General features: G+C 43.0%; 4 protein-coding genes across 5 annotated transcripts; 2 read left to right on the top strand and 2 right to left on the bottom strand.

Moving 5' to 3' along the window:
- The first annotated feature begins 26340 nt into the window (after window positions 1–26340).
- On the top strand, window positions 26341–45283 carry LDHB (lactate dehydrogenase B). Its single transcript, XM_081331164.1, has 8 exons — window positions 26341–26585; window positions 36118–36249; window positions 37668–37785; window positions 39060–39233; window positions 40344–40517; window positions 41567–41684; window positions 43243–43366; window positions 44916–45283. Exons 2-8 carry the CDS (start codon window positions 36124–36126, stop codon window positions 45081–45083), a joined length of 1002 nt encoding a protein of 333 aa, XP_081187290.1. The 5' UTR covers window positions 26341–26585; window positions 36118–36123; the 3' UTR covers window positions 45084–45283.
- Window positions 45284–53363: 8080 nt separating this feature from the next.
- On the bottom strand, window positions 53364–53901 carry LOC308669574 (prefoldin subunit 1-like). Its single transcript, XM_081330342.1, has one exon. The coding sequence runs from the start codon at window positions 53893–53895 to the stop codon at window positions 53527–53529; it is 369 nt and encodes a 122-aa protein (XP_081186468.1). The 5' UTR covers window positions 53896–53901; the 3' UTR covers window positions 53364–53526.
- A 7963-nt stretch (window positions 53902–61864) lies between these two features.
- Window positions 61865–103152, top strand: GYS2 (glycogen synthase 2; the record flags this gene model as incomplete). 2 transcript variants are annotated; one of them, XM_081330574.1, is made up of 16 exons in its annotated part: window positions 61865–61985; window positions 68774–68955; window positions 70057–70253; window positions 75023–75200; window positions 78170–78314; window positions 82868–82985; window positions 87200–87320; window positions 88947–89053; window positions 89755–89814; window positions 90787–90865; window positions 92245–92358; window positions 98079–98205; window positions 98863–98958; window positions 100092–100255; window positions 100738–100818; window positions 102598–103152. In XM_081330574.1, 16 exons carry the CDS (start codon window positions 61865–61867, stop codon window positions 102814–102816), a joined length of 2109 nt encoding a protein of 702 aa, XP_081186700.1. In that variant the 3' UTR covers window positions 102817–103152. The 2 variants fall into 2 exon arrangements, with proteins under 2 accessions (XP_081186700.1, XP_081186699.1); XM_081330573.1 differs by having other exon boundaries at window positions 70057–70248; window positions 75015–75200.
- A 4524-nt stretch (window positions 103153–107676) lies between these two features.
- Window positions 107677–119714, bottom strand: SPX (spexin hormone; the record flags this gene model as incomplete). Its single annotated transcript, XM_081330668.1, has 6 exons — window positions 107677–107738; window positions 109637–109723; window positions 110995–111057; window positions 113859–113916; window positions 116332–116412; window positions 119709–119714. The coding sequence occupies 6 exons, from the start codon at window positions 119712–119714 to the stop codon at window positions 107677–107679; spliced, it is 357 nt and encodes a 118-aa protein (XP_081186794.1).
- Between the last annotated feature and the right edge of the window lie 9734 nt (window positions 119715–129448).

Genomic DNA, 129448 nt, shown 5'->3' on the forward strand with positions numbered 1-129448 from the left:
GAACAATTAACCAGTGGAACAACTTGCCTCCAGAAGCGGTGAATGCTCCAACGCTGGAAATTTTTAAGAAGAGACTGGACAGCCATTTGTCTGAAATGGTATAGAGTTTCCTGCCTGAGCAGGGGTTGGACTAGATGATCTCCAAGGTCCCTTCCAACATCATCATCATCACATCGTCATCATCATCATTATTTTATACTGATAAAGGTAAAAGGTAAAGGTTCCCCCGCACATGCGTGCTAGTCGTTTCCAACTCTAGGGGCCGGTGCTCATCTCCGTTTCAAAGCCGAAGAACCAGCGTTTGTCCGAGGACGTCTCCGTGGTCATGTGGCCGGCATGACTAGACGCCAAAGGCGCACGGAACGCTGTTACCTTCCCACCGTAGTGGTCCCTATTTTTCTACTTGCATTTTTACGTGCTTTCGAACTGCTAGGTTGGCAGAAGCTGGGACGACTAACAGGCGCTCACTCTGCTACGCGGCACTCGGGATTCGACCCGCCAAACTGCCGACCTTCTGATCGACAAGCTCAGCGTCCTAACCCACTGAGCCACCGCGTCCCTTATACAGTACTGATACATTAACTATTCATAAATATCTTTTATCAAGTGAGCATGCATCCAAGTCTGTTGCTTGCAAAGATATTCATTTACAAGATGAATTTGCTATTGATACAAAGTATATCTGACTGGACTTTTTGTGGGGTAGGGTGGGGTGTCTTCTAGTCAGTTTTGATTCCTGGTGACTGCCTGAACTACTCCATGCAATTTTCTTGGTAAGATTTTCAGAAGTGGTTTGCTATTGCCAGCTTCTTAAGATTGAGAAAAAAATGTCCGGTCCAGACTCACCCAGTTGATTTTGTCCTAAGGTGGGACTATAATTCATAGTCTCCCAGTTTCTAGCATAGTACCTTAACTGCTACACCAGTCTGACAGTACGTTGCAAATACTGGTATTCTTATCAAAGAGAAGGTGACAAGCTACGTACATAATATATAATGGTGTTTAGCATCAGATAGTCTTTGATAGATAATATCCAAACCACTTTAACCCATGGCAACATATCTGAAGTCTCCCAAAATCAAGAAATTGTTAAATCATTGTTAAGGTATGCATATTAAAAATATATTACAAAACCTAGAGAGCCAAGGCCCAAGATAACAGCTAAACTATAATTACTGCACACATAAACAATATTATGTTATATTCAAAGCAAGGTTCCAGCAATCTAAATCCTGGAGAAATATGCAAGTTCTCCTCTGATGCCTAAAAAGATTTTAAAAAATAACAGCTTCTACTTCTCAGAAGACAAAAGACAAGCATGTATTCCAAGCAGCCATCAAACTGTGACCCAATTCAAAAAATATAACGGGTGGAATCTTTACATTAAGCTTCAAAAGGCAAATTAAACTGGAGAACATTGAAACCCCCCCAAAAATCTACCCTATTTCAAATCTGGGGTGAGGTCTTGAAAACTCCAAGAGATTTTTTTTAAAAAAAGTGGGATGGATTACCCCATCATTCATCAACATTTGAAAACGACATCTCGTAAATGTTCCCATTGTTACTCCTGATTGTTTTCCACATAAAAGATTGTTTATGATGATTCATCTAGGATTGTTTGTGGCCCTATTTTAAAATCCTCCTTTTCTGCACTGGCTTGATTAGAAAGGGATATACGTAAGAACAAGAGAATAATCGTTGTAAGAAAACAATGGCGAGGGACCAAAACAATATAAAATCCCAACTATTGCGCAAGGTTATCTATGTCATGATGCGTTAGGCATCTCATTCTTTACCAGGCAACTTCAGTAGAGGACACACAAAATGTTATCACCATCCCATATTTCTACTGTCCATTTCTGGATTGCTGAGGTAAATTCTGTACATGAGGCAACCTCAAAGACACACACACACACACACACACACTCTCCCTACCACAACCTCACACACCAAGTCAAGAATCCATTCATCCCTTGGAGATGGCATATGGACTTTTTTAAACAAATATTTAAATCAAACAAATTGGTGCTAACATTCATCCAAGTGGTAGTAGAACTGTATCTTCATGGTCTGCATACTTCTTGGCTCTAATCACAGATATCTCCAAACAGGGATCTCCAGAAATACAATATAGATTTCATTTTTGTTGCAACTGGGAGTGATGGGCTGGTAGTCCGGCACATGGGAAAGATGTTTGGTTGAAGAAAGATCTACAGTGGTACCTTGGTACTCATTGTTAATTGGTTCCAGGAGGCATGATGAGTACCAAACAAATTTTATAAATCATATAATGAGTCAAGATGGCCGACACTGACTGGTTCTAGCTAGTGCGTTGAGTACCAAACAAACAATGAGCACCAGGACAAAATTCTCACATCAAAATGCATTGAGTACCATACTCAATGAGTTTCAAAACAGTTGAGGACCAAGGTACCACTGTATTAGCATATCTGAGAGAAGACTTTATAGGGTGAAAATTGGGCATGCTTTGATTCTGTGTTCACCGTAGTAAGTTTGGTGTAGAACGTTTAATGCAATAGAATCTTCCGATTGCTTCCTGTGTGTATAAAGCCACGGGTCGGCAACCCGCGGCTCTGGAGCCGCATGTGGCTCTTTCAGCCTTCTCCCGTGGCTCTCAGTTTGGAGGGAGGGAAAGAGAGAAAGAGAGAGAGGGAGGGAGGGAAAGAAAGAGAGAGGGAGGGAGAGAGAGCACTTGCGCTTCCTCTCTCTCTCTCTCTCTCTCTCTCTGTGTGTGTGTGTGTGTGTGTGTGTGTAAAACTCATGCTGTTCTCCGAGAAGCTGACAAGCTTACTGGGTGGGGCTCCTGCCTTTGCTGTGTCTCCACAGGAAGCAGGAAACAGCAGAAAGCAGCAGTTCTCAAGGGCAGGAGAGCCAGCCCAATAAGAATGTGTGTCAGCTTGTCCGAGAACAGCTTGAAGCCATCTTGTCAGGTGAGCAGAAGATCGGAGAGAGGGAGAGAGAGAGAACATACACAGCAGCCTCTATTTCTTTTTAATTAAACTCTTCAATCAAGTTTTTCCCCCCTTGTGTGTGTGTGCGCGCACACACACATTTTGCAGCTCCCAGTGGTTTTTTTTCCCCTCTGGGAAACAGGTCCAAGAGGCTCTTTGAGTGTTTAAGTTTGCTGACCCCTGATATAAGCTAAGATTCCCTTTTTGGTAAGTTTACTCCGTTATCAAAAAAAAAAGGGGGGGACACGTTTGAATCCAGTTGCATGCAGAACTAGTCAGGATGTATGTTTCAATGAAGCCTTTGGGAAAAGAAGTTGCCTCAGCCTCTGTTTCACAACCTTGGCAACTTTAGGATGTGTGGACTTCAGCACCCAGAATTCTCCAGCCAACCATGCTGGCTGAGGAATTCTGGGAGTTGAAGTTCCCATATTTCAAATCTGTCAAAATAGAGCAGTGTTTCTCAACCCTGACAATTTTAAGATGTGTAGTCTTCAGCACGTTGGCTGGAGAGTTCTGGGAGTTGAAGTCCACGCATCTTAAAGTTGCCAAGGCTGAGAAACACTCAGAGAAAATACAAGCCTAGTCCTTACTACAGATTTAAGATGCACAGCAGTAAATCCTAGGTTGTCCTAAAAGTAACTGAGCTAATGATGGCTGGAGGGATTTTTGTTGTATCCAAACTAGTAGCACATGGATGAATTAATAGAGACGTGACCAAAAAAAAAACCCCAACTAATACCTCTGAATAGCTCTGAGTGAACCTATTTAATGATCCTAATCACTCTTGGGACACTGAATCATATGGCAAATAATTAGAAAAAGGTGTAGTTTAGGGGACTAATGCAGCTGCCCTAATTTATACAAAAAAGTAAACATTGTAGTTATAACATTATGGATGTGGGAAATATTGATAAGAGAGAAGTTGGCTCTCCCTTTTTTTTTTTTGCCAGTGTCAGAATTCAGGGTCAACTACTGGAGCTTAAAAGCAGGGAAAATCGGAGCTCTATGCCCAAATCTGAAAAACCAGGCTTAGCAATATTCACCAATTTAGAGGATTTTAAGAGAGTCTCTAGACAAATGTGTGGAGGATAGAGCTATTAACAACCATTAGTCTTGATGGCGGAATCGGCCTCAGAAGCTCTCCGTACTAACTGTAGGTTAGTATGTCCTTATACACCTTCTCAGATACTGGCTGATCCAGAAAGCTGGTGAGGCCTTGGTTGATTCCAGTAAAGGCTCATCCCATGTACTTAAGTTTCCTTCTTATCTCTGAATGGGCATTTGGAAGAGAGAGATAAAAAACCTTTAACAGCAAAGAAATCAATGGCGGAAAATGGCTACATACAAGATGCCCTAAACAGCTCCCTTGCTGTTTATTATGTACTTAACTACTCAAGATTCAACAAATTGTTAGTGAACAGAGGTTGCCCCAGCCTCTACATCAGACATGTCAAACTTGCGACGTCGCACGACGTATCAGGACTGTTTTGCCATTGCTGGCAATGGGATGGGCATGGCTTCCGCGTGAGGCCTCCAGCCCGCGGGCTGGCAGTTTGACACCCCTGCTCTACATCAATGTTTCTCGACCATGGCAATTTAAAGACATGTGGACTTCAACTCCCAGAATTACCCAGGCAGCAATGTTGGCTGGGGAATTCTGGGAGTTGAAGGCCACACATAATAATAATAATAATAATAATAATAATAATAATAATAATAATAATAATAATAATAATAATAATAATAATAATAACAACAACAACAACAACAACAACAACAACAATAATAATAATAATAATAGTGATGGTGGTGGTGGTGATGGTGATGGTGATGATGATGAAGATGATGATAAAGTTGGAAGGGACCTTGGAGGTCATCTAGTCCAACCCTCTGCTCAGGCAGGAAACCCTATACCATTTCAGACAAATGGCTGTCCAGTCTCTTCTTAAAAACTTCCAGTCTTGGAGCATTCACAGCTAAATGTGATAAGTTTCATATGTACTTGTCAACACAGAGCAGTGTTTTTCAAATTTCAGTCAGCAAGATGTGTGTTCTTCAACTTATGCTGGCTGGGGAATTCTGGGAGTTGAAGTCCACACCTCTTAAAGTTACAGAGTACAGTGATATTATAGAGGAAAGATGTATGCACTCTGAAACAAGATGCTTATGCTGTTTTTAAAGACTCCAAAGACTTTACTCATGCAAGCAGTAATTGCTGAAACATTCTTAATTTTCAGTCTGCAAGGAGGGATCCTTATTATTATTATTATTATTATTATTATTATTATTATTATTATTATTATTATTATTATTATTTGTATACCGCCCTTCTCCCGAAGGACTCAGGACGGTGAACAGGGCAGTACATGTTAAAAGACAAAATACAAAAATTAAAAAAGATTAAACAAAATGCCCACAACTCTTACAATAAGTTAAAACACATTTAAAAAGTAGGTTAAAACACATTAATAAAACCCAACCTCTGTGGGAAGAATCCAGAGAAAGAAATATTTTGGGGAATATTAAAAAGGCAGAATATATTTCCCCAAAGGAATAAAGGAGAGGATCTTTAAAAAGGCAGAAACCTCTCTCCTCTCCCCACCCCACCCCACCCCACCCAGCCAGATAACTCAGCTGAAACAAGCTTTTAGAAATGCAGATGTAATAATCCATTCAGGAAGGTTGGAGCCAGGAAACTAGGAATTAGGAAGACAAAGAAACATAAAATCTACACACCCCCACCCAAATTCTAAGGACGGGAGACATAATAGGATTAACCCACCAATACCAAAAGGGCACACTCAGATTCAGGTCAAAGTACATGACACAGGAAATACAAAGCCTCAAACAGGAACAGGAAAGAACCTCAAGAGCCCCAGAAGGTATAAAAACCCACCACTCTGCTCCATGTGGTCTCTTTTTCCAAAGCCATCTTCCTGTCTGGCTCTCCTCTTCAATAAACTACAACCTCCTTTCTAAAGCAGTCTCCATGTTGTTTATTCCCAGCTTGGACTGAACCCTGATGAAGATTTTTTCTTTTTCCTTTCAACACCTCCTAAAGGGGATTGTTCAGGCCTGGTGATCATTCTGGAACATGTGGTTAAGTTTGGATAGGATTTGAGTAGGATGCTACAAGTTGTTCATCTGAAAATAGTGTGACCCAAATCCATAATTCTCTCTCACAACCCCTATTTAGAAGAGAGCCAGTTTGCTGTAGTGGTTAAGATCTGGTCAAGAAACTAGGAGACTGTGAGTTCTAGTCCCACTTTAGGCATCAAAGCTGGTTTGGTGCCTTTGGGCTAATCACCAGGAGACTGTGAGTTCTACTCCTGCCTTAGGCATGAAAGCTGATTGGGTGAGTCTGGGTCATTCACTAGGCTACTGTGAATTCTAGCCCAGCTTTAGGCATGAAAGCCAGTTGGGTGACTTTGAGCCAGTCACACACTCTCAGCCCAACTCACCACACAGCATTGTTGTAAGAAAAACAGGAGGAAAGAGTAATATATATGTTCATTGCCTTGAGTTACTTATAAAGTAATAAAGGCAGGATAAAAAATCTAATACATAAGGACAGATTCTCTGATGTCTTCCAGAAAAATCCCCTCACGCTGCAGTTGGACAAGGCCTGCAAAAGACAGATGGAAGTGGCTTCATGGAGGGTATATAATTGCCCTGTAGAATATCATCGTTTCTATTATTGAGGAAGTGATGATAAAGTTGTTGAAAGCTAGTTTGGCAAGACCAAGCAATCAGTTTCCTAAGCTCTCTGAAACCACAATCATCAGCCAATTGCCAATCATTCTAGATTTCCTCTGCAGGAAACATAATGAGATTTATTTCTACACGCTTTTGAGTTATGGCAGCAATTCAACTCAAGCACGCCTCTGAGCCGTTAAAGCAATGCAATGTTTGCAGAACACTTAAAGAGTCCCCAAAACTGAACAATAAAGCTATAAATGGCTTTTCGATGGACAACCTAATGGCACGACAACGAAGTAGGAAAACTCATCTGTCTTCTCTTAAAACAATAACCCCTCTAAACGAAGACAGTAGCACCAGAAAGCTTGTTTGAGCAACCTGCCGGAGCAGTGGAGCATGTCAAGAACAGCTGCTAGACTCGTGAGAATCCCGCTGAAAAAGTTTTTTTTTCCCCTTAGATCAAACAAGAAGATCCACTAGACTAGGCAAAGAGATGATGGAACACAGCTGCATAATGGATGGATGTGGAATCCAAGAATTCTTAGTAGCAAGAAAGGTCGTAAAACTGCTTAGCAATAGGAATTTCAGGTTGTAAATCAAGAAATACCTGTCCTGTGGTCATTTTTTTTAATCCTTTGGAAACTTCTCCAACGGTTAGGAAGAAAGGAATGGCACAGGTTGTTCTGGCATTTTGGCCCAATTCAGAGCTTCAGGTTATTTGGAACAGATGCAAAGAAGAGAAAAAAGGACGAGGAGGGGATTTGAAATTAAGGAAAAACGGAGAGATCCGGATTTGTTAAGTGTAGCTCGGAGAAAAGGCTGAGGAGGGATAAAATGGCACCCTTCAAGTATATGAAATGCCCCACCGAATATCAGAATCATTTCCCCTTGTTCCAGAGTACGTAATATGGTATAAGGATCTCAAGCTACAAGGAGGCCAATTCTCATATAAATGTTAAGAAAAGTCAGAAAGCCAATTTGGTCTAGTGGTTAAAGCACTAGGCTAGAAAGCAGGAGACAGTGAGTTCTAGTCCCGCCTTAGACATGAAAGCCAGGTGGGTGACTTTGGGCCAATCAGCAGAAGAGAGTGAGTTCTAGTCCCGCCTTAGGCACGAAAGGCAGCTGGGTGACTTTGGGCCAGTCACTCTCTCTCATTCCAACCCACCTCACAGGATTGTTGTTGTGGGAAAAATAGGATGAAGGCGTGTTGGATATGTTTGCCACCTTGAGTTATTTATAAAAATAATAAAAGTAGGATATAAACAAACAAACAAACAAATCACCTGGAACATGAGTGATCTATTCTAAATCTTAATAAACTCTCCTTGGTGGACGGTCTTGAGTGGAGGCTGGGTCAACATTTGTGGGTTGTTTAATTTGGGATTGTGAAATCGCAGGAGTTTGAGCAGTGGCCAAAAATATTCTTTTCCATGATATGATTCTATGTGGGAACCTATATCAGTGCTTGAAGAAAATACATTTTGGGGTGCTAGATTTTGAGAAGGATGGGATGAGGAAAAGTTGAAAAAAAACTGCCCTTTCCCCATGAAGGATTCTGATCAAGCGTTTCCTTAAAATTGAAAAGAACATTGCATGGAACCTGACATCATTCAATTGAAAGTTGGTGTTTTGTTTGGTTGTGTTTTTTTTTTACTTTGATCAGTTAGTTAGTAAAATATTTAATACCCTATCCTGCCTTGTGGCTCTTGTTCAGGTAAAATATCACTGCGGTAAACAAACACCAAACCTTAATGACACATCTTCTACTCTCACAATGACTTGTTGACATTATAAAGGTGCATTGCATTAGCTGCCTGCATTAAATCTGAAATTCTCATATTGAGGGGCCTGTGAGATCTGAATTGAGGGGGGAATGCTATTAGGATCAATAAAATATAGTGTTGATTATGTTGAAAAGTAACGTAACATTAAAAAATTGAAAGCAAACAGAAGCCTCTTCTGTGAGGAAATGTCTCTAATGAAAAAGTTGGAGGTACTTGCAAAAAAAAACACCCTAGGTTTGCAGAGAAAAGGTAGCCTAATGAATAAGCGGGTGAATTATTATTCTATTCTATTCTATTCTATTCTATTCTATTCTATTCTATTCTATTCTATTCTATTCTATTCTCCATTGCATCTATTCTATTCTATTCTATTCTATTCTATTCTATTCTATTCTATTCTATTCTATTCTATTCTATTCTATTCTATTCTATTCTATTCTATTCTATTCTATTCCATTCCATTCCACTCCACTCCACTCCATATTTTCTATTGTTCTATTCTATTCCATTCCACTCCACTCCACTCCACTCCATATTTTCTATTGTTCTATTCTATTCCATTCCATTCCATATTTTCTATTCTATTCCATTCCACTCCATATTTTCTATTCTATTCTTTTCTATTCTATTCTGTTCTATTCTATTCTATTCTATTCTATTCTATTCTATTCTATTCTATTCTATTCTATTCTATTCATTATTCCATTCCATTCCATATTTTCTATTCTATTCTGTTCTGTTCCAATCCATTAGCATTGCAGGTAGTCCCCGATTTATGACCACAATTGCGCCCAACATTTCTTTTTGTTACTTTTCTTGCCACAGCTGTTAAGTGAAGCATTGCAGTTGTTAAGTTAGCAACACGGCTGTTAAATGAATCTGGTTTTCCCATTGGCTTTGCTTGTCAGAAAGTCATAAACGTGGATTACATGACCCCGGGATTCTGCAACCGTCATAAATATGAACCAGCTGCCAAGAGGCTGAATTTCGATCACATGACCAGGGGCCAATGGTCTTAAGCATGAAAAACTCTCACAAGTCAGCTTTTTCAGTGCCGTTGTAACTTTGAATAGTCACTCAACGAATGGCTGTAAGTAGAGTACTCACCTGTGTTATCAAGTTTATTTGCTCCCCATCTCACGGTTCAAGGGGTCTCTGAGCAGCTAACTTATCAAATTAACTAACAATATGACTTGTGTTGGTTTTACTTGTAACTCTCTGTATGTCGTTATTGCTTTCCTTCTTATATCTTGCATTTGGTTATATTCATACTCTCTCACTGAAGCTTTCCTAGAGTGCAGCATTGCATAGCATAATTGCACAGCTACAGATAATCCTCGATTTACAACTAGTCACTTAGCAACCATTTGAAATTACAATGGTCTTCCCTGGGGCGTTTCTTACAATACCACCTGGATTCAAAGTTCTGATGGCTGCCCCTCCCAATCACATGATGCTTCAGTTGCTTGACAACCAGGTTGAATTTACGGCCATTTGCAGTGTCATGCAGTCACATGATTACATTTTACGTTTGGGCTGAAATTCCAGTCAATGAGGAAGACATAAGATGGCAGAAAATTTCATTACCTTAAGAAAACTATGAAAACGCTGGAAAAACTGGGTCCAGCTGTCTGACAATCTTTGGAACTATCTTTGTATGTTTTTGCTGCAACATTTGAGTGTCCCAGCCTGACCTGAAACAACCATTTTGGACTCTTGGTCTATCCTGGGAAGGCCATCCACTTAGCCATTAATTAACAAAAAAAAAACCCCAATGTTTGTTGAATCCGAATTGCCATAATGAGGAATATTTAGCACCATAGAGAAGCATTAACCCCGGGTACAAATAAGCTGCTAGGGGACATGTTAAAATGACCAGACGAGCTGCATTAGCTAATGTTTGGATTTTATTTAAGGCAAAATGAATCAGACTGAGAGGCACAAAGGATCTCCAGTGCCGAGGTTTTAGTAACCTGTCTAGAGGTTCTGCTTAATGGATTTATTCCCAGGGCTTTGAAAGGCAGCCATATAATTAAGCAAAAGGGCATTGAAAGTCTCCGAAAGCTCAGTGCTATAGCAACGCCGGCGTTACATCAGGCTAGTTTCAAATAATACCGTCTTGGGGGATCAGCCGGTAGAACACAGATTTATCTTCCATTATACAAGCGGATCTGACGTTTTGCACCAAAATGCATGATTCACAGAAGGAAGTTCTTTTCCCTTTTTTAAAAAAATTAATTCTGGGTGCAGTTTACACCTTGACTTACAAGTTTGTCTTATGACTGTTCGAAGCAACGCCACTGAAAAAAGTGACTTACGATGGTTTTTCACACTTACGACTGTTGCAAGGTCCCCAGGGTCACATGATCAAAATTCAGAGGCTTTGCAACTGACTCATGTTTATGACAATTGCAGTGTCCCTGGGGGGTCTTCTGATCCCCTTTTACAACCTTCTGACAAGCAAAGTCAATGGGGAAGCCAGATTCACTTAACAGCCGTGTTACTAACTTAACAAATGCAACAATTCCCTTAACAGCTGTAGCAAGAAAGGTCGCAAAATGGGGCAAAACTCACTTAACAACTGTCTCACTTAGCAACAGAAACTTTGGGCTGAGTTGTAGCTGCAAGGGGAAGACTACCTGTATAGCCTTCCACCGTACAATCAGAACACAAGTCCAGGTTGATTTCATATCGGCAAGCCAAGAGTCCTGCAGATTAGAAATGGAAATTTAATTCTTTTCGACTTGTAGGAACTCGCAGTCATAGAAACAGGGAATCAAGGTGACTGATTGATTAGATTTATATGGCTGCTCATCTTACATATGTGACTTCAGGCAGCTAGACAGAGAGAGAGAGAGAGAGAGAGAGAGAGAGAGAGAGAGACAGAGAGAGAGAGAGAGAGAGAGAGAGAGAGAGAGAGAGAGAGAGAGAGAGAGAGAGAGAGAGAGAGAGAGAGAGAGAGAGAGAGAGAAGGTGATAAGGGGGTTCCTGAAATTTGTCCCTGCTAGAGGGTCCGCAGGAGCAGTGAAGAAAAAATAAAATGATACAGTAACCACACAAACTCCTGCCTTGAATCATATACAGTAGTCCGTGACTTACGATCACAATTGAGCCCAACCATTCTGTTATGAAGCATTTAAGTGCATTTCGCCCCATTTTACGACCTTTTTTTGCCACAGTTGTTAAGTGAATCACTGCAGTGGGTAAGTTAGTAACCTGGTTGTTAAGTGAATCTGGCTTCCCCATTGACTTTGCTTGTGAGAAGTTCACAAAAGGGGAATCACGTGACCTTGGGACACAGCAACGGTCATAAATATGAACCCGTTGCCGAGCATCCGAATTTTGATCTCACGATCACGGGGATGCTGCAAAGGTCGTAACTGAAAAACAGTCATAAGTCACATTTTCCAATGCCATTGTGACTTTGAACAGTCGCTTAACAAACTGTTGCAAGTCGAGGATTACCTGTGTATAAGGGGCAGGCTTTAACCTTAGTCATGGCCACCATCTTGATGCACGTCCCACTATTGCCCACTCTGTTGCCTTCCAATACATCCAGTGAAGCACTGCTACCTGCCTATTATTTTCAGAAGGTAACTAATTCAGTCCCTTGGTAAGAGCATCCACCACTCCATCCATCCATCCACCACTACATCCACTCCATCCATCCACCACTCCATCCACTCCATCCATCCATCCACCCACCACTCCATCCATCCATCCACCACTCCATCCATTCATCCACCCACCACTCCATCCATCCACTCCATCCATCCACCACTCCATCCATCCACTCCATCCATCCACCACTCCATCCACCCACCCACCACTCCATCCATCCACCACTCCATCCATCCACCCATCCATCCATCCACCCACCACTCCATCCACCCACTCCATCCACTCCATCCATCCATCCACCACTCTATCCATCCACTCCATCCATCCACCACTCCATCCACTCCATCCACCCACCACTCCATCCATCCATCCATCCACCACTCCATCCACTCCATCCATCCATCTACCACTCCATCCATCCATCCATCCATCCATCCACCCACCACTCCATCCATCCACCCACCACTCCATCCATTCATCCACCCATCTCCTTCTCCTCCCCCTCCCCCTTCTTCCTCTTCTTCCCCCTTTCCCTCCCCCTCTTCCTCCTCCTCCTTCTCCTCGGACTTTGTAGGAGCTTAATAAAGGTATTTCTTTTACATGAGCTTTGAAAGTTTTGTTATGTCCTGTATGACTAGTTTGCCTTTTCCACTGTCCGTTGACCCCAGGAGGGGGCAATACAGAGAGAAGGCAGTGATCAAGGAAAAAAAAAGCTTTTCCCACAGAGATTTCTGTTTCTTTGTGACCTTGATGAGAAATTCTAGAGATGACTCAGAATTAAATCTGAAACAAGTATGCATCATGCAGATTATTTTTCAGTTTCCAAAGATTCGACAGGGAAAACCCACACCTTTGTCATTAATCAATTTGTGCTGTATTCTTAAAAAAAAACCTTACGAGTAATACAGAAAAAAAAAGGAACTGCGAAGAGCCATAACTGTTTGGAAAGTTACAATAAGTTTTATATTTACTATGTTTTCCTGTTAGTTTTCATTTTAATTCTGAATCCAGAGCACTAGGATTTCTTTCCATTTTATCAAAAGAAAAAAAGAATGACAATTGTAAATCCAGTTGACAGTCTTAAAGTAGAAAATGATTGTTTCAAATTCCATATTTTCTCCTAAAACACCTAAGGCCAGTGCTTAGAAAGTTAGAATTATCAGCCTTGTTTGGTAGTTGGATGGGAGACCACGGGGAGATCCCAAATCTATAGACTACACTACTCTGGAAGAAGGCAGTGGGTACCTACTTCTTGCAATAGGGAGATGGAAAAACCTTAAGAAAAAGGAGGAAAACTACAGATGGTCCTCAATTTAAAACCATTCATTTTAAGACTGAAGTTACAATGGCACTGAAAAATGGGACATACAACTTGTCCTTAGACTTATAACCCTCGTAACATTCCCCATAGTCACACCCTCAAAATTCACCCACTTGGTAACTGGCATATTTATTGTCAGAGCATGCACAGTCCTACTATGCAGAGGTAACCCAGGAGTAAATACAGTACACAGTGGTTTGTATTTAAATGGTGGTTTATAATACACTATAGCTACAAATATACACTAGGAACAAAATACATACAAGTAGTGAAACAGCAAACTCCAATACACAGCAATTACAACAGTCAAGCAGTCAAAAAGACTCCAGCCAGGCCTTCCCTTTTATACTCAAGCTCTTAAAGGGATACACACACCTGCTGAGTCATTCCTATTACTGCATCATCCACATTACATCTTTACATAAGCTGTTAAGCTGTTAAATCATTAAACCTTGACATTTATGATGGTTGCAGCATCCTTCATCATGTGTTCAACCTTCCCAACTGACTTTTGACAAAGTCAATAGATGTCAGATTCACTTAATGACCATGTGATTTGCTTAACAACTGCAATGATTTGCTTAACTGGCAAAAAAAACCCAATAATCGTAAAATGGGACACACGCTTAGCCATCATCTCGTTTATCGTAGCGACGGAAATCCTGGTCCAAACTGTGGTGAATTCTTATGGCCCCTTCCAGTTATGAATGAAAAGAAATTGCTAAAATGGTCAAACGAGTTGAACAGGTTTAGCCTGGCAGATGGTTGTTTGTTCTGGAGATTACTTGCTTGATCAGATTAGCCTGATCAAGAACGGAGGAATATCTCAATGGGATTGCTGAACGAGATCATCCTCATGAAAGAAGACAGTATTAGGATCTGGGCACAAAAGAAAGCAACCAAAAAAAACCCCCACCCTGTGAGATTATTAGAATCAACTCCAGACAGCCTGAGTAATAGAAAGAATTACTTAGAATAGAATAGAATTACAGAATAGAATAGAACAGAACAGAACAGAATATAATAGAATTATGGACTAGACTAGACTAGACTAGACTAGACTAGACTAGACTAGACTAGACTAGACTAGAATAGAATAGAATAGAATAGAATAGAATAGAATAGAATAGAATTATGGAATAGACTAGACTAGACTAGAATAGACTAGAATAGAATTATGGAATAGACTAGACTAGACTAGGCTAGACTAGACTAGAATAGAATAGACTAGAATAGAATTACGGAATAGAATAGAATAGATTAGACTAGACCACAGGTCTGCAACCTGCGGCTCCGGAGCCGCATGTGGGACTAAAAAAGTTCAACCAATCAATTCAAATATGCAGGGTAGGTGCATATCTCGCCTTGGCTCCACTCTTCAGTCAAACCATGTTCTGCGCATGCACGCATATACGCACATGCGCACACATTTTTTGCGGCTCCCAGTTTTTCCTTTTGTGAGGGAACCGGTTCCGAGTGGCTCTTTCACTGTTTCAGGTTGCTGACCCCTGGACTAGACTAGAGGCTGGAAGGGACCTTGGAGGTCTTCTAGTTCAGCCCCCTGCTCAAGCAGGAAACGCTATACCATTTCAGACAAATGGTTATCCAGACTCTTCTTAAAAGACTGTTAGAGCATTCACAGCTTCTGGAGGCAGGTTGTTCCTCTGATTAATTGTTCTGTCAGGAAGTTTCTCCTTCGTTGTAGGCTGCTTCTCCCCTTGATTAGTTTCCCTTCATTGCTTCTTGTCCTGCCCTCAGAATAACTTGACTCCCTCTTCTTTGTGGCAACCCCTGAGATATTGGAACACTGCTATGATGTCACTCCTAGTCCTTCTTTTCATTAAACTGGACATACCCGACTGCAGCAACTGTTCTTTATGTTTTAGCCTCCAGTCCCCTTATCATCTTTGTCACTCCTCTCTGCTATGAAAACTCTACAGAAAACTGTAGCAAAGAACACCAGAAAAATGTTTGCTGCCATTAGTTGTTATCCAGATGTTTGCAGCCCAGATCTGATACCCCAGATCAGGGGCCAGCAACCTGAAAAGCTGAAAGAGCCACTCGGAACCGGTTCCCTCACAAAAGGAAAAACTTGGAGCCGCAAAAAATGTGTGCGCATGTGCGTACATGCGTGCATGCGCAGAACAGGGTTTGACTGAAGAGTGGAGCCAAGGCGAGATATGCACCTATCCTGCATATTTGAATTGATTGGTTGAACTTTTTTAGTCCCACTTTTTTTTTGGGACTGCACATGGCAGAGGACTGGGAGCCGCAGGAGACGGCTGAAAGAGCCGCATGCGGCTCCGGAGCCGCGGGTTGCAGACCTGTGCCCCAGATGAAAATATGAAGGCTAGCCACAAATGGCATATATCGTTGTCCTTTAATTTTATTCAGTCTTCCCTGCCCTCAAAGGATAGGGCTGGTCCTGAGCTGGCTACTTGGCTGTCTCTACTGTCCTGTTTCTAAGAGACTAAGTTAAAAAAACAACTCCGCTGCAGACCCATCAAATCTGAAGGTTACAGTGATCTTTGTGATCACACACACACACACACACACACACAATCCAAAGAATGCCCTTTCTTGTCTCTTCTCAGAAAGATAGGAAGAATCTGCTGACAAGCAACTGTGCTCCATCGCTAAGCTCAACACCGCTAAAGTTATTCTTTCACTGACCCGCAGCGCGTAGACACCTTCCAAGCATCCAATGGCAACGTGCTTTCCAGCCATCTCCCAAGGGGGTCGTCCAATCCAATTCCAAGGACAAATTCCCCCTCCCCCTCGCAGTATTTATAGCAGTATTTCTGTATCCTGGTGACAGCGTCAAGCACCTCAAATGTTTGTGCAACCAACATCAACAGGAGGCCAAGAATGGAACCGGTATCTCAGGGGCCAAGAGAGAACCTGCTTTTGGGGTTGAGAGATCTGAGGGAAGATGCGGTCAAGGTGTTGAAGGAAAAAAAATCTTCGTTAGGGCCCAGTCCAAGCTGGAAATAAACAAACATGGAGACTGCTTTAGAAAGAAGGTTGTAGTTTTATTGAAGAGGAGAGCCAGACAGAAAGATAGCTCTGGGGAAAAAAGAAAAAAAAAGCAGTGAGCACACGTAACAGGAAGTGGGTTTTTATATCTTCTTGGGCTTTTGTTTGGAGTTGTTTCTGTGGCATGGACTTTGACCTGAGTCTGAGTGTGCTTTTCTGGTATTCTGATGGTGGTGGGTTAATCCTAATATGTCCCAAAGGTCATATCCTGCTTCCCTGGAGCTGGGGCTGATGAACGTTGGATTTTTTGGTGTGGGGGATTGTTGATCCTAGGGATCTTTGTCTTTCTAATCCCAGCTTCCTGACTCCAATCTTTCTGACAAGATTATCACATCTGCATTTCTGCAGACCTGGTTTCTGTTTGGGGCAGAGACTTACGTGTGTGTCTGTGTGTGTGTGTGTGTGTGTGTGTGTGTGTGTTGGTTTCTGCCTTTAAAATCCTTTGGGGGAATATAATATTCTGCCTTTTTAATATTCCCCAAAATATTTCTTTCTCTGGATTGTTCCCACAAAGGCCACGTGCTATCCACTCATCTGCAGTTATGAGTGTGTGTTGTGGTCAATTCAATGGTGGCTGTTCCTGAGATGGTTCACTGAGAAACTCCAGCTTGTCAAAACAGAGGATAGTGGTTAAGCTGTTTCCCCCTCTCTCCTGTTCTTCCATCCATGGAGACACATAGAAGGACTTCAACTGAAAACTAGCAACTGCCTTCCATGCAGGTCCTGCCTCAGCACATTTCCCAAAAACATCCCAAATGGATGCATCTTCCTTTGCAAACAGCCATCTAAAGACAAAGAATATAAACCAACTTTCTCCAGTGCTCTGTGGCTGAAGAGGTCCAGGACACATCTGGACACAAACACCTGGATATTAGTGATTTTTCGAAATAAAAACAGCCCCGAAAAGTGACCTGGGACCACTTTTCACACTTAACGACCGTTGCAGCTTCCCCATGGTCATGTGATCAAAATTCAACGCTTTGGCAACTGGCACGTATTTATGACGGGATCACTGGATCACCTTCTGCGACCTTCCGAGAAGCAAAGCAACTGCAGTCATTCACTTAGCAACTGTGACAAAAAAGGTCGTAAAATGAAGCAAAACTCACTTAACTGTCGTGCTCAGCAAAAGACATTTTGGGGCCCGTTGTTATAAGTCGAGGACTTCCTGTAATAAACTTTTTTTTTTCCAGTGTCACTCCCTCTTTCTGCTCCTTTAAAAGGAGGAAGTGGCTTCTTGGGACCTGATGACTGAGCAATATTTATTACATTCTCTATTCCACCTTCTGGAAGAAAATGATTCAGCAGTTTTTTTAAAAATGACACAAGCTTCTCTATCATCAACACAATCCTATGCAGGTTTAGCCTGGGATTAACCTTAGAAACAGGAACAAGAGATTAGTTAGAGCCACACATCATACATACATACATACATACATACATACATTTATTTAATTTATTTAATTTATTTAAATTTATATGCCGCCCTTCTCCCTAACGACTCAGGGTGGCGCACAATAAAAATTAAAAACATAAAATAGAAAATTTTAAAAAGAATTAAACAATAAATACAATAATTATATGACAATTTAAAAACCAGTAAAAAGCTAGTTAAAACCGTAGTCAGTCCAGGCCCGCTTGGTGGAACAACCATGTCTTCAGGTCATTTAACCATGATTTATTAAGAAAACCATGATTGTCTGGGTTGGTAAATGGCATTATGGCTTAAACCAATGGTTAGGAGCTGGACTGTTTGGACTGAGAAAGCATTTGTCAAAACTGAACAAGTCACATTCTGGAATAATGTTGTAGGTCAGTGTTTTTCAACCTCAGGCATGTTAAGGTGTATGGACTTCCAATTCCCAGAATTCCCCAGCCAGAATTCTGGAAGCTGAAGCCCACACACCTTAAAACAGGGGTGTCAAACTCTCAACATCACGTAACGTGTCACTATGTATCATGACTTTTTTTTGCCAGCAATGGGGTGGGCGCAGTTTTGCTATGATGCATCCGGCCCGCGGGCTGGCAGTTTGACACCCCTGCCTTAAAGTGACTGAGGTCGAGAAACACTGTTGTGTGTGCGTGACCATATTTGACTTAATACGTATCATATAATAAAATATAAAGAAATATCTGATCTAACTGACCATTGTGTCATGCTGTTTTAAGACGGATGAATTTTGATAATAACAGGTTGACCCACACCCAAGTTTCTCCCCTCTTTATCATTTTCCCCATTGTTCTCACTTCTGCTGACCCAACTGGTTCTATCCTGTTGTCAATGTTTGCATACCTGCCTGCCTTAAAAAGCAGCTGCTTAAACAGGTCATCTGCTTGGCCTTTACATGAACCACGCCCAGAGCAAATAATTCTGCCAGAGAAGAACTACTGGGGATATGAAATACTGAGACACACCAAGCCTTTAAATTTACAAGGATTCTTCCAGTTGCCGTATTTAATACAACCTATGTCATAAAAATTAGGGACGCGGTGGCTCAGTGGGTTAGGACACTGAGCTTGTCGATCAGATGGTCAGCAGTTTGGCGGGTCGAATCCCGAGTGCCGAGTAGCAGAGTGAGCGCCTGTTACTCGTCCCAGCTTCTGCCAACCTAGCAGTTCGAAAGCACGTAAAAAGGCAAGTAGAAAAATAGGGACCACTCCGGTGGGAAGGTAACAGCGTTCCGTGCGCCTTTGGTGTCTAGTCATGCCGGCCACATGACCACGGAGACGTCCTCGGACAACCGCTGGCTCTTCGGCTTTGAAACGGAGATGAGCACCGGCCCCTAGAGTCGGAAACGACTAGCACACATGTGCAGGGGAATCGTGGAACTGGGAAGAACCACAACTGTATTAAATTTAACCCTCTGTGATATGCAGAAAAAGTAATTCAGCTATTCTCAGGATCAGTAGTCTTCAAATTTAGCAACTTTAAGACTGGTGGACTTCAATTCCCAGAATTCCTTAGCCAGGGATGACAGCCAGCAGGGTTTTGCAAATGATGATTGTGTGATTGCAGGACACTGCAACAATCTGATACTCTCCTAACAGTGGCAAATGGAACCACCCGTTGTAAGCTGATGTTCTGTATGATGTTCCATATTATGACATCACTTAGTAATGGAGTTCACGGTTTGTCAGTGAGAATTACGTGTCATAAAATAGGCCACTCTTTCTGTTCCCCAAATCCTGCAAAAACTGACCTGTTATGTCACCCCCACAATAGCAGTAACAAGGAGCTAAGTATCCCTGCCATATCTAAAATTGCTGCAAATCCTGGAAGATTCCTCATCTCCGTTTTATGACAAGGGAAAAATGCTTGTGTACATGCATACTCACACGCACCAATCTACACCTTCCCTTTCTATAAATGTGGTCGGATACAGAAAAAAAAATCAGAGCACTTCCTACGAGGTGGAGCTGAAAAGCCATCACAGCACCATTCCTTTAAAAGCCCTTCTTAAACCTGGAGCTGAGAGATGAGATTAGGTAGCATTTCAAAGAAACTGGTAAATCCCAAAGATTTGCAGTCTTTCAAACAAAATACTATTTTCCCTATGGATTCAAATACACTGCAAAATAAGCCAGAAATTACTTGTCAGCTCTCAAGCAGAGTCATCACATGAAATCAAAAAAATTCCAGAGATGCTCTTGAATTTATGCGGATTCCTTAATTGTGTAGAAGAGCCACAATCTCTAGACAGACATCTCTTTATATCCATCATCTGGCAAATTAGGGATGATTTTTTTAGGAGAATATTATAGTAGAAGACGAGTAACTATTACTGCTGAAGCTTGAGCATTCTTTCATCTTCCTGGCAGTTACCATTTATTTCAATTGAAAGAAAGGCTCTTGTATCAGGTGAGCATTGAGATGGCTTTTAAGTTTAGCCATTATGATGTGAGCAGACAGCGTCATGCTTTCTGTACATCATAAAGCAGCTTAAATACCAGCTATCAACAGGTTGGCTTAGTGCAAAGTAAAGCAGGAGAGGAGAGAGGAGGAGAAGAAGAGAGAGAGAGGGCAAGGAGAGGAGAAAAAATAAATAAAAAAGAGGTAAATTAATGAACAGATGGGGATAAAATTAATCTAGGTGCCTTGAAGATCTCTGGTTCATTTAGAAATTAAAGAAGCCTGTGAGGTGGAAATGTTATTTTGTTTAGGCGCCACACTGCAAGTTAGGTCTCTGTTGACTTTACCAATTGACTTTTCTTCCCAGATCCCACTGCCAATGTGAACTTTAGAAGGATCCTGTTGGATCAGGTTGTAGGCCCATCTGGTTTACTCAGATAGTCAACTGGAAACAACTAGGATGCTCACCAACCTGAGCTATAGGGAACAATCCCATTTCAGGATCATTTCCCAGAAGCCAAAACTTAAGAGGTGCTGCCTCTGAAACACGATCAATGTCACCCAGTAATGTTCCTCCAAAACCCCCACTGAGAATCAACCATATTTGCTGCCTGTGGCTACCACAGAATGCCCCCACTTTAATGGGGCAAAACTGTACTTCCTTGGGCCATTCTTGACCTTAACCCTACATCTAATTTCTGAAGAGAATCAGGTCCAGCCCATTGTGAATTCTTTATCTACCGCTAAATTGCTTTGACTGGTAGTAGTTCAGATTCGTGTCAAACACCAGGGAAGTCCAGAGACCCAGGCAGTTCAAATGGGAGAATGGAATAGGAATAATAGGAATACAATAGAATTTGGAAAGGATCCTACATCTAATTTCTGAAGAGAATCAGGTCCAGCCCATTGTGAATTCTTTATCTACCGCTAAATTGCTTTGACTGGTAGTAGTTCAGATTCGTGTCAAACACCAGGGAAGTCCAGAGACCCAGGCAGTTCAAATGGGAGAATGGAATAGGAATAATAGGAATACAATAGAATTTGGAAAGGATCCTGGAGGTCTTCTAATCCAACTCCTGCTCAAGCAGGAGACCCCATACCATTTTAGACAAATGGTTGCTCAGTCCTTTCTTAAGAGCTTCCAGTGTTGGAGCACCCACAACTTCCGAATCCAAGATACTGTAAACTTAAGCTGTCTATAAGAATCTGGTCAAAGCAATTTGGCGGTATATAAGGAATGGGCTGGATTTAGATCTCCTGTGGGCAAGAAGAGACTCATGACTGATGACGCGGGCTCAGCCTGGTCATCTCCTACAGAATGGTTGCTAAGCAACCAATTGTAAGTTGAGGACTACCTACGCAGCCTTATATTTCCCCTGGATCAGGGGTGGGGAACCTTGGCTCTTTTATGACTTGTGGACTTCAACTCCCAGAATTCCTGAGCCAGCCATGCTAAGGGGAAAGGGAGAGGTTTCCAAGCTGAGCCATGCTGGCCGAGGAAGTCTGGGAGTTGAAGTGCACAAGTTGTGAAGGGGCCATGTTTCCCCACCTCTGTACTAGACAGATATAGATCTGGCTGGCTCACGAATTTTGGGAGTTGAAGTTCACAAATCATAAAAGAGTCAAGGTTCCCCATCCCGTGTCCTGGATGAATAAGTTTCACTTTTGCTCAAGATCAGTGGTTCCTAAGATGGGGTTTCCCCTTTTGAGTCAGATCACCTCTTGACGCCCCTTGATTTATGTTCTGAACTTCACGTTTCTTGATACTGACCCCGAATCCTTCTTTACAGCACATGCAAGAGCTGGATTAAACACCATGCTAAGGACTAAGAGCAAGCAGTAGAGTAAGTAAAAATAGATGCGCACGTAATCTTTACCCAGGTAAAGTAGCTTCCCTGCTACTTTTAAAACGGAAAATATGAATATTCACAATATAATCTCTAGGCATCTACAAAGTGCCTTTGTTCCTCCCTGGAACATCTGCATAATGTATTAAGGCAGATTTCTTCGTTTACCACACAAACTCAAATCATGCCTTTTTAAAAAAATTATTTAGTAGCATTCTGATCTCTCTCGACAGACGTGCAAAGAATTAAAAACAGAGATGCCTAACTTGGAATCTTCCTCACCCAAATATTGGATGCAGTCCCAACTTCTTTTTAAGAATAGTTATTGAGTTATAATTTTAAATGGTAATAATATGGGGAGGAATCCTATTAGCCACTGTAATTCAGAGAGGGAGTCTGGTGCAGTGGTTAAAGGTGCCAGGCTTAAAAACGGAGAGATTGTGACTTCTAGTTCTGCCAGGCAATAATTTACCTGGGTGACCTTGGGCCAGTCCCAGTCTCTCTCTCAGCTCTGGGACAAAGAAACTGGCAAAGGCAAACCACTTCTGAAATCTTGCCAAGAAAAATGTAGGGACGTGTCCAGGCAGTCTCCAGGAATCTCCACTGTCCCAAAGGCACGTGTGTGTGTGTGTGTGTGTGTGTGTGTGTGTGTGTGTGAACTGTTAATAACAATTAACAGTTATTGTGAAACTTTGAATTCCATTCCTGGCCATACCAGCTCGTGCCTTTAATCCTGCAAAGAAGAGCCAAAGGAATTAGCTTGCCATTTTAGAAAAAAACATGTAAGCTATTAAGGCTTTTAAAAATTCCCAACACACACACACACACACACACACACACACACACACACATATAGTTACAAAGTCAGCCTTTCAATTTGGAAAACTTTTTAGAAGCATAGCTAAAATGATGCAGTAGAAGGAAGGGCATTTATATTGCAGTAAAGGGTCTGGTCTTAGCCTCAGAGAATGACAAAGCTTGGTCAGGTAGCAAACATCTCCAAATTTCATATATTTATTAGATTTTTTTATCCTGCTTTTATTACTTTATGAGAAACTCAAGATGGCGAACACGCCTAATACTCGTTCCTTCTATTTTACCCAACAACCCTGAGAGCTGGATTGGGCTGAGACAGTGTGATTGGGCCAAAGTCACCCAGCTGGTTTTCATGCCTAAGGCAGGACTAGAACTCAGTCTCCCAGTGATTTGCCCAAAGCCACCCAGCCAACTTTCATGCCTAAAGTAGGATTACAGGAAGTTTCAAGTGAGACTAGAACTCACAGTCTCCTGGTGATTGGCCCAAAGTCATCCAGTCAGGTTTCATGCCCAAGGTAGGACTAGAACTCACAATCTCCCGGTGATTTGCCCAAAGCCACCCAGCCAACTTTCATGCCTCAAGTGGGACTACAGAAAGTTTCAAGTTAGACTAGAATTCACAATCTCCCGGTGATTGGCCCAAAGCCACCCAGCCAACTTTCATGCCTAAGGTAGGACTACAGGAAGTTTCAAGTGAGACTAGAACTCACAGTCTCCAGGTGATTGGCCCAAAGCCACCCAGCCAACTTTCATGCCTAAGGTAGGACTACAGGAAGTTTCAAGTGAGACTAGAACTCACAGTCTCCAGGTGCTTGGCCCAAAGCCACCCAGCCAACTTTCATGCCTAAGGTAGGACTACAGGAAGTTTCAAGTGAGACTAGAACTCACAGTCTCCAGGTGCTTGGCCCAAAGCCACCCAGCCAACTTTCATGCCTAAGGTAGGACTACAGGAAGTTTCAAGTGAGACTAGAACTCACAGTCTCCTGGTGATTGGCCCAAAGTCATCCAGTCAGGTTTCATGCCCAAGGCAGGACTAGAACTCATAGTCTCCCGGTGATTGGCCCAAAGCCACCCAGCCAACTTTCATGGGTAAGGCAGGACTAGAACTTACCATCTCCTAGTTTCTAGGCCAGCACCTTCATCACTGTCCCAAACTGGCTCTTGGCTGCTTCTGCTGCCCACATTTGCAAAAAGTTGGCTTGTTTACAAGGGCACGGCCAGGCGGAGTGCCAGCTAGGGAAGATACATATCAGTGTACCTTGGGCAATACGATGGGGAAGTAAGCTCTGTGGGTACATGTTGCGTGTTGCCAACCTCTGGAAGTCATCCTTGCCTGTTGTAACAAAACCAGCCTGGCATCTTATACAGCCCTAAAGCTTTCTTGCCTCCCCAAGGCTGAGACGGAAATATGTTACATCGTTTACGCCCCCACCTTCGCCAAGGAACTAAATTGCTGCAAAAGTTTAAACCCCAAAGCCTTCCCATACCACAAGATGAAGAAAAAAAACTTCACACTTTAAAGCTTGGGTGTCCAACCTGGGCAACTTTAAGACCTGTGGACTTTTAACTCCAAGAATTCCCCAGCCAGCCATGTGGATTTAAAGTCCCAATTCTGGGAGTTTTAATCCACAGGTCTTAAAGTTTAAATCCACAAGTCTTAAAAGTTGCCAGACTGCTTTAGGGATTCTTTAAACCTACTTGCCTAAAGAAATCCGGAAACCTCATAATCTTAGTTTCCAAGGTGCTTTTTCAAAGGGCAACTGGATTATGTTTTTTTCCTTAAGATGTTTCGCTTCTCATCCAAGAAGCTTCATCAGTTCTGACTGGATGGTGGGGGTGGACGGAAGTCCTTAGCAGTATCTCCGAGAGCCGTTGCCCAGATGACTGCAAAGAAATATGATCCTTTCATTTCCCCACCACAAATATCCTGTCAGAACAAATTCTTCCATTCCGCCCCCCCATCCAGTCGGAACTGATGAAGCTTCTTGGATGAGAAGTGAAACGCCTTCTTCCTCAAGATGGGGGGGGGGGGGAAACACCACAGTCTGGTTGCCTTTGTTAAAAGCACCTTTGAAACCACGCTGGCCAGGATGACCGAGAATCCCCACAGACATACCTAATCTCAGTTTTTGTAAAGCTGGTGCTCGATTTACAACAGCTCATTTAGCGACCCTTCAAAGTTACAATGGCACTGAGAAAAAAAAAGACTTAGGACCATTTTTCACAATTAAAACCACGGCAGCATCCCCAAGGTCGCACGATTAAAAAAAAAAAGATCCAGACGCTGGGCAAGTGGCATATTTATTATTTACCACGGACGCAGGGCGAGGCCGTCAAGGGGTTTTCCCCCCTTTTGCGACCTTCTGACAAGCAAAGTCAACGGGGACGCCGGATTCACTTAACAACTGTGTTGCTGCTGACTTATTTATTTATTTTATTTTATTTCCATTTTATATCCCGCCCTTCTCCGAAGACTCAGGGCGGCTTACAAGCTTAGCAGTAGCCTTCATTCTATGTATATGCCTGCTTATTAGGGCTTTCACACACACACACACACCCCAAGCGGCATTATTACAAAGTCAGCTTAATTTATTTATTTTATTTTTATTTTAATTCCATTTATATCCCGCCCTTCTCCGAAGACTCAGGGCGGCTTACAAGCTTAGCAGTAGCCTTCATTCTATGTATATGCCTGCTTGTTAGGGCTTTCACACACACACACACCAAGCGGCATTATTACAAAGTCAGCTTAATTGCCCCCAACAATCTGGGTCCTTAACAACCGCAGCGATCCCCTGCCCGGAAGGTCCTTAAAACGAGGCAAAAACGACGCACTTGACGAACGTCTCGCTTAGCGACTCGGGCACTTGACGAACGTCTCGCTTAGCGACTCAGGCTCGGTTGTGAAGTCGAGGGCTACCCGGGAATCGCTTTCAAGCGAAGCACCGCCAGCTTGGGAGGGCTGCGCCCTTGGGAAAAGCTGAACCAGCCCGAACCAAGACGGCTGGCCAGGAGCCCAGACGAGGCGCCGGCCAAGCAAGCGGCCTGCCTGGTCGGATCCTTTGACTGGGCCGGCCGGGCCGGGAGAGCTTAACAGGCGGGCCCAGGATGGCGGGCAAGAGGCCGTCCGGCCGTCCGGCAAGGGCAGGGGTAGGCAACCTCGGCTCTTTTATGACTCGTGGACTTCAACTCCCAGAATTCCTGAGCCAGCCATGCTGACTCAGGAATTCTGGGAGTTGAAGTCCACGAGTCATAAAAGAGCCGAGGTTGCCTACCCCTGGGCAAGGGGAAGGCGGGCGGGCAAGCGATGCTCAGCGGCTCGCCGGGAGGAAGAGGAGGGGAAAGCGGCTCACCCTTGCGCGGCGTCCTTGAAGAGGATTGCGCGAAGCGAAGGGGCGGGCGAGGCTCGGCTTCCCAATCACAAAAGCGTAACCCGAGGAGCGCAGGACCGGCGGGCGCCGGATCCGCCCCGTCTCTTCTCTCCCCTCCTGCTTCTTTTCTTCCTGTCCTTGCCGGCCTGACCCGACGCCTCGCCTCCTTCCTCCTCCTCCTCCGTCTCCTCCAGGCTGCTGTCCCGCGCCGCGCTCTGCCTTCCATCCCGTCGCTAAGCCGGCCCCGAGCAAGCAAGCCAGCCTAAAGGTGAGTCCCGGAGGGTCGGATAGGATCTCTCTCTCTCTCCCCTTCCCCAATTTCTTTTTATAGCAGGTCTTGGATTCCTTCCCTCCCCCTCCCCCCCCATCTTCCAGCCTGCTCCGAATATATTGGTGGGAGGGGGGTTTGAGGGGGAATATCTATTTTCCCACGCTTTGCTGGAAGATGCCTTGGGAGCAGGTTGGAGGATGGCATCTTCCAGCACGACGTGGGAAGAGGTATTATTTCCCCCTCTCCCTCCGCCTTCGGAGCAGGTTGGAGGATGGGGGGGGGGGAATTGGGGAGAGGGGCGAGTTCTCCTTTGGTGCATCTTTTACTTACACACACACACACACACACATTCATTCTCTAGGTCCCTGGGTTCAATCACTCCCAGGCTTGGGGTTGTCTCGTGTCTTTGCATGCGTGCAAATTAAAAAAAATATGGGGAACTTTATAAAAGGGCTGCAATAAAGAGAGAATGGAAGATGGATGGAGCCAACACCCCCCCACACACACACACGGGTTTGGGGTTGTTGTTTTTTGCAATGCATCTCTAATTTGCCTCCATCTTTCCCCCCCCCATTTTTTCTTGGGGCACAAAGGCCTTTCCTGAAGGATTAGAGGAGATCATTTTAGGTTTTCCGCACCCCAACATCGCCCCCCCCACACACACGGTTTTGGGGTTGTTTGTTTTTGCAATGCATCTCTAATTTGCCTCCATCTTCCCCCCCCCTTTTTTTTCTTGGCGCACAAAGGCCCTTCCTGAAGCACCCCAACATCGCCCCCACACACACACGGTTTTGGGGTTGTTTGTTTGTTTTTTGCAATGCATCTCTAATTTGCCTCCATCTTCTCCCCTCATTTTTTCTTGGGGCACCAAGGCCCTTCCTGAAGGATTAGAGGGGATCATTTTACGTTTTCCCGCACCCCAACATCGCCCCCCCCCACACACACACGGTTTTGGGGTTGTTGTTTGTTTGTTTTTGCAATGCATCTCTAATTTGCCTCCATCTTTCCCCCCCCCCCCATTTTTTCTTGGGGCACCAAGGCCCTTCCTGAAGGATTAGAGGAGATCATTTTACGTTTTCCGCACCCCAACATCGCCCCCCTCACCCCCCCCACACACACACCCAGCCGGGTTCTTTTGCCCGGATCGCTTTCTTCCTCTTGAGCAGGGGGTCTTCAAACTTGGCCCTTTTACGACTCGTGGACTTCAACTCCCAGAATCCCTCAGCCAGGCACGCTGGCTGAGGAATTCTGGGAGGTGAAGTCCACGAGTCGTAAAAGGGCCAAGTTTGGAGAGCCCTGTTCTTGAGTCCCTAAAGTGGGGCGGGTGGAAAAGAAAGCGCCCGATCTTTGGTCCTCTGAAGATGCGAGAGGGAGGGGACTGGTTGCATCATAATCTCGGGTTGAATGGAGGCTTTGGGGAAGCAGCTGTCAATCACGGAGCGGGGTGGGGAGGGGGAAGAGAGGGACGTGCCTAGGAACACGCGGTCTGGGAAGGTTTTAAAAAAAAAATTTCCAAGAGAGCGGGGGAGGGAAATGCATGTTCACTTTTCCGTCCCCGCCGGCAGTGGAATTACAGGGGGGGGGGAAGAGGGGGGGGATGACTAAAATGGAGAGCTCGCTGCCCTTCCCCCCCCCCTTTTTGCAGGACGGATTCTTTCTGATGCGTTTTTGCATGCAAACTGCAGAGTCATTTGGGTGCCAAGAGGGGCACGTGACCACCGGGACCAAATTACGCACTTTTATTATATTTGCTGGCCTCTTGCGACAAACCGGAATCGGCCGGTTCACACCCAGGCGGAGTGAGCCGCACATCCTGCCTGAGGGGAAATCTTGCAGAATTTGGGCTTTTTTTAAAAAAGGCGGCAAGATGGGGGCAGAAAGCCTGGCCAGGTTTCTGCAGCGTTTGCTGCGTCAGGATCCGTGCAAAGGGTCATGTAGCCTCTTAAGGGGAATTCACTGGCAGGTAGTCCTCGAGTTATGGCTGGACTAATCGAGCCTGGCAGTTAAAAAGAGTCCCTATGCTGGGATGGCCGTAAAGTGGGCCGTCACGAGACTGGATCCATTTTTATAACCTTTTTTTTTTGTTTTTGTTTTGAAGTGGTCATTAAGCGAATGCTGCGGCGTAAAGCAATGACACAGTCCCGAAGCGAATCCTGCTATGGGATTTTATCTTTGGTTTCCAGGAGAAAAACACCACACACACAAAAAATATTGTAAATTTCAGTCACATGGCTTGGGGTGCTGCACTGCTGAAAAGGTGGACTCTGTGCCTAAAATGCAGTCACATGACCAGGGTCATAAGTAGTTTTTTGGTGGGGAGGTCTGTTGTAATGTTGAATGGTTACTAAACAGGCAAGTCGTAAGTTAAGGACTGCCTGTAGGTGCTAGTTCCTACATGTTGAGGTCTGAAGCAGAAAATGTAGAATTTGTCCTCTCTTTTGTCCCAGTTTAGCTTCATTAAAACACAAGGGGCCCAGTGGGATTGACCAACTGGTGAGAGTAGGGTAGCTTGGTACAGGTGCAATCCTTGATTTACAACAGTTCGTTTAGTGACCAAAGTCACAACGGCATTGAAAAAAAATGACTTCTGACCGCTTTTCACACAAATCCTTGCAACATCCTGATCATCAGGTGCTCAAAATTCATGTGCTTGGCAACGGGCATGTGCTGCTATTTATGACAGTTGCAGCGTCCCGGGGGAGGGGGGGTCATGTGATCTCCTTTTGCGAATTTCTGACAAGCAAAATCAACTGGGGAAATCAGATTCACTTAACAACCATGTTATCAACTTTACAACGGCTCCGATTCACTTTGACAACTGGCAGGAAAGGCTGTGAAATGGGGCAAAAGTCACTTAGCAACTGTCTTGCTTAAGCAATGGAAATTTTGGGCTCGGTTGTGGTCGTAAGTCGAGGATCACCTGTAGCAGGGATAACTTAGCTACCTTAATTGGGATAGCTTGAAAAATGACAAAAAGCCCTGTCCTTGTGAGGGACTCTGGAAGGTCCCAGGAAATTGAGTTTTGTGTGTGCCTCCAAATTCAGCTTGATTAGTGGGGTAGGCAATCTTGGCTCTTTTATGACTCGTGGACTTCAACTCCCAGAATTCCTCAGCCAGCCATGCTGAGGGGAAAAGGAGAGTTTCCAAGCTGAGTCATGCTGGCTCAGGAATTCTGGGAGTTGAAGTCCATGAGTCATAAAAGAGCCAAGGTTGCCTACCCCTCGGTCGCTAGGGTCAGGGCTAGGGTTTGCACCACCCATCTTTGTTCACAGGAGCAATTCACATTTAACCCTGAGAATCCTGTCGGTTAGCCATGAAGAAAGCATTGACCTTAAGCGTGGAACCATAGTTTCAAAGCCACGTGGGCTGGATCCTAGCCATCAAAAACTAAATTATATTGTATTACTCATCCATCCATCATACCTACCTATTCCAGCAAGCCGGCCTGGCCTGATAGATTTTGGGGTTTCATTTGTTTTACTATTGTTTTACTGTATACTTACCTTGCTCTGTACACCGCCCCGAGTCCTTCGGGAGAAGGGCGGTATATAAAAACAAATAAATAAATAAATAAATAAATACTTTGCCCCAGCTGATGGCACATCTCAGAACTTGGCACAATTGGAGTGTGACACTTTTAAAGCAATGTTTTTCTAACTCTCAAACCCAACAGACAAGGTCTACGTCGAAGATCCAATTAATCTGAATCATTGCTAATCGTGCTTACGCACACTTAGCGGCATGTGCTTGGAGTTAGATAAAGAGTCAACAGTATTTGGGGGTGGGGCTTTGTGCACTTGTGACTACGTAGGGAATCCTAGGCTGAGCCCTCTTTTAACTCCACTCCCGGGTTCTGCCACTGATTCTCTACACAAACACGGCACCTTCAAGAGGGGTGCATTTCAGTCAAAATTGAAGCCCACCCCTCTCGAAGTTGCCAAGTTTGGAAAAACACGCTGCACAGTCCAACTCAGAGCAAAGAAACCCCAATTGTTGCTTTCTACTAACTGCAATTGAACTGCAGGTATGGGGCCTTGACTTCTCCCCTTCCCCCTTCCTTTCCCCATTCCTGTTTTGTCTGTTGTTGTAGATTGTAAGCCTTTTGAGGCAGCGACCATGTCAGTTCTGTGTTGCCTGTCTGTTGTGCTTGCTGTAAGACAGTAGAAGTTCACTATGAGCGACTTCACATTCTTTGTTGTTTGTTACTCTGTGGGGTCCTCCTCCTCCGACGACGGCTTCAACCGGTGGCCTCCATCTTGGAGTGCTGAACAAAAGGTAAGTGGGAGAGTTCCACCACCACCCCGCCCTCCTTTGCCCCCATTTCGACAACGGCAACACAATTTTGATAAATGGGCGAAAATCAGTCTTCAGCCAAAACCATTCAACATAGGGCAGGGGTAGGCAACCTCGGCTCTTTTATGACTCATGGACTTCAACTCCCAGAATTCCTGAGCCAGCCAAGCTGGCTCAGGAATTCTGGGAGTTGAAGTCCATGAGTCATAAAAGAGCCGAGGTTGCCTACCCCTGACATAGGGGAATGCAGGTCAGTCAGATCACACCGTGAGCAAGACACAGGTAGTCCTCGACTTACAGCCGTAAACTGTTATGGTCATTAAGTGGGTCATCACATGACCAGCCTCAATTTTACCACAGTTTTTGTGATGGTCATAACCAAACACCATGGTCGCTAAAAGAATCCATTTTGCTTCATTGGCTTTTTTTTTTTTTTGCCAGAAACCGTTAATACTTGTAATGGTAAAAACTAAAAATGAACATTGAAAATTACAGTTACGTAACACCAGGATGCTGTAAAAGGCGGTAAAAGTCAGCTGGTTGCTAAGCACCCAAATGTGATCACGTGATCTCAGGGTGGGCAGCCATTGTAACTTCAAAATTGGGTCATAAGTAGCTTTGGGGAGGGTCTGTTATAGTTGCAAAAGGTCAACCAAGTCATTGTTTTCTTGGCGAACATTATGAGCGTGTATTAGCATCCAGAGAATATACTGATAACCCTCGACTTTATTTATTTGGAAATTTTATTGCCACCTATTCGCACATGGCAACTCAAGGCGGCTTACAGGAAATAAAAACACAATATAAAAGAAAGAAAAATGATAATAATAACCAACCCCCCCCCCCCAATTGTGGACTTACAGCCACAATTGATCTCCAAATTTCTGTTGCTAAGCGAGACAGTTGTTAAGTGAGGTCATTTTATGACCTTTCTTGCCACTGTTGTGGAATAAATCACTGCAGTTGTTAAATTAGTAACATGATTATTGAGTGAATCCGGCTTACCCCATTGATTTTGCTTGTCAGAAGGTTGCAAAAGGGGAACACATGACCCCGGGACACGGCAATGGTCATAAATATGAACCGGTTGCCAATTCTGATCACGTGACCACGGGCATGCTGCAATGGTCGTTACGTGTGAAAAATGGTCGTAAGTCACTTTGAATGGTCACTAAATGATCTGTTGTAAGTCGAGGATTACTTGCACCCTTGTTCACCTGCAGTATGTAGGGCTCTCTGTTGTCCCTGTGAGTTAAGCAAGGATCCCCCTTAGCTGGATCTTCTGCTTTCCTCCAGTTCCTTCCGGAACGAAAGGTCATTCAGTGGGGTTACCTCAAAGTTCAGTCTTGGGCCCAGTCCTCTCCAACATCTTCCATCAAGATCGACTTTGGATGCTTTCTTGTATTCCAAGCGGGGTACAGTGTTTAATTGTTAGTAGGATCCGTTTTCAAAGTTGGCCAGAATGTGGCCTGGGATTGCACAAAGGGCTAAAATCCGGTTGAGTAGTGTGCAGCCAGGTGTTCAGCACAGACCTTGCCAATGTGATTTTAGTAGCCCAGGAAGGGATAGGAAAACCCGAGGAAAACCGTGCAATCAATAAACCATGGTGGACTACGCTTGTTTTGCCCTATTTTGATTCTCCTCCCCATCAGCAGCCCATCGATTTCAGAACTGCATGGCCACAGAGATAAGAGGCCTTTAGCCTCCCAGTCCTTGCTTAGAGAGAGCTTTGCATTTCGGCCAGGGTCAGGCCATACACACCCAATGAAAGGAAAATCCCAAATCCAAGCGGGCCAGAAGGCAGCCCAGCCACCGCACCCCTCCGGTTCTTTCTCGGCCCGAGGGCACAGATGCAGCTGCTGCTCCTCGCCATAGCTGGGGCAGGATTTGCAAGTACCTCCATCCTGCAAAGCGGTGTTCCCGCCCGCTGCCATGCCAGCAGCCCCGACTAAAGGCCGAGCGCTGCGGCCTCGCCCTGCCAAGGAAGGGGCCGGCGGTCGAGACAACATCCGATTTGCAGCTTGTCAGAGGCCGCCCAACTTTCCTCTGGAATGTTGGGCTTGGAAAGCCACCACTGATTTGAAAGTAGTAGTCTGGACTACTGTAATGCTCTCTACATGGGGCTTCCCTTGAAGACCACTCGGAGGCTCCAACTGGTACAGAATGCGGCCGCGAGAGTTGTCTTGGGAGTTTCCCGGTACTCCCATGTTACACCTTTGCTCCGCGAGCTGCATTGGCTACCAGTTGTCTTCCGGGTGAGGTTCAAGGTTTTGGTGATGGTTTTTAAGTCCTTACATGGCATGGGTCCGGAATACCTCGGGGACCACCTGCTGCCGGCGTCAACTCCCCTCTGCCCTGTGCGTTCCCACAGAGAGGGCCTCCTCAGGGTGCCTCCGGTCAGAGAATGCCGGCTGGCGGCCCCCAGGGGGAGGGCCTTTTCTGTGGGCGCCCCGGCTTTATGGAACCAACTGCCGGTGGAGCTCCGGATGGCACCGGATCTCCGCTCCTTCCGGCGCGGGTTAAAGACCCATTTATTCGAACAAGCTGGCCTGGCCTGATGGGGGAATGTCTGGGTTTTTATGGGTTTTTATATTTGATTGTTTTAATTGGGCAATGTATTTAATCTTTTTTTAAACTTTTGTATCGCTATTTATATGCCCTGTTCACTGCCCTGAGTCCTTCGGGAGAAGGGCGGTATAAAAATCCAATAAATGAAATGAAATGAAATGAAAGTCAATCTAACAGTATCTTTTGGGTCTACCGAAGCATCCAGAGCTATTTTTGTCCTCATTATCAGTAAAATGCAGATGGTATTATAAAAAAAAAACCTCTGGGGATTATTCCAGTTCATGTGTGCAAAGTTCTGCCTGTTCGTTTTACGATTCTTCATCTCTGCACGCGTGCTTCGATCTTTGGTCTTAGGTGGGCAGTCACTGACCTACCTGCAGAATATTGTATCTTGCTTTCTTCAACCGAATGGAGTTTGTAGTATTAATTTTCAGGAACGTTTGGTGTTCCGCATTGATTGCATTTCAGTGATTGCCTTGTCCAAATGGGAGGTAGTTAAATGCTTGTGTTATTTCCGGAGTTTGGTATGTGATAAGGTGATTTAAGAGGTTTGGCAAAGATTGGAGTCCAGCCGTTCACTGACTTTGGGGCCATCATTCTCTTTTTAACCTCATCTAAGTTACAAGGTTTTGATGGAGAGGAAAAATCGAAAGAGTGCCATCTAGAAATTGGAACGTAACTCTTAACAGAAATAGTAGACCTTGGTCTTTAGGAGGGGGTGAATTGAATATACGAGGAAGGGAAAAGTTTACGACATTAGCATCTGAGATATTCATGAAAGGATTCCCTTTAAGCATCAACAAGCACCCTTGACATGAAGTAGCTGAGTTGAACAAGCTGCTTAGGAATACCCTGTGCTGGCATTTGGGATATATAATAAAAGAATCACTATTTAGGCCCTAAGTTGTTTTGATTCAGAAGTGTACAATTTGACTAAAATTGGTCAAAATACTGTTGAATCGGCCATCGGTGTTAAGTTCACAATTCTTTGGGAACACCTGTTTATGTTTTCTGGAGATAGGTTTAGCCCAGAGGTAGGCAACCTTGTCTCTTTTATGACTCGTGGACTTCAACTCCCAGAATTCCTGAGTCAGCCATGCTGAGGGGAAAGGGAGAGGTTTCCACGCTGAGACCTGCTGGCTCAGGAATTCTGGGAGTTGAAGTCCACGAGTCATAAAAGAGCCAAGGTTGCCTACCCCTGGTTTAGCCTATGGGAAGGAGAGTTATGGAGGCCACCCTTTGCTCCTAAACAGAAAAATGGGGTATATAAGTGTATTATGAATGGCCTGCCTATTCATAATACGGCTGCTTTGTGGGAACCCACTTAAGACAGGGGTCTTCAAACTTGGCCCTTTTATGACTTGTGGACTTCAACTCCCAAAATTCCTTAGCCAGGCACGCTGGCTGAGGAATTCTGGGAGTTGAAGTCCACAAGTCATAAAAGGGCCAAGTTTGAAGACCCCTGCACTGAGAGGATCTGCTAGGATTAGTCTGTTCCCCACTCTGATCCCAGCCTTGCTGTTTATCCCAAAGTTTTCTTGGAAGTTCTTGAGAGTGGGTGTAACTGAAAAAATGTGTTCTTACTGTTGTGATCTCATGAAGAATGCCAGGAAAGAACAAAGCCCTACTTTATTCTCCCTTGTTTTCTTTTGAGAAGAGAAATGTCTTCGGATTAGGGCCATCTTTCAAGTCGAGTTAGGGACAGTAAACAAACCCTTTTCACTTGTGAAGACATTAATAGCATTCCGTGGTAGTGAGGAATGAATAGGGTTTGACTTGTTGATTTCAATGGACATTGGCAATGCTATGATTTCCAAGAATAAATAGCAAGTAAGGTTGGTGGGTAGAGTAATTGTGTTGTCCTGAGCTTCTCATTGAAGTATGAGTCATAGTTACCCTTGATATTGTTGAAGATAATAATAGTGCTAACGGGTAAGTGATATTTCATCCTTTCTCAACTTTGTGACCTGTCCCAGATAAATTGAACTATGACTTCTGTTGCTCTATACGTAAGGGTGTAGGTCTATACATACGTTGTGTATATAGTGTGTTTTAAATGTGTGTTGTGTATGTGTACGCTTTGAGAGGAAGCAACTAAATTTCATTTTCAATGTGTGCCATTGTGCCCTCAGGGGAAAAAAATGACAAAGATTATCTAATAAAGGTTATCTAATCTTGACTGGGAGAAAAAGGTTGATTAAAGAGTAGGATGATCCAAACTCGTTCAACGTTAAGACTGATGGACTTCAACTTCCAGAATTCTGGGAGTTGAAGTCCATAGGTGTATTATATGTAAATAGTTATTACTAATGTTAAACGATGTTAAACTATGAGGTAAAGCTTTCTGACAGGCGAACATGTTGCCTTAACGTTGCCGAGTTCAGAGGCCCTTGTCTAAAGAGGATCAAATTCTAGTCCATCCTGGTCATATATCTTGGCCAGAGGTAGACAACTTTAGCTCTTTTATGACTCGTGGACTTCAACTCCCAGAATTCCTGAGCCAGCTGTGCTGGCTCAGGAATTCTGGGAGTTGAAGTCCACGAGTCATAAAAGAGCCAAGGTTGCCTGCCCCTGATCTTGGCAATTGCAATTTTCCACCTCAGTAGGGCATTGAACTGGTGAGGTCATTTCATGTTTTTTTTTCCTCTTCCTCTCTCTCTTTTTGCAGAAAGCAATGGCTTCCCTCAAGGACAAACTGATTACCCCAATTACCCAGCCCAGCACTCAACCGAACAACAAGGTCACCGTGGTGGGGGTCGGTCAGGTGGGGATGGCCTGTGCTGTCAGTGTCCTGGAAAAGGTACGTATGTCCATTGGAGATGTTTATATGTGCTGGCTTTCATGCAGAAGATCCCCAGATGGCGTGGACAATTCAATACCGTATTTAAAAAGGCTGAATTCCAATCAAGCACAGGTAGTCCTCGACCTACAACAGTTCATCTAGTGACCGTTTGAAATTACCACAGCACTGGAAAAAAAAGTGACTTATGACCGTTTTTCAGCACTTAAGATCACTGCAGCATCCTCGTGGTCACCTGATCCAAATTCAGACGCTTGGCAACTGACTCATATTTATGACGGTTGCAGTGTCCTAGGATCATGCGATCCCCTTTTACAAGCAAAGTCAATGGGGGAAGCCAGATTCACTTAACAACCGCGTTACTAACTTAACAACTGCAGTGATTCACTTAACAACTGTGGCAAGACAGGTTATAAAATGGGGTAAATTTCACTTCACAAATGTCTCGCTTAGCAACAGAAATGTTGGCCTCAATTGTGATCTCAAATGTTGGCCACAAATTGTTGCATAGGCACTCCGTGACGTACAGCTGCAATTGAAGCCTGAATTTTCGTCACTAAGCGAGATAGTCATCAATCAAGTCAACACATGGCTGAATCCAATTTTACAAAAAAATTTATTTCGGTCATTAAGCAAATCCGGGGGCTGCTAAGTGAATCACCTAGTTGTTAAATGAATCCAACTTCCTCCGTTGACTTGGCTTGCCAGAAACCGGCTGGGAAGGTTTTCAAATCACAGTCGCATCACCACAAGATCCTGCAATCGTCGTAAATGTGAGCCAGGCACCCAGATTGTGATCACATGAACCAGGGGTTTTGCCATGTTTGTAACTTCAAGGGCAGCTCAGAAGTCATTGTTTTCCAAGGCTGTGTAACTTCAAACCGCCGTTAAGCAGATGGTCATAAGTTGAGAAGTGAGATGAATTGGTCTAGCAAAGAAAGATGATAATACAGTAGCTGTAAAGGTAAGGTCTCCCTTGCACTCAGCTGGAGACTTTGTAATACAGCCATGCAGGGGGTTTTGGCAATAGAAAAGATGGTTTACGATTCCCTTCTTCCAGAATTTTTGATTGTCTTATAGCTTGGAAATGTCCTCCTGGTCTCCTGTCCATTGACTAACTAGGTCTAGCTCTATTAGCATCAGAATCCAGCTCAAAACAGATAAGGTGATGGCCACTAATAAATTTGATTTTTTTTAATGATACAAGAACAAGTTTTGAAGGCCACACATGATCCATTCCTGGCTGAGAAGCTTGTTCTAGATTTGCATCTGCTGTGATGCAAGAAGGTATCAAGGCTTGCTTAAGCTGGATCGGTCACTTCCATGATGAGATGGACCTCTGTTTTGTTAATACACAAAGTGTGCCAAGGTTGCAGCCCTCATGCTTAACTGTGCGCCATGTTTCTTCCTGATGGCAGGGTCTCTGCGATGAACTTGCTCTCGTTGATGTCCTGGAAGACAAACTGAAAGGAGAAATGCTGGATCTACAACATGGGAGCTTATTTCTGAAGACACCTAAGATTGTAGCAGACAAGGGTAAGATTTGCATTGTGTCTCACACCCCCTTTGAACACCAACGAGCCGTCAGAAGACATGATGAAAACTCTTTAATTTCACAGCGTATCGATAGACTTAACCATAGTTTCAATTGGGAATATGTGACCATCTTAGATGAAGCCAAGTCCAAAAACGCCAGAGAATTTCTAGAAGCTGACAAATTAGCCATCAATAGAGGTGTCATGCTTCCGACAGATGAAACTCTTCAAAGAACTTTGAGGCATTGTTTACCTTAAAGAATCTTTATTGGAGCAGCATAGCATCGGCACTAACACAGTCGAAGCCAAAAACTGGATTCCTCTCCCCTGAGCACATAGTATCAAAGCACAATTCCCTCCCCCAATTAACAGTCATAAACCACATTCTCCAGTTAGTTTGAAATGCAGGCTTCCCCTCCAGTTCTCCAGCTCACAATTTTTATCATCTCTTTATTTCAATAACCTTGGTTCTCACACTAGGTTCAGTATTGTTATGTCTAGCTAAACTCTCATGCACATTCCTCCCCCCCAAAGCATCATCTAACTAACTCTTAAGAGTAAAACATGAAGAAAATGGTTGCATCTCCCATCTGTTGTCAAAGCAAAAACATCTGATGTTAGCAGCGTTGACAAGAGGTATAGACATTAGCAACATCTATAGATTATGCAAAAGAGAACCAGCCCAAGAAGGAACAAAAAAGGCCCAAGCACCTGTCCATCAGCAATCAGAACCGAGATCAGCATAGATTAACTCCAAATAATTCATTTTATTACGTGTTTTATCCAGCATTAGACTATACTCAATGTACTTTGATTGTCAGGTCAGTATGATTCAGTTTTTCTGAAGCTAACTAGTTTTTGCTATACTGTCTGTAAAACTAGGCAGACCTTGGTCGCCCATTGATTACATCATTAATTGTAATATATTGCTATGTCCTCTTGTGTTGGTTCTGTTTAGTTTTGTTTTATTTGAATGTTTAATTTATGTGTTTGGCCGTAATAAATTGATTGACTGATTGATAGCAAAACATCTGCAAGAAAACAACCAAGCTCAGAGAGCATCGAGGACCCCTCATTTCAACCCTGAGCTGCAAATGTTCTCCTTTATTACTACTTCCTTTCCTTGTCGCCCATCCAAAACAAAATTTCAGCTCGGGTTGTTGAAGAAGAGAAGGAAGATTCTTGGTGACTGGATCTCTCTGCCCTCTGCAAAAGTTTGGAGAAAACCAATCATGATCCTTTGGGTAACTTCACCTCTGCTTCCCTTTGCTCCAGATTATTCTGTGACCGCTAATTCAAAAGTGGTGGTTGTAACCGCCGGTGTGCGCCAGCAAGAAGGAGAAAGCCGCCTTGATTTAGTTCAGAGGAACGTCAATGTCTTCAAGTTCATTATCCCCCAAGTTGTGAAATACAGCCCCAATTGCATCATCCTGGTGGTGTCAAACCCAGGTAAATGTTGGTTTGGGGTCAAAGACGATTCCGCCGAAAGTCTGATGCTTGAAACCAGACATTGCTCAGCTCCCTGGTTGTTATTATATATGAAACCATCCAACTTAAGAGTGGAGCATGTTATAAAACAAATATGCATTATTTTTAATACCTTAATCCAGTTTGGATATGTATGTATGCGCAGAGGCCACTTTACGCTGCATTAAATGTTTAGGTTTATTCCCCATTTACAAATATTATCCTGGAATCTCTCTGTGGAGAATAGAAAATAGATAAGCAATAAATAATAGAGATGTAGGTTTGCAGTACTTTGCTTAAAGATAGTGATGCATGTTGTCGTAACTACACAACCAGGCAGATAACAAGTAGTCCTTGACTTACAGCCACAATTGTGACAAGAATTTCCAATTGCTAAGCAAGGAAGCTGTTAAGTGGCTCGCATGTAACTTTACAGTCTTTTGGGCCATGGTTGTTAAGTGAATCACTTAAGTTAAGGGTCTTCAAACTTGGCAACTTTAAGACTTGTGGATTTCAACTCCCAGAGTTCCTCAGCCAGCAAAGCTGGCTGAGAAATTCTGGGAGTTGAAGTCCACAAGTCATAAAAGGGCCAAGTTTGAAGGCCCCTGACTTAAGTGGATCACATAGTCATTAAGCACTTTTCCCATTGCTTGTTGGAAGCTGGCTAGGAAAGATGGTGCTCATATGACCCCCATGATGCTGCAATCATCATAAATACCACTGGGCAAGCACCCAAATTTTGATCACGTGACCACCAGGATGCTGTGACAAGTCTTAAATGCAAGGAGCAATCCAGAGCCACTTTTTTCCAGTCCCATTGTGACTTTGAAGGGTCACTAAATAAGTTGAAAGTCAAGAACTATTATATTTGCATATTTGTTTTGCCCATTTTGTGAAGTCAAAAGTTTTGGGTTCACCTGTGGCACTAAGTCAGAAACCATGGTGTCTAAGCAAAGTGGCCAGGATCAGAGTTGCGTGCAAATCTTGGCCAAAGTCAGCTAATCTGCAGTTTTTAATCCCGAGGCCGCCATCTTAACCAGATGCTTGGAGGATCCATCCTTCAGTCCGTCTGTCTTGTCTTCCCTTTTTCAGTGGACATCCTGACCTACGTCACATGGAAACTTAGTGGCCTGCCAAAGCACCGTGTCATTGGTAGCGGTTGTAACCTTGATTCTGCTCGATTCCGCTTTTTGATGGCAGAAAAATTGGGCATCCATCCTTCCAGCTGTCATGGTTGGGTCTTGGGTGAACATGGTGATTCCAGCGGTGAGTAGGCCTTCTCCTGGCAGGCAACATGATGCCTCCCGGATGTTCTGCGCGAACATCTCCAGTCCCTTGCTAGGGATCATTCAGATAAAGTGTTGTTGTTAGTTGCAAAGTCATGTCTGACCCATCGCGACCCCATGGACAATGTTCCTCCAGGCCTTCCTGTCCTCTACCATCTTCTGGAGTCCATTTAAGCTCACGCCTAGTGCTTCAGTGACTCCATCCAGCCACCTCCTTCTCTGTCGTCCCCTTCTTCTCTTGCCCTCAACCTTTCCCAGCATCAGGCTCTTCTCCAGTGAGTCCTTCCTTCTCATTAGGTGGCCAAAGGATTTGAGTTTCAGCTTCAGGATCTGGCCTTCTAAAGAGCAGTCAGGGTTGATCTCCTCTAGAACTGACCGGTTTGATCTCCTTGCAGTCCAAGGGACTCGCAGGAGTCTTCTCCAGCACCATAGTTCAAAGGCCTCAATTCTTTGGCGCTCAGCCTTTCTTGTGGTCCAACTTTCACTGCCATACATTGCAACTGGGAAGACCATAGCCTTGACTATACGCACTTTTGTTGGCAGGGTGATGTCTCTGCTTTTTAGTGTGCTGTGTAGATTTGCCATGGCTTTCGTCCCCAGAAGCAAGCGTCTTTTCATTTCTTGGCTGCAGTCCCCGTCTGTGGTGATCTTGGAGCCCAGGAAAATAAAATCTGTCACTACCTCCATTTCTTCCCCATCTATTTGCAGGAATTGAGAGGGCCGGGATAAAGTGTTACCTGGGAGTTATAGTCCAAAATGTCTAGAAAGCATTGAAGTCGGCCTGCCAAATGGTTTTCTTTACAGTAGCAAAACCAATTCCTACTGTGATCAGAGTCACTTCTTCCTGAACTTTCATTCTGATATCTTGTGTGACTATATCAGGAAAAGTAAAAAAAAAAGTGGCAGGAGTTAAGAGTCATAAGTCCCATCTTTGATTAGATAGGAGAACTTCCAGTAATGATTTGGAAATATAAGAAAGACACTCATCACTTCCATGACATTGCAGTAAATTTTCTTTAATCCTTTCAGTACCGATCTGGAGCGGGGTCAACGTAGCAGGTGTTTGTCTCCAGGATTTGAACCCACAAATGGGGACTGATCAAGATCCGGAGGAGTGGAAGAAAGTGCACAAACAGGTGGTTGAGAGGTATGATGCAATGAAGTCATGGAAGCAACAGACAAAAGAAAATAATGGACAGAACGTAGCGTCTAAACCTGCCCATCTGCGGATAAACAGAGTCTCAATTTTTCCCCAGTACACCTTGAAAAGTGTGCTACCTGCGTATAAGCCAATCCTTGAAAAAATTTTATGTTTTAATTTTCACAACTAGCTTATGCGTGTGTGGTGTGTTTTTTGTGGTATTTCGATTAAAATTTTGAGGGTCAGCTTATCCGCAGGAGAGCATCTCCATCTGGATACACAGGTACTTTTAAAAACTATTGCATACATACCCATGGATAAGCCAACAAGCTTATTTTGGCACCTGAAATTCTCGGTTTCAGGGATCCTTGGTGCTCTCTGGAGCTTGGTAGTTTTCTTGCAGACATTTCATTACCCAAACTGGGTAATATCATCAATGCTAGTAACTCGAGAGAGGGATAGGTGAATTGCAGCGGGCCTCGTCTTCCTTGAGGTTTGTGTTCTGTACCAGCCTGCTACCGGCCCTGCAGAAAAGGCAGGGACAACCCCTTTTACAAGAAGGCAAGAGGCTGGAATTAAGCCTGCCAAATTTATTAACATAAAACAGCAAAACAAGACACCAACCATGAAACAGGAGCTATGAAACAGGGGTTGCCTTCAGCAAACCAGCCCTCCCACGCATTCTTTTATACAGTTCAGGGCGTGGCTTCTCTCTGCCTCCTTCCGAGGTGCCCCATTGCCTTCCTCTGTTTACTCCTGATTGACTGCCTCCTGCGTCGGGCGTCCTTGAACAGGGCCAGCTGTGGGTCATCTTCATCCACGCTGTCAGGCTCACACAGCTGGGTCTCCGTCGTGACCAGGTGGGAGGGGCCTGGCTGAGGGCTCGAGCCTCAATATTATTCTCAGCAAGCTCTTCAACACCCCCCTCCTCCTCTTCCTCTGAGTCGTCCGACCCAACTGCTGAACCCACAGGCTGACCCTGAATCACAACAGTTTGAACCTTCTCAAGTTAAAAGTCCTCACGGCTGGGGTGAGCTGCAATTCTACTTGTCCCTCTCTTGTTATTCTGCATTGAATTGGCTGCTGCAAATTGGCCTCAGCAAAATAGCTGGCTGAGTCGGCGAGATGGCTGGAACAAGCCAGATGGGGTGAATTATCCAACTCTGTTTGCGCTCTGTTTATATTCTAGTCTAGTGGCTTGTTAGTGTTGATTGGCATGAGTCTTTGGGTTGGCTGTTTACCGTTACCTTGTTTGGCAGTTCCTCGATTGAGGTTATTGTTTACCCCAATCCAGTTCCCAAAGGAAGTATTCAAAGGCTATAACGTGGAGTATTTCGAACCATAGACCAACACGTGTTGTGGGAAAACGGGGAAGAATATAGTAGATGGTCAATTTCCCCTTTCATTGGCTTCCTTGTTTGAATTTTCCTTACTTGAAAATGACGTTGGCTGTTTGTCTCCTCTTGAGGAGGACTATGTCAGATACTTCTCCAGCCTAACCGTTTTAGAGCTTTTGGTTTCCCGTTGACCACGCTGACCTAGACTTCCTCTTTGCGTCCAATAGTGCTTACGAAGTGATCAAACTGAAAGGCTACACCAACTGGGCCATTGGCTTTAGTGTTGCTGATCTTCTAGAAACCATTCTGAAGAACCTTGGCCGAATCCACCCAGTGTCTACCATGGTAAAGGTAAGGAATGTTGTGAGATGGGGGTATTTTCCATTCTTCATACACTTCTCTCTCTCGGTTTTAGGTCAGGGATCTCCAAACATGGCAGCTTTTAAGACTTGTGGACTTCAAATTCCAGAATTCCCCAGCCAGCCATGCTGGCTGGGGAATTCTGGGAGTTGAAGTCCACAGAGTCGCCATGTTTGGAGACCCCTGTTTCAGGTGAAATATACTTTCCTTGAGACAAAGGTGTTAGGATTGGGGAAAGGGGTTTCAGCCTTTAAGGCAGACCCGGCTAGGAAACCAAGAGTCACTACTTTCATTGTAAGGTCATAGTAACAAACCTGCCAGTGCTGACCGTGCTTCCTGCCAAGCTCAGGAGGAGCTTGACTAAAGGCATTTATTTGGGTTACAATTTTGGCCCAATTTTTTTTTACAGTTAGTCCTCGACATACGACTGCAATTGGCTAAGCAAGACAGTCGTCAAATGAATTTCCTCATTTTACGACCTTGTTAAGTTAGTCACATGGTTGTTAAGCGAATCTGGATTCCCCATTGACTTTGCTTGTCAAGAGGATGGTAAAAAGTGATCACCTGACCTCCGGGACACTAACCGTCATAAATGTGAATCGGTGTCTGAATTTTAATCACATGACCACAGAGATGCTGCAGTGGTCGTAAGTGTGAAAAACAATTATTAGTCGCATTTTTTTCAGTGCTGTTGTAACTTCAAACAGTCCCTAAATGAACTGTTGTAAGATGAGGACAACCTATATCTGACCCTGTTCTTGGTTGCAGCCTTTTCTCCTGTTTCTCAAAGTTATTGCTTCTGCCAGTTAGAGCAGACTGACATTAGAATTATGGAACATCAGCCATGTTTTATTATAGGTGATCCTTGACTTATAATCCTAATTGAGCCTGGCAATTATAGCTGTAAGTCACGCTGTAGTTGGACCTGTGTATACAACCTTTTTTTTTTTGCGGCAGTCGTTAAGCAAATGCCATAAACACATTGTTTGCGGTGGGCCAGTTTTTGCTGAACAACCAGAAGTAACAACCCTTTTCCTTCAAAACTGTTGTAAATCAGGAGCATGTGACTGCAGGGCTGTAAATGTGAGCCAGCTGCCAAGCACCAACAGGATGGTCACATCATTGGGATGGGTCTTTTGAGGGCCTATCACAACTTAAAATGGTTGCTAAGCGTTTGGTCACGTGTACCCCATGATTAACATCAGTATAGGACAAGGGTAGGCAACCTTGGCTCTTTTAGGACTGGTGGACTTCAACTCCCAGAATTCTTGAGCCAGCCATGCTGAGGGGCAAGGGAGAGGTTTCCATGCTGAGCCATGCTAGCTGAGGAATTCTGGGAGTTGAAGTCCACCAGTCATAAAAGAGCCAAGGTTGCCTACCCCTGGTATAGGAGGAATGACAGATCCGGGGAGTGGAGTTAAAAGAGGGATCAGCCTAGAATCCCTACGTAGCCACAATCTACATAGTCAACAGTGATTGCATACCCCGGTAAGGCTCTGAGAAAGGAGGCTTTTCTAATTCTCTTTATCTTTTGTTGCAGGGTATGTATGGCATTGAAAATGAAGTGTTTCTGAGCCTGCCTTGCGTGCTGGGATCTGTAGGGTTGACCAGCGTGATCAATCAAAAGCTGAAGGATAACGAGGTGGCTCAACTCCAGAACAGCGCCACTACGTTGTGGAATGTCCAGAAGGACCTTAAAGATCTGTAGGCACTTGGAGATGCTCTCCTTCCCCATAACTAAGAAGACAAGCAGTGTTAAGCCAACACGTTCGTGTTAACTCCATAGCTGAGCTTCCAGTAAAACACCTCGAAAGGGTATCGGCTTTCCTCCACCACAGTTAAGACCCACATTGTTGTCAGTGCAGACCTTCCGAACAAATAAAACCAGCTCTTTTGTGTGTGCTCCCATTCTTGTTTCGTTTTCATTTTTTTAAAAAATATCTAGTTCGTTTTTGCTTATTTCAAGCAGTCTTAAGTCCCACCTTAGACATAAAAGCTGATTGGGTGACTTTGGTCCAATTACCAGGAGCTGGTGAGTTCTAGTCCTGCCTTACGCATGAAAGCTGACTAGGTGACCTTGAGCCAATCACCAGGAGATTGTGAGTTCTAGTCCCTCCTTAGGCATGAAATCCACATGGGTGACTGGGCTAATTAACCCAGCCCACCTTACAGGGTTGTCGTGGAGAAGGGTGGAAGGAGGATTAGATATGTTTACTACCTTGAGTTATTTTTAATAATAATAAAAGCGGGATACGAATACATTTTCAGCCAGGATATGACCGATTCCCACTTAATTTTTTATTCAGAATATTAGTAATGCCAGAAGATGATTTTTTTTATCTTAGATATATTATATTGACTAGGAATGCTAAGGGATCTAAAATGGCTTCTGCAACACAGTAAAACATAGTGTGTGGCAGGGGTTTTCAAACTTGGCAACTTTAAGACTTGTGGACTTCAACTCCCAGAATTCTTAGCCAGCCCTGGCTGGCTGAGGAATTCTGGGAGTTGTCCACAAGTCTTAAAGTTGCCAAGTTTGAAGATACTTGGTTTATGGTTTGCTTAGTATCAACTGAATATGTATCTGCACATATTTGTGATTTTTTCTGATAAGCTATGGCTTTAACACAATGCATATGTCCAGACAGCATCTATTTCATGAAGGATAAACTTTCCAGTAAGTTAATATGAAACCATACTTTTTAAGGAATCTGTAGTTATCAGATACTTTCCATTGCTGAGAAGAAAATTGCAAAGAAAGATACTCAATTACAGCCACATTTGTGACATCCTACAGATAATTCCAATTAATTAAGCTTCAAATACTGTATAATTCCATTTGGACGATGAAACTTAATATTAGTAATCAATAGCCTTGGGTTGACTGTTATCACCGTTTCAGGAACCCAACATTTAATTTATTGCCTTTCATTTAAAAGCTTCCATGATACGACTCATTCGTGCTAACTTACTTTTCCGAAGATTAATAATACAAGCAGATAATTTGCTTTTTGTCTTAAGTGTATTGGCTAAGAATGCTGCAGGGACCTAGGATTCTCAAAACGTCGAATCAAGATTTCCAATTTTTTTAGGACTTGTTACTGAAAATTGGCTGCTTATTCCCGTAAGAGTCATTATAGAGATATAGAAAAAAATGGTAATATATCTTTTTGTGGGAATCATAAATTAGCAACTATTTTTTCCCCATTGTGCTGCAAGGTCCTGCAAAGAGAAGTTGCTTTAATGCCAAATTAATTCATAGAAGCAGGAATGGAAGAAAAGAGAATTGTCAATAATCAAACCCAGATGGAGAAATGAAATGAAAAGGCAGAACTAGAAAATGCTTTTCCTAAAGGCTTATTAAGGGAGAAAGTGAAGAGAAGGCTCAGATCATTTAGTTCTGCAATGTGTTGTTTTGTGTTGTGATGTCCTTAGGCACTGAAATGGAGTTTTTCTGCAAGCACCGAAGAATGTGGAATTGTCAGACTTAAGGTTTTCTTTCAGCTTTTTAGGAAGGCAGAAAGAAGAATACTATATAGAATTATGTCTTGATACAAAACTACCTGCATATTGGTTTTTGGACAATGCCGTGATCCAGGCTATCTATCTACCTACCTACCTACCTACCTACCTACCTACCTACCTACCTACCTATCTATCTATCTATCTATCTATCTATCTATCTATCTATCTATCTATCTATCTATCTATTATAATGGCCATAGATAATATGTCCACATGTTTTTGGCTGTTATCCACTATTCCCACCTAGGCATTCTTGAACTTACTGGATGTATCACTTAACTATTGATAGGGATGTATATTAAATCTGTGAATTGGAATATCTTTCCCACGTTTGTACCTACAGTATGTACCCACTGCGCTATTCCCCCTCAGAATAAGCAACATTAAGCACACCCTAGAAAAATACGAGTAGTCCTCAACTTTAAACCATATTTGAACTGGGAATTACAGTCATAAGTCATACCCAGTGCTTTTTTTATAAAAGATAAAGGTGCCGGAACTCACACATGTCATACAACCCGCCTTGCCTACCCTACAAGGTTCCGTCCAAAAAAGGTGCCGGAACTCCGTTCTGAGCGTTCTATGAGAAAAAAAGCCCTGGACATACCAATCATGAAGGGGGTCATACTGTCCATTCCCGATTTTACAACTTTTTTTGCAATGGTTGGTAAGCAAAACTATTGTATCCATTGCTGGAAACATTCGTTCAATCCATGTGTTTGGTGGCGCAGTGGTTAGAATGCAGTATTGCAGGCAAACTCTGCCAGCAGTTTGGCAGTTCGATCCTGACAGGGCTCAAGGTTGACTCAGCCTTCCATCCTTCCGAGGTCGGTCAAATGAGGACTGAGATTATTGGGGGGCAGTGTGCTGACTCTGTAAACTGCTCAGAGAGGGCTATAAAGCACTATGAAGCAGTCTATAAGTCTTAAGTGCTATTGCTATGTTTTGTGTTTTCCAGTGACTTCCAAAAATAGTCAAGGTCACAATGAGATAAGGAAGGCACCGTCCTTCCATTGCATTTCTAATTGTGTTTATTTTTTTGGAAGGAGAACTTGGCATGATAAACGGGTTGAACCTCTATGAAAAGGGGATGGGGGTGGGGAGGGAGCATGACCAAGAAGAGGCAAGTCACCATGGCTAGAAAAACTGTTTGGTCCAAAGTTATATGCTTTTGGTCCTGCCAAAAGTGCAGGACCTGCCTTTTTTAAAAAATAATTCTAGATCAATTATGGATCAGAGCAGAAGGCAGATCTAGCCACTACGCTGGAAAGGAGAGGAGAGGAGAGGAGAGGAGAGGAGAGGAGAGGAGAGGAGAGGAGAGGAGAGGAGAGGAGAGGAGAGGAGAGGAGAGGAGAAGGAAGGAAGGAAGGAAGGAAGGAAGGAAGGAAGGAAGGAAGGAAGGAAGGAAGGAATTAAAAGGGAGGGAGGGAAAGATGGGAAGAAAGGAAGGAAGGAAAGGAGGGAGGGGGAAAGGAAGGAATGGAATGGAAGGAAGGAAAGAAAGGGAAGTAGGAAGGAAGGAGAGGAAGGAAGGAAGGAAGGAAGGAAGGAAGGAAGGAAGGAAGGAATTAAAAGGGAGGGAGGGAAAGATAGGGAGGGAGGAAGGAAGGAAGGAAGGAAGGAAGGAAGGAAGGAAGGAAGGAAGGAATTAAAAGGGAGGGAGGGAAAGATAGGGAGGAAGGAAGGAAGGAAGGAAGGAAGGAAGGAAGGAAGGAAGGAAGGAAGGAAGGAAGGAAAAAAGGAATTAAAAGGGAGGAAGGGAAAGATGGGAAGGAAGGAAGATAACAATTTGCTTTTGCATTATTGGCAAGAAAACAACAACAGGTCTGTTAAATAGCAGGGCAGCTCCACTTCAAGGCGGTTTATATTTTTAGATGTCCTGCAGCCGTGACAGAAATAGGTCAGCCTAAGCCAGCCAGCCACGATAAGCAACAATGTGAGATCACCCAGGAGTGGAATTACAATGGGAATCAAGCAAAATACACACGGTGTGGAAACGTCCAGGGAAAGAGAGAAGGGAAAGAAAGAGAGGCGCACAAGGGACTTATTAGCACGTACCATTCATGTGCAAATGAGCACACACTTTTGTCGTCCTAACGATGTTTTCAAGTTGGGGGGCGAATGTCATTTTAGGTGGCTCCAAAGGTCTCAGACAGAAGAAGCAGATTTTGCACCCTTTCCCAAAAGAAATGGAGGTAAACGGTCCATGCACAAGGTTGAGATCAGGAGGTTTTATTACAACTGCATGCGTGAGATACATGTTTTATCTCTCTTTGAACAAACGTACCTGACAGATATGGAAAGTCGCGACATTTTAATATACTGCTTAAAACTGAGGTTCACCAAGTGGCAAGGTTTTACATTTAGAAAGAAATGAAGATAGTCCTCGACTTACAACATTTGTGTTTAGCAACGGTTACAGTGACACTGAAAAAAGCGGCTTATGACTGCTCTTCACATTTACAACCGTTGGAACGCCCCAGGGTCATGTGATCAAAATTGGCAACCAGCTTTTTTTATTCTTCTGACAATGGTTGCAGCATCCTAGGGTCCCGGGATTGCCCTTGTGACCGTCCCAGTTGGTTTCCAACAAACCAAGTCAATGGGGGAAGCTGATTTGCTTAGCGACCCCACATGATTCACTGAACAACTTCAGGGAGTCGTTAACGGGGGTAAAAAAAAAGGTCCTATAATCAGTTGCTGTTCATGACTGCTTTGCTTAGCAACATAAATTCTGGTGCTAATTGTAGTCGTAAGTCGAGGACTATCTGCATTGAATATCCAGTGGTTAAAAACCATTAGTGAGGAGTTTGTGATGGAAATTATCTCTCCAAATGCTGCCTTTGAGAGCCACTGTTTGCAACGGGTGGCCTTGCACTGTTGACACTGGCTTTTCAAAGGTTAACAATTGTCTTCTGAGTGGTCCTCACACCGAGCCAATCTTCTCTCCAGGCTGGGCTTGAGCAGGGTGCTCATGATTTTCCCGTGGTTTCGAGAAGCCCATTGTCCATTTTCAGCCAAGGGAGACCCCTGCCTTTTTCCAAAGCGGAGTCCGAAAGAGTTGAAGTTAAACTTACTTCTGGTGAACCGAAGCCTACACGAGATTTGACTTTCTGTCTCGCTCTCCTGGATAAAATAGCAAAGGCTGGTAGGATCAGCCAGGTTGGGATCTTCAGAGTCTTGGGACGTGGAATAGGAGTTCCTCTTTTTCTGCCATTCAAGAGGTAGATCCAGGAAAGGAGATTCAGCTGGAGAGTGTAGGATACAGCAAGGTACCATATGAAACACAGTAAACAAATTAATAGGGGCAGCCATAAATGAATGACTCTATTGTGTGCTGAAAGTCTGGAAGGCTCCCACAATTGAATTCTGGCCCAGTGTGGCGGAGTGTAGTCTGGATTCCCAGGAGGGAGGGGCTGCATTCCAGAGGAGCAACTCAGTTCAGACAGGATGTGTGGGAGAAAGAGGGTGAAGACTGCTCCTCCCTAATAGTTCCCAAAGTATATTATAATAATAATAATAATAATAATAATAATAATAATAATAATAATAACAACAACAATAATAATAATAATAATAATAATAATAATAATAATAATAATAATAATAATTATTATTATTATTATTATTATTATTATTATTATTATTATTATTATTATTATTATTATTATTATTATTATTATTTAATTTCTATACCGCCCTTCTCCCGAAGGACTCAGGGCGGTGTACAGGGCAATAAATACAATAAAATACAATATACAAATGTTAAAAAAGAATTAAATAAGTAGCCCAATTACAATAAAATTAATAAAATATAATATTAAAATACCCCCAAACTCATCAGACCAGGCCGGCTTGTTCAAATAAATAAGTTCTTAGGTCACGGCAGAAGGAGCGAAGGTCAGGAGCCATCCGGAGCTCAACCAGTAAACAGTTCCAGAGGTCTGGCGTGCCCACAGAGAACGCCCTCCCCCTGGGGGCCACCAGTCGACACTCTTTGACCGACGGCACCCTGAGGAGGCCCTCTCTGTGGGAGCGCACTGGACGAAGGGAAGTTGATGCCGGCAGCAGGTGCTCCCGTAGGTAATCCGGACCCATGCCATTTAGGGCTTTATAGGTCATCACCAGCACCTTGAATCTCACCCGGAGGGCAATCGGAAGCCAATGCAGCTCACGGAGTAGAGGTGTTACATGGGAGTATCGGGAAACCCCCACCACCACTCGCGCGGCCGCATTCTGCACCACCCCATACCTTGTGGGTGGGTGTTAGCAGGCTTTAGTTTGGTAAGATTCTGTCTATGGGTGGGAAACAACACCGTCACAACCTGCCAGGATTCTGACCCACCAGCAACTAGCTGGGAACAATGTGCAATGTCAGCAAATACAAGAGGCAGGTAGGTCAGTGGCAAATCTGCAACACATACCTGAGAAGCCAGCCTCCAGAATGGAACTGAAGTCCCCATGGACAGGTTTTCCAAGAATTCTGCTTTGTTTGAGAACGGTCATGAAGGACAGTAAGAACAGGAGCTTAATCATGTCCGAATCCCTAAGAAAGGTTCTGAAGAAAAGAGAAAACAAACAGCTGAAAAAGTCTCCCTCACAGAACAGAGAATCATCATAAGGCTGGAAGGGACCTCAACGGTCTTCTAGTCCAACCCCCGGCTCAAAGCAGGAGACTTTAAACCATCCTGGTCAAATGGTTGTCCTGTCTATTTTTGGAAACCTCCAGCGATGGAGCCCTCACACTTCAGGGAGGCAAGCTATTCCATTGAGTGATTGTCCTCACTGACAAGAAATGTCTACTAGGTTGGATCTCTCCTTAACAAGCTTCCACTCATTACTTCTTGTCCTCAAGTGCTTTGGAGAATAACTTAATTCCCTAGTCTCTGTGACAGCCTTTCAAAGAGTCCTAGTGGACCATCACTTAGATATGAGCCAGCCGTGTGCTGCAGCTGCCAAAAAAGCCAACGCAGTGCTAGGCTGCATTAATAGAGGGATAGAAATAAAGGTCACGTGAAGTGTTAATACCACTTTACAAGGCCTTGGTAAGGCCACACTTGGAATACTGCATCCATCTTTGGTCACCACGATGTAAAAAAGATGTTGAGACTCTAGAAAGAGTACAGAGAAGAGCAACAAAGATGATCAGGGGACTGGAGGCCAAAACATATAAGGAACGGTTGCTGGAATGTCTAGTTTAATGAAGAGAAGGACGAGGGGGAGACATGATAGCAGTGTTCCAGTATCTCAGGGGCTGCCTCAAAGAAGAGGGAGTCAAGCTATTCTCCAAAGCACCTGAAGGCAGGACAAGAAGCAATGGATGGAAACTAATCAAGGAGAGAAGCAACCTAGAACTAAGGAGAAACTTTCTGACAGTTAGAACAATTAACCAGTGGAACAACCTGCCTCCAGAAGCGGTGAATGCTCCAACACTGGAAGTTTTTAAGAAGAGACTGGACAACCATTTGTCTGAAATGGTATAAGGTTTCCTGCCTGAGCAGGGGATTGGACTAGATGACCTCCAAGGTCCCTTCCAACATCATTATCACTATTATTATTATTATTATTATTATTATTATTATTATTATTATTATTATTATTATTATTATTATTATTATTATTAATCGCACAGTCAGCCAGATGTTCAGACTGGATTTGACATTTTTGTCTACCTATTGACTCCTTACCAAGTACCTGGGATAGGCAGATATGGATGTTTGATGGTATTACAGATATCATCGCAGGATGGAAGCAGTTCCTAGTAAGGCCGCCTTTTGCAATTGACTAATAGCTGTCAATGCCAATGGTGTTCAAGTGGTGCTCCAGTTGTTTTGGGATGGCAGCCAAGGCGCCTATTACTATTGGCACTACCCTTGCTTGCCTTTGCCACAGTCTTTCTATTTCTATTTGTAGGTCTTTGTATTTTTTTTATTTTCTCCAGTTGTTTCCCGTCTATTCTGCTGTCTCCAGGCACTGCCACATCCACTATCCAGACTTTTTTGTCTTTCTTATCGACAATTGTTAAGTCCGGGGTGTTATGTTGCAGGTGCTTGTCTGTTTGAATTCTGAAGTCGCAGAGCAGTTTAACTTTATCATTTTCTATGACATCATCATCATCATCATCATCATTATTATTATTATTATTATTATTATTATTATTATTATTATTATTATTATTGATTGGACGATAGTTATCATGTCCCCCCTAATCTTCAACTGGCTAGACATGCCAAATTCTGCTTGCTTTGTGTCCAAATGAACAACTCCAAGCAGCAGTAGATGAAATATTCAGTTTTCCCTAATGTACACACACAGAACCTATATTTTTACAACTATCCTGCAGAGTAGACAAGTTGACAGGGATTAACAGGTTGATTGACTTTATTTGATAACTGGTTTCATACAAGACGCTGGCGCCCCAAACACAGATTAACAAACCCAATTCCTTTTTTTTCCCCCTGGTATATAAATACAGTAGTTTATTAGTGCATCAAAATACCAAGGTGGGTTGACACGATGCAGCCAGTTGCATAAACCAGGTCTTTCGTATCTTACGCATCTCTGAATGTTTAACAGTAGGGGTTCGAAATCTCTGCTTTCAACTATTCAGTCCAAGCACAAGGAGCTTATTGTGTTCTTCTAGCCGTGAGCATCTCCCGGATATTATCTTCAGCTTCTTTTACACTCCGTTCCAAATATGATTTTCTTTGCTCCAGTTCCTTAATTTTTTCTTCCGCTACTTTTTGTTTTTCTAAGAGCTGGTTGTGAATTACTTCTTTGGGATGAAGGATAAACATCCGTCCTATACCTTCATACATTCTCGTTTCTTCAGCTAAAGTCATGATCTCTGTGTCTGTAAGATGTGCATGCTTTTTTGTTCTATTCAGCTGATCTATTTGTATATCTGCCAGTTTCACCTTTTGTTGGGTTTCAATGACCTTAGCTTGAAGTTCACAAAATGCCTTTTTCAACTCAAGATCCACCGGTGCCGCCATTTTAACTACTCCCAAACCCTGTACTATATTCATTGGACATGCATTGCTCTGACCACTTGACTCTATGATGTCTGAACTTGATGGCCTAATTCTGGAGTCCTATTGCTGTGGACTTGCACTGGGCTGCAGCATGCTTAGAAACCGGGCCGTGCAAACAAGCGAATCCCCATCCACGGGATGCAGGCAGCACACGAAACCATGCCCTCTCTGGCCCATGGAAAAACCTTTCTCCATGGAACCAGTCCCAGTAGTGGTCGTAACTTGAGGACCACCTGAATCAAGTTGCTTATTATAAGTGCTCAAAATATATGTTATGTCTTAATGCACAGTTACCAAGAGGGCAATAAAACAGTGAGCAGCAGTTTAAATTTCTTCATTAATCGCTGTTTGCCCTCTTGATAACTGCGCATTATGTTATATAAAAGCCTTTTTTAATAGCCATTGAAAATTGTTACGGGAACGAATTCCTCTTCATTTTAATAACGTTCTGGAGAAGATATTTATGGTGTTCAGCTACAGCCCAAGCAAAAGCTGTTTTCCATGTTTACAATAAGAACTCGGCTGTGTGGGAATCTAGCAGAATTCCTTCCTTTTTAAAATACGTTCAAGGATCTGGCAGATGAAGGATAAATTGGGCAATGAAGCAGACAGTGTTCGTGTCAACGCTGCTAACATCGGATGTTCTTGCTTTGACAAAAGATGAAGAAGCAGATATTTTATATATTTCTACTTGTGTATCACTTTTAGAGTTAGAGTTAGATGAAGATGGGAAGGGGAAGGAAGAATATGTATGGGGGATTAGTTAGACATAATAACATAGCAGCAGAGCACTTTCAAGGTTGTATGTAATAAGAGGCGATAAGAACTGGCAAGGGTTAAGCAAAGGAGGGAAAACTTACCTTTCAAACTAATTGGAGAATGTGATTTATGACGGTTAACTAAAGGAGGGAACTATGCTTAAATATTATTGTGCTCAGGGGAGGGCAATCCAGATTTCAGCTTTAACCAAGTATTGCCGATGTTATGTTGCTCTGGTTTTTTTTGGTTTTTTTTTAAATGTGCCTCATTGAGGTTTTTTTATTTATGTTATTTATGTTCTTCTGTTAAAGACTTTCAAGGTAAACAAATGCCTCAGAGTTCTTTGAAGAGTTCGTCCGTCGGAACCTTGACAGTTCGGTTTGAAAGACCAGGTCCCCACTTGAAGGTCCAATTAATCTGATCTGTTGTAAAAAGTCTATGCGCATGAATCTTCTCGACTAATGGTGGATATTTGATAGGAATTAGAAAAGGGTCAAGGACACTCAAGGGGGTGTTGATTTAGTTCTCTTGTGGCCACATAGGGATTCTAGGCTGAACTTACTTTTCACTCCACCCCCAAGTTCTGCCAACTCTTTTCCTACAGATAGAGAGAAAAGTCTTCTAAAATAGGGATCCCCAATCCCCAGGCTGTGACCCACTACCGGACTGTGGCCTATTCAGAATTGTGCCACGTGAGTGGCTGGTCAGAGCGTGCATGTGCATGCATGCAGCTAAAAGTTGTGAAAGTGGCAGGCTGGGGCACACTTGCAAGTGTGCACGCTGGCCTGCTGCTTGCCCAAGGGCTGCTCCCACACGCATGCCTGCACACGTACCCCCTAGTTCCCCTGTCCCCCCCCCCCAGCCAAGCCACCAAGCTGCCAAGGTTGGGGACCGCTGTTCTAAAATGTCATCCAGCCCTGGGGCAGAATCGTTGCGGTTTGAGATTTTAAGGATGCAGCCCAGTCCTAGGCTGCATTAACAGATAGAATCAAGATCACGTGACGGGTTAGTACCACTTTATGATGCCTTGGTAAGGCCACACTTGGAATCTTGCATCCAGTTTTGGTTGCCATGATGTAAAAAAAGATGCTGAGACTCTGGAAAAAGTGCAGAGAAGAGCAACAAAGATGTTTAGGGAACCGGAGGCTAAAAAAGATGTAGAACGGTTTCAAGAATTGGGTATGTCTAGTTTAATGAAAAGAAGGACTAGATGTGATGTGATAGCAATGTTCCACTATCTAAGGAGCTGCCACAAAGAAGATGGGGTTGACCTACCTGAAGGCAGGACAAGAAGCCATGGATGGAAACTAATCAAGGACAGAACCAACCTAGAAATAAGAAGACATTTCCTGACAGAACAAGTGGAATAGCTTGACTTCAGAAGTTGTGGGTGCTCCATCACAAAGAGCTGGCACCATTTATTTTATTTTATTTTATTTTATTTTATTTTACTTTACTTTACTTTACTTTACTTTACTTTACTTTATTGCATTGATAATGTTGTTAGGAAAGGGACCATCATACATTTCAAATAATGCTCTTGTGCATTATTGCATATCAAGCAACAACTTTGTGGTTAGCATCTGAACTTGAATGAAAGGTGTCTAAAGGTGTCAAATGTTGAGATGATCAAAACTGAATATCCAGAGGCTTAAATGAGACCCCATCAGTGTTGTGAACTAATTCAGATGTTTATGTGGAATAAATTTTATTTGCTTTAATGGACAAGTTTTAGGTCACTAGGAAGGAATCCAAAATGATCTTATTTCTGGAACTATCCTCTTAAAAGATAATTTAAAAACCCCCAAGAATCTTTTAGTTTTCTGCCTTATGCCATTTAGCCAAAAAGCATTCACAACCTCTATTAAACTTCACTGGCACTCAGCATGTGCGTACGTGTACATGAATTCCTGAAATAAATTTTTATTGTTAAAGAAAAAAATGTTGTTTGTTGCTCCAAGATGCATGTAACTCTTTCAAGTTGTGAGAGACATCTTCAATTTAACAATTGAGCCATAATCAGAATTGAAATTGGAAAAAGTATGAATTGTTTATGAATGCTTAACATTGAATTAAACTAAGTTTCAATATAGTCTAGTCTAAGAGACTCTCTTATTTTTTTCAACAATAATATGACTTGAAATTCATTGCACAAATGCCAAGAATTTCTGATTTCTCCACTTGATGAAATATAGTAATATTCTAGAAAGTTTGTTCCCTGTATTCCTTTGTCATCTTTGACCAAATATTTTTTAGGTCTTTAAAGCCCAATAGTCATAAAATCTATGAAAAGAATTCAGGATAAAGTAAGAATGCAGGCTACAATCAACGGGGTTTCCAGCTTTCAAGTTTTGTTTAAATAATTTGTCAAGCTCAAGGAGACAAAAACTACACAGAGGAATCTAGCACATTGATGAGATTGTGAAATAAAATGGTAATAAAGCTTTAAAAAAACAGTCCAGAAGACATGAAAGAGTCAGTTGCAAGCAAAAGGTTAAACAAGGTGCATCAAGACCATTGGAAAAAGGAAGTTCTGATCTAAAAAGAGAAATTTCAATAGTTGATCAATAAAATTGAGCAACCGGTAGATGAAGTTCTAAGATTTGCCAGTGTAAACCCAGCAAATGCAGAAAGAAAAAAGCATACAGTAATTCAGTAGTCTGGAGAATTTTTAATGTTATCCCTTCTGAAAGTTAGTATCTCATTGCTTCAGGTCAAAAAACCTACCTTATTGAAGTTCTGACTTCAAAGTTTCGTGCCTTCCTTGTTCTCTGTCTTCTTGCTGTTCCTTAAGGCAACCTGAAGCAAACTCTTCCCTTCTGTGCAGACGACCCCCCTTTTGTAGGCTTCCTAAAATTGCGAGGTCCACACACATTCACCTATGATTTAATCACACAACGTAGCACCTGGTTTTGCTCCCACAAAACAGACCAGCATCCATCCGAGTTGAATAATACCAGCATTGCCATCTGCTGACGAATGTCTGCAAAGCAAGGAAGTCTTGGGTCTGTATTCATCCGGAGGTTGATGCAACTGAGAAGTTGAACTGAACGAGGGCAGTGGTTCCTGATTGCCCAATGGTGAATCCTTCACTGCAGATATGTTGAAGTGGCGTTCAAGAGACTTTTTGCTTGTATCTCAGCTCAAAAGTGCATCTTAAAGAGGCTGGCCAATTCAGGGAACCATTCAGACTTCTGGAATGAAAGTAAAAAAAAAGAGAAAAAAGAACATACTTGGAAAAAAAATAAGCTAATATCTCACCAAAAAAAGTGACAACACATAGGTCAGCCGTACGAGGTAGATCAGATCAGGAACCTGACTTTACAAGAAGACTAGAAATATATTTTATTCGGATCGGCTTCAGTAATTATTTTAACAGCTTCCGGTTGCTGATTGAATATAATGTTTATAGGGTTGAACTGTGGGGCCCTTAGTGCTTTCTGACAGACATTTCATTGCCAAACTAAGTAACAAAATCAACGCTGGAAGGAAGTAAGGGTTTACTCCTATTTTTGTATCAGTATATAAAGGGAGTTGACATCCACAGGTCCCAGAGCTATTTGGATTCTAGTAAACTATCTCCTAGCTAAGGTGTGTTGTTGGAAAAGTCTTCATCATGGTTCAGTCCAAGCCGGGAATAAACAACATGGCGACTGCTTTAGAAAGAAGGTTGCAGTTTCTTGAAGAGGAGAGCCAGACAGAAAGATGGCTCTGGAAGAAAAGAGAGCGAGCACATGTAGAGAGTGGGTTTTTATACCCTCTGGAGCCTTTTGTTTGGAGTTGTCCCTGTGGCATGAACTTTGACCTGAGTCTGAGTGTGCCCTTTGACATCTGTGGGTTAATCCTATTATGTCCCATCTTAGAGTTTGGGTGGGGTATGTAGATTTTAGGTGTCTTTGTCTTCCTAAGCTTCTAGCTGGGGGCCTCCCACCTTCCTGAATGGATTATTACATCTGCATTTCTACAGAGCTGGTTTCTGCTTGGGGGAGGGAGACTTGGGGCCATTAAGAAAAACTGGGCATGCTTTTCTGCCTCTTTAAGATCCTTTGAGGGAATATATTTTTCTGCCCTTTTAATATTTCCTTCTCTGGGGGGGGGGGAGGCTGACTTCCCAGAGGTGAGATGGAAGAGACTTGCATGTCACAAACTTTTAGATATGGAATAGAAAAAAGTTGCCATCCTGTAATGGAGAGACAGACAACAAAATAGCTCATTTTCCCTCCATCTACAGAGGCATCACCCAACTATTCTAAGACTTCAGATAAGTGAGTAGACGGATTTCATTTTGTCTGTGGGGACATCTATTGGTGCATACTGGTGATGCAAACCTGATTTCTAGCAGACCTGGGCAAGGCGACGATGCCTAACCACGATGAAGTCTTTTGTGTCAGGCTTTGATGCAGAGGTGCAATCTATAAGGGCTATTCCATCAAAGCTGGGAATCCATGTATCAGAACAAATAAATGAGTTGAATTAAAAAAAGCTCAATGAAATGTCACTGACTCAGTCACACAGGCTGGCAGGGATTTTCCATGTGGACAAAGCATTATTATTTTTTTCTGACCAGATTAGGAAAATGGAATTTTCCTAAAAATAGTAAGGATGGGATATAAATAAGAAAATATATGTGCTAATATACGACTCACTAGCCTAAAGTCTCCCAGGAACATTTCATAGGTGGGAATTTGCCTCATTGCCTTGTGATTCATCAGCCTTCACATCCCCTTTATCCTGGGAAAACTCACCTGTAAATTCACTAGTTAAATCAAAATGAATACATTATTTGAAGATGCTAAGGATGAGCCTTATCTGCAGTCTTCCTCCCCTGCCGCCATTTTGTTAAAGTTTACTGTAAGATAAAATACAGATAGAAACAAACGTTAGAAAAGTTAAACAAGGAAAAAAGAGAAGTGCAATGAAAAGGAAAGAAAAAAATTAGCAGTGACTTCCAACTTCATAGAATACAAAAAAATGTTACAACCTCAACCTCATGCTTTACCTCTCTAAATATTTCAAGCCACTTCTATAATAAAAATGTCATTCTAGCCATCAAAACCTAAATCAAGGTTTTATTTTCTCTGTTTGCAGCACAAAGTCCAGAAGCCATTTCCAAATGAAAATAAAACTAGAAAGATTCTTCTCTTTCATTAAAACCAGACGATTTTACCCTCTCTGTCCGCTCCATCAGCTTTACCATCCATTTGTCCGTTGCGGGAATTAATGTGTCTTTCTGTCTTTTGTGCATATGAGATTCTCGCCACCGTTAACATAGATAGTCACCAGCTTCCAAACTTTCTTTCAAGCGTTTTATCCATCAGGAATGAAAAGAAAGCTTCTGGGTTCAGTTTTGTGTATAATAATAATAATAATAATAATAATAATAATAATAATAATAATAATAATAATAATAATAATAATAATAATAAGAAGAAGAAGAAGAAGAAGAAGAAGAAGAAGAATAAAATAATAAAAAATAATAAAAAAATAAGAATAAGAATAAGAATAAGAAGAAGAAGAAGAAGAAGAAGAAGAAGAAGAAGAAGAAGAAGAAGAAGAAGAAGAAGAAGAAGAAGAAGAAGAAGAAGAAGAAGAAGAAGAAGAAAGAAGATGATGATGATGGAAGGGACCTTGGAGGTCATCTAGTCGAACCGCCTGCTCAGGCAGGAAACCCTATATCATTTCAGACAAATGGCTGGCCAGTCTCTTCTTAAAAACTTCCAGTGTTGGAGCATTCACCACTTCTGGAGGCAGGTTGTTCCACTGGTTAATTGTTCTCACGGTCAGGAAGTTTCTCCTTAGTTCCTGGTTGCTTCTCTCCTTGGTCAGTTTCCATCTGTTGCTTCTTGTCCTGCCTTCGGGCGCTTTGGAGAATAGCTTGGCTCCCTCTTCTTTAAGAATCTTCTCCCCCTTTATTTTAAAAATCTTCTGAATTAAGATAAACAACTGATCCCAATACAGACAGTCCTCGTCTTATGACTACAACTGAGTTCAAAATTTCTGTTGCTAAGCGAAACAGTTGTTAAATGAGTTTTACCCCATTTTACACCCTTTCTTGCTACGTTAAGTTGTTTTTTTTTACATCCCATTTATATCCCGCCCTTCTCCGAAGACTCAGGGCGGCTTACAATCTAAGAAGCAAAAATCAATGTGCATAGCAATAGCCTTCATTCTATGTATATGCCTGCTTATTAGGGCTTTCACACACACCCCCAAGCGGCATTATTACAAAGTCAGCTTAATTGCCCCCAACAATCTGGGTCCTCATTTGACCTACCTCGGAAGGATGGAAGGCTGAGTCAACCTTGAGCCTGGTGGGACTCGAACCTGCACTAATTGCAGGCAGCTGGTGTTACTTAAGGAGGCATTAGCCCACTGCTCCACCAAGGCTAACTACAGTTATTAACTTAGTAACATGGTTATTAAGTGACTCTGGTTTCCCCATTGACTTTGCTTGTCAGAAGGGGATCGCGTGATCCCGGGTCCCTGCAACCATTGGTGCCAAGCGTCTGAATTTTGATAACGTGATCATGGAGATGCTGCAATGGTCGTAAGTGTGAAAAATGGTCATAAGTCACTGCTTTCAATGCGGTTGTAACTTCGAACGATCACTAAATGAATGGTTGTTAAGTCAAGGGGCTATGTATATTTCTCTGCTTTATCGTAACCCCACCAGAAACCACAAACAGTGGCCTTTTACACTTGCATTTCTCGCCTGCCATTCCCCTGCAGTCTTCCTTGGCATACTCCATTTCAACTTTGCAAGGGAGAAAAATCACAGACTTAAAAAGCTTCCTCTTTTTAACCAGCAGGAGAAAAACACCCGAGCCGAGCAACTGCAGAACTCGTTCGTTTCTCAATTTGTTGAAAACCCTACCGAGCTTTCAGACAAGTTTTACTACTTTTATTCTTTTTCTTTTTTAAAAAAAAATCCTGCTTTTTTTTTCTTTCATTCTTTTTACTGGACAAAAATCTCTCTCTCTCTCTCTCTCTCTCTCTCTCTCTCTCTCTCTCTCTCTCTCTCTCTCTCTCTCTCTCTCTCTCTCTCTCTCTCTCTCTCTCGTAAACAAGGAGCCCCTCCTGCACAAAGTGGGGAAGACCCATCATTTACAGATACCTGCACCAACGTTACAAAGACTATTTGCCTTGGGAGACAGCAAAGAGTAGGAGCAACATGACACTAGTCCGGTCCCTTTCGGTCACTTCTCTCAATGGTCTCCCTCAATGGGACAGCGAAGATTTACCAGTAGAAGACCTTTTACTCTTTGAAATCTCCTGGGAAGTCACCAATAAAGGTGGGTGCCCTGTTTTTTTTTTAATTCCCTTCCAAGCTGCTGGAGCAATTGATTTTATTGGTGTAGCAAAATTATGAATGAAAGACTGGGGGGGAGGGGGGGGGAGGAGGAGGAGGAGGAGGAGGATGGAGTTACCTATGTAAAGGCAGTTTGCTGAGGGATGCATGGATGTGTACAACTGCTGGTGCTTGCAGTGAATCTGCCGCACCTATTTTATTTATTTATTTGTATCCTGGCTTTATTATTTTTACAAAGAAAGTCAAGGTGGCAAACATATCCAATACATGCTCCTCCTTCCATTTTCTCCAAAACAGCAACCCTGTGAGGTGGTTTGGGCTCAGAGAGAGTGCCTTGCTCATAGTCACCCAACTGGCTTTTATGGCTAAGGCAGGTCTACAATTCACAGTCTCCTGATGATTGTCCCCAAATCACCCAGCTGGCTTTTATGCCTATGGCAGAACTAGAATTCCCAGTCTCCTTGTGATTGCCCCAAAATCACACAGCCAATTTTTATACTTCAGAGGGGATCTAGAATTCAATCTCTTGTTGATTTGGTGCAAAGTCACTCAGCTGACTTTCACGCCTAAAGGTAAAGGTAAAGGTTCCCCCGCACATGCGTGCTAGTCGTTTCCAACTCTAGGGGTCGGTGCTCATCTCCATTTCAAAGCTGAAGAGCCAGCGTTTGTCCGAGGACGTCTCCGTGGTCATGTGGCCGGCATGACTAGACACCAAAGGCGCACAGAACGCTGTTACCTTCCCACCGTAGTGGTCCCTATTTTTCTACTTGCATTTTTACGTGCTTTCGAACTGCTAGGTTGGCAGAAGCTGGGACGAATAACAGGCGCTCACTCTGTTACGCGGTACTCGGGATTCGACCCGCCAAACTGCCGACCTTCTGATCGACAAGCTCAGCGTCCTAACCCACTGAGCCACCACGTCCCTTTCTTTCACGCCTAAGGTGGGACTAAAATTCCCAGTCTCCTGGCTTCTAGTTTGGTGCCTCGACCACTATAGCAAACAGGCATGATCCATTTGCACAATCTTGCACTTGGCTGATCTTGAGAATTACATCTTTGAACAGTGGGAAGTTTTTTTCTCCCCTCTGAAATCGTACTTTTGAAATATAGTTATTTCAAAAGCACCAGCTCTGAATCTATTGCAGTTTTCGTGTCAAATGTGCTCTCTGCCTAGTTATTTCCATGTACTTTATCCCAGCCTTTGAATTATATTTGGCAAGATTTCCATGGCAATACTGTGGTTTTTGTTATAATGTCCGCACGCTGGCAATCCAACATAGTTGTCAATCTTTTCAAGCATGGCAGATATCCCATAGTTAAGTATTGCAGCCAAAGCAATTTGGAATGACTGTTTTTATTGAAGTCTATGGAGATCTTTCCATAAAAATGTGGGCGGCCCCTGAAGGTTCTTGGATGCACTGACACAGATGTTGGCTGTGAAACATCTCTACTTACATTTTATGTTGTGTGCGTATGGCAAACTTCAATGAGACCTGTGATAAGGCAGAGGTCCACAACCTGTATGCCGCGACCCACTATACATGGGCTGCGTGAGTGGCTGGCCAGCGCATGCGTGCATGCGCGCAAGCTCCCCCCTGGCCTTGCGTGGCGTTAGGTGACCCCCGAGCCTCTCGCCAGCTCTAGCCAAGCCAAGAGCTGCGTGCCGGCGCTAGCACCCCCATATGCGGAGCATGCATGCTCACAGCACCATTCGCTCAAACGCACACGCAGCCAAATTTGCACATGTGAACATGCACGCATAAAGCTGCCTGTCCTTCCCTTTCCCATTGGGCCACCAATCCAGAAAGGTAAGCGGCCCCTGGGATAGGGCATTTCTTAATCCCCCTTTTTGCCAATTCAACTTATGATTTTGTGATATAAAAAAAAAGTGACTGCTTGGAGTAAATTTCCCCAATCCATGTAGCTCTTCTCCCCACATCTGTTGGTATTTGTCATCCTGCTAAGAATAATGTAAAATCTTTATTTATCTATATGCTGCCTTTATTATTATTATTTTTTTAAAAAAAACCAAGACAGCAGACATATCTAATACTCCTTCCACCTGCTATTTTCCTCATAACAGCAACCCTGTGAGGTGGGTTAGACTGAGAGAGAGTGACTGGTCCAAAGTCACTCAGCTTGATTTCATGCCTAAGGCGGGACTAGAACTCACAGTCTCCTGCTGATTGGCCCAATGTCATTCAGCTTGCTTTCATACCTAAGGTAGAACTCAGGGGTAGGCAACATTGTCTCTTTTATGACTGGTGGACTTCAACTCCCAGAATTCCTGAGCCAGTATGGCTCAGCTTGAAACTCTCCCTTTCCCCTCAGCATGTCTGGCTCAGGAATTCTGGGAGTTGAAGTCTACGAGTCATAAAAGAGCCAAGGTTGCCTACCCCTGGACTAGATCTCACCATCTCCTGGTGATTGGCCCAAAGTCACCCAACCTCTTTCATGCTGGAGATGGGGCTAGAACTCTCAATCTCCCAGTTTCTAGTACGGTAGCTTAAACACTTGGCCAAATTATCTCTCAAAATCTTCCCCATTTTCAGACCTGTTCTTTCATCTCCACCGTGACTCTAAGTCAAACTAATAAAGGAGGGTGTTGTACCCCACAATTTAAATGAATTTATTAGCACACCAGGGCTCCCTTTAGGAATTTTTCACTCCCATGAAAACTGGAAGGAATGTTGTAGTGTGCCTCCCTTCAGAAATGGTTGGGCAATGTCTGTTTGTTCTGCTCGTAAACTCAAAGTGCCATGGTTTCATTTTTAATCCATATATAGTAGGGGTGGCCAAATGGATGGCCTTGACTCAATTTCAGTTTGCTGCAAGCAATCTGCCCAACCAGCTACAGTGATTTTTGGCCATCTCCCTGGCAGTCTGGTGGGGAAGGAAGGAAGGAAGGAAGGAAGGAAGGAAGGAAGGAAGGAAGGAAGGAAGGAAGGAAGGAAGGAAGGAGAAGGAGGGGGTTAGGAGAAGGGAGGGAGGGAGATAGGAACAGACAGAGGGAGGAGATTAGGAGAAGGAAGGGATGGAGGGAGGGAACGAGGAGGTTAGAGAAGGGAGGGAGGGACAGAGGAACGGATGGAGGGAGGAAGGAGTTTAGGAGAAGGAAGGGAGGAAGAAAGTTAGGAGAAGGGAGGGAGGGAGGGAGGGAGGGAGGGAGGGAGGAAGGAAGGAAGGAAGGAAGGAAGGAAGGAAGGAAGGAAGGAAGGAAGGAAGGAAGGAAGGAAGGAAGGAAGGAAGGAAGGAAGGGCACAAGTCTTGGGAGGCCGGTGTGTGGTGTAGTTGGTTCACATGGTGTAGTAAGATGGAGGGTTTGTTGTCACTGTGTGTTGGGGGATGGGAGCACAAAGGGAGGCTCAGCTAATCTCAATGTACACATAGTTGTACTTTGACAATAAAGGTTCATTTCATTTCTTCAAATAGCCAGGATTGAGAAAACATTGTTTTATTGTATTTATTGGAAGTCATCTAGCCATTGGAAGCCATCTAGAATGGCTGGCCATGAGAACATACTTGTTTGCAAATAAACTCACAAATTAATGCAGATCAGGTAACCTGGACCAAATAACCGTAACGCTCTCCTGTTCTGAACAAGCCCATTACTTTCAAAATATTTCCTTCATATATTTTCATCTACTTTTGTCTTCTTCCTTGCAGAGGATGGCTTAGTCCTGGACTGAAATGGGTGCTTGGTATTTGTTGACATTCCTCCAAACATGTTGATTTGCCACTAGGAACAAACCTCTTCCTGCTATAATAACAGAAATGAGTTACTGATGAGTAAATCAGTAACTTCACCCGTCAGCTCACTGTATGGCTAAAGATAAAGGGAAACTGAGTCAGGAGAGTCTCTTGCAATCCCAGAGATCTAATCTCCGTGAGGCAAATAGTAGGCCGGCCTTTGAAATCGGCTGAAAATTTGGGAGTTAAGATTGTCCTCAAAGGAAAACCACTCCCACCCCCTGCAATCTCACTTTCTTTCTGGGTGAAAAAGTCTTTACAGATGGCGAAGCCTTTGGATTGTGAGCTTTTTATATTACAGATAGTCCTCGACTTATAACAGCTCCCTTAGTGGCCATTCAAAATTACAACAGTGCTGAAAAAAAGGGACCATTTTTCACAGTTATGACCCTTGCAGCCTCCCCACGGTCACGTGATTTACATTCGGGTGCCTGACAACTGACTCACATTTATGACGGTCGCAGCATCCCAGGGTCACGTGATCCCCTTTGGTGACCTTTTGATAAGCAAAGTCAAGGGGGGAACCAGATTCCCTTAACAACCGCGTTTCTAACCTAACAACCTGCAGTGATTCACTTAACCAGCGCGGCAAGATAAAGTTGTAAAATGGGGCAAAGGTCGCTTAACAAATTTTTCACTTAGCAACATAAATTTTGGGCTCCGTTGTGGTTGTAAGTTGAGGACTACTTGTAGACTGAACAGGAATCAGGCCGGTAACTGCACTGACTACTTCAAATAGCAACCCCAGCATATCACAGCCTGTTGTGAAATAAAAAAATCACTGTTTGGCTGGTTCATACAACATATTTAACTTGGTTCCATTTCCTGCACTGGTGCGATGCTCTGAACTCTAAACTAATCAAATTATGCAAGTGTCTTCAACACGCAAAATAACCAATATTAAACTAATTGAAGTTAGGATGTGGTGAGCACAGCATCTCCAGGTCTTTAACTCACTTGGTTGAAATAGTAAAGGATGACCTGGTGAAGCCCGTTAACGCCAGGAAGTCATGTTATACAGTATGTCAGAATCCATTTATATCACATTCATAAATGTATGTTTAAAACATTATTCCATGGATCCTGCCATCTCCCGAGGAGGAGGGAACGGATGTGTATTGAGCCTGTATTAGGCATTTCAAAGGAAAAGAGAAGCCTTTTGAACTGGGGGAACAAAAGAGGGGGGTTAGGGTAGGAGCATCTGGCTTGTGTCACGGAAGAGAGCAATAAACATGAAAGGTCCTAAGTTCCTTTTTCCCACGAGAGGGATGATACGAGGTAAACGATGGGGGACTGACCAAATGGGGTTAAGGGGGGGTTGAACCGAGACCTCTTTATAAGGGTTTAGTTTGTAGAACAATATTAAGTCCTGTCTTGTATTCCTACAACCAGACATGTCATAGTAAAGATTTCTTTTGGACTAAGATTTGGCTCCGAGAGTTTTGTCTTCCTAAGACGTCGTTTGGGGTGGGTCCTGACACAGTATCAGAATTCATTTTGGAGAAGAAAAAAGAAAGAAAAGAAGGGGGGGGGAAGGAAAAAAAGGAAAATAAAAAATAAATAAAAAATAAAAACATGAACTCCCAGCATTGGGTTTTGCTAATTACTAGAGTCAGTTTGTTACAGAGATGGCTTGTACTTGCTAAATCGTGAGGTAAAAAGATGAGGCTGTAATTCTATTCTGTGCTTTACTGCTCTGAAAAAAAAGTTGCAACAATCATTGCTGTTTTCTTTCTCTTTCCCCTTTATACCTACACCTTTCTTCCCCCTTTCTTTCCTTTCCCCCTGTTTCCATCATCTTTATTTTTCATTTCCACATTATGATAATTTTAATTTAAAAAAAATTGGAGGGGAAAAAAAATACCACATACAGGATGCAGAAGGGAAGACGGTTTGTTTATCCATATTTGAAATAAAGAGAGGAGAGGTGATATTTACAGAACGAAGGCTGGAGAGGAGTCCGTAAAGATCCTGCTATCGCCCTAATAATCAAATTTACTGCAAATATCTGCAGTTCCATAATTGGGGTTTTACTTGCTCTGAGCAAGGGGCTTTTTGCAACTGTTCCAAAGCAGCTTTTGCCAAGGCCCCCCCCCATAAAACCACAGAGCTGGCAGGGATAATAGGAGGTGACAGGGAACCTCTTTGGCTGTCAAGTTGTCTCTCCACACCCAACACAAACTATGCAATAAAAAGCAATGCTGCTTCTCCAGAGGTGTCCTTCATCCTGGTGTGCTGCCAACTTTTCAAGTGTCTCAGCAGGTACATTCCTGCCCCGTGAAAAGATATTCATTTTTCCTTTGTTTGCACACTCTAAACAAAGACAAATTGGTTTGGAGAGATTTGGGGGAGGAGTAGGAGGGGGGGGCAAGGGGTTGGGGAAAACCCACCCATTATTTTAGCATGTTGTGCGAATGAAGCAAGAGCAGCGATTTGGTAACTTTAAGACCTGCGGATTTCAACTCCCAGAATTCCGCAGCCGGAACTTTTTTCCTTCCAGAAAATGGCAAAAAAAACTCCAAGTACATTTGAGTTGTTTCATTGAGTTATTCTATAATGCAATTTTATTAAAACTTCATATTATTGTTTTTTTTCCCAAAGGGACGGAGGGAGGAAGAAAAAGAAAGAAAAGAAAAGAAAAGGAAAGGAAAGGAAAGGAAAGGGGAAAAAGAAAGAAAGAAAGAAAGAAAGAAAGAAAGAAAGAAAGAAAGAAAGAAAGAAAGAAAGAAAGAAAGAAAGAAAGAAAGAAAGAAAGAAAGAAAGCAGGGAGGGAGGGAGGGAGGGAGGGAGGGAGGAAGGAAGGAAGGAAGGGAGGGAGGGAGGGAGGGAGGGAGGGAGGGAGGGAGGGAGGAAGGAAGGAAGGAAGGAAGGAAGGGAGAAGGAAGGAAGGAGACAAGGAATTAAAAGGGAGGGAGGGAAAGATAGGAAGGAAAGGAGGAAGGGAGGAAGGAAGGAAGGAGGGTGAGAGGAAGGAAGATGACTGTACTTTTAGAATTTACATTTTTCCCGCTTTTGTTTCAGTCGGTGGCATCTGCACGGTGATCCAGACCAAAGCCAAAACTACTTTAGAAGAATGGGGGGAAAATTACTTTCTCCTTGGCCCTTATTTTGAGCACAATGTAAAGACACAAGTGGAACTTTGTGAACCTCCCAACACAGCAGTGAAGAAAGCCATGGATGTGATAAAAGCCAATGGGTATCAGGTAAAAGAATTTTCCCCTAGAAAATTTAAATGTCTTAAAAAGTCTAAAGTTGTAAAGAGTTATTGGGGTCATTAAGTCCCTCTACTCTGTTCACATCAATAAATAAACAAACAAATCCAAATTATTATTATTTCTTTGTAATAGTTGGCAAACTAGTCTCTGCTGGAATAGGTCCAAGATACTTCAAATTCATTTGGAATTTTTTGTTACTCTTTGGTAAAAATGTTCCCTCATTCTTATTATTTCCTAGGATAAATAAATGAACTTTCAGGTCATTGACTGGCTCAATTATTACTGGCCCAGCAGTTAAGTGATGTTAACCAAAATAAAGGTAGTCCTCGTGTTATGGCTGCAATGGGATGTACCCATTATGGTCATAACTCATGATGCTTGTAAAGCAGGTCAGTCAATTTGGCTAACCTTTTTTTGCGGCATTCATTCATTCATTCATTCATTCATTCATTCATTCCTCTATTTTCTATGGCTGTCCAATTCAACTAAGTGACTCTGGGAAAGCTTACAAGGCTGACATTGTAAAATAATTAAAACAATTTAAAAGACATTAAAACAATAAAAACATCCCAAAAAATAGCAGCCGTTATGCAAATCATTGAAGTTGCTGCAATCGTTAAGCCAACTGACGGTTCGCTAGGAGCGTGGGTTTGCAAAAGAAAAAAGAAAAAGAAGTAAATGCCAGTGTTCGGCAAAATTGTTGTAAAACATGGTACTGCTATTCATTAGAATTCACCCCAAATCTTTGCGTGGGCCTTGGTAAATTCTTAATTGACAAGATGAAGCCATTGAATTAAAGCAGAGGTCCCCAAGCCCCAGTTTGTGGACCGGTACTGGGCCACGGCATGCCAGCAACCAGTCTGCACAAACAAGAGTAGCCCCATCCGAGGGATGCAGGCAGCACACAAAACCACGCCTCCTCAGGTCTGCGGAAAAACCTCTCTCCATGGAACTGGTCCCTGGTGCCCCAAAGGTTGGAGACCTCTGAATTAAAGAACCGATTATATCGCCTGACTTGTATTGTTGAGCAATGAGTGTGGACTGTGTCATCCCATGGTTTGCCCTATCTCTTCTGCCTCCCTTTAACAGGTCCATTTCGGGAGATGGCTGATTGAAGGAAGCCCATACGTGGTCTTGTTCGATATAGCATCAGCAGCTTGGAATCTGGATAGATGGAAAGGGGAATTCTGGGAAGCCAGCCATATTGGAATTCCTTACCATGACAGAGAAGCAAATGATGTTCTCATCTTTGGATCGCTAACTGCCTGGTTTTTGAAAGAGGTGCTGTGTTTGGAGCTGAACTCCTCATCTATCTTTCTACCTGTGTAGACCATCACCTCTAGTGCTCTGGTAGCCTCTGATGCTGGTGGCCAAGCGAGCATCCAGCCTGCCAGATCAAGGGGGGAAATCCCCAGGTAGCCCTTGGAATCCCTCTGGGGTGGACTTTGACCCCTCTTCCTTTGATAGACCTGGGCAGCATCTGCAAAGGAAGATAGAGTTGTCCTTGGGGGGGGGGAGAGAGGAAAGAGCCATTAGGAAGGAACTTGGCTAATGAATTGTATGAACCAGAGATAAAAGAAAGCACGAAGAACAAACAAAGTTAAGACAGGGTTATTCTGAGTTCCTTTCTTACACTTCCTCCTATCTCTTGACTTGGTGATCTCCTGCTCAGGTCTCTCCTTAACGACACATTCATGCTTTCCCCAAGTTTATTTTTAAATTCTTTCACAGCGAGAATCCTCATTCAAACTAAGAAATGATCTATCTCAGGGGTCCCCAAGCCCCGGTCTGTGGACCAGTAACGGGCCGCGGCATGCCAGCAACTGGTCTGCACAAACAAGCAAAGCCCCATCCATGGGATGAAGGCGGCACACAAAACCAGGCCACCTCAGGAAAAATCTCTCTCCATGTAACCGGTTCCTGATGCCCCAAAGGTTGGGGACCTCTGATCTATCTAACCATGCGAAGGGCTGGTGGCAATCCTTCAATGATTTGATTGGATTTTTATCCTGCCCTTGATTTGGGTCAACTCAAGACAGCTAACGTTCTTGCCTCCTATTTTCCCCACAACAACCTTGTGGAGTGGTTTGGGCTGAGAGAGTGACTGGCCCCAAATTACCTAACTTTCTGACATTAGGACTAGAACTCGTGATCTTCTGGCTTCTAGCCCACTGTCTTACCAAGTACACTGCATTGACTCCTGTCTGATCGCACGTCAACTGTCCTGAGACAGATCTGTTGCAGGATGTACTGAGTCATATGTAAGTTGTTACACAGTACTAGCCTGTGGTTGTCATGGAGGCCCTGAAAACCTGGACCTTCCATGAGCCTGTTTCCAGGGTAGGGTGACTGAAATTTCCTGACCCTCGACAGACAAGGAACTACAAACCCCAGCACCAGCCAGAGAAAAACCCTCCATGTACCACAAAGTTTTAAGTACTGTCTGGAGGACTTTGTCTGATAGTATTGACCCTACCCTAGTTATTGGCTTAGCTCAGGGGTAGGCAACCTTGGCTCTTTTATGACTCATGGACTTCAACTCCCAGAATTCCTGAGCCAGCATGGCTCAGCATTGAAACCTCTCCCTTTCCCCTCAGCATGGCTGGCTCAGGAATTCTGGGAGTTGAAGTCCATGAGTCATAAAAGAGCCAAGGTTGCCTACCCCTGGCTTAGCTAATCCAGATTTCCCACAATTCCATGGATAGTTAAGATAATTAAGATAATCTTTATTGTCATTTTTTATTGTGTGCACAATGGCACACCTCAAAAATGAAATTTAGTTGCCTAGGAGACCTTATGGAAAAACTAAAATGGCTGCTTAGAACTTGGGTGATGATTGTTGCTGTTAGCTGCGAAGTTGTGTCCGACCCATCGCGACCCCATGGGCAACATTCCTCCAGGCCTTCCTGTCCTCTACCATCTTCTGGAGTCCCTTTAAGCTCACACCTACTGCTTCAGTGACTCCATCCAGCCACCTCATTCTCTGTCGTCCCCTTCTTCTCTTGCCCTCAGTCTTTCCCAGCATTAGGCTCTTCTCCAGTGATTCCTTCCTTTTCATTAGGTGGCCAAAGTATTTGAGTTTTAGCTTCAGGATCTGGCCTTCTAAAGAGCAGTCAGGGTTGATCTCTAGGACTGACCGGTTTGATCGCCTTGCAGTCCAAGGGACTTGCAGGAGTCTTCTCCAGCACCAGAGTTCAAAGGCTTCAATTCTTTGGCGCTCAGCCTTTCTTATGGTCCAGCTTTCACTGCCATACATTGCAACTGGGAAGACCATAGCCTTGACTATACGCACTTTGTTGACAGGGTAATGTCTCTGCTTTTTAGTGTGCTGTCTAGATTTGCCATGGCTTTCCTCCCCAGGAGCAAGCATCTTTTAATTTCTTGGCTACAGTCCCCATCTGCAGTGATCTTGGAGCCCAGGAAAATAAAATCTGTCACTACCTCCATTTCTTCCCCATCTATTTGCCAGGAATTGAGAGGGCCAGATGCCATGATCTTGGTTTTCTTAATGTTTAGTTCCAACCCAACTTTTGCACTCTCTTTCTTCACTCGCAACAAGAGGCTCTTTAGTTCCTCTTCACTTTCTGCCATTAGAGTGGTATCATCTGCATATCTTAGGTTGTTGATGTTTCTTCCGGCAATCTTAATTCCAACTTTTGATTCATCTAGCCCTGCCTTTCTCATGATGTGCTCTGCATATAAATTAAATAGGCAAGGTGACAGTATACAGCCTTGCCAGACTCCTTTCTCAATTTTGAACCAATCAGTGGTTCCGTGTCCAGTTCTCACTGTTGCTTCTTGGCCCGCATATAGGTTTCTCAAGAGACAAATAAGATGGTCTGGTACGCCCATCTCTTTAAGGACTTGCCACAGTTTGTTATGATCCACACAATCAAAGGCTTTAGCATAGTTCACAGGTCTGCAACCCATGGCTCCGGAGCCGCATGCGGCTCTTTCAGCCATATCCTGCGGCTCCCAGTCCTCTGCCATGTGCAGTCCCCCCCCAAAAAAGTGGGAGTAAAAAAGTTCAACCAATCAATTCAAATATGCAGGGTAGATGCATATCTCGCCTTGGCTCCACTCTTCAGTCAAACCCTGTTCTGCACATGCGCGCATGTACGCGCATGTGCACACATTTTTTGCGGCTCCCAGTTTTTCCTTTTGTGAGGGAACTGGTTCTGAGTGGCTCTTTCCCTGTTTCAGGTTGCTGACCCCTGGCATAGTTAATGAAGCAGAAGTAGATGCTTTTCTGGAACTCTCTAGCTTTCTCCATGATCCAGTGTATGTTTGCAATTTGATCTCTAGTTCCTCTGCCTCTTCGAAATCCTGCCTGTACTTCTGGTAGTTCTTGATCCACATACTGCTGGAGTCTAGCTTGTAGGATTTTAAGTATAACTTTACTAGCATGAGAAATGAGTGCAATGGTGTGATAGTTTGAACATTCTTTGGCACTGCCTTTCTTTGGAATTGGAATGTAAACTGATCTTTTCCAATCCTGTGGCCACTGTTGAGTTTTCCAAATTTGCTGGCAAATTGAGTGTAGCACTTTTACTGCATTGTGATGATGGTGAGTGGATTGTTGTCCATCTTTCACCATCAGGATCAGTGACTTCCTGGCAATAAATGACAGGTCTCTGCTCTTTAACTATGCCTAAACCTTCCTGTGTGTGTGTAAATTCTAGCAAATGGAAGCTTGAATAAACAGAGGAAGTACATATTCAATGCTCAGAGTCACTCAGTCACTAAATTAACCCATGTTCTGATGTACGTTATTGTAGGGGCTCCTCCACTTTGGCAACTTTAAGACTTGTGGACTTCAACTTCAAGTTGACTAGCAGAAATCAGCATGGTTTAGACAGATACTTAAAGATATATCCATGTCCTCTCTTTCTTGCACACATCACCCGCTCTTACGTAAAGAGATTTTTATCTGAGGTCACTTCTTTTCTTCCTAAATATCTATGGAGATTCTTAATCATCCAGGTCCTGGTTTGTCCCTAAGGTGCTTTCCCAGAAGGCAAGTGGACTTTCTTGGGGGTTTTTTTCCTTGAAAACATTTCGCTTCTCATCCAAGAAGCTTCTTCAGTTCTAACCCGTTGTGTAACTGAACTGGTAACAGAACTGAAGAAGCTTCTTGGATGAGAAGTGAAATGCTTTCAAAGAAAAATACCAATAAAGTCCACTTGCCTTTTGGAAAAGCACCTGTGGGATTTTTTCCCCCTAGGTACACATACACACACACACACTTGCAGGGTTCTTCAAACTTGGCCCTTTTATGACTTGTGGACTTCAACTCCCAGAATTCCTCAGCCAGCGTGCCTGACTGAGGAAATCTGGGAATTGAAGTCCACAAGTCATAAAAGTCGACAAGTCATAAAAGGGCCATGTTTGAAGACCCCTGCATTCTTGATGGGATATATAATTAATGAAATGCTAGGCTTTGCCTATCCCTACAATGCATATATATTCTAAATAAATCTTCCTATTGTAAAACTGCTTCACTAATCACCGCTCTGGTTATAAAATTCCCAGTCTCAGGAATGCACCTTGCCCAGACAGGATCAACTGAATCATTAAATAACCACAGAATTCACTCAAAGCTCTAAGGCCTTTTTTCCCATCCAGCAGGAGGTTGGACCAGAACACCTCCAAGGCAGTGGTGGGATTCAGCCGGTTCGCACCACCTCGGCAGAACCGGTAGCTAATTTTTTGTTGCCCAGGCCCCGAAAAGACTTCCGGAAGTGGCATCCACACAGAGAACCGGTTGTTCACATATTTCAATCCCAACACTGCTCCAAGGTCCCTCCCAACTCTATCGTTCGATGTTCATCCCCCCCAACAAACTAAGTTGAAAATGAATGACTGTACTTTTAACACACTGAGCAAATGAACAACGAGGTGTTTTTTTTTAACCGACTTGGTTATTGATATTGTAAGTACCCAGCTGTTGCACGTTTATTCTCTTCCCTCTTTAAATTTGGGGATTGCTGAGATGTAAAAGTTAGCAGGGGATATCATAAGCTCCCCCTGTTTCTCTCTCTTTACAGCTTGCCAGTCAGTTTGAAGAGAAGCCCAATGTTATAGCTCACTTCCACGAATGGCAAACCGGCCCCGGCCTTATCCTGTGCCGGTTCAGGAAGATTCCAGTTGCTACCATTTTCACAACACACGCGACCCTGTTAGGAAGGTACCTCTGTGCAGCCAGCATAGACTTCTACAATCATTTGGATCAGGTGAGGAAACGTGGCTTGTCTTTGCCTGTCTCCTCGCCGGTGTGATTCTATAAACTCTCTCGGTGTAATGGTACGTGGGAATAATCTAGATTCACAGCTTTCTTTAGAAGATCATATAGTAACTGTGACTAGGGGGGCCTTTGCCCAGGTTCGCCTGGTGCGCCAGTTGCGGCCCTATCTAGACCGGGATGCCTTGCGTACAGTCACTCATACGCTCGTGACCTCTCGGTTAGACTACTGCAACGCTCTCTACATGGGGCTGCCCTTGAGGACCACTCGGAGGCTCCAACTGGTGCAGAATGCAGCCGCGAGAGTTGTGTTGGGGGGTTCCCGATACTCCCATGTTACACCTCTGCTCCGCGAGCTGCATTGGCTGCCAGTTGTCTTCCGGGTGAGATTCAAGGTGCTGGTAATGACCTTTAAAGCCCTACATGGCATGGGGCCGGAGTACCTTAGGGAGCACCTGCTGCCGGCGTCAACTTCCCTCCGCCCAGTCCGCTCCCACAGAGAGGGCCTCCTCAGGGTGCCACCGGTCAGAGAGTGTCAACTGGTGGCCCCCAGGGGGAGGGCGTTCTCTGTGGGTGCGCCTGATCTGTGGAACCGTTTACCGGTAGAGCTCCGGATGGCCCCCGACCTTCGCTCCTTCCGACGTGATCTAAAGACCTATTTGTTTGAACAAGCCAGCCTGGTCTGATGGGTTTTGGGATTTTATTTTATTTTTATGTATTTATCTGTTTTATTGGGCATCATGGTTTAATCTCTTCTTAATTTTTGTACTTTTGTATTTTAGTATTTATTGCCCTGTTCACCGCCCTGAGTCCTTCGGGAGAAGGGCAGTATACAAATTAAATAAAATAAAATAAATAAATAAATAAATAAATAAATAAATAAATAAATAAATAAATAAATAAATAAATAAATCTTGGGAGATAGCGGGGGAAGCCTTAACTGATTTGATAAACCAGGTCTTGTGAACCCAGCTGTGACATTCTTACTGGAATGTACTAAACAGTTTTGATACAGCAGCTTTAAAATCAAGCATCTTCTGCTCCCAAGTATAACAGCCCATGAGACGTGATGGTGCAGTGGTTAGAAGGCAGTACTGCAGGCTACTTCTGCTGACTGCAGGCTGCCAGCAGTTTGGCAGTTCGATCCTGACTGGCTCAAGGTTGACTCAGCCTTTCATCCATCTGAGGTCGGTAAAATGAGGAGCCAGATTGTTGGGGGGCAATAGGCTGACTCTGTAAACCGCTTAGAGAAGGCTACGAAGCACTGTGAAGCGGTATATAAGCCTAAGTGCTACTTTTATTGCTATTGCCATAATGACATGTGGAAATGACCTTGGAAGACAGGGACAGGAGCCTGGGAGAGAGAGAGATGGTGCCTAGGGAACTGTCAGATAAGAAAGGGCATCGCCTGCAGCTGCATCATGGGTGAAGAAAGAGACTCAGAAGAGACACCACTCAATTCTCAGACTGTAAAAGAGGCAGCGAGAGACTTGCCAGGTAAACCAGATGGGAAATACAGCCAGATGAGTTAATTCTAATAGTCAGATAAGAGAGAGCTTAGCCTGCAGCTGTATAAATGGGTGGAGAAAGAGGGACAGAAAGGACCTTCTCTCTGGGTGCCCAAGCTGTAAATGAGACAGCACCAGATCCATACGTTCAAACCTGTAAGATGTCAAGTTTCCGACGTATGGGCTTTCCAAGTGACTCTGAGGCATTGTTTACCTTAAAAGTCCTTTATTAGCCTAATACACCGGCAAATGCTTGCTCGAAGGAAGCTGGAATCTGAAATCTCCGCCCCTTGCACAATGTATTAAAACACAATTCTCCACCTTTCTAATTTTGTCATTAATCATACTCTCCAATTAATTTAAAGAATCAGTTTCCCTTTTGTTAGAAAACCCGCCAAGGCCTTATCTTCTTTAGTTAGAGATGGCCTTGAAGGTGCAATCCTACTCGTCCCCTCTCCCAACCTTAAACTAAATCTCTTAAAGCAATACACAAGTTTAACATATGACATGGCTACTTCTTCATCTCTTGTCAAGCAATAACATTCGATGTTAGCAGCGTTGACATAAGATTTTGTTCATGTAGCTTTAAAGTAGAATTAGCTTTGAAAGCCGTGAAGTTTTGATCAGTGTCTTGGTGAGGGTGAGTGGGACCCCCTCACTCCATCTCATAGGGTCTGTCGTGCTTCCATCTTTTATAGTAAATTTTAGTGTTTAATGGTTAGGATTGTCCAGAGTCATTGGGTTATACAGGTTTGATGAAATTCTTGTTGTTATTATGGTTTGGAAGAATGTCAACTTTCCACCAAGCTGATATCCCATTGACCTACTGGACAAAAATGCATCTATTCCCAAGATGAATGCCAGTAGATTCCATCAGTAAACAAGCCCATGCCAAAATGGCAACACTACGTAGTGACATCATCATGCAAATATCGTTGTCCTGATGTCTGTTGCAGGTTCTTTAGGGCAGTGTTTACATAACAATGTTGTTACAGATATTTCTTAGTTGCCTCTCCCTGCCCTGCAGCAGTGTTCCAATATCTGAGGGGCTGTCCCAAAGAAGAGGGGGTCAACCTATTCTCCAAAGCACCTGAAGGCAAGACAAGAAGCAATGGATGGAAACTAATCAAGGAGAGAAGCAAACTAGGACTGAGGAGAAACTTCCTGACAGTGAGGACAATCAAGCAGTGGAACGGCTTGCATTCAGAAGCTGTGGGCGCTCCATCACTGGAGGTTTTTAAGAAGAGACTGGACAGCCATTTGTCTGAAATGGTATAGGGTTTCCTGCCTGAGCAGGGGGTTGGACTAGCAGACCTCCAAGGCCCCTCCAAGGCCTCTGTTATTCTATTATTCTGTCCTGACTCCCTCCGTCAACTCTAATACTTACTTACAAGCGTAGCAGTACTGTTTGAAAACTTCCTTCATCTGTGATTTTTTTCCTTCCATTTAACAGTTTGATATAGATAAAGAAGCAGGAGAAAGGCAGATATACCACAGGTACTGCATGGAGCGGGCATCAGTGCATTGTGCGCATGTCTTTACCACGGTCTCTCAGATAACGGCCATAGAAGCGGAGCACATGTTGAAGAGAGCAACTGGTAAGCACCATCTTTCTCACAGCATACGGGATAGGATAGGATAGGATAGGATAGGATAGGGTAGGGTAGGGTAGGGTAGGGTAGGGTAGGGTAGGGTAGGGTAGGATAGGATAGGATAGGATAGGATAGGATAGGATAGGATAGGATAGGATAGGATAGGATAGGATAGGATAGGATAGGATGGGTTGGGATGGGATGGGACGGGACGGGACGGGACAGGACGGGACAGGACAGGATATCTTTATTGTCATTGTGTAACTCACAACAAAATTAAGTGCTGTCCACAGTGCACACTACTCAGAAGTAAAAAGCACAAATAAGAACATACATTATATACACACATCTTTCACATTCTATTCACTGTTGCGCTGCCCCTAATATTGCACTTCAACATTGCACTACTATACTATGGTATTTAATATGGTTACAGCTCTGGGATAAAAACTATTTTTCAGCCTATTTGTCTTTGTTTTTATTATCCTGTACCATCTGCCAGATGGTAACAGTTCAAAAAAAGAATGTCCGGGATGAGATAGTCTTTCCTAAGACAACAGGAACTGTGCAGTTCATCCCGGGGGGGGGGCAGGAGGGGGGAGGAGAGGGCAGCCAATAATCCTCCGGGTGACGGTAATGACCCTCTGGAACGCTTTCCTATCTGCTACTGTGCAGTTGGCAAACCACACACAAATGCAATAGTTTAGAATGCCCTAAAGCAAAAAGATTTTGGGTTAAAATATATTTATAGTTGGAGAAGATGACTAAAAAACAAATAGACTTTAAACCAGAGTTATTTTTTTATAGGAATAATAGGAGCCAATTATGAGAAAGTTTGCAGATATCTAATACTACATATATTAACAGCAGCAAGAAAAAACTTACCAAAAGTACTAATTAAGAAAATTCTAGAGTGTGCAGAAATGGATAGATTGACTTTAAAGATTAAAGAGAAAGAAGACTCTGTACTTTAGAACATGGGATAATTTCTATCAATGGCTAGAAAAACGAGTCAGAGAGAAAGGAACGTGATATGTAATTTTGAATATATATTAGTGTCAGAATCCATTTATATCATATTCATAAATGTATGTTTAAAACATTATTCCATGGAGCCTGCCATCTCCCGAAGAGAAGAGAATGGATGTGTATTGAACCGGTATTAGGCATTTCAAAGGAAAAGAGAAGCCTTTTGAACTGGGGAAACAAAAGGGAGGGCTAGCATCTGGCTTGTGTCACGGAAGAGAGCAATAAACATGAAAGGTCCTAAGTTCCTTCTTCCCACGAGAGGGATGATACGAGATAAAGGATGGGGGACTGACCAAATGGGGCTAAGGGGGGTTAAACCGGGAACTCTATATAAGGGTTTACTTCATGGAATAATATTAAGTCCTGTCTCATTTCCTACAACCAAGCATGTCATAGTAAAGATTCTTTTTGGAATAGATTTGACTCCAAGAATTTTGTCTTCCTAAGACGTGGTTTGGGGTGGGTCCTGACAATTAGCAAGAGAAAGGCTATTGAGTGATTAATTAACATATTGTTTATGATAATTAATTATATCTATTATTGTTAGTTAATTACATGTACCCAGACACTATGCTGTTTTCTAAATATTGAAAATGTTACTTGGAAAAACCCCAACAGTTTTTCATTCAGTTGTTGTATCCTGACAACTGGAAACAACAGTTGTCAGGCTGGCCTTCTTAACCAAAGTTTATTTTTATTTTTTATTTTATTTTAATTCCATTTATATCCCGCCCTTCTCCGAAGACTCAGGGTGGCTTACAAGCCTTCTTAACCAATGCTATAACCAATGCTATAACATGAGCACATAAACTTATTCTCAAAGATATTTCTTTAATAGTGAGAACAGGGGGAGCCTAACCATGAAAGAGTAATGTTGAAATCCTGAGGTTGGTTGTTTTCTTGCACACGTTTCATTACCCAGGGCTGATGTTGTTACCTAGTTTGGGTAATGAAAAGTCTGCAAGAAAACAACCAACCTCAGAGGGCACCAAGGACTCCTCGTTTCAACCCTTCAGTAAAAGAATTAGGATTTCTGCAGCTTCTTTGGCTTCAGGTGAAAAGAAGGTGATAGTGCTGGCCATTATCTCAGTACATTTATAAAATAAAAACCTAAAGTTTTAAATGAATCCCATCATAGCACTCTCTGGCATAAAAGAGCATAAAGAACAATGTGAAATATTGAGGAGTCCCAAAATCATGAGAACTTGATCCCTACTATTTATAAGCCAATAGTACTCAGTCACATAAAATAAGGTTTACAAGTTCTGTATCTAGAGACATCTCAGGAGGATAGATTGGCAGATAATATGAAATGTCAGCAAAACATCCAGTAGAATGTATTACCCTTTTTTGGAATAGGGCACCTATCAGGGGCATCAAGACTTAGCATCAGATTGCAAGGTCTTTAAATAATTTTCTCTTTATTCAGAGAAAATTGAAGTTGAGATGCCTGTGCCAGAACTGTTGTTTGTAAAGAACGATTTGAAACTGGCACATGTCAATGTGCAAAGTTGTGAAATGTGCCTGTTGCTCAGGAAAAGGTCAACGATCCTTGAGGAAGTAGATCATTAAGCCTGGCATTTGCCCAAGTGCATTACAGTTTACAATCTGTGGGGAATCTATGCGTGGATAGAAGATAATTCTTTTCCAAATCACTGCTTCAGTGATAGATTAATAATTAAGGTTGATTGTAGAGCTGCCTTCGGAACCGCTGTTCAAATAATGGTTTGCTTCAAATAATTATATGTGAGTGTGTCAATGTCCCACCATCATCTCAGTTATTCTTCTTCCCTTCCCTTCCCTTCCCTTCCCTTCCCTTCCCTTCCCTTCCCTTCCCTTCCCTTCCCTTCCCTTCCCTTCCCTTCCCTTCCCTTCTCCTCTCTTCTGCATCTAGCCTAGTCCTAGTCCTAGTCCTAGTCCTGTGGTAGTCCTAGCCCAGGGGTAGGCAACCTTGGCTCTTTTATGACTCGTGGACTTCAACTCCCAGAATTCCTGAGCCAGCCACGCTGAGGGGAAGGGAGAGGTTACCAAACTGAGCCATGCTGGCTCAGGAATTCTGGGAATTGAAGTCCACAAGTCATAAAAGAGCCAAGGTTGCCTACCCCTGTCCTAGCCCATTCTGTTCTACTATACTTTACTCCTACTCTACTCTACTCTACTCTACTCTACTCTACTCTACTCTACTCTACTCTACTCCACTCCACTCCACTCCATTCCAGTGGCATTCTATTCTATATTGGTATTGATATTCTATTGGTACAATTTTTATTGTACCAATAGATGAGAATATTTGTAGCTCAGGGTTGAACTGTGGAGTCCTTGCTGCTCTCTGAGATTGGTCGTTTTTCTGCAGACATTTGATTACCCAACTAGACACTGAAGATGTTGCCTAGTTTGGTAATGAAATGTCTGCAAAAATTAACCAAGCTTGGGGACCAGCAAGGACTTCATAATCTTGAGGACTTGGAAAGCACGGCCTAGAGAGTAAGGAGAATGATAGAATGATGGAGAACTTTGCTTTGTTTAAAATTCTGGGAAATCAGGAATCCAAATCATCCAATACACACACACACACACACACACACACACACACACACACACACACACCACAGAAGGTTTCCCACCACAAAATTGTCAGGTCAGGTGGTAGTGAGTCAATAATGAAAAAGGGATAGAACTAATGTGCTTATCCCTATCTTCCCTCCCTTGCTGGGATGGAAAAAAAAGTTGCTAGATATTCTCAGCAAGTTGTATCTTTGTGATGGAATGTAGTAAGGAGGTGGATTCCCAGGAGGGAGGGGGCACATTCCAGAGGAGTAAGAGGCAACTCAGCCCAAACAGTGTGTGTGAGAGAAAGAGGGTGAAGACAGCCCCTCCTTAACAGTTCCCAGAGGATATTGTAGATGCAGATAGTAGAATCCTCAGTCTGGCGAGATCTTGTCTGTAAGCGGGAAACAATAACAAAAGCAGGAAGAATCACCATGGGTTTGGGCCTGACACCAATTTGCCAAGTTGGGGATTCTACTATCTACATCTACAATATACAGTACTCTGAGAACAATCAAGGAGAGACTGCCTTCACCCTCTTTCTCTCACACAAGCAGTCTCTGCCTCTTACTGCAGCCCCTCCCTCCTGGCGATCCACCTCCTCCCTACATTCGGTCACAATCTTTAATGTTTGCGGAAAGAATGAATTTTCATCGGGTAGAGCCAGAGGTGCAGAAAGGTGTCGTGTGCAAAATCAGATTGTGTCATGTCTGCGCTAACCACAGACCTCCCGTGTTTTCTGTGTGGTTCTTCTTAGACGTGGCAGGAATTGAACTCAGCTCCTTTTTCATGCAGACCACAGGCTTCTAAATAGAGTTATAGATCTCCCTCTTTAGATTTGTGAAATCAAAGTTTGAAAAACAATGTGTGTGTGTGTGTGTGTGTGTGTATACATTACAATTCCTGAAGGAGCAACTTCTCAGCTTCTTATCCTAGTTGTGACTACACCTCTAAATTCATTGTCTTTCTTTTCCTTTAACCAGATGTTGTCACACCCAATGGGCTAAATATTAAGAAATTCTCGGCTATGCATGAATTTCAGAATTTGCACGCCACCAATAAAGCCAGGATCCAAGAGTTCATTCGAGGTCATTTCTACGGGTAGGATATGCCTTTCAAAATTGATATCTGCATCACTCTGAAATATAGGCACAAGGAAGAGATGCTATATTTCCAACCAAGCAGATGAAGAAGAAAAAAATGCACTGTAGAATAGAATAGAATAGAATAGAATAGAATAGAATAGAATAGAATAGAATAGAATAGAATAGAATAGAATAGAATAGAATAGAATAGAATAGAATAGAATAGAATAGAATAGAATAGAATAGAATAGATGCAATGGAGAAGAATAGAATAGAATAGAATAGAATAGAATAGAATAGAATAGAATAGAATAGAATAGAATAGAATAGAATAGAATAGAATAGAATAGAATAGAATAGAATAGAATAGAATAGATGCAATGAAGAAGAATAGAATAGAATAGATGCAATGGAGAAGAATAGAATAGAATAGAATAGAATAGAATAGAATAGAATAGAATAGAATAGAATAGAATAGAATAGAATAGAATAGAATAGAATAGAATAGAATAGAATAGAATAGAATAGAGCTGGGAGGGACCTTGGAGGTCTTCTAGTCCAGCCCCCCGCTCAACCTATACCATCTCAGACAAGACCCTTTGATTTCTAAAGCCGGCTGGGGAAGATTGCAGACGGTAAGAGCTGCAACAGTTATGAATACACGCTGGTTGCGAAGTGCCCGAATTTTGTAACTGTGAGGACTGGTTGTAAGTCACTTTCCCCCCCTGTGTTGTAATTTTGAACAGTGATTGAATGGATGGTTGTAAATTGAGGTCTACCTGTATGCCATCTTGCAAATTGGTTTACATATGTTCACTATTTTTAATTCTGCATCTGAAATAGTAGGGTGTTTTACAGTAACAAGTCTTCTGCTGTCAATGTCAGATTAGAAGATTCACCAAGCTGTTTTGACCCTTCTCCGCTTCAAAGAGTTAAGAATTACTGGGTATTTGGTAAAAGCAGAGAAAAAAACAAAGTGGTTTAATCAGTCTCCTATTTTACTGGTCACTTTCCGTTCTTCAAATCTAAAATCCTGAAGAGCTGGGTTTGCACTTTATGCTGACAAGGTTAAAATGGGCTGGATAATTAATGATCTAGCACTGTGGTGGCGAACCTATGGCATGCGTGCCACAGGTGGCACACAGAGCCCTCTCTGTGGGCACGTGCACCGTCGTCCCAGTCCTAGGTCTTCATCTGGGTTTTATAAAACCTTTTCGCTTTAGGCCTCTGCCACAGTGTGCAAAAAAAAAGTTCAATCAATCAATTTCAACTTCTCATGGGGAAAAAAAAGATCTCGCAAAGTTGGAATTGATTGATTAACCTTTTTAGTCCCACCCAGTCTAGCATTACCACCACAGCCACGCCCACCCATTTGGCCACACGCACCTGGCACCTGACGATACGTAAGTGGGTTTAGGGTTGCAGTTTGGGCACTCGGTCTCTAAAAGGTTTGCCATCACTGATTTAGCATGTTAAGAGAACCTAAATTAGTGTGTCCAACCTTGGTAACTTTAAGACCTGTCGACTTCAAGTCCCAGAATTCTGGCTGGGGAATTTTGGGAGTTGAAGTCCATAAGTCTTAAAGTTGGCTTCCGGTTCCTGTTAAGCAGCGAAGCAGTTGAGGGATTCGGAATGCCGAGCCCTTCAGCTGAATTTCTTTCTGTTTGGGGGCCCTAAATGGGCCAGGAGCTGCCCCAGAGAGGTGGCAATGAAGGAAGGAAATCCCAGGGACCTAGGAGAGACGGCGGTCTCCCCAAATGGTCCAGGAGAAGGCCTCCAGAAACCATCAGAAGAAAGGCTAGCCTAACTTCAGAGTCTAGCCCAAGCTGCAAACAACGGAAGTCAAAAGCTCGACTTTAAACTGATTGTAAACAGTGCATTTGAATCTGGGTAAGAATATTGATTTTATCTATCCTACCTACCTACTTTCCTGAACAAGAGAATTCCCAAAAATAAAAGACCTCTGAGAGAAGAAGGAGGAGTTTTTTCCCCACTTTTTGGCTATTGGAAGCTGCAAATTTTATGCTTTAGGGAGGGAAAAGACTAGAAAGATCTGAAAAATGAACCAACCCTGACATCTACTGGTGGACGAGGATTATTTGGGGATAAATTTATGTCTCTGCCCTTCAAAGTTCTCAATAAACACAGCTGTGTAGATAAAGTGAGACTAACAAATCTGAGGCAATGAATACTTCACAAGAGGAAATATATGATAAGCGGCAACCATTTCAAAGGATAATGATTTTAAACTACAAAGAAATACAGAACAACTTTGAAAGTATGAATCAAGTTATCTCCAATTTAATTTCACTCCAAGAAAATTCTCAGGAAAATATAGCAGAGATGACTGAACATAATTCTGAGGATAGAGACTTAAAGATGGAACCTTATAAAACAAAAGAATATGATTCAATTCAAATGGAAGAAAAGATAACTTACATCTCAACGCTTCGAAGCACCTTTGAGGATAAGAAAAAGGACTGGAAAAAATATTCTATAGAGATACGAGGAAAAACACCACAATTGGAGAGACAAAAGATAACAAGAGAAGTGAAGAGAAAAGGAAGGAAAAAGATTCCTAATAAAAAGGAGTGGGCAAATGCTGATTTATCTTCTTCATCTACATTAACACCTATGACTAAACAGAAAAATCTTTTGATTCAGCAAAGTACATTGATTAAGAAAGACACTGGGCAGAGAAAAAAGATTAAAATGGAAACTAAGAAAATAGATGATGGGACCTATCAGAGACAATACTTTAAAAAGAAGCATTTGTTTGAATATGGTTAAAGAAATAGAAAAACTTTGGAATGAACTTTCCAACTAATATAGTATGCTTCTTTCCTTTCTGTAAAGAAAAAAAAGCTGAAATGACTTAAATAAAGCAAATGTTTTAGGTACTTAAATGTGACTGAATTTAAGAAAAGTATAAAAAATGTTTTGAATTAGAGTTAAGGGATTAGATGACTAGATCTATTGAATGGAATACTTAAAGATTAAACAGATTAAATATATTCTTAACTATGGTTAAAAAGAATAAGAAATTGAGGAAATAAATATATATTAACTTAGGAGGGATATATATTTTAAGTAGTATGTTATTTCTTATGTCTCATTGCTTTTGCTTTTATTTCCTTCTCTTTTTTTCCTTTCTCTTTTTATTCTTTTATCTATTTCTTAAGAAATATAGAAGTGTGAGAGGGCTTATATGGAAAAAATAGAATTAAATCTGCCAATGTAAATGTAATTAATCGTTGAGAAAATTGTCACCAGTAAGAATATTTAGAATTTGGTGGGAGAAATAAACTGAAATAAGTATTGTAATAGGATTTATGATAAGGCAACCAAAATGACTAATAAGAAAAGAAATATTATATTAATATTACTATTCTTTAGGAATATTGGAAAAACTATATATTCAACTGTTATTTATCAAAATAATAAAAATTGTATTAACCTAATGTTTGCAAAAAAGGATACTTTGGGGGAAAAGGAAATCAACTAAAATTAACGTATGCAATATAGATTATAGAAATTAATTGTTAAAGATTGTTCTACAAATGTAACCCAGACAACACACTGTTTACCAATTATTGGGTAATTTATGTTTTGTTAAAAAATATCAATACAATATGTATACAAAAAAAAAGTCTTAAAGTTGCCAAGGTTGGACACCCTTGGCTTGACCCTTGTATTAGCATGTTGCTGAGCCATGCCCTCATGCTGAGGCATAATTTGGGCATAGCATGCTTTGTGAATACAGAGATTTGTTAACCTGGTCTTAGCGTGTTGTGGGAAAACCCCATCAGTGGCAGCAAAACTGGGTTATGTTTAATGCATCTCTTCATCCTGTTCTGCAAATAGTATCCTTGGAGATGTAGGAGTCGGGGTTTCAAGAGTTTCGTTTCTAACTGAATTTTTAGCAGAAGCTTTGAGTCAATATAATGCATGTATTCACAAGTTTCCCCCCCCCCCCGGCAAGGATTATGTAAAGGGGGATTTAGTCTGTTCCTTTTAGGCATTCATTCAGCTTTGTATCAGTGGGCCCCATAGGGAGATCAGGTGTTTCTTTGCTGTTCAGGATACACACATATAGCTGAAAGCAAGCTAGGTTCTGCTCAGCTTCCAATGTTGTTGTTAGACATCTGTGACCTTTGTTCAACATCGCTGATGGTGTGTTTGTTTGAACAACAGTTTACAGCATTCTGCCCTTGTTTGCTCTCTTTTCAGCCATCTTGATTTCAACCTTGAAAAGACTTTGTTTTTCTTCATTGCCGGGAGATATGAGTTTTCCAACAAAGGAGCGGACATGTTTTTAGAGGCATTATCAAGATTAAATTTCCTACTGAGGGTAAGAAAGAGGACAAGTATCTCGGAAGCTCCCCATAGTCAGTCATAGGGAGAGTGACAATGGGTGAGACCAAAATCCAGCATTTCATGCCCTAAATGGGCAACCAGGTTGATTTCTTTGGGGAACTCACATCCATGGCTTGTCCATGCTGGCTAGGGAATTCCACAAATCTAAAAGTTGCCAAGTGACCTATTAACAATCCTCCTGTAGATATTTCTGAGAAATCAGTATATAAAGACTCACTGCCCCCACCTATGGAACCAGAATGATAGCAACAGCAATAGCACTTAGACTTGTATACCGCTTCACAGTGCTTCACAGCCCTCTCTAAGCGGTTTACAGAGTCAGCCTATTGCCCCCAACAATCTGGGTCCTCATTTTTCCAACCTCAGAAGGACGGAAGGCTGAGTCAACCTTGATCCGGTGAGAATCAAACTGTCGAACTGCTGGCAGCTGGCAGTCAGCAGAAGTAGCCTGCAGTACTGCATTCTAACCACTGTGCTACCACATCAAGGATTAAATAGGATGTAAAAATCCTAAATGTGGAAGGATTGTCAAGACCATCAAGGTCTAGCCTGCTGTTCAGAAGAATCCTAATTAAAGTGGGTGCCATTGCTTGATGGAATTACTATTCCATACATGCTATTACAATTACAGCCATTATCAATTGGTTTTGCTGTTGAGCTGTTCTTAACTTCATTCGGTCGTGATGGGGAACTTGTGTTGACTTTTTCCTGCATTACACGTAGGCCTCATTTTATCACCAGAGGATTTCTGTTGCTAAGCAAGGCGATTGTTACGTGCCTTATTTTGTGATCATTTTCGCCACACAATGGAACAATCCTCACATAACAACCACCTTGCTTAGCAACAGAAACTTTGGGATCGATTGCAGTCGTAAGTCGAGGACCGCTTGTACTTGAATGCCACTGTAGCTAGGGATGAGTTAAGCCTGTGTCATTCATGATCTTAGGATGAGACACAGCAGAAAAACCATGCTATCTGTCAAGTGCCAGGAAAATCAGGAGATCCAAGCAGTTCAAATGGGTATAACGATTTATTGTAAGATTAAGCGCTCCATAAGAATCTGAACTACTAACGGCCATGGGAAATTAGCAGGAGATAAGAGTAGAAGGAATTCAAATGGGCTGGATTTAGCTCTCTTTTGAGTGTGAAGTGATTTATCACTGACGATACAGTTGATCCCTCCATCGGGCTCAGACTGGTCATCTCCTATGACCATTTGTGCAGTGGTTAGGTGCCTATAGTGCAGTGGTGGGATTCAAATACCTGAACATTTGGTTCTCTGCATGGATGCAGGCCTGGGCCTCCAAGGCCTAGAATGGATTTCCAGAAGTGACATCCATGCACTTCCAGTGGGCTGTTCTAGGCCTGGGAGACCTCCTCCAGGCCTCCAAGGCCTAGAATGGACTTCCAGAAGCATCATGGGTTCAGCCGGTTCTCCGAACTCAACAAAATTTAGCTACCGGTTCTACTGAACTGGTGTGAACTGGCTGAATCCCGCCATTGCTATAGGGACATGGTCTAAAAGACAGGAACAGGAAAGGCAGTAAAAAGGGAGGAAAATATCTTTACCTCTGCTAAAAATGTGCTTTTCTTTTTTAGGTGCACAGAAGTGATGTCACAGTCATTGTATTCTTTATAATGCCGGCAAAAACCAACAATTTCAATGTGGAGACATTGAAAGGCCAGGCAGTCCGAAAACAGCTTTGGTAAACTTCTTTCTGTTGTCCAATACAATGTCCTGTTTCTAATTTGAATACCGACTGGTATCCCGGAGGTGCAGTGGTTAGAATGCAGTATTCGTCTAACATTATTGTTGTTGTTGTTAATGGAGGAAGCTCAATTTCCCCATTGAAACACAGGGTCTGTGTTCTGAACCAGCCTGCTACCGGCCTTGCAATAAGGCAAACCCCTGTTCAAACAGTAGAGACTGGAGAGCGTCTGAGGCTGGAAAGCGTCTGCCAAGATTTATTACTCAAACAACAGAACAAGAAACAAAAACACTGGAACTTGAATCCTCAAACGGAAGGGTTGCTTTCAGCAACCAGCCCTTCCCCAAACACTCCTTTTATTTAGAGTTCAGGGCGTGGCCTCCCTGTGCCTCCTCCCGAGGAGTCCCACAGCCTTTCTCTGTTTGTTCCTGCTCGACTGCCTCCTGCATCGGGCGTCCTTGAACAGGGCCAGCTGTGGGTCATCATCCTCCGCACTATCGGGCTCACGCAGCTGAGAAGAGGGCCCCAGCTGGGGGCTCTGCGAAGCCTCCAAGCCATCATCAGCCAGTTCGTCTTCCACACCCTCCTCCTCCCCCTCATCTGAGTCATCCGAGACATCTGAGCCGGCTGCCGGACCCACAGGCTGGCCCTGAGTCACAACAGTCTGTTTCTTTACATTCTGTTTTACTTTTTCTTAGGGACACCGCACATTCAGTAAAGGAAAAATTTGGTAAGAAACTCTATGAAGCGCTGCTAAGGTGAGAATTCAGCAGAATTATGCACCTGTGCAATCTTTCTTTCTTTTTTTTTTATACAGATAACAAAGGATTCTGTATGTTATTTTATATTTTATATACGGAAGACACTTTGAGGTAGAAATTAATATGGCATAGCTGTGAACCGTCTACATTTATGTCTGAAGACATATCCAAAGTTGTCACTTGCTGTAGATACAGGAAACATGTTCTGGAGGTCAAACTAGGATTACACACAATGTTGTGTTTAGTTATTGTGTCTTATTTTCTAGAATTTGTCGTTAGCTTTCAAATGTTCCCAGAGCCGGTCTTTACATAGTGCTAGAAAAAAATGTCTTTCTTGGGACACTGGAAAACCACTTCTACGGATAGTCTTTGACTTACAACAGTTCATTTAGTGACCATTCAAGGTTACAGCAGCACTGAAAAATGTAACTTACGACCTTTTTCACGGTCACATGATCAAAATTCAGGCACTTGGCAACTGACTCATACTTATGACGGTCGCAGTGTCACGTGATCCCCTTTTGCGATCTTCTGACAAGCAAAGTCAAAGGGGAAGCCGGATTCATTTAACAACGGTGTTACTAAACAAATGCAGCGGTCCACTTAACAACTGTGGCAAGAAAGATCATAAAACGGGGCAAAATTCATTTAGCAACTGTCTCACTTAGCAATAGAAATTTTGGACTCAGCTGTAATCTGAGTTGAGGATTACCTGTACTTAGCATCAAATGTACACCTATTATTCCTAGGTAGAGAAATTTTAATAAATGTACTAGCGATTACCTCTTGGGAAATGCATTACGGTTGCTTTGAAGTAAGCTACACTGAGCTGCATGGGGTTTGAATTGGCACAGGCAACCACAGGATTATTGTAATCTGTTAATCCCAGAAGTCAATTTCAAAGACTTGCAGGAGATGGGATATACTTTTTTTTTCCCCCTTAAGGAATTAATTTTCTTACATCCACAGAGGAGAAATTCCTGACATGAACAAGATCATAGATCGTGATGACCTAACTATTATGAAACGAGCCATCTACTCCACCCAGGTGTGTTTTTTCTGCAATTCTGTTCAAAATTCATGACTATTATTTGAGCCTCTTGTTGTGAGTGAAGAAGAGTGCAAAAGTTGGGTTGAAACTAAACATTAAGAAAACCAAGATCATGGCATCCGGCCCTCTCAATTCCTGGCAAATAGATGGGGAAGAAATGGATAGTGATAGATTTTATTTTCCTGGGCTCCAAGATCACCGCAGACGGGGACTGCAGCCAAGAAATTACTGTAAAAGACGCTTGCTTCTGGGGACGAAAGCCATGGCTTTCAAATGCTTTGGCCACCTAATGAGAAGGAAGGACTCACTGGAGAAGAGCCTAATGCTGGGAAAGGTTGAGGGCAAGAGAATAAGGGGACGACAGAGAATGAGGTGGCTGGATGGAGTCACTGAAGCAGTAGGCGTGAGCTTAAATGGACTCCAGAAGATGGTAGAGGACAGGAAGGCCTGGAGGAACGTTGTCCATAGGATTGCGATGGGTCGGACACGACTTCACAGCTAACAACAACAACAACAACAAACTACATTGAGTCAATAGAAGAGAATATTTGCTGCTCAGGAGTTGAAATGAGGGGTCCTTGGTGCCCTCTGAACTTGGTTGTTTTCTTGCAGACATTTCATGACCCAACTAGGTAACATCATCAGTGCTAGGAAGGAGTGGGCTTTGCTCTTTGTTCATAGACTAGTGGCTTCCCCTGTAAGTGTTGATGGTGGTGTTCTTGGTGGTTCCTTGATTAAGCTGTTGTTTAGTGTTGGATTTGGGGTGTTGTTTAATGCTTGCTTGTTGGTCTACTATTAATCTTGGTGTTAATCTCTGCTTATCTGAGTGTTGATGGCTGGCAAAGAAGTGCTATGGTCTTTTAGTTTTATGTTTGTCTCTTTTGAATGGTATGTAGATGTGGTTTATCTCTATGTGTCTGTTGATGGCTGATTTGTCCGAGTGCTAGAATTCCGGGAATTCTCTAACATTTTTGGATTTAACTTGATCTAGATCAGGGGTCTTCAAACTTGGCCCTTTTTATGACTTGTGGACTTTAACTCCCAGAATTCGCTAGCCAGGCATGCTGGCTGAGGAATTCTGGGAGTTAAAGTCCACAAATCATAAAAGGGCCAAGTTTGAAGACTCCTGATCTAGATACTAAATCAGCTATAGCAGGTTCCCATGACAGAATAGTCCCTTGGCACCAAAAGCAGTTATGCCCCAGAAAAGATTCCCAGCATATTTTCCACCTCTTCCGATTGGCTGACTGGAAGCTTCTACAAAGCTCAACCATACAAGTCCACCCCCAGTTTGAAGGAGTTTAACCCAAGCGTCAATTTACATCTTTAATGCACTTCGGGCCTATATAAAATGGGCTTCTTTCATTTTATTGCAGCGGCAGAGTCTCCCACCCGTGACAACACACAACATGATCGATGACTCTGGCGATCCCATCCTGAGCACCATCAGACGGATTGGTTTGTTCAATAATCGAACGGATCGAGTTAAGGTATTAAGACGAGCTTCTTATCTCTCCCTGCTTCTTGGAGTAGACATGGTCTTATAATGCCACCTGCCCCAGATGAAGACAATGCCCAAAGAAGGGCAGGATTCCCCAGCCCAGATCAGCAAAATCCCACAGACCAAACTGGCTCTGTAGTTAGATTCAGAATTGTCTGTGGGAGGGGGAAGTGAAAAAAAAATCAGGATGGCTGTCAGACCTGCCCCAGTCTAATCCCTCCATTTGGTTGAAGTGAAAAGTACTTTTACTAAGAGATGACGGCTGCGGTAAAGTAGGGCGGAATCTAAAGCTCCCGCCCAACAATACCGAACTATTCCTCTCGGTTCCCCATCCCTCCCCCCATGTCCAGTCCATCTTTAGCCAATCTGTCATTGCCAAGATGTTTTGGGAACGCTGAGGTGGTTAGGCTGATGAAATTCCACACTCAGGGCAAACAGCCTTGAAGATGCCTGGCACGAACCAAATTCCAAACTGCTCTGATCTCCTTCAACTGTTCCTTCCTCCCAAATTCCCACTGTAGAATGTACAGATTTATTGCCCATGTGTTCCTCCCTCCCTTCCCTGGTGCTTTGGTGGCACAATGCCAACGAGGTGCCAAGCCGAAGACGGTGGATTCGACAGTGGGAGCTGCAGCCCAATGACAGAAGCCCCCCAATTTGTTTTTATGTGCAATGCAACACATGTAAAAAGGGAATAGAGCTTCAGTCATTCACTGTGGAGCCAGCTTGGCCTGGGGGTTAAAGCATCAGGTTAGAAAGTGGGAGATTGTGAGTTCAAGTCCCTTTTTAGGCATGAAAGTCGGCTGGGCGACGTTAGGCCAATCCCCAGGAGACTGTGAGTTCTAGTCCCGCCTTAGGCATGAAATCCAGCTGGCTGACTTTGGGCCAATCCCCAGGAGATGGTGAGTTCTATTCCTGCCTTAGGCATTATGGGATTCATTGTCTAGTAGTTGAAATATATAATCACCAGCCAAAACTTCCAAGAGAAAACAATGTTAATTTAGTTGTAAAAAGGTAAAGGTAAAGGTTCCCCCACACATGTGTGCTAGTCGTTTCCAACTCTAGGGGCTGGTGCTCATCTCCGTTTCAAAGCTGAAGAGCCAGCGCTTGTCCGAGGACGTCTCTGTGGTCATGTGGCTGGCATGACTAGACGCCAAAGGCGCACGGAGCGCTGTTACCTTCCCACCGTAGTGGTCCCTATTTTTCTACTTGCATTTTTATGTGCTTTCGAACTGCTAGGTTGGCAGAAGCTGGGACGAGTAACAGGTGCCCACTCTGTTACGCAGCACTCGGGATTCGATCCGCCAAACTGACAACCTTCTGATCGACAAGCTCAGCGTCCTAACCCACTGAGCCACCGCGTCCCTAATTTAGTTGTACTACTTTGCAAAGAGGGTGTTCCTCCTGCACACAGGAACAGTGGACACACTGTTAAATCATCTGTATTCTTTCTTTACATTCCCTTTTGCCTTACTAATTTACCTCCCACCTTTTCTTCATTGGCTTAGTAATCAGGTCGTCACAACCTATCCGAAGCTCCTAAAGTGAATACATTATCTGCGCTTCGGATAACCTCTTCCATTAGTCTTAATTCTATTGCCCTCTGCCCTTATTTACAAATTATCTTGTATGACTACTAGTTCCTAGGGCAGTGGTGACGAACCTATGGCACGCGTGCCAGAGACGGCACTCAGAGCCCTCTCTTTGGGCACGTGTGCTCTCACTCCAGCCCTGCCTCTCCCCACAGCCCCTTCCTCACCAGCAGCCCGCCGGAGGAGAGTCGCCTCCGGGCTCAGCCCACATGGAGCAGCACAGCCAAGGACATAGCAGCCGGGCAGACCTTAACAAGACTCTGCCCTCATGTCCCATCGCCTGCATGCCGCTGCTGGGCTGCCATGGCGATTTGCTGCGGTGGGCTGTGGAAGCGGTGGGTGGCCCTGTGGGTGGGCAGGGGCAGTTTTTGCGCACTTGGTCTCTAAAAGGTTCGCCATCACTGTCCTAGGGGTTGTCTCTAGAGTACAGTAACTATCATATCAGCAAATTCTAGTTAAGACCGGTTTTCAGCATAGCAGAGACCTTCCTAGACACAATACTCAAGTTTCAGTTAGGCCAGGGGTAGACAACCTTGGCTCTTTTATGACTTGTGGACTTCAACTCCCAGAATCCCTGAGCCAGCCATGCTGAGGGGAAAGGGAGAGGTTTACAAGCTGAGCCATGCTGGCTCAGGAATTCTAGGACTTGAAGTCCACGAGTCATAAAAGAGCCAAGGTTGCCTACTCCTGGCCTAGGCCTAGGCCACTTTATGACTCGTGGACTTCAACTCCCAGAATTCCTGAGCCAGCTATGCTGAGGGGAAAGGGAGAGGTTTCCAAGCTGAGCCATGCTGGCTCAGGAATTCTGGGACTTGAAGTCCACGAGTCATAAAAGAGCCAAGGTTGCCTACCCCTGAGCTAGGCTCATGAGATTAAAATATATACAGTGTATTTCTTCACTGGGTAGCATGTCTTCCAGTTCTGCAAAAAAAAACATTAGCCCTTTTTCCCACAGGCACGAAAGCCAGCTAGGTGACTTTGGTCCAACCGCCAGGAGTTCGAATCCATTTTTAGGCATGAAACCCAGCTGGGTGACATTGGGCCAGCCCCTCGCTCTCAGCCCAACCCACTTGACAGTATTGTTCTTGCTGTGGGGAAAATAGAAGGAAGATGTGTTGGATATGTTCTAAAAACAATACGGAATACAAATAAATAAATAAATAAATAAAATAAAAGACTGAGAATCATAGGTACATTTGACAGAAAAAAACACACGTGGTGGTCTTAGACTGAATTGTACTCTTAGTCTGCCTGTACCGGGAAAGAACAACCCAGCTTCATTTGCCTTGCCGGTCCATCAACATTCAGCAGCAAAATGACCAAAATTCAACAGTGTGATTTCAGCCATTCTTATTGGTTGGTTTTTAAGAGCTTTTTATGGTGAGGAGGGAGAAATTTGAAGTCTCCTGTTCCATACCCTTCTCACTGTAGGGAAAGTAGATAGTCCTCAACTTATGGCCAACCGTTCATTTAATGAACAAAGTTACGACAAGTCTTGGAAAGAGTGACTTACAATCCATCCTTGATGTTGCACCATCCCATGGTAACAATTTGGCTGCTTGGCAACTGGCTCACATTTCTGACGGCGGCAGCAAACTGAGGTCAGGGGATCGAGATGTGCGACCTTCCCAGGCAGATTCTGACAAGCAAGGTCAGTTGGGGAAGCCAGGTTCACTTAATGATTCATTGAACAACCACATGACCCACTTAATGACTTTCAGTAAAAAGGGTTGTAGAATCAGATCCAGTCAAGGGATGACTCACTTAATGACTGCATCACCTAATGATCAAAATTCTGGTACAGAGAAGAGCAACAAAGATGATTAGAGGTCTGGAGGCAAAAACACATAAGGAATCGTTGCTGGAATTGGGGATGTCTAGTTTAAGGAAGAAAAGGACGAGGGGCGACATGATAGCAGTCTTCCAATATCTCAGCGGCTGCCACAAAGAAGAGGGAGTCAAGCTATTCTCCAAAGCACCTGGAGGAAGGACAAGAAGCAACGGGTGGAAACTGATCAAGGAGAGAATCAGCCTAGAACTAGGGAAGAATTTCCTGACGGTTAGAACAATTAATCAGTGGAGCAACCTGCCTCCAGAAGCTGTGAATGCTGGAACACTGGAAGTTTTTAAAAAGAGACCGGACAGCCATTTGTCTGAAATGGTATAAGGTTTCCTGCCTGAACAGGGGGTTGGACTAGATGACCTCCAAGATCCCTTCCAACTTTATTATTATTATTATTATTAATTGTGATCATAAGTCAAGGACTATCTATGGTTTTAAAATATTAAGTCCCACGCTTTCTGATGACATCACTTGAAGGCCTGGTGTAACCCTCCAAAAAGTCAGGGGGCTGAATTGTAGCTTCCCTGCCCCCCCCCCCAAGAAGTTATTCCTTGCAGAGTCATCTCAACATTTTGACCTCTGGACTGGCAGCCAAATGTTTAGCAACTAAGCCAGGGGTAGGGAACCTTGGCCCTTTTATGACTTGTGGACTTCAACTCCCAGAATTCCTGAGTCAGCATGGCTGGTTCAGGAATTCTGGGTAACAAAGTCCACAAGTCATAAAAGAGCCAAGGTTGCCTACCCCTGAACTAAGGCAACTGATCTTTCTCAGTACTGCCTTCTATTGAGCCGGAGAAAAACAGACTGGGAACTTGCACCCAGAACCCTTGGTAGATGATGGTTCGGGTGAGGGGGTGACATGATAGCAGCATTCTAATATTTAAGGGGCTGCCACTGAAAGGAAGGGGTCAACCTCTTCTCCAAAGCACCGGAAGGCAGGGCAAGAAGCAACAGATGGAAACTAACCAAAGAGAGAAGCTGTCAGAATCCATTTATGTCACATTCATAAATGTATGTTTAAAATATTGTGCGTCCCTGGATTCTGCCATTCTCCGGGGTGGGGGGGAGAGGTGAAGATGTTTATTCAGTCTGATCGGAGGCTGCATTCCAAAGACCAGGCAAACCCCTTTGATCCCAGTACAACAAAGGAGGGGAAGGAAGGGAGAAGAGATCTGGGTTGTATCCCTATCTGGAACTGAAAGGAAGAAAGCAATTAGCAATAAAGCAATAAGAAGATTCCCCTTTTCCCACGAAAGGGTTGACACCTAAGTTTAATTGATGTGAGGCTGACCAGATGGGGTTGAGAGGGGGGGGTGTTGAAACGGGAATCCTTTACATCAGGGGTCTTCAAACTTGGCCCTTTTATGACTTGTGGACTTCAAATCCCAGAATTCCTCAGCCAGTGTGCCTGGCTGAGGAATTCTGGGAGTTGAAGTCCACAAGTCATAAAAGAGCCAAGTTTGAAGACCCCTGCTTTATATAGTAAAAATGTACACACAATGCCAGATCCTGTCTTGTATTTCCACAACCGATCACGTCCTAGTAAAAACTCCTTTTGGACAAGACCTGGCTCCAAGAGTTCTTTATTTTCCTAAGATGTGGATTGGGCTGGGTCCTGACAGTAGCAACCTAAAACCAAGGAGGAATTAATTAATTAATTAATTAGCGGAATGACTTACCTTCAGGAGTTGTGGGTGCTCCAACACTGGAGGTTTTCAAGAAGAGACTGGACAACTATTGGTTTGGAATGGTATAGGATCTCTTGCTCAAGCAGGGGGTTGGACTAGAAGACCTCCAAGGTCCCTTCCAACTCTGTTATTCTGTTACTCCTTTTCAAGGTCATCTGTTTCATGGTCAAAGAAGTTCTTCCATTAAAAGTTGCCTGTAACCCAGAGCCAAAAGTCCATCACATTAATTTCTGTTCTTGCCTTCTGGGATACAAAAATTAACCTCACATCAAATGCAAAGCCAAGAACCTGTTGCCCCTAACTAAATCGTAATGGAAAAGAAAGAATTAAATCTGGAGTGTTGTTCTATTAAATATTGGCCTTGGTTTGACTTGGGGGCGCATCTCAAGCTTCTCCTTCTCTGTTCCTGCCACCTTCATGGAATTTAGATGGTGGCATGCCACTAAAAAGGTCAGGTCCATACTTCAGCCCACCCCCACCTCACGTCATCAAGATAATTGCTACTCTGTTCTCAACTTGACATTCCTCCAGATCCTTACTAGGAAAGTAACATGGATTTTCTTAACTTTTTCTTTCTCCTCTGCAGGTAATCCTGCATCCCGAATTTCTTTCTTCGACTAGTCCATTATTACCAATGGACTATGAAGAGTTTGTCAGAGGCTGCCATCTTGGGGTCTTTCCATCATATTATGAACCCTGGGGGTATACTCCAGGTGAGCGGGCTGAATCCTGTTCATATATCACTTGTTAATGATTCCCAGATACAGGTAGTCCTTCCTTCCTTCCTTCCTTCCTTCCTTCCTTCCTTTCCTTCCTTCCCTTCCTCCCTTCCTCCCTCCCTTCCTCCCTCCGTCCCTTCCTCCCCCTCTCCCTTCTTTCCTTCCTTCCTTCTCCTCCCTCCCTTCCTTCCTTCCTCCATCCATCCCTCTCTTCCTCTTTTCCTTCCTTCCTTCCTCCTCCTCCCTCCCTTCCCTCCTTCCTCCCTCCCTCCCTTCCTTCCCTCCTTCCTTTCCTTCCTTCCCTCCCTCCCTTCCTCCGTCCCTTCCTCCGTCCCTCCCTCCCTCTCTCCCTCCCTCCCTTCTTTCCTTCCTCCTCCTCCTCCTCTTCCTTCCTTCCTCCCTCCCTCCCTCCCTCCCTCCCTTCCTTCCTTCCTTCCTCCTCCTCCTTCTTCCTTTCTTCCTCCCTTCCTCCCTCCCTCCCTCCCTCCTTCCTTCCTTCCAGTCAATATCTGTAGTGGTGCAAATTTGAAAACAAAAACAAAAAAACTGGCCGATGGCTTCAGTGAGGCTCAATATCTCCTCCTCCTCCTGATGTGATGCTGCAGATTAGTTCGTTGGTCTGAAATTCTGTTCACTTTCCTCTTTTCGCAGCCGAATGCACCGTCATGGGCATCCCCAGCGTTACCACGAACCTGTCGGGATTTGGCTGTTTCATGCAGGAACATGTAGCTGACCCGGCTGCTTATGGTAAGAAGACACAGGTTACAACCAGAGGATGTCCTTCATGTCCCACCATCCAGTACATGAACTACCGTTTTAGATAAGTGTTATCAGCATAACAATTGCTGCCCAACCCTATTCTGATACCAAAGTTGGAAAATGTTCTTGTGCTGACAATTTTTTAATGCGGGCATTATTTTAGGGTGGCAACATGTGGGCTTATCGTGTGAAAGGAATAAGGGTGACATGATAGCAGTCTTCCAGGACTTGAGGCGCTGCCACAAACAAGAGGGGGTCAACCTATTCTCCAAAGCACCCGAAGGCAGAACAAAAAGAAAATGACCGTTAAAGAGAGAATTAAGGTAGAACTAAGGAGCGATTTCCTGACAGTGAGGACAATTAATCAGGGGAACGACGTGCCTTCAGAAGTTGTGGGTGCTCCAACCCTGGAGGGTTTTAAGAAGAGACTGGACAGCCATTTGTCTGAAATGGTATAGGGCAGGGGTAGACAACCTTGGCTCTTTCATGACTCGTGGACTTCAACTCCCAGAATTCTTCGAAGCAGTTGCAGAGAATCAAGTGACAAAGCTTCTGTTAAAGAGACAGAGAAGGAGAGGTGGCGGAATTATTAATGAGAGGAAGCCCAGAAAATGTGCCTTTGTTTACCTGGAATCATGCAGATCAAATTGGGATGTCTATGGAGATTCTCAATCATCTAGATCAAGGATAGGCAACCTTGGCTCTTTTATGACTCGTGGACTTCAACTCCCAGAATTCCAGAGCCAGTCATGCTGAGGGGAAAGGGAGAGGTTTCCAAGCTGAGCCATGCTGGCTCAGGGATTCTGGGAGTTGAAGTCCACGAGTCATAAAGAGCCAAGGTTGCCTACCCCTGGTATGGGATTGGACTAGATCTCCAAGGTCCCTTCCAACTCTGTTATTCTATGTTCTAAATTCAGTTGGGGGGAAAAATTAAAAAGAGAAGAAAGAGAAGGAGACTGGAATTTGGCTAAACAAAAGTTGACTGTCCCTATTTTATGACAGAATGAACTGTGGAGATGTAGTCGTTATTATGGATAATAATTGATAGGACGGAGAACTTCAAAGGTCCCCAAAGCAGCAACATGGCCTAGTGTCCAGTCAACCCCAATTGTCTCTCTCAGGCATTTACATTGTGGACCGGCAATTCCGTTCTCCGGATGAGTCTTGCAATCAACTGACCCAGTTCCTGTATGCATTCTGCCAACAGTCAAGACGACAAAGAATTGTCCAGAGGAACCGAACAGAAAGGCTTTCAGATCTGCTGGACTGGAGATATTTAGGGAGAGTAAGTAAGGTTGATATATAGTCTTGGTTTAGATCAGGTGTATCCAACCTTGGCAACTCGTGGACTTCAACTCCCAGAATTCTTTAGCCAGCCATGCTGACTGGGGAATTCTGGGACTTGAAGTCCACAGCTATTGAAGTTGCCAAGGGTGGACTGATTTAGGTTATTTTCTGGCAGGGGTGGTCTGCAAAATGTAGCCCAAAATGTCAAAGTTATAGCCCAATTAAAGTTTTGCTTGTTGTTTATAGGTGTTGCATTTTTGCAACTTTAATCACATCTTGAGTTGTGATTGATATCTTGACCCTTATTTACCATACCCTGCAGACATCTTTTATTTTGCAAACTGCAGATATTAACATTTAATAGCTACTCTCTCTCTCTCTCTGTGATTAAAAACGGTTAAACTTTCTCTTGATTTGAATTTCAGAGTCCATTGTTATTTGAACTATTTTATTGACAGATTTCTCTGTTTCCTCTTACAGTATTATATGCATGCCAGACACTTAGCTCTGAGTCGGACTTTTCCTGAAAAATTTGAGATGGAACCAAATGCCCCACCCAAGGTAATTATTTTTAAATGAAAGCATTAACAGGCAAAGCCTTTGAACTATGGTGCTGGAGAAGACTCCTGCGAGTCCCTTGGACTGCAAGGCGATCAAACTGGTCAGTCCTAGAGGAGATCCACCCTGACTGCTCTTTAGAAGGCCAGATCCTGAAGTTGAAACTCAAATCCTTTGGCCACCTAATGAGAAGGAAGGACTCACTGGAGAAGAGCCTAATGTTGGGAAAGGTTGAGGGCAAGAGAAGAAGGGGACAACAGACAATGAGGTGGCTGGATGGAGTCACTGAAGCAGTAGGCGTGAGCTTAAATGGACTCCAGAAGTTGGTAGAGGACAGGAAGGCCTGGAGGAACGATGTCCATGGGGTTGTGATGGGTCGGACACAACTTCGCAACTAACAACAACAACATTAACAGGCAAATAGCTGGGATTATAAACATGTCACCTTTTGTAGAGAGAGAGAGAGAGACAGTGTGGTGTAATAGTTAATGGCACCAGGTGAGAAACCAGGAGATGGTGAGTTCTAGTCCTGTCTTCACTTTAAAGCCAGATGGGTGATCTTGAGCCAGTCCCTCTCTCTCGTCCCTAAGAAGGAGACAATGGCAAACCACTTCCAAAAAATCTTGCCAAGGAAACTGCAGGACCTTGTCCAGTCACTAGGTGTCGACACTGAACTAGAAGGCATCCTTCCAAAAAAAAAACATTCATATGAAGGAAGTTTCGTCATTTCCTTTGGGTCGTTTTCTCTTGCTTAGCGCAGAGATCCCCAACCTTTTGGGCATCGGGGACCGGTTCCATGGAGAGAGGTTTTTCCGTGGACCGGAAGGGGCTTTGCTTGATTGTGCGCCCTGATTGGGGACCCCTGGCTTAGCGTCTTTTGTTCAATATCCAGTTTTTAAATATATTCATCCAAATATAGTTGTAATTTCATTACTAACAAGATGTCCAAGGGTGGAAATTTTCTTTCTTTCTTTCTTTCTTTCTTTCTTTCTTTCTTTCTTTCTTTCTTTCTTTCTTTCTTTCTTTCTTTCTTTCTTTCTTTCTTCTTTCTTTTTCTTTCTTTCCTTCCTTCCTTTCTCTCTCTCTCTCTCACTCTTTCTTTCTTTCTTTCTTTCTTTCTTTCTTTCTTTCTTTCTTTCTTTTTCTTCCTTCTTTCCCTCTTTCTCTTTCTTTCTTTCTTTCTTTCTTTTTTCTTTCTTTCTTTTTTCTTTCTTTCTTTCTCTTTCTTCCTTCTTTCCCTCTTTCTTTCTTTCCCTCTTTCTCTTTCTTTTTTCTTTCTTTTTTTCTTTTTTTCTTTTCTTTCTTTCTCGCTTCCTATTTCTCGATTCCTGAAGAGGACTTAGCTAGACCTTATCCTTTGATATGTGTATTAGGTATGGGTAACGTGTTTGGGGGTTTGAGGAAGATTGAGTAAACGATTTTTCCCCCTTTTCTATATTTACTTGATTGACTTAGTTTCAGCTTGACTGTCAGTTATGTAGCAGAGACACTGATTCTCAGTCCATTGTGGATTCTGTGGATGTTCTCAGGGAAGATGGAAAGAGTATAAAGAACAAAATATATTTTGATATAAAACCTCCCAGAAGTATTTCAGATTTCCCAGGAGTAGCTAACTACTACATTATAGGTTGGACTTCAGCTGTTAGCAATCTTAGCTAGTACAATCAATGCCCAGGGAACTGTGAGGGTGGTTAACCAGAACATCTGGGAAGGTACGTGTGGTCTACTCCCCCTTCCACATCTGTATGTTTTATTTCCTCTTTTTTTTTACTTCTTTCACAGACTGAGGGTTTTCGTTACCCACGTCCTTCATCGGTTCCTCCCTCACCTTCCGTTTCTCAGCACAACAGCCCCCACCAGAGCGATGAGGAAGTTGAAGATGATGAAAGATACGACGAGGAGGAAGAGGCTGAGCGGGACAGGCAGAACATAAAATCTCCCTTCTCCTTCTCCGCTATGCCAAGGAGGCAGAAGAAACAGCATGGGGAATACAGGAACTAATCCATCAAACCCTCCATTCATGGCCTTGAGTTGGTGCTACTTTCTCAAGAGATACACACGTCAACCTAGAGGCCAGAGGGCTGTACTAGACAGGCAGCAAACATTAGGGAATCCTGCAAGAACCAAATACCAGAAATAAATTGAATTCCTACTTTTTCCTACTGTCAGTTATTCTGATGGTGTTTGTTTTTTTTTTTTTAAAAAATCATCTTCCTCTTTGGAGTTAGAAGACGATGCTATTAAAGATTAAAGATTAGGATTGCCTCTCGACTCTTGCTCTGCCATTGTTCAATATCTTGAGGTTGCTGGAAGTCAAAGGGTTTGTGGCTTGTATATTTTTAGGCAAAGAAAACGACACCAGTGATGCTGTTACTATACTGTAGTTGTACATAGGCAAAGTCTGAAGATTCTTCTTACGAGGGTAGAAAAGTCGGATCTTTCAAAGTCTTTCGACCGTGAGGACACCGGGAGAAAGTACCTCTACATCAGGAGGGTCCAACTTTGGCAACTTTAAGACCTGCGGACTTCTAGTCTAATTAAAAAAAAGGACTAGGAGTGACAGGATAGCGGGGACTGCCACACAGAAGAGGGCGGGGGGTGTCAACCTATTCTCCAAAGCACTTGAACGCAGGACAAAAAGCTATGGATGGAAAATAATAATAATAACAATAACAACAACAACAACTCCAATAACTCCAGCAAAGTTTCAAAAAACTGCACTACTCGGAACATCTTACATTTTAAGGAGATACCTTGTTGATACCTAGGATGCTGGCAGAAACCCGTCTCAACCATTAGTGCCAGTCACTTTGAGTGTTCAGTTGACTGAGTTTCATGTTTAATGAATAAAAATTATATAATATGATGATGATGATGATGATGATATAATAATAATAATAAAAGTTGGAAAGTGCCTTGGTGGTCATCTAGTCCACCCCCCTGCTCAGGCAGGAAACCCTATGCCATTTCAGACAAATGGCTGTCCAGTCTCTTCTTAAAAACTTCCAGTGTTGGAGCATTCACAGCTTCTAGAGGCAGGTTGTTCCACTGGTTAATTGTTCTAACTGTCAGGAAATTTATCCTTAGTTCTAGGTTGTTTCTCTCTTTGGTTAGTTTCCACCCGTTGCTTCTTGTCCTGCTTTCAGGTGCTTTGGAGAATAGCTTGACTCCCTCTTCTTTGGGGCAGCCCCTGAGATATTGGAAGACTGCTATCATGTCACCCCTCGTCCTAATCAAGGAGAGAAGCAATCTAGAACTAAAAAGGAATTTCCTGACAGAATAATAGTAAAATGGATTGCCTCCATAAGTTGTGGATCCTCCATCACTAGAGATTTTTAAGAAGAAATAGGACAGCCATTTGTCTCAAATAGTACAGGGGGTTGGACTAGAAGACCTCCAAGGTCCCTTCCAACTCTGTTATTTTGCTGTTTTGTTAAAATCTTTGCCCAAAAATTCACCTTTAAGTCAGGAAAATTAAAACCCCATCACCATTTAATAGATGCAATTTAGATAAGGAAAATCTAGGATCTTTCCCAGAAAAATGTTGACTATCCTATCAAGCAGTTGTAACAGTATTAAAATAAGAATGCCTCTGAGTCAATATCTGTCTTGAACATTTATTTTTATGGTATTTACAGTATTTTTCCTCATAATCCCAATAAGACTTTGATACATCTATTTACATCACTATTAAGATAAACAATTTGATATATTTGCGTCCATAAATGAAAAATGCAGTGGGAAATATATGAGACATAATCCATTTATTTCAATAGTGTGATAATTTACTAAATGGTTGCACAATATTCAGTCTGTTTTGACATGGAGTAAAAGGAAGACAAACAACTGGCTAAATATAACTCTACAGCAAAGATTATATTAATTACTCAGATATTAAACATACAACCTCAAAAGCTGTTTAAAGAATCATTTGCTTTCTTCTAAATTTTGTACGGCCTTCCTTTCCCACGCTTTCCCATTTCTGGACTATTTCTTCAAAATATTTGAAGAATCTACCCTACTTCCCAATGAAAATAGTTCTAGTAAGAGATTTAAACTATAAAATGTTGAAGTAGAAGACCTTTCTTTTTTCTCACACAGCATATCTTTTCTTCCAAAATTCATACCGCCTTTTGTAACAAAAACATTTGAGTATCTTGTCACATGTCAGCCAGCCACAGATAACCACTTGCTATCAATAACAATAATTCCAATATTTAAGATGCTGCCCCAAACGAGAGGGGCTCAACCTATTCTGCAAAGCACCTGAAGGCAGAGCAAGAAGCAGTGGGTGAAAACTAATCAAGGAGAGAGAGCGCCAACCTAGAACTAAGAAGAAATTTCCTGATAGCGAGAACAATTAATCAATGGAACGCCTTGCCTCATTCCGGAGCAAATAAATTTGATAATAGTAGCAGGCGCCTTGGGTGCAATCCCGAAACAACTGGAGCTCCACTTGAACACCATCTGCATTGACAACAACATCACTGGTCAATGGTGAAAGGCAGCTTCATTTGGAACAGCTGCAACCTTGCCTTTAACCCTATCAACCATCCACATCTGCCTATCTTGGGTTCTTGGGAAGGATTCAATAGGCGGACAAAAATGTCTAGTCAAGTCAATGTCTAAACATCTGGCTGACTTGTGTGACAAAACCTGATAAAAAAAATAGTAGCAAGTGCCTTATGTGCAATCCCAAAACCTTTGGAGCATCTTTTGAACCCTTTGTTTGGCCTTAACAAAGTTCCCATCAATCAATTGCAAAAGGGAGGTTGACTATCCAACATGCACATCTGCCTATCCCAGATCCTGAACGACTGGCGAGGTGGACAAAAATGACAAATCCAGTCTAGACATCTGGCTGACTAAATGACAAACCATAATAATTGTAATTATTAGTATCCTCCCCTAGATGTGACTGTAGTGCTTCTCACAAGACACTGCATTGTACGGGTGACTAGCTGCCATCTGAGAGCTCATAGAGAAAAAGCAGATTTTCTCCAACTAACGAACACTGCACTTAATTGGATAAATGGCCTAGAGCAGGGGTAGGCAACCTTGGCTCTGTCAGCGTATTTCCCCCAACAATCTGGTTCCTCATTTTACCGACCTCGGAAGGATGGAAGCTTGAGTCAACCTTGAGCTGGTCAGGATCAAACTGCTGGCAGCAAGCAGAATTAGCCTGCAGTACTGCATTCTAACCACTGTGTAACCACAGCCCTTCCTTCCTTCCTTCCCACTTAGCAATAGCACTTAGACTTATATACCACTTCACACTGTTTTACACCCCTCTCTAAGCAGTTTACAGATCAGCCTATTGCCCTCAACAATCTGGGTCCTCATTTTCCAACCTCGGAAGGATGGAAGGCTGAGTCTATTTTGAGCCGGTGAGAATCGAACTGTCGAAATGCTGGCAGTCAAGAGTCAGCAGAAGTAGCCTGCAGTACTGCCTTCTAACCACTGCGCCACCAGGCCTGATCTTGCTCACCATCTAACCATGTAGTAGGACTGTATTACTATTATCCTTCTCTCAAAGGCGCTTTTTCAAAAAGCAACTGGATTTCCTTCTTTCCTTGAAGACATTTCGCTTCTCATCCAAGAAGCTTCTTCAGTTCGGAAGCTTCTTGGATGAGAAGTTGAACATCTTCAAGGAAAAACAAAGTCCAGTTGCCTTTTTGGAAAACCACCTCTGGAACAACCAGGACCTGGATGACTGAATCTCCATAGATATTATCCTTTTCATCTTTCCTATTATCTACTCCTAGTGGTATCTTATGACTATCACCTACCTGTTGGTTGTATCTTATGGTTTATGGTTGTATGATTTATGATTTATCACTTTGTTGCTTGTATGTACACTGAGAGCTTATGCACTGAAGCAAATTCCTGTATGCCCAATCACACTTGACCAATAAAGAATATTTTATTCTATTTTTTTTTAAATCAAAAGTGCAAATGCTGAGGTGCAGAAGAAGCTTCATGTTTTCTTTCAATTAAAAAAAATTAAAAAGGCTTTCATTTGTGCATCAACTCCACGATTTCTAGTTAACTTTTCTAGAAATATCTAAAGAACCTCATCTGGTGTATGAATCACTCTCTTATCCCAAAATATCTTAAAGATTGTAGCTTTGTATGCAATAGTGCATCTCTCTCATATCTATTTATTTATTTATTAGGAGAAGCCATGAAACGGGTTTGGATCTATTATGGATTCAAAAACTGTGTAGTACCCAGAATTATGCTGGAAAGAGATAAATAACCAATTGTGGGAAGTGATCCAGAACTGATTTCCTATGATGGAGTACTTTTTTGGTAAAAAAAGTTTTACAATTATATTTATAGTATTTGTAAAATATTTTTTACCAATTTCAGAGAGTTGTTCACCTAAGGATGCCATCTTTGATCTTAATACATTTGCAAAACTCAATGGAAAGTAAAAAAAAAATGCAGGTTGAACATAACAACAGCATATTGTTGGGGGCAATTAAGCTGACTTTGTAATAATGCCGCTTGGGGGGTGTGTGTGAAAGCCCTAATAAGCAGGCATATACATAGAATGAAGGCTACTGCTAAGCTTGTAAGCCGCCCTGAGTCTTCGGAGAAGGGCGGGATATAAATGGAATTAAAATAAATAAATAAAATAAATATCAACATATGGCTGAGCTGGAAAAAAAATGCCTTTAATTGTTTAGTATTGATACTGCAGAATGATTGACGTTGAGAAGATGTTGACCAGCCACCAGCTCAGGTATGTTAGGGAAGGAAATTGAGAAAATGAACGAGAAAAATGGTCTTGTACAACAGAATATATTTTCCTTTTAAATTCACACCATATAATTCCCATTTAAGGTTGGAAATCTTTCACCAATGTAATAGACCATCAGCAAAATATCCGGGCGTCTCTGGAGTCTTTCGTTCATCTTCTAAAGGAAACAAAAACAGTGATTATGAGGGGTACAGTGATGGGTTGCACACAAAGGACCCCTTCCCATTATCAAGATTATCTAGGCATGAACTTCATGTATCAGAGATTTAAATCTTGCATTTTCTCCAGGCCCTCGAAGTCAGCTTGTACAGGTAGTCCTCAACTTATAACCATGTATTTCCTAACCGTTTAATAACTACAGTGATTTGTTAACAACTGTGGCAAAAAAGGTCACGAAATAGGGTCCAATTCGGTTAACAACACCTTGGAAAAAATACAGAGAAGAGCAAGAAAGGTGATGAGGGGGGTCTGGAGGCTAAACCATATGATGAATGGTTGGGGGAACTGAGAACGTCTAGTCCAGGGGTAGTCAACCTTGGCTCTTTTATGACTCGTGGACTTCAACTCCCAGAATTCCTGAGCCAGCCATGCTGAGGGGAAAGGGAGAGGTTTCCAAGCTGAGCCATGCTGGCTCAGGAATTCTGGGAATTGAAGTCCACGAGTCATAAAAGAGCCAAGGTTGCCTACCCCTGGTCTAGTCTAAAGAAGAGAAGGACTGGGTGATATCATAGCAGTCTTCCAATGTTGAGGGGCTGATACAGAGAAGAAGAGGTCAACCAATTCTCCAAAGCACCTGAAGGCAGGACACGAAGTAACAAGTAGAAGATCATTAAAGAGAGAAGCAACCTAGAGTTAAGGAGGAATTTCCTAACAGTGAGAAGAATTAATCAGTGGAAGGGCTTGCCTCCAGAAGTTATGGATGCTCCATCATTTAGAGGTCTTCAAGAAGAGATTAGGCAACCATATGTAATAATAATAATAATAATAATAATAATAATAATAATAATAATAATAATAATAATAATAATAAGAAGAAGAAGAAGAAGAAGAAGAAGAAGAAGAAGAAGAAGTAGTAGTAGTAGTAGTAGTAGTTGTTGGAAGGGACCTTGGAGGTCATCTAGTCCAACCCCCTGCTCAGGCAGGAAACCCTATACCATTTCAGGCAAATGGCTGTCCAGTCTCTTCTTAAAAACTTCCAGTGTTGGAGCATTCACCACTTCTGGAGGCAGGTTGTTCCTGTCTGGAATGGTATAAGGTCTCCTGCTGCAGGTCAGACTATGGAGGCAGGTTGTTCCTGTCTGGAATGGTATAAGGTCTCCTGCTGCAGGTCAGACTAGAAAACCTCCAAAGTCTCTTCCAACCCTGTTGTTCTATGTTCTATCCTTAGGAATGAAAATTCTGGTCCCAACTGTGCTTGTGAGTCAAGGACTACCTGTACGGAGATCATCTGGACTAGGAGAAAATAATTGATCCAAAGTCACCCGAGAAGTTCCATTCTTCCAGGTCAACGAAATAATCACCACGCCCCATTTCAAAACAGCTGGTAGGGACAAATGTACCCAAACAGACTGAACATTTTTGTGCTAGGTAAGTGGAAGACTGATTCCTAGTGCATCCTGTTGAAGAACTAAATTTGATATTAATTAATTAATTAATTAATTCGCTACAGCCACTCATCTCAATGACTGAGTCGCTTACAATTACACACACGCACACACACACACACACACACAAAATTAAAAATACTAAAAACACTTCAAAACAATAAAAACATAAAAATATACCAGGTGACCCCCCAATACCTTCAGAGGTACAAAGAATTTCCTTTTTCCCTCTGGGGCCAAACCCCATTTCGGCTACTAATTCCACAACTTAAAAGATATTTTAATGTAATGATAGTTTTACTGGATAGCTACAGAGGTTTTAGCCACTGTATTGAAATTCAAATAATCATCGTAATCATGCGGAAGACGAATCGGCTTAATAAATGCTCCTCAAAAATTAAAGTGAAGCCCCCCCTTTTTTTGCATTTACAGGAAGTTTTCGAGCTTTCACCTTCGTTTTGCATCTTCTGCAGGGAGGAAAGAAATACCAGCGCAGCTTCAGCAAGCGTTAAAGGGTTCACATTCTGGCTGCTGGTTTCTGCAAAGGAAAAAAAAAATCTCTTTAATTTCACAACATAGGAATAACAGAAGGACAGAGTTGGAAGGGACCTTGGAGGTCTTCTAGTCTGACCCCTGGCTCAAGCAGAAAACCCTGTTCTATTTCAGACAAATGCTAACCCAATCTCTTCTTTAAAACCTCCAATGTTGGAGCATCCACAACTGGATATGGACAGGCTCAACCATAGTTTCAATTGTGAAACAGTGATCATCCTAGACCAGGGGTCGGCAACCTCGGCTCTTTTATGACTCGTGGATTTCAACTCCCAGAATTCCTGAGCCAGCTATGCTGGCTCAGGAATTCTGGGAGTTGAAGTCCACGAGTCATAAAAGAGCCGAGGTTGCCGACCCCTGTCCTAGACCTAGATCAAACCAAGCCCCAAAACACTAGGGAATTTGTCTCAAAGGTACTTTTTCAAAATGAAGTTTCGAACCAACAAAGATTCTTGGATGAGAAACAAAATGTCTTCCTCCCGGGGAAAATAAACAGTCCAGTTGCCTTTTGAAAAAGCACCTTTGAGACAACTATGACCTGGATGACTGAGAATCTCCACAGATACTAGGAAGTTTCTAGAAGCCTGGCACTCAGACAAATAGACATAAAACAATATAGAGAGAGAGACTATGCTAGGGGTGGGGAACTGTGGCTCTTTTATGACTGGTGGACTTCAACTCCCAGAATTCCTGAGCCAGCATGGCTCAGCATGGAAACTTCTCCCTTTCCCCTCAGCATGGCTGGCTCAGGAATTCTGGGAGTTGAAGTCCACGAGTCATAAAAGAGCCAAGGTTCCCCACCCCTGGACTATGCAAAAGAGATAATCAACAAGCCCCCAAAAGGAACAAAAAGACCAAAACACCTCCCCATAGCTATCTAATGAGCATAGATTAAGTCCAAGATTAACATCAGAGGTGTTACGTCCATCAAGTGTAAATATGTCTATGCCAGGCACGCAGTACAACTGCATTGCTTTTATTTTGAAAGCAACTCCCCCCCCCATTTTAAGTATGTGCATGCATGCATGCGCCTACACTCCTTCACAGCCCTATGGTTTGGCCCGTCCCAACAGTTACAGTTTCTCATGTGGCCCCTTGGAAAAATTAAGTGCCCTCCCCTGCTTCAGACTCCTTGGCCTGGTCTGGGAATTCTGGGAGTTGAAGTCCCAAGGCAGATGAAATAAGGCCGCCTTGGGACTTGGCTGGGGAAGCTCACTTTTTGATAAAGGTGTCATCCACATCCCCGGGCTCTCTTACCTTGCATCAACCTGTCATACATGGCCTTTTGCTGGCTCTCCTCTGAGATAAACCGACGGCCGTCTGGAAACCCAAAAAAATAATAATGGAAAGGTCATCTGACCTCTTCCCTGAATCAGAAGAAGCTTCAAATCCAAAAATGCCAGGGAATTTCTAGAAGCCTGGCACTCTGACAAATCAGCCCTCAATAGACACAGAGACATTAACAACATCTGTAAAGTATACAAAAGAGACAGTCAACCAGCCCCAAAGAGAAAAAGACTCCAGCACCTCTCCACTAATAATCGGCACCCAGATCAGCATAGATCAGGGGTCTTCAAACCTGGCTCTTTTTATGACTTGTGGACTTCAACTCCCAGAATTCCTCTTGCCTGGCTGAGGAATTCTGGGAATTGAAGTCAACAAGTCATAAAAGGGCCAGGTTTGAAGACCCCTGGCATAGATTAACTCCAAGGTCAACTTCAGACCAACAGTCAAGTAAACACCCCAATCAAGAAACTGCCAAAGAAGCCAACAGCCAAAGAATCCCTAAGACTGCCCCCACCCAACCAGACAGCAAGACATCAGTATATAAACTGACAGCAAACCGCACTCCTTACTAGCACTGATGATGTTACCCAGTTGGGTAATGAAACGTTTGCAAGAAACCAAGCAAGTTCAGAGAGCACCAGGGACCCCCTCAAGCTTCAAATTGTCTAGTACCTTAGAGGTATATCTGACATAGATTTCAATTTACTGGATCAATTCTTAGAATAATAAATTAAGTAATGGATTGCTATTGCACCCAACATTTGTGTTTCGTTATACATACAGGTTGTCCTCGTTCAGTAACTGAATCATTCAGTGGACATTCACAGTTGCAATGGTGACGAAAAAGTAACATTTTGACCAATCTTCGCGTTTATGCCCTCTGCCGGTCTATGCAGGCAGTCCTCAACTTATAACATTCGTTTTTGAAAATTCAAACTTACAATGACCACAGAACACAATTACAGCCTATCCTCAGAGTTACAACTGTCGCACCACCCTCAGAATCATGGGATCTTGAGCCGTGGCAGTATTGCAGGCTGACACAGCCGACTGCCAGCAGTTCAATTCTCACCAGTTCAAGGTTGACTCAGCCTTCCATCCTTCCATGATTGGCAAAATCAGGACCCATCTTATTGGGGGGAATATACTGCCTCTGTAAATCGCTGGGAGAGGGTGGTAAAAGCACTGTGAAGCAATATATAAGTCTAAGTGCTATTGCTAAGTGGTATCTTATGCTTGGTAATCAGCTCACATTTACAACAGTTGCAATGTCTTGCAGTCACACAATTGCAATTTGCCACCTTCCCAGCCATCCTCTGACAAAACAAGTCAATTGGAAGGAGCATTTGCTTAAGAGCCATGCTAATGACTTAATGACCCCCAGTGATTTGCTTAATGACCATAGTAAAAATGGTCGTAAAAATCAGGTCGTCAATGCTGCTAACATCGGGTGTTATTGCTTGGATAACAGATGGAAATGCATTCATTTTTCTCTTTTGCTTTTAGAGCTGGTTGACACTGGGAGGGGGGATGTGGATGAGAGTCCAGTTAGTCATAACAACAAAAAACGAAGCCGTGGGAATTCAAGGTTACTGAGCCAGTTGATAATGATTTGGCGGGCTGGAGAGCTGTGGAGAGAGCCCACGCTTCAAGCTAATTGGGGAATGTGATTTATGACTGTTAATTGGAGGAGGGAATTGTGCTTTGTGTTATGACTCAGGGCCAGCCGGTGGGTCCGGCAGCCGGTTCAGATGTATCGGATGACTCAGATGAGGGGGAGGAGGAGGGTGTGGAAGACGAACCGGCTGATGATGGCTTGGAGGCTTCGCAGAGCCCTCAGCCGGGGCCCTCTTCTCAGCTGCGTGAGCCCGATAGTGCGGAGGATGATGACCCACAGCTGGCCCTGTTCAAGGACGCCCGACGCAGGAGGCAGTCGAGCAGGAACAAACAAAGAAAGGCTGTGGGACTCCTCGGGAGGAGGCACAGGGAGACCACGCCCTGAACTCTAAATAAAAGGAGTGTTTGGGGAGGGGCTGGTTGCTGAAAGCAACCCTTCCGCTTGAGGATTCAAGTTCCTGTGTTTCTTGTTCTGTTGTTTTGCTTGTGAATTAAACTTGGCAGACGCTTTGCAACCTCAGACGCTCTCCAGTCTCTACTGCTTGAACAGGGGTTTGCCTTATTACAAGGCCGGTAGTTGGCTGGTTCAGAACACTTTGCTACTTTCTGCCCAGGGGAGGGGAATTCAGTTTTTGGCTTCAACTACGTAGTGCCGATATTATGCTTCTCAAATAAAAGATTCTTTAAGGTAAACAATGCCTTGAAGGTCTTTTGAAGAGTTTCATCTGTCGGAACCATGACACAGGTGCGGTCATGTAAGGAGTGGCTTAATGACTACATTGCTTAGCTACCAAATTTCCAGTCCAATTGTGGCCATAAGTCAAGGACTTCCTGTAAAGCAAAGGAAAGCTGAGGTAATATCATAAGCCCAGTTGAAGCTTCACCAATCATTTGTCGTCTTGACAACCAAGTTTAGCTAAATGAGAACTGCCTGCATTTCAATTTTACGAGATAGCTCAAGAAAACCTTGTTGAACAAGGCATGAAGCGGGCCCTGTTGTGAAAATGAAGTCATAATTCACGGGTTCACACTGTGTGCTAAGCCATAATATGTTCATTTATGGGTGGTACACTGGGCTTTGTAACCTGGGATGAATGTAGTAGTCACTGCAAAACACACGTTTGATTCTTATTGCCAACATTTTGACCGTTGTTGAAAGTGCAAGGAAACCCCACTTCTTGCCCCTTTTCTGCAGATAAATTAGCATTGGGACTTACGGGCACCCTTCAAATAGAGCATAGCCTGAGGAGTCCAGTTTCTTCTTTGGAAGTGACCCTTTGGATGAAAATGAGAAAACAAACACACAGATGATGAATATAACCAACAAACCTGGCTTCTATCAGTGCACAGACTCAGCTTCAGGATTTAGTTTTCCTGTCCTTCCATATGGTCTCTCTCTCTCTCTCTCTCTCTCTCTCTCTCTCTCTCTCTCTCTCTCTCTCCCTCCCTCCCTCCCTCCCTCCTCTCTCTCTCCTTCTCTCCCTCTCTCCTTCCCCCTCTCTCTCCTTCCCCCTCTCTCTCCCTCTCTCTCCGCCTCCCTCCCCCTCCCTCCCCTCTTTCTCTCTCCTCCCCTCCTCCTCCACCTTCCTCTCTCTCTCTCTCCCTCTCTCTCTCCCTCCCTCCCCATCTCCCTCCCACCCTCTCCCCTCCCTCTCCTTCCTCCCTTCCTCCACCCCGTCCCTCCCTCTCTCTCTCCCTGTCTCTCTCCCTCTCTCCTTTCCTCCCTCCCTCCCTCTCTCTCTCTCCCTCTCTCTCCCTCCCACCCTCCCTCTCCCTCCCACCCTCCTTTTCTCTCTCTCACCCTGCCTCTCCCTCTCCCTTCCTCTCTCTCTCTCTCCCTCCCTCCCTCTCTTCCTCTCTCCTTTCCTCCCTCCCTGCATCTCTCTCTCCCTCCCTTCTTCTCTCCCTCCCTCCCTCTCTCTCCCTCCCTCCCCCTCTCCCTCCCACCCTCTCTCCCTCCCTCCCTCTCCTTCTCTCCCTTCCTCCCTCCCCGTCTCCCTCCCTCTCCCCCTCCCTCCCTCTCTCTCTCCCTGTCTCTCTCCCTCTCTCCTTTCCTCCCTCCCTCCCTCTCTCTCTCTCCCTCTCCCTCCCTCCCACCCTCCCTCTCCCTCCCACCCTCCTTTTCTCTCTCTCACCCTGCCTCTCCCTCTCCCTTCCTCTCTCTCTCTCCCTCCCTCCCTCTCTTCCTCTCTCCTTTCCTCCCTCACTGCATCTCTCTCTCCCTCCCTTCTTCTCTCCCTCCCTCCCTCTCTCTCCCTCCCTCCCCCTCTCCCTCCCACCCTCTCTCCCTCCCTCCCTCTCCTTCTCTCCCTTCCTCCCTCCCCTTCTCCCTCCCACCATCTCTCCCTCCCTCCCTCCCTCCCTGTCTCTCTCCCTCTCCTTTCCTCCCTCCCTCCCTCTCTCTCTCCCTCTCCCTCCCTCCTTCCCTCCCTCTCTCTCCCTTCCTTTGATGCAGCTACCAGTATGTTTATTATCCAGTATATTCTTGCTAAAGAATTGTGTGAAGAGAGAATGCAGACCTGACATTTGGTTTTTAGAGAACAAAGTTTAGAAGTGGTCTGGTCCAAGAACAGAACTTACACCTTAATATTGTCAGGCTTGGGAGCCGACTTGGGAGCTGAAAACAAGATTGCCTGAATTTTCTTTTAACAAGATTTATTAAAAGGCTAAGGCAGGGGTGTCAAACCCGCAATGTCACGTGACGTGTCGTGACATATCGTGACTTTTTTGCCATTGCCGCGCAATGGGGTGAGCGCGGTTTTGCCATGACGCATCCGGCCCGTGGGCCGGTAGTTTGACACCCCTAGGCCAGACATGTCAAACACAAGGCCCAGGGGCCAGATCCGGCCCGCGAAGTGGTTTCATGTGGCCCGCGAAGCCATCCTGGAAACAGTGAGGGAACGGCCCCCACTGCCTTGGCCCTGGCCCAGAGACCCTCCTTCTGCCAGAGACCCTCAGATCTGTCCCACTCCTGCCCAGGCCCCCATAGGCACCCTTGATGCGAACGATGTAGAGCTGGCCACGCCCACCCAGTAGGCCATACGCACTCTAGCCACGCCCACCCAGTAGGCCACGCCCACCCTGGCCACGCCCACCCGGCCCCCTGAGGGCAACCGCAATGCTGATGCGGCCCTCAATGAAATTGAGTTTGACACCCCTGCCCTAGGCTAAGGGATAATATTACACAAGTTTCAGCAACTGAATTACTTTCACTTTAAGTCACACAGTTCATTAAGGTGGGAACTCAGCCACCCAGAGTCACCTTACGGGGGAGATGGATGGCAAAAAATAATAATAAACAATTAAGGTGAGACCTGGCTACTGTTTGAAAGGAAGACTTCCAAGGAATACCAGGATTGTAGACAAGTCTAGGAAGTTAAAACAAAAAACAAAAAAAACCCTTCCTGGTAGAAGACAGTGGCAAACCACTTCTGTATGGTTACCAGCACTCATGAATTTACTTAGAGTTGGATTTGACTAGAGGGCAATTTGTCTTTAGCTTGCAATCCGGTATATTGGAGAGCCCGGCCATTGTCTTAGCAGTGGTATTTGAACTTAGTCATTCTGGGAAGACACCATTTCTTTGCTCTGTAAACATAGCACTTATGTTCTGTTAAACTGCCCGAGCGTTGCACAAAAGTAGAGAGTTTACAACAGGGAAGCAACGAACCAACACAAATTTCTCCTTACCTGAGGAACACCCCAGGAAAAAGTGATGAACGATGCCAAAAGGTAGAGGGTCAAAGGACCATTCGCCCGTTGGTGCAGTCGCTAAAAACAGCCAAAGAAAACATGGTGCTAAGTTCTCCATTACTGAGCATGAAAACAAGTGTTCAGCTTTTCAACGTTCAGAATGCCTTTTACGGCATGCTTTGCTCCTATGAGCGATAACTCTTATCTCCTCGATAAGAGTTTATGGGCCTCAAAAGAGTCTTATTCAGTCCTTCAAGATTGTCCAGATAAGGAAGCAGCTTTCATAAAGCTAGAAGACTAGAACTGCCAAGCCTGACTGAGCTTTTCCCCCCCTGCCTGTTATACCCCAATGAATCAGGGCAAAACAGGCCTACATTTCTTCCTAATATTGCCTCCTTATCCAGGACTTAAGGAAAGCTTCTGCTCATTTTATATGTGTAACGGTTTCAGAGTACAGATAGTCCTCCAGTTATAACCATTTAGTGACCATTCGAAATTACAATGGTACAGGAAAAAGTGACTTATGACCGTTTTTCACACTTACGACCATTGCAACATCCCCATGATCAGGTGATCAAAATTCAGATGCTTGACAACTGGATCATATTTATGATGCTTGCAGTGTCCCGGGGTCATGTGATCCCCTTTTGTGACCTTCTGATAAGCAAAGCAAAAGGGAAGCCGGATTCACTCAGCAACTTAGCATCTGCAGTGACTCACTTTTACAACTGTGGCAAAACTCACTTAGCCACTGTCTCACTTAGCAACAGAGATTTTGGTCGTAAAAATTTGGTCAATTGTGGTCGTAAGTCAAGGACTACCTGTATTGCCTGTAGTTCCTCTGAGAGCATCTCCATAACTCTCTATGGCAAACCATTTTCCCTTCTTTTCTCTGCAGGGTAGACCAGCATAGTTATCGTACTAACTTGAGTTTGGCTCTTGACAGGCTCATGACAGTCTATATTAGCATTTCTGGGATTCAAATAAACTAGTTTCCATTCTGTTCGCCAGGACAACATTCTTCTGCAGTTTGGCATTCTCTAGATATGCGAGATTTGAGCTCTCACAACCCAACTCACAGTTATCATGTTTTTTCTTGGCTGAAATTACTTCTAGCAATCATGGCTGAAAGGATATCAAGAGCGCTGGTGGTCCATTCTTGGCAGAGAGAGACTTTTTGTGATAAGGGCATAAAGTGGAAGATAAAAACACCGGTGTTCACTTTCCAGAATAAATATTTTAGCTCTAATCTTACAATGCATTTTGCAAGAAATGGTGAAATAATTTCCTACGGAAGGTCCTACAAGTTATTATACCGAAGCACAGTTATCGCAATCATGATCTTGGAGCAAAATTCCTCTTGAAGCACAGCCAGACTCAGAAAAGAACTAATTATTAACATGATAATCTTAAACACATTTGTTTGTACCTAAAATCCACCAACTATAATGAAGCTTCTGAGCAAATGCATTTGAGATTGTGTTTCATAATTGAATAATTAATTTGCATTAATTGAATGACAGTATAACACACATATAGGGATGCGGTGGCTCAGTGGGTTAGGACGCTGAGCTTGTCGATCAGAAGGTCGGCAGTTTGGTGGGTCGAATCCCGAGTGCCGCGTAACAGAGTGAGCGCCTGTTACTCGTCCCAGCTTCTGCCAACCTAGCAGTTCGAAAGCACGTAAAAATGCAAGTAGAAGAATAGGGACCATTCCGGTGGGAAGGTAACAGCGTTCCGTGCGCCTTTGGTGTCTAGTCATGCCGGCCACATGACCACGGAGACATCCTCGGACAAGCGCTGGCTCTTCGGCTTTGAAACGGAGATGAGCACCGGCCCCTAGTGTTGGAAACGACTAGCACGCATGTGCAGAGGAACTTTTACCTTTACCTTTTTATAACACAAATTCTAACCTCAGGCATATTTATTTGAAAATAAATATTTATTTGGAAAGTAGCATCTGTGTATGGACCAGGTAAAATTTAGGCATCTTTATGCTATGTGCCTATCTCAAAGGTGTTTTGGCTACATTTTTGTGCCTGGAAACAACCTTACTAAACATAATGGGCTTACTTCTAACAAATGCAGCTCAGATTATGGAGTTGCTTCATTTTGATTAAAACATGTTCTCTCTCCCTCTCTCTCTCTATTTTTTATGTGATGTCTATATGTATTTGGTAGCCCTTGAATTACAACCATTCATTTAGTGAGCATTCAAAGTTATAATGGTATTGAAAAAAATAATTTATGACCATTTTTCATACGACTGTTGCATGGTCACGTGATCAAAACTGGGATGCTTGGAAACTGGCATGTACTTAGGACAGTTGCAGCGTCCTGGGGTCACAGAAAATCTTTTGTGACCTTCTCACCAGCAAAGTCAATGGGGAAGCCAGATTCACTTGGCAACCACGTTGCTAACTTAACAACTGAAGGTGATTCACTTAACAACGGCGGCATGAAAGGTCATCAAATGAGGCAAAATTCACATAATAGTCTTGATTAGCAATATAAATTATGGGGGCAGTTTTGGTTGTTAAGTCAAGGACTACCTCTACACACACACATCCACACACACCTAGACATATCGTACATATATAAGTGGGTTCTCTTGGAACAAATACTGAATCAAAAATAACACACAGTTTTAAGAAAATGACTTTTCTACTCAGGGGAAACTTTAAAGAGTACAAAGTTTAATTAACATAGATTTCCAATGAGAGAGGGAGAGGGAGAGGGGGAGGGAGGGAGGGAGGGAGGGAGGGAGGGAGGGAGGGGGAGAGAGAGAGAGAGAGAGAGAGAGAGAGAGAGAGAGAGAGAGAGAGAGAGAGAGAGAGAGAAGCTTCTTGTTTCTTGAAATGAGAACAATTTTTGCTGTTTCAGAATCTAGCCAAACGGCTGATCCAGGCAACGATTAATTCTAGATGAACTAGATATTTGAGCACAACACGCTAAAAATTTCATCCAGTTATGCCTTTCATCTCGACTTTCATAGCTTTCCTCCTACTTAAAAGTGCACATTTTCAAACAGAGATATAAAAGACCTCATGTTAAAATCAAGCTTAGTGTTTGACCAAGATATAGGCAATAATATTTAAAAGTAACTCTTGCAGAATTCTGAATTGCATTTTTTTTGTATGTTAGACTTTGCAAATCTCTCGTTAGACTGCTGACTATATTCTCTGGATTGCAATGACCATGATTCATAAAAGCCACTAGGGGGAAAGACCTGATGTTTCACAAGTTAATACATACTTGATCATCTAGGAACCATGAAGAAATAACTATTATGAATGAACCTTTATTATCAAAGTACAACATGTATACATTGAGATTGGCTGAGCCTCCTACATACATCCTACATTCCTACATACCGTCATTTTCTGCCGTCCTGAAGATCTGATCTTCGGAAGAAGAGAGATTCTGAGAGATAGGTGGTAATCAGATGACATTTTTTAAGGCTGGAAATCCTATTTAAGCCTTCTGAGCAGAAACACCCTCCCCGTTGGAAGCCAAAATGAAGCATTCTGAAGGGACGCCTTGTCAAGGCGGTAGAGACTTGGCGCAATCGACATCTCCTGGAAAAGAGGGCGGGTATTGTCTTCAGGAAAAGTCAGCCAGGATTCTGACATATACATTTCCATCTTTAAACAAACACCTCAGCGTTCATTCGCAGCAATAAAGATATTGATCTTGCAAGATTGAGATCCAAGGAAGACGTAACATGCACGCAACCAGGTGCCTACCTACCTTAGCAAACTGGACACGAATGCATTCTGCATTAGTAATCTGGAAAGAATGACTTGGCTATAGGTTTGTGGGCACTACCTATATCACCTCTACCTCAGCTTAAAAACAGGGGAGGTTTTCTCCAAAGCAAAAATCATTTGGCTGCTTATTACATCAAATTATCTGAAAATGAGCCCCACTCTCTTTTCCCCCAAAGTTCCTTCCTTGTTTGTCCCCTAATTCCAAGACATCTTTATGTCCTGTTAATTCTTTATCAGCCAAGACAATGAAGGAGATGTTGTATAAGCACGGGGAAAAATGTAATTCGTCTCATCCACATCCATCTGCATAGCGCTATGCTTGCAATGTAAACAGATAAACGACAGTGGAAGACTACACACTAAAGGTATAAGCCAGGAGTCTTCAAACTTGGCCCTTTTATGACTTGTGGACTTCAACTCCCAGAATTCCTCAGCCAGTGTGCCTGGCTGAGGAATTCTGGAAGTTGAAGTCCACAAGTCATAAAAGGGCCAAGTTTGAAGACCCCTGGTATGAGCCATAGCAGAAGGCAGGAAGGTTTTGGTTGCCATCAACCAGAATGTTCTCAAGAAGATGGTGGAGGGACAATAAAAGAGACATTGTCTCTCTTTCTCAGCTAAGATTATCAGCTGAAGTCCAGAAGAATGATCTCTTTTAGGGAGGTACTTTACAAACCTCCAAACCACAAACCCCGACTTGGTGTTTTTATCCTGGCAATGTGAATCAAATTTCGGCTCCTGAAATTTGCAGGAGTTATTTAAATATTTTGATACCCTCTTGATGCCCTCAAGAGCAGAGGTCCCAAACCTTTTGAGTACCAGGGACCAGTTCTGTGGAGAGAGGTTTTTCCACAGACCAAAGGGGGTGTGGTTTTCTGTACTGCCTGCATCTCGCGGATGGGGCTTTGTGTGGACCGGTTGCTGGCATGCTGCAGCCGGGTACTGGTCCATGGAGCAGGGGTTGGAAGATAAAGACACTGACTTAAAGTTATAATAATGAATGGGGAAGTTGCAGCTATACATATGCATCTTGGGTGGAGGGAAGAACTTTATGAAAGCTTCTGATTGTATAATGTGTCAAAAAGAAATTAACATTGGGGTGTCTCCATGCCTAATCATGCTTATATTAAATCATGGCTAGCATAGTCCCAACTGATTTCAGTTGATTTGCTCTACTTATGACTAAGATGAAGTTTCCTTCCTGTTCCTTTTAGATAACTGCTGTCAAAAAGCGTTCGTCAGATACAGATCATTTCCCATCAGTCTTAATATGGACAAGACCTCAGCTTTGTCATTTAATCAATGATCCTGAAATCAACATTGGGAAGTGAAGAGCACCAAACAGCGGGGGCCCTTTGTTAAAGTCAACAATTGCACAGTTTGTTCTGATGGAAAGGGCAGTGCCCATCTACTTGACATGCCTTGTCATAATAATCAACAGACTTTTGGGGTGAACTTGTTTCCGAGTTTGAACATATTAGCTGCTCCAATAAACCCCAAACCTTTTCACAAGGATACTCAAAGCTAGGTTCATACACTGAACTAGCTTGTCGTATCAATTGCTTTTGGGCAAATGTTTCGTGTGAATCCATAAATCATGGGTGCTGTTGCAAACAACGCCTGCATTCTAGTATACCCAACCATTTTATCTTGCTTATTTTGATTTTGATTTTTAAAATATATTAATTTATGAATCTTAATAAAAATAGAAGCTATGTCAACCCTCTTGGCTAGCATGTAATACCGGTATGATTAGGGGACTGAAGGCTAAAACATATGAACGGTTAGGAATTGCATGTGTCTAGTTCAATGAAGCGAAGGACGAGGAGTGACATGACAGCAGCCTTCCAATATCTCAGGGGCTGCCCCAAAGAAGAGGGAGTCAAGCTATTCTCCAAAGCATCTGAAGACAGGACAAGAAGCAATGGATGGAAACTGATCAAGGAGAGAAGCAGCCTAGTACTAAGGAGAAATTTCCTGAGAGTTAGAACAATTAACCAGTGGAATGACTTGCCTCAGGAGGTTTTTAAGAAGAGATTGGGCAACCACTTGCCTGAAATGGTATAGACTTGAGGCTTTTTTTTTAAGATGGGTTATATGAGTCTCAAATAGGTGTATAGTTAAGTTTAATGTTTGGGGTTAGAAATATTTTTTTTAATTCTGTGCTGTGATGTTGGCCTGTTTTTATGTATTTTTAGTCGCATGGAGTCACTATGTTGAAATGGTCATATAAATTATTCAAATCATAAAAATTGAAAAGTCAAAGAAAGGATTAATGAAACTAAAACTAAAAGAAAAATAGGGAAAGCTGCTTGGATTGTAGCAGGATACAAATGGCATAAATGCATAAAAGTAAAATAGAGAAAAAGATGAAGGCTCCTGCAAAATCAGTATGATACTTGTATCCTAAAACTTGTAATCAAATCTACACTATGTAGAAACATAACAGAGTCTCAGTGAGGATGCAAATTAGAATGTAGACCTGATTGTAGTATTTATTTATTCAATTTATGTTTGCCAATTTCATTTTTTCTTTCTATCCATGTGGTCTCATCTCTGGAATGAGTCAAGAGATGAGCATTGGACACAGATTCTTAACACTCTGCCTAACTCAAGGTCAACACATCCATCCATTTGACAGGTGGTTTTTTTCATTTTGAAAAAACACCAGGTGGGTCTTGCTTGTATGTAAATTTGGGACACCCTATTCAAAGTGATCAGAGTAATCAAATGCTTCAAGAATTGGCAATCAACCAGATTACTTTAGGAAGCAGAGTTGAAATCTAGAACAAACTTAAAACAATTTAAATTTCTACTGAAAGCTGTTAAAAGATCTGGAGAACAATCACTGCTTGCCATCACAGCTGAAAGATATCTCCAGTGCTTTTTTTGTAAAAGAAAAAGGTGCCGGAACTCACACATGTCATACAACCCGCCTTGCCTACCCTACAAGGTTCCATCCAAAAAAGGTGCCGGAACTCCGTTCTGAGCGTTCTATGAGAAAAAAAGCCCTGGATATCTCACAAGAAACTCACAACTCCAGTTGTGTTGTACAAAAAACTAAACTCTGAATTGGCTTGTCAATTCAAGCCTGATTGCATTGGATCCCACAAGAGAGAGAGTCAAAAACCAGTCTGTTATATTTTAGGTTAGAGCACTGGGCAAATAGACATGAGGCTAAAATTAGCTTAATCCTAGCTTACTGATTAAATCATAAGATGCAACTATTGTTGAGAAAACATGGTGTCCAGGTCTGCTAAATTACACATCATATTTTGACTTACCATGATAGATGCAACAGCATAATTTAAATGTATGCCTATCCACTGACAACTTAGAAGAAAAATTATCTCATTTTTTAAATGTTTACTTTGCTTTCCACAAACTTTCTCAGGTGAACCATTTCCCAAGCAGAGATGACAAATCTTCCTTGGCCGATTTCTAGGCAGTAAAATCCACAGGAGGTGTGTCTGGAAAATATATATATGATTGCCTAATTTTTCCTAGCTAATTTTATAATAGTTGAAGCACTGGGATCCTACTAGAAGGCTAACTTAAGCATCAGTGTAAAGCTGATTTAAGTATGCAGATATTTTAGCTCAAAAAGCTACCAAAAAACCCGTTTCCCTTTTATGAAAGAAGCAGCAGGCTTATTGTTTATCTGTCACCACCCCATGGCCCCTCTGCATTCAACAGCTGTCTGGCAGGCAGATATTCACCTGATGTAGTTTTCCCCCTTGCCTGAAACCCGAACAGTGGGTCCTCGCAGCTTGTCCTACAGATATTATTAGCACACATATCACATTCAGCAAGAATTTTCTGAAATAAAACTTAGTATTTACTATTCCACAAATAAACCAGTTATCTAGGTTTGCACAATACCCTTTCCTAAACCATTTAAGATGATGTGTACAGCTGCTTGTCTTAAAAAAAACCTTTTAGAAACAAAGCTGGTGTCAAACCAAACCAAACCATTTAACAAGATGCATGAAGCTGGTTGTCTTAAAAAAACTCTGTTTAGGAAAAAAAACCAGATGTAATGATAGTTTGTTAGAATTAGGCCCACTAGAGAGGAACTCATGTGATAAGCATAAGAATTTTTTTAAAAAAAACACCTGCTCCTTTTGGACTTTCAGCCTGAAACAGAAAAACAATGAAATTTGAGATTAGCAAACTGTATAGATTAAAAATGGAGAAAATGGAGATTACGTTGCATTTGAGTAGCAAGAGCAGAGCTTGTTTTATTATCTACTGTAAAATAAATCATCCCTTTTTGTGTGTGCTTTTTTATATATATATATTTTTATTCTATTGCACCTCTATCTGCTATTGCTCTCTATGTTCTGCTTTCTTTTTCATTCTCTTATTTTCTGCCAGTTTATTTTTAAAAAACCCAATTAAGTTATATTTTCTTTAAAAAAAAATCCAAGCACTTCTCAGCCATTCTGTTCAACAACCCAAATTGCTCCAATTTAAACAAAACCATATTAATTGGTTAATTGTCCCTTTCAAATGCTCACTTTCTGACAGAATGTTCCCCCATAGAAGAAAGGAGAAACACTATTTAAAAAGCAGGAAATTGTGACTAATTAAGAAGCCAACATAACACCGGTGTTTCTGGTCACATGACTCTTTATTTAGCCCCGCCCCCGGAATTCTAGTAGGCTTGAGAAATACATTTGATTTTCTATTTTCAGAGCTTAACGTGGCTTTTGCAGGGTTATTTTGAGCCTGTTAATTATTGCATAAGAAAAAAAAATGATAAAGAGTTTCCATTGAATGTTCCTGTGGGTATGATACTGAGAGAACTTCAAGATTCAAAAATTTTGTGGTGTATTTCTTGCAGTTTAAAGCCCAACGTTTGTCTATGCAGGAAAGTTAGCAGTTGAGCCAAGAAATCCTGGTGGAATATTTGTTTTCAAAAAAGTGAATTGCTGCCATTGTGCACTCGGTATGATCTTTTTACCTTAGCTGTTGAAAACTTGCAAGGAGGTTTTATTTTTAAATGTATTGGCCTATATGTCCCTGTTTGGAAGAAGATGTTGACATGTGTATATCAGGTAGTGCAGAAAGCTGTTGTTACTTCAGGTGTTGTGTTTTTTTTTGCATTTCTGCCAGGGACCACTGCTGAATTGGATTTCCTTTCAAACTCTCTAGAAAGAAAATGTTGGTGCAGGTAATATTAGTTATAAGGACAGCATTCTTCTAGATGGGAAGGCCAGTGCATGTATGCAACAGTTTAGTTTATATTTTAGAATAAATGAAATAATGAAGGATGGCTTCAAAGCAGTGGTCATCAAACTTGGGAGTCTTCTCCCATTTTTCACCAGTAGGGGAGAAACTGGGCTACGTCAGCATTTTTCAAGATGGGTAATGCTTACTGAGGATTCTGTTCCTACATTTATTATTTCCAGTTTTAATTGGTTAAAGTTTTCTATATCTCATGCAAAGTATGTGAGTGCGAACTCTAAATTCTACAGGGCTTTTTCCAACCAAGATACCTTTAGATATGCTGCATTAAAACTCCCATTACCTCTGATCTGTAGGACCATGATTGAGATAATGTAAGCTTGTTATTTGAGCTTACATTTTCCCCTACTTGTTGCTTACCCAATATATATTAAATCACTGTTTCTCAACCTCAGCAACTTTAAGATACATGAATTTCAACTCCCAGATTTCCCCAACCAGCCATGCTGACTGGAGCATTCTGGGAGTTGAAGTCCATGCGTCTTAAAGTTGCTGCGGTTGAGAAACAGTGATCTAATACTGTACATTGGGTGAGCACCAAGCAGAGGAAAATGTAAGCTAAAATGATGAGTCTTTAAAAATCATTAAATGTGAAATCTAAGATACATAATTGTTGGTGGGCTACGTAGCTTCTTTGAACAACATTGCATGCATATGTATTAATGCTCTACCCAAATTCACCTTGCACTTTTTCAGTTATATTTTTCTGCCAAAGGAATACTTTGACATTTTGCTTTTTAATGTTATTAAGTGATGATTTGGCACTGACCTGAGTAGAAGATGGAATCAGCTGGGGGGGTGGGGGTGTTGTTGATTTATTTATTTAATATATATCTATGCTGCTGCAATCAAAAGCAATTCTCAGCTGCTCATTAAAGTAATCATTTGGCTCATTAAAGTATCCATTGTGCTTCCTTGGTTTTTTTTCCCCCTTAAATTCTTTTGTAAAGCAATTAATTAGGAAGTTGGCATGCTACAAATCAAAGCACCAGTCTCTAACATCAGATTTCTTTACAGGGATGTTTTTGAATGATAGGAACGATCTGCTCGCGTGATCGATAACATTGTGGGAAAGTGGTGTTCACCTTGGGCAGCCATTTTGTTCCCAGGCAGCCATTTTGGCTTTCAAAGCAGCCATTGTATCCCTGATGTTGAAACCTGCCTTTGGCTATTCTTGTAACAAGGTAATTGGTTGTCAGTTTGTTTCTGAGTCCAATTCAAGGTGACAGTCTCGCCTTTTAAAGCCCTACATGCTTTTATTGAGGGACTTGCTGATTTTTATCTGCCTGTCCCACCGGATTTAATAGAACGGGCATGTTATGGGTTTTGTTGTCCAGGGTGCTACATTTGGCGGGCCTTTTCTGCTGTGGCTCCCACCCTTTGGCATCTTTTGCCCCCAGAGATGAAGTCGGCCTCATCACTCCTGGGCTTTCAAAGGTCCCTCAAGAACCAGCAGGCCTGGGGACCTCAGGAGATGAGTGAACTTGAGAGGTGACACTGTTAGTATTAATATTCCTCCACTGAGGGACAGTTTGGTGTAGTGGTTAACGTGTTAGCCATTCACCAGGAGATGGTGAGTTCTAGTCCTGACTTAGGCATGAAAGACAGTGAGTGACTTTGGACCAATCGCCAGGAGACAGTGAATTCTAGTCCTGCATTAGTCATGAAAGGCAGTGAGTGACTTTGGACCAATCGCCAGGAGACAGTGAATTCTAGTCCTGCATTAGTCATGAAAGGCAGTGAGTGACTTTGGACCAATCGCCAGGAGACAGTGAATTCTAGTCCTGCATTAGTCATGAAAGGCAGTGAGTGACTTTGGACCAATCACCAGGAGACAGTGAATTCTAGTCCTGCATTAGGCATGAAAGGCAGTGAGTGACTTTGGACCAATCGCCAGGAGACAGTGAATTCTAGTCCTGCATTAGGTATGAAAGGCAGTGAGTGACTTCGGACCAATCACCAGGAGACAGTGAATTCTAGTCCTGCATTAGGTATGAAAGGCAATGAGTGATATTGGACCAATCACCAGGAGACAGTGAATTCTAGTCCTGCATTAGGTATGAAAGGCAGTGAGTGACTTCGGACCAATCACCAGGAGACAGTGAATTCTAGTCCTGCATTAGGTATGAAAGGCAATGAGTGATATTGGACCAATCACCAGGAGACAGTGAATTCTAGTCCTGCATTAGGTATGAAAGGCAGTGAGTGATTTTGGACCAATCACCAGGAGACAGTGAATTCTAGTCCTGCATTAGGTATGAAAGGCAATGAGTGATATTGGACCAATCACCAGGAGACAGTGAATTCTAGTCCTGCATTAGGTATGAAAGGCAGTGAGTGATTTTGGACCAATCACCAGGAGACATTGAATTCTAGTCCTGCATTAGGTATGAAAGGCAGTGAGTGTCTTTGGACCAATCACCAGGAGACAAGAGAGTTCTAGTCCTGCCTTAGGCATGAATGCCAGCTGGTTGATTTTGGGCCAACCACCAGGAGATTGTGAATTCTAGTCCCGCCTTAGCCATGAATCCCGGCTGGGTGACCTTGAGCTAGTCGCTGTCACTCAGCCCAACCCACCTCACAGGGTTGTTGCGTGGGGGGAAAAAGACGGAGGACAGAGTATTACTGTAGGTATATTCATTGCCTTGAATTGCTTATAAAGTAATGAAGGCAGGATAAAAATCTACTAAATATATTATTTTCCTTTTCTTGTTTAATTCAGCTTTTATAATTTGAAATGCTCTTTTGATGATATTTAAAAGAAGTATTAATTATTATATAATAGTTTTGGTTAATGGCTATTTATTATTATTTTTGCATTGTTACACGCTGCCCAAAGTTGCTTTCTGTGAGACGGGGGCTATATAAATTTCACTGATAAATAAATAAATAAATAAATAAAAATCCTAGTTTAGTGACTGTTGAGAGTAACAATTGTAACTTTACAAGCAATCCTTGCCTTTACAACCTTCACAGGTCTGTAAACCCAGGGAAAGCTGAAGTAAGAAAATAAGCACAGTTATGGATTCACTTAGTGACTGCTTCACTTAATCACTGAGTCGCAAATGTAGTCGCTGAACGAAGACTACCTGTATATAATATCCTCTCTCTATCCCATTCTTCTTGATCTCTTATACACCCCAATCATTAAAGCCCAAATGGGGTGTCTTCTCTTGAGGCTTCATGGCAGGAAAGCAGAATATTTGGGCTTATCTACGTGTTCTTGGCCATCCCTGTCAATCAGTCATAAAAAAAGGCAGGATGTCCAGTTCTATCCATGGGTGTTTTATATCATTGAATTCAAACTGGCTCCCAGGACATTTGGAAGGACAGATATTTTTGGGGGGGGCAAGGAGGAGGCAAATGACACTATTGCACTGCAAGCGCCACACTTTTGTGCAGGTGTTAATAGTATTGCACAGATGGATAAAATGGCCGATGGTTGCCTTGGAGTGGTGTGATACTGATTTGTGTGATTTTTGATAAAAGTTTCAGATCATATTAGATGCTTTTGTCTGGAGCTAATATGTTTCTGCTAAGCATCTCTCCCTTATTTATGAAATGGAGGATGAGGTAGTACTGTAAGGTGCAGATAATTCTTGACCTTCAACTGCATTTGGGACCAGAATTCCCATTGCTAAGCAAGGCAGTTACCTGATTTGGTGACCTTTTTTACCGCAGTTGTTAAGTGAATCACTGTGCTTAAGTCAGGCATGTCAAACATGCAGCACGCAGGCCGGATGCGGCCTGCACAGGCCATGCCCACCCCGGCCCCACCAGAGCGAAACAAGTCCCGATACGGCCCGCAATGCGATCGGGTTTGACACCACTGGCTTAAGTGAAGCACATGATTGTGAAGTGAATCCGGCTTCCCTCGTTGGTTTTGCTTGTCAGAAACCAGCTGGGAAAATTGCAAATGGTGATCAAGGCTAGTTTGGTCGCTCAGCAGCGAGACAATGGTGAAGCGGGCGCAGCAGCACCTGCTTTTTCTGCGTCGTGTGAGGAAAACACATCTTTCTCCCCCTGTCTTTACCACTTTCTACAGAGGGACGATCGAGAGCATCCTGTCATACGGCATCACAGCCTAGTTTGGAAGC

Source organism: Vipera berus (assembly GCF_964194415.1).
Source record: "Vipera berus genome assembly, chromosome: 6".
Lineage (NCBI taxonomy): Eukaryota > Metazoa > Chordata > Lepidosauria > Squamata > Viperidae > Vipera > Vipera berus.

Coding starts and splice junctions, on each gene's coding strand:
- LDHB (XM_081331164.1), top strand. CDS start 36,124: ATGGCTTCCCTCAAGGACAAACTGATTACCCCAATTACCCAGCCCAGC. Junction 40,518..41,566: donor TGAACATGGTGATTCCAGCG/GTGAGTAGGCCT, acceptor TAATCCTTTCAG/TACCGATCTGGAGCGGGGTC. Junction 41,685..43,242: donor CACAAACAGGTGGTTGAGAG/GTATGATGCAAT, acceptor TGCGTCCAATAG/TGCTTACGAAGTGATCAAAC.
- LOC308669574 (XM_081330342.1), bottom strand. CDS start 53,895: ATGGCGGCACCGGTGGATCTTGAGTTGAAAAAGGCATTTTGTGAACTT.